Genomic DNA, 144,179 nt, shown 5'->3' with positions numbered 1-144,179 from the left:
TACACCTTGAGGAGAAGCAGGCACGTAGCCAGATTTTCGTTTAAGGGGGGGGGGGGGGGGCGGGGGGCGCCGATGACAAAGTGCTCTATGAGGGGGAGGGAGGAGAGGAGGCCCCAGCAAAATGGAAAATTTCGGGGGGGCGGGAAGGCCAGGCCTTATGCCCCCCCGTTCCCCTTGGCTACGTGCCTGACGAGAAGGGGTATTGTAGTTTTTCATCTTTATAAAAAGGTGTAGGCATTATCATACGTTTTAAGAAACGTGTTTAAAAAATCACACATTTTAAAGGTGTGAAGTTTACATTTCTTTTATAAGGTCCATCGCTACACTTATTAGGGTGTTAGTTATGGGACACCCCACTTACATGTTTAAAGGTGGGAAAATGCTTAATGTGTATATACCTCTAACGGAAGACAATCTCTTTCCTGTGATTACATCGCGTGCCGATGAAACGATCTGTCGATGACACGTCGTTCGATGAACTGATTTGACCACCAATGAGTGACGACTGCCAGTAGAATTTCGGGGAAATAATTCTGCCGGCTGCCGGGAGACTCGACCCTACCCAAGAATTACCCCGCTTCTTGTTTGTTTTCCAACATTCTGAATTGTATACCAGCTTATTAGTACCTCTTCGGATATTACAGAAAAAAAAAAAAAAAAAAGCGATGGCAGCCGCAAAAACTCTGACATCCCGGTTCACAGTCATGTGGGAGAATGACAGGTGCTCGTCAGTCGCCACCATGCCTTGAAAGCTACCGGTTCCGAAGAACCGGAGCGCGCAGAGAACTTGTTGTTCCACGGTCCGAGGCGGCGAACGAAGCTCGTCGCAGAGTCAACGCACAACGGCTTTTGATAGCCGGCACTGTCGCCGAAAGTCGTCGTCGGGGAGTTGAAAGGCGTCCCCGGTGGTCTCAGTAGCGACGCCGACGGTGGCGGAAGATAAGCTCGGCCGCAGCGTAAGGCACCGCCATGTTGACAAAGTTTTACTTCGCCTCGATCCGAAGCGAAGATCTCGAGCTCAAACCACGGCTCTCGCAAAGTTCGGAAACGTCACTTTGACGTCAGCGACAACTTCGACAAACGAGGTTTCTTTTTAACACAAACTTCGGAGGGATTCTGAGCGTCAGCAGGTCGCCTAGGGACAATCTGCAAAGCATTAATTTTAGCTTGGCGTAGGGATGTAGGGACAAATGGGCGCTACGTCATCGGCGAAGCCGTTCAATCAGCGGGCTCCTCGCGCCCCTCACGCGCCGCACGCGCGCCTCGATGAACTTTGCTTCGAATGATTGACACCTCGCTCGGCGCGACGTCAGCGTCGCGAGAGTCCAATTAGCGCGTTCCGCAACTTTCGGACACAAAGTTGTGCTTGACGAGTTTAGCGACCCTGGTGACGGAAAATATTTAAAGCGACTGCCCGCCAAGCGCGTCAATAAGGTGCATGCATTTTTTCTTTCTTTAACCGAGAGAGGCGAATAAATAGTCTATCTTTATTAAATAAACAGGTTTAATCAAGAGAGACGAATAAATCGAAGTAGCTCTGTGGGAATCTGGCGAACTGCTAAAGAAACAAATATAAAGTAAAGCATTTTGCAATGAGCTTAGAGATTGCGTAAGAAAGCACCTCCCCCATTAATTCATCCGACATGCTCAGAAACGACGCATCTTAAGGCTCGTACCATAGTATTGCATTTTGATTTTCCGGAAAATTGGTGGGTCGTTCTTCCGCGAGCGGTACAATGCTAAAAGGCCCAAATCGTGCCTATCTTCACCTGCATCGCTACGACGGTGCCCAAAATCTACACCTTCGGAGTCGTCAGCGGTGCACGATACAGTACACGCACTGTTCACTTTGCGCGCAGGTGGAGCGGCTGGAAGGATACATTCCGATATTTACAAAATGTGTCCACATCTCCGACGGTGAGGTTAGTCATTTCAAGAATAGGTTTCAACTTTAAGGCATGGCGAAGAGACAAGAGGTGACCAAGTTGATTTTTAAGCTATGGGACATGGCAAAAGTGCGTGTAATGACGTGGGGGATGTCCTCAAGCACCAAGTTCCCTTGCACAACCTCAGGTCGTCAGAAATGGAAATCATTGAAAGTGCTGATGATTTTGCTCGTGTGATGATTTTGCTTGTACTCTTCAACAGTGAAGTCTCGCACAATGCCGTTACACAATGAAAAAAGCAATGGAATTCTTCGAGTCTTGTGAAAAACATTCAATCCTTCCACTTCTGGATGAAGGCTCCAAATAGAAACAAGTCTTTCAACGTTGTGATAAAAAAAGAGAGCGAAACCTCACGAGTTACCCTCTCTTAATATAAATATAGCGTTAGGCAGAGCTTTTAGTCATTTTTTTTGTTACGCGAACCTTGGAAAGAAAAAGTTCACTAGCGGATGTTTCTAACTTTCCTTGACGTCACATAAGAAACGTGCGTTCGTGCTTTATGACGTATAGTGACAGCATTTCTCTCTGGAGAATAAGGGCTGAAACTTTGTTGTAGTTTCTTTTTATGTTGCAACGAGAGCGGAGACTGTGTTTAATTTCGTAATTTGCGGGCATTTTTCGAAGCCCGGAAAAACGAACCGTTTTAGAACATTTTGAAGCCACCCGAGACTGAGGAAATGCAAAAGTTGACACCAAGAGAAGGAAAACGTCTCCTACTCTTCATTTGGTGCCGACTTCCATATTTCCCCAGTCTTGGGCTGAAAATGTTCAGTATACCTCACTTGCGTCCTTACGCTTTGTCAGTTTTAAAATTTTTCTGATAAAAAAAAAAAAAAAAACCTCCGAATTGGATGTTTCTAAGGACGCTGCGAAACGCCATCATTGAAACTTTTGCTCCAAATAGAATCTTCCAAAGGTTTATTAATTAATAATAATAAACGTTTTCATTGGGCGCTGCGAAACGCCATCATTGAAACTTTTGCTCCAAATAGAATCTTCCAAAGGTTTATTAAAAGAAATAAAAAAAAAAGAGATTACATGACTTGTTTTAATCGATGAACAAACTTATTCTCTGGGTTTCGTCGGCTTCAAATGCGCCAAAATAGTTTTGAACCATGGTTCAAGTTACGTGGAACACCCCCGATATAATAGCTGTAAATATGTAAGCGCAGAATCTTCTCGGTAGTCCTTTCTACATCAGTGACTTCCGCCACTCTGGCCGAGTTGACGTGGTCAGGGAAAAGACCTTACGCGACAATGAGAGGAAAGCGTAACTTTCGCACTCGACAATCGTACGCAAAAGAGCCCCGCAAGAAACTTTGGCGTCGCCGGTTGATAAAGCGACAACGTCACGTGCGACGTTCCCGTCCCAAGCGGAAAATGCCACGTCGTCTTTGCGGGCTGCCATTGTCCTCATTGTTTCCCATGTAATTGCACGCAATTTTGCCGACTTTTGCTTTCCCGTAAGGAACGTGGAAGGCCAGCTCTTTTTCTCTTAGTCAGCCTTCGTTTTCATGTGCTAAACAGCTTAAAGATGGATGCGATGTCCGATCTGACTTCAGTTTATTGTCGTGCCGCTAAAAATATGCTATTTTTTGTACATCACATGATCAGATGTCTAAAAGTCCTAACTGCACAAGGAAACAATGAAATGCAGATCGGACATAAGTTTTTACGCCCTTTGTCGTTTCAGCTTAGCACGGAGTTCATGCAATGATGTTACACGTAGGATGTGCGAACCATGTCCTCGAGAAGAACATTCCGCTGTACATCAGCGCCATGGCCAGACCACCATGTTGGAGGATGCATAAAATCCAAAAGCTCAATGCGTGCGAATTAACAGCCTGCCGCCTTGCATCACTGCTATTTTCGCACTAAAAAAGTAACATCATGTTAACTTGGTAACCATTGTACAAAAAAAAAAAAAAACACACACACACACAAAAAAACACACATACAGAGGGCAGAAATATTGAAAATTACTATTAAAAATATCAAAATCTAGAATAATATCTTACGAACAGCTTTAAAGAGGTTCTCACAAATTGTTTGCTACTGAGGAATATTTACAGATATTTACCGCTATCCAAACATTTGTCGTCTTTTAGGAATTATCATCGAAAACGCACACCGTAATATCTTAAAATCTCTCAAAATTGCGCATTTGTATTAATTTCAAACCACACATATTTGACAAGTTAGACGATTATGTAGAGTAAAATAACTGGTAAAGTACGACTTGCAAACGAGAAAAGTTGTATTAGAACATTACTCCAAATGAAGAATTCTGCCTTCACTACTGAAAGTTTGCCGCGCAACACTAAACCTTTTGAAGAGGAGTCAGGGCATTTATTTAAAATATTTGAAAATAAAGTTATATTTCATAGGGCACTGGTCCTAAAGTGGGGGTCTGCGGACTCTTTGTGGCCCGCGAACGCAATCTGGGGGTCCACGAAGCCCAGCCTCATCAGTCAAGCCCGGCGATAAAAGTTGTATTTTCTAAGATTGAGAGGAAACGTTCCAATTTTCGTTTGAGTTTTCTCGTATGTATATCTATAAGACAATTCTGCTTCGCACTAGCCCTTAGTTATATCAGTTTATTAAATCACTATCATAATTACCCTTCACCCTTTTCTTCTCCTCTCCACGAACGAAGTCCTCCATCATCTCCGCCAATCCACAAGGGGTCCGCGAAACATCACTGGTTGAGAACCACTGCCATAGGCGTTGCGGATGACTGACTGGGGTAGTGTATTTTCACCGTAATACTATTAATTTGGTATACGAATCACTAAGATATGTTCCCACTCTGGGAGAGTGCAAAGCATTCAAATGCAATTGTTTCTTGTGCTCTGTTTACCAGTGTTGGTTAACAAAAATGACATGCCCGAACGTTTTCAACAGGTCTCATTATGGCGTAGGCATAGAATATGTAAAATGAGCCCACGCAGTTGCCACAAATTCCCTGCCGAATTTTACACAGTAAGAGTTTTAGAGCTTTCTTTTGATAGAACCACAATCTTGGGTATTTTTCTTCTGCGAATACGTCCCCCGTTTTTTTCCAGTTTTTTAGCTGATTTTGGAGGGTTATGATAGACTTGGGTACGAACTTGATTGGAATCCAGAACTTCTTACTACGTGGATTACTACGTGGATTATACGCTGGCAGTGCCATTTTAAGCGCCGTTCACACATATGCAACCAAGTAAAGGCCCGTTGACACTCTTGCAACCGAGTACGACTAAGAGAGACGAGACTTGTTAAAACCTCTTAAAATTTCTTAGGACGAGAGAACACACTGGCACGCTGGCGCCATCTGTGCGGTGACCCTGGAACTGCATTTCACAAGAGCGACGGTTTTGCGGGATTTCCGAGGTCAAATTTGCGTGATATCTATAAGAAAGGCTCGTTTATAACTAGGCTGTATACTTTCCGGCGTTTATTTGTGTCAAAAATCGGCGGATGTTTTTCGGTGTTTATTTATTTCCAAAATGCCGGTGCATTTCGATGAATTATCTCGTGCAGACGTTTAAGACGGCTTCTATCGAGGGATAAAATCGCGAAAAGAAACAAACAATCAAGACGAGGAACGGTTCAATTTTCCTTTACATCTGATAAACTTCATTAATATATGCATGCATACACTCCAAGGCTCGCACCTGTCATTAGCGCCCGCTCCTTCCTGTTGACTCCGCGCAATTTCGAGAGCGCGCGCTCTACATCTGCGCTAGACGCGGGAAGTCCAAAAATGTCCAAAGAGGCTTGCGACAGGACTGGTCAGACTGACTAATGCAGCTTCCGGACGCGCTTCGACCCACACAATATGAAAAGCGCTTCAAACAAGGGTCCACAGACAAGAAGGGCCCCCACCTTCAACAAGGCAATCTACAGAAGGGCACGGTGAGACTGAGGACACACTTTTGCGAGAGACATAAACTAATGGTCAAAGTAATGATCACTGACAGAAAAACCACATCTCGATTAGTGAGACATCAGAAAACATGAATGACGACCGTGAAAAAAAAAATATGAATGAGTTTGTGGAACTTTTACACAAGACTTTTTGGTAAAAAAAGAAAAAAAGAACTGCCGCTTGTACGAAAATATCTAAAAACCGACGTTTTCCGGTTTTAACCGATTTTTTTTTTCAAAACCGGCGGATGTTTATCGGTCGTTTTCGGTTAAAACCGGAAAGTATACAGCCTATTTATAACGTTGACAAAAGCTTCTCGAGCCAAGAAAGAAAGGATAATGCGGGAGAGAAATAGTAAATATGCCGGACCGCCAAGTTTACACTGCTACCCAATAGATGGCGCCAGTGTGCCCTCTCGTTGTAAGACGTTTCAAGGACCCAGTTTTAAGAGGTCGCAAGAGTGTGAACGGGCCCTAAGACCTAGATACACCAGACCGGTTTTTAAGCTTCTTGCGACGTCTTAGGACCGGATGCACTGCAGCGGAGCTGGCCCTAAGACGTCGCAAGAGGCTTAAAAATCGTTCTGGTCTCTCTCGGTCTTACTCAGTTGCATATGTGTGAACTGCGCTTTCGCCCTTTTCAGATCAGGATCGCAACCTTAGATATAAACTAATCCAAGAAAAACAAGAACACAATCTGATGCGTTTTTATAAATCCGAAGGATGTCTGAATGGGCCAAGAGGACCATTACTTTTAAAACGGGGTTAATGCCGGTGTAGTAGGCTTCTTTTATTTTTGTAAGAAAGGTTTTAAGCATACAATATATTGGAATGCTTTTATAACGAGAACAATCCACATTTAATATTGATCAATGGTCATCTCACCATTAAAAAAAATGAAATACATCTCTTCGTATTTTACCTACTTAACAGTGCTACTAACAGAGTTACGACGGCGAGCGGTAAAACAGACAAATGTCAACGGTAAGACCAGAATAAAAACTGGGAAACCTAAGTCAATTGACCATGTAGCGAACGGTTGGTGGAGGAAGTTGTCAAGTGAATCAGTCTCAGGGATGCTAGAAGGTATAGTTTACAGCATTCTATGCAAATCGTAAAGTTGTCTGCGTTTTCGGTTAAGGTCGTTTTCGGACCGGAAACGACACTTGAGTGTGAAACTACAGCGAGTTTCGGAAGTGAAGCTGTAATGGTTGTCTTGGTTGTATGGCGCCTAAGAACACATACTCGTGTTCTTAAAGTCATTTGCGCCCTACATTTCTCTTTCTTCATCTCTCTCTCTCTCGCTCTCTCTCTGGGTGTGTGTAGCTGGGTATATTTTTAACGCTCATTTGTTCGCTCAATGTTAGCTCGCAGGGGGTCCTTTCTACGTGATTTTACGTTCTGCCAGCCAACCACGTACGCTTCCTGAGCTCCCACTTCTCGTCACTGAAAGATTACGACACATGCACAAGATGCTCAACAGTTAAGCGCGTGCAGTAGCCGGAACTGATAACAGAGCCGCCTAACGAGGAAATAAAACACTTATAGAGTTATTTTAATGTACGCTAGAGCTTCAACTGGCGCTTGTGTAAATGGGACTTTTCGTTTCAAATTGAAGCAGACAGCAACCAACGCACCTTTGCGGTGCTCCTGTGCATTCCTCTGGTAAAACGCAAGTGCAGATTAACAGGAATTACCTTTGTTACTTGGGCCCTAGCGAATAGTAGATTACTTTATTAACATCCTAAAAGTGACAATGCTTTAGCTATATCATTTTCCCAATCAGTGAACAATGTTTAACTTCACTGTATTAACTATGTTTAATGGCAAGTGTCTGAAGGCAAGCAGCAAATCTAAGCCAGAATAACTGTCGAAAAGAACGTAGGACTTGTTCAAAGAGCGCCAACATCCCGATGACGCTAATATTGATAATCTGCGCGATTTATAATCCACAAAATGATCCCCATTTACGAGCAGGTAAAACGCGTGAAACGGGTACGCGCACTATAAAGGGTGTTTTTTCTTTTTAGTTTTGTGCTGAATTCATCGGGCGTTAAGAGTTTTTTGGCTTTTCCCCATTTTAAAAGTTTTCGAGCAAGCAGATATGACTTTTAAACGCTAGAACTAACCTTTCTTTGCAACTATATACGTGAGCAGTAGAATGATCAAAACTAATGTTAGGTTTTGCAAATAGGACTTATTACTCGGCTCTACATGATTTTGATCGTCTACATGCACATATAGGTACTGACTCAGTGCTCGTGCACAGTTCTTGACGTCTCTTTTTATTTTTGAGATGCTCTTTATTGCTTTCGCAATAAACCCCCTGCAGAAAAGCACCGCTGCCTTGTTCGAGCTAACAGTGTCGGACAGTGTACATAATTACACATACGAAACCATTTTAGCACCGTTTTAATGTTACGAATTTGGAAGAAAAACGTCGTAACTAGGGTTCTGCGTTTTCGGTTTTTATTTTTTCAAATTCGGCGTACTTTTTTCGGTGTTTATTTTAAAATTTAAGTTTCGGTTTTTTTCGGTGTATACTTATTCCCCAAAAAGTTTACCAGTCTTTTTCGGTGAAATGAAAGGAACACCATCGGACACCAAATCAGATGATCCTTGCAGCTGTGATATTTGTGATCACTCAAAAAATAACGGCACATATACATACGTGGTCTTCGCTACAACTTCCATCAGGACACACCTCAGAATCGTAGAATTCGCGTACGTAATCTTCAGCGCGCTTCTTTTCCTTCCCATTCTGACGACATGACCGTCTGAGGTGATGACCGTACAAAAACCAACGGAATGGCAAAAAAAAAAAAAAAAAATTGTATTTATGTTTTTAATTACAGGGAACTTTGAGAGAGGGTGTTAAGAAAGGCATTAAAGGCTTTCCTAGATGTCCTCTGAAGTGCATGAAGCTAAAAAAATTACAATAGCCCACATCCGAACTTTTTTTATTACGAACTTGGCACACAAAGCCTGACCACAGAAAGGACACAGATGTCCCGCGAAGGCCGATTCAAGACCTCTTTTGTTGCATGTTGAACCTTGGAAGAGGGCAATCGCAAAGACGTCACACAGTGTCGAACCTCACACAGTGTCGAGCCCCCTCTCTCTATACCCCTCCCCCACCCACCTCGACGCGGCCGTAAAAACTGACCTTTTTCGTTTAAAACCGAATTTTAGAAAACGAATTAGACGTACTGTTATCGGTTTTTATCGATTTAAACCAAAAACGCTGAACCTACAAACTGACCTTTTTCGGTTAAAACCGAATTTCCGAAAATGGATTCGGCGTACTTTTATCGGTTTTTATCGGTTTAAACCGAAAATTCCGAACCCTAGTCGTAACTTATCCCTAGTTTCGTCTGCGTGATTGAGAAATGTTTTAAGCTATTCGCATGTACGAATTATTCGTGATTTTTCCTCTTATAATGAAGCGAAGGGATGAAATAAACTCACTCTTTCCCATAAAAATGATTTACCAGGAGACAATTTCAAACTAATTGCTGTCTGCTTCAATTTGGAAGCGCACGCTAGCGCAAGTTGGACCTCTAGCGTATGTTATAATAACTCCTTGCAAGAACTGAAGCGGTTCCTCTTGTGACTGTTGCCACTCCAGGATACAATGATAGCATGCCCTCCTCGTATCTTTAGTCGTAACCAACGGTCGTAACCTACACGTTAATAATGTCAGACTGATTAACTTCTAACTTTTTTTTTTAATAAAAAAGGACAACGTAAACAAAAAGAAAAAAGCAGAGCAACATATCTTTTTTTAATAGTCGAGACCACGTGTGGTTGAGACACATATTGTTCATTACTTTGAAACAGGGAGTTTAACACGATAAAAGAACTCCGGTGTGACTTTCCAGATGGTGCCGGCAGATGACGCACACAGTCGCTCCAGTGACCGCTCGCACATTATATTTAAAGGGGTACTCCGCCGATTTCTTCATGGTCCCCAATTTGCTTGAAATTTTGTTGAAACTCGCCAAACAACATCGCCAAAATAGTATCCAAAATATTGGGTCAAAATAATTTGTTTTCACGAAGTTATTGAATTTACAATTTTGGTCCTCACCGTGTTTTTCAAACTGAAAGTCTCTACTGGCAACAACGAAAAAGTGACGTCAGTGGAAGTGCAGGGGTTCGCTTTTTGGACTGTAGAATTCGTTCCCAACTGATTCGAAGCAGTTTCATGGAGTCAAATGAATGCTTTGGAAGCTCGCTCCAGTCCCCGCGCTCCAGCACGGAACAAATGATTGGCATATTCTATTTTTTAGACTGCTCGCCCGACTGACAAGCTTGCCTTCCACTGACGTCACGGCACTGAAAAGGGCGGGTATATTTGAATGTTGGTTTTTGCATCATTTTCATTTGCGGATTTCGCAATAACTATTATGAATTTCACGATACTAAATAACATATCAGAAAGGGTAAAGGCCGGGGAGTCAGAAAATATAGTTAGTTGAGGTAGCCCAAAAATCGCCGGAGTTAAGAGGGCGCGGTACCTCTATTTATTCGTCCGTTTCAGCCACCAGATGGCGCGCGGCTCGAAACGTGGTTGAACGCGCAACTTCTAGATGGCGCCAGTATCGAGGTGTGAAAAGGCCCGCGTTATCCGCTGCGTGAAATAGATCCCGAAATGTGCCGTGTTCTCCCGGCGGAGGAAGTTTCTCCCTCCCTCGCGCGCGCTTGGTATGTACGCGCGGTGGCCGAGTCCGGCCTCTGCGCTGTGTGATGCAGTGGGTGGCGCTCGTTTCTGTTCGGAGGTAGAAATAAAAATGCCGGTCCCCTTTTTTACGACGCTCGTTTCTATAGCTTGTTTTTTTTTTTTTTATCTCAAGTGACCTACAGTCGAAATCGCCCTTTGCGGTGAGCGATTGAGAGTCAGGTTAGCATTTTATTTGGGTCAGCACTACACGTTCAATGGAGACCTCGGGCGGCGATGTAAATATGCATTGCTCCCCAAAGTGTGTCCAAAGTGCGCAATGACAATTGGAAAGGGTATTGAAGGCGCGCGACCGTCGGTTGGTAAAATACGTGCGTTAGATCCACTTATTCAGTCTAATCATTTTTGCCAACGTCTTTTATCTGTTTCGACAAATGTCATGGTCGAGTCTATTGATAACCTTAGCTAGATTGGACGTACGGAGTGTCCGGGCTTTAAATAAATTTGCTTCGTTTATGTGAATGAATAACTGTTTTCTCTTTTCCGTGCTCGGTGCTATGCAAAAATCGCTGAGATGTTATGGTAGCTCAGTGTGGCGGCGTTTTGCACGCTGACTCGCTATTGCATTCGCTGTGCACAATATTTGTTCAGATGGAATGTGCCAAATCGTATTTCCGATCGATATGATAGATTTACTTTGCTACAGTGATAATTATATTTTCCTGATTTAAACTGGTTCGTCCCTGATCTGAGCCTAAGTTCAAATTCGAAGGGCAGACAGACTTAGCGTCGTAACAGCCGTAATGCGCAGAAAGAAATTAGTATCATGAAAGAAAGACAAAGGGTACGAGGTGGCTCAGTGTTATAGAAGTAAGGAGTGTGCAAAGAAAGCCATCGTACGTGTTTTTTTTTTCTTTAACTCTCCGCATCGTTGAGAAACGCTCAAGGTACCAGCAAAGACAGCGAGCTGGCGTGAAATTTCCATCGAGCGGAAAACCAGTGTCATTTTTATTTCATCATGCGCTTTCATTTTGATATGGCTCAAAATGGGCGCGAAATAGTAACAGGTAAGGCAACAAAATTTAGATGTTAGGTCTGGAGCACCGCCATACTCAGCCGTGTTGGGGGCATCTCTCGCGAGTCAATACGGCAAAGGTATTGCGCGTCGAACTGTACGTGGGAGTTATCCATTTCAGCGAAACCTTTATTTCGCAAAACTATTGTGGCTCGAGTCGTGGCTTCCAGTACTTGGAAGCCACGAGCGAGAAATAAATGACAGTTGATTTTGAAGGACAATCGCGACGTGGAAACCCATAATTAGCCCCGAGAGCGAACACAAGCGTCGCTGCGGTCGCCGCGCCCTGATTGGGTGAGGCGTACCGTGACGTCAGGGCGATGACTCCGCTCCGCGTTCTCGCATCGGCTCGCTTCCCAGCACAGGTTTCCTGGTTTGACGTTTAGTGCCGCAAGCTCTTCGAGGAGCTGGACTTCGTTTAACCGGTGTACGAGACGTTGAGTTAGGCCGATATTGACGTGCTTCCGTACATTTTATAAGCCTACTTGTCCCCTTTACTTTTAAAATGGGGTTACAAATCCCGAAAGCTATCGGCGGAGGCAATTCCGCCGATGAACCTCCCAGCCCGTCCACACGACACAAAGCAATTTTGCGAAGGATCGGTGGAGCGGTGGCACAACTGTTTTAGACGCTGGAATTCTGTCCCTTGCATGTTCATGATTTAGGACGATATTATATCCCGCTTTCAAGGCATTTGAAGTGGTATTTATATCATGGGCCTTTGGGTGGTCGGCAAATTAGGTCGGGACTCCAACTTTGCGCTGCCGCTCTGCATACGCTGGTTCGCAGATATTTTAAAGGCCCTGTGTCTGATTACCTTTGAAGTGCTCATGAAACAGGGTTGATTTACATAAATGTAGCTTCTTCGTAAATTAATTATATAGTTTATACACGTATGCAGGCACATTTTTTAGAAGATGCACGATTACTGCAAATTAGTTTGTAGCGTAGCAGCAAAAACGGCCGAACTGCCCCCAGTTGCCTGTATGATATGTATTGAACTGCCCAAAATATGCACAGCAATAGTGCTGTAAATTGAAATGTTTATACTTTTTCCTGACATGTTTATTCCAGCCTTGGGTATTCGAAAAAAACACCGTTTAGTCTGAATTGTCATTTCCAGTTAAAAGAGACACTGCTGCAGGTCTTTAAAAGCTTCCCCAGCCTCCAAACTTCCTACAGCTGGACTCTCCGACAACAGAGGAAAACTGGAGTAAAAGCAAGCATTCAAACGTCCGTCCAGTGGTAGTTGCAGCACTAGTAGCACAAAATGTGGAATCCGTGAAGGGCGAATGTCTGCGTGAGAAAAGTTCTGGTATTTTAGCTTCAGGAGAATTCGATTTAAGTAAAATCTCAATTTTAGGGCTTAACGGACTAATAATGAGCTAGACACCTTCGCTCACGTTTGTTATACATTACTTGAGGGTTGATATAAACAAGTCCACATATATCACCCGTGTAGTCCATTGAAATACTATCCGAATCCAACAAAGGTCAAATGCGAGCAATGCATATAAATAGATGTTTCTTAATTCTTTCCTTACTTTGCCCCTGTACTTGGGCTGTCTTACTTGTGATTCTCTCCCCATGGCCCAGACTGTATTTAGCATGTTGCCCGAGCAGCATGCAGCTTTTCTGCTTCGGCGATCTTGTTTTAAAACCGAGATACAAAAAAAAATAGTATGCATAACCTGCCAATTCATTCAGACCATCAGCAGCATTTATTGTGCGAGATGTAAATCTATACTGATGCTCCTGCAATTGTAGCGATATTTCTTTATTTTCATATACCAGCTGCGATTCATGCGTTGCCTGTCCTGTCAACCAAGCTTAAAATGTTGGTTGAAGTTTCGCCTGTAGCTACAGGCCATACCTCAATAAAGGCACAAAAAAAAAATTTACACCTCTTACGAAAAACACGCCAAAAAAAATTAAATAGAAACGGGCGCGCCGACAACTGGCGTCGTCACAGCCTCCACGGGGAGAGCGGGGCGAGCCGGGGAAAAGTTTTGTCCTCGCCGTGACGTCACCCCGGTTTGCCGTAAGGGGGCGCCACGCGAACTTCTCAGGGCTAATAGAGAGTTCCAATAAGACGAGAGCTTCCCCTTCTCTTCAAGTGCGTGAGTTACGCTCTCAATCCTGCACATGTGGTAGCACTGCAGGCTCCTAAAATCGCTTTGAAAACGTTCCTGATCGCAACAACTTTTTTTTGTTTTGTCGAGGCGCTATTTCATTTTTTTTTTCTTTTTGTCTACCTTGATACCCCATCAGCGCAAAAACTACCATAAACTAAAAAAAAAAAAAATAGTGGGCATACAACGACAACGCTACCACTGGGATCCGAGTCAAGGCAAGAACAACTAACTACTAAAAGGGGAAAAAAATCATGTTCGCATACACAGACAGAACGCCTCCATCGAAAGAAATGAATCATGCGCTTGTTCTGCCAGTCTCGTTGTGCGTCTGTCAAAAGCCACAAAGGAGGAAGACAATCAGCGCCTACACCACTCCCCTCCCCTCCCCCCCCCCCCCCCCCCCCCCCCCACCACCCCTAAAAAGAAAAAAAGAAAGGTTTCTTGGGCGCGCGCGCGGTCGCCCAACCGATGACCTTGGAAGGGTATGCGATTGTAGCACGTTTGTCCCCCGGTTGTGCCCCTGTCTCAAATGCCACGGTCCGTTTCTCCCAAGTGCCCGTCTTATCTTCCCGAGTATCAACTCCGCAGTGATTCTGAATCATTCCGATGCTTTCCAACGTTGCAAAACTGTTAGACGAATATTTGCACAGAAGTATACACTGTTCGCAGAACTATCTACGGCGCTAAAATTCAAAAGCGCTGTGTTGGATTCGGGAACTCGTGTAGGTTTAGCTCATTGTTGGAACATTCTTATTCGCACGATGAACTCCACAAAACGTGTAAATATTAGAATGAACTTTCCAGAGAACGATAGTTGTTGTCGGGGTTCCAGGCGACCGGACAGGTCGGAATTATTGGCTGATTAAAAATTTTATTTCACAATCACAATCGTATCATCAAGGGCACGCCATTTCCTCATCACTTCTTCTACGAAAAGAGTTGCTGTATTCGTAGCACACACAGACGGAAACGGTTGAGACTTTGCCCAAATAATATCTTTTTTTGGCAGGTACTGCGCAGCGATTACACACAATGCCTCTAACATAAACATGCTGCTCCACATGTCTATTCACAAGATGCAATACATCGTTCTCCCAACTTTGTTGAAATGGGCATGAAAGCGCGTAACCGTCACTTTTTTGAAGTTCTACTTAGAGGTGAAGTGTTTACCGTAAAAAGTCGTTAATTATTTATTTTTTTCCGTTCCACTACAAAGCTCGATTCACTTAAATTTTTGTTTTTATATCGTCTCTACAGCTCTTTTACGTCGGTACTTTCTGTTAGAGGACATCACATAATGTGCGAATAAAAAAAAAAAAAAGAAAACGGTAGGATCGATGCTGGATAGCCTTTTTTTTTGTGGACATCAAGAAAAAAAAAAAGATAGTAGTTGTCTTCACTTCGCACTGCATGTTTTAGCACGGAAGTTCCTATTTGGTTATGATGTCTTTATTTTCTTAAAAATTGTATACAGTAATTTAAATTACCGAATTAAAAAAAAATGAAAGCCGCTTACAACTCCCTGTAACGCCGAATTAGAGCGCAGCTCTTGAGGAGGAGGAGGGAAGGGCACTGGGGGGGGGGTTAAACTAACCAGGGGGGGGTCACGTTACCTTGGGGGTCACGTGACCCCCAATGCCGATGATGTCATCACTGACGTCACTGATGACGTCATCAGTGACGATGACGATGCGGGTACCGATGACGTCATTAGTGACGTCACTGATGACTTCACCAGTGATGATGACGATGACGATGCGAATGTCGGTGACGTCATCAGTGACGTCGCTGATGACGTCATCAGTGATGATGACGATGACGATGCGGATGCCGGTGACGACATCAGTGACGTCACTGATGACGTCATCAGTGATGATGACGATGACAATGCGGATGTCGGTGACGTCATCAGTGATGATGACGATGACGATGTGGATACCGGTGACGTCATCAGTGATGATGACGATGACGATGTGGATGCCGGTGACGTCATCAGTGATGATGACGATGACGATGTGGATGCCGGTGACGTCATCAGTGATGATGACGATGACGATGCGGATGCCGGTGACGTCATCAGTGATGATGACGATGACGATGTGGATGCCGGTGACGTCATCAGTGATGATGACGATGACGATGTGGATGCCGGTGACGTCATCAGTGATGATGACGATGACGATGCGGATGCCGGTGACGTCATCAGTGATGACGATGACGATGTGGATGCCGGTGACGTCATCAGTGATGATGACGATGACGATGTGGATGCCGGTGACGTCATCAGTGATGATGACGATGACGATGTGGATGCCGGTGACGTCATCAGTGACGATGACGTCATCGGGGGGTCACGTGACCTCGAGGAGGGGGCCACGTGACCTCAGGGGAGTCACGTGACTTGGGGGGTCACGTGACCCCCCACGAGGTCACGTGACCTTGGTGGGGGGCTCGCGCGGTGCATTATGGGACATTTCCCATGATGCACCGCGCGGTTACGCCGACGCCGACGGCGACGCCGCTCAAGCCGGAAACGGGCCCCTAAGAGCTGCGCTCTAAAAAACGTCGAAATTGTATAATTGCTTTTCGTTAGGACGCCATGACGACAGCGACACTCGTGTTCCCTCGTGGTTTTCGCCAGCATTTCTACGATGAATTGCCAGGATCGCGAGATGCAACAGCGTGGCACTCCGTCTTCTGTGACGTCATTTGTTGCACTTCGGGACCACTTTTGATGTATGGCCAGCATAAGACGCTAAACACACCGGTCGGAGACGCGCTGCAGGTGCCATAGTACTGCTCCTAAAAGTAGCTGTCACGTGCTTTGCTCCGCGACTGTGATTCCCTGACAGCAGCTCTGACTGAGGGTTGCCAAATTATGGTGAAACGGAGTATAGACAAAACAGACCGGAAACGAGCTGCCAGCATACGATAGTCAAACTCCAACAAAAAGGATTAGTTTCTTCCCAAGCTGGACGACATTAACCGGGCATCTTTAGAGCTGCGAAGCTCAAAATCACGCGTGCTCATAAGATTTTTTTTTTCTCGCGTGTTTGTGATTTTTATGATGTCCTGCAAGCAAGAAAAAAATATATATGGTGAAGTCAATCCGAGGGGGTACCGATAACTGCGAGCCACGAACATGAAGGATTCGCTAACATCCGTCAGGAGTGTGAACGGTAAATCGTCACGCAAACATATTCTCACAAGCTGCAAATATTTATTTGGCTTAGCAAGTAGAATATACTAACGACATGTGAATATTGTATACAAGATACCATTTCTCGGTTCTTCAAAACCATTTCCCTAGTCTGAACGGTCGCGCAACGGGCCGCGGCTAGCCGTGCCCTCGATAGACTACGGAGCTGCGTTGTGTCGTCTGCTACTGTACCGCCAACAGGAGAGCGATAGCTCTGTGTGCTCCACAGATGCGTGTTGCGGTATAACTCTGTACGTCTGTCCTAGAGGAAGACAAAAAGATAGGCTCTGTGACCCCCTCCTAAGCTAACAAAAACAAACAGAAGTATACTCGTTTGGACTGAAAGGTTTACAAAATAGTGACCAGACATTGGAAAAGCATATGTCACAGAACTTGGTTTATGAAATGGCATCATTGTTTCGAGCAAGAAATCACCTGCTCACCACTGGGACGATGAAATCGTCACTATTTATTGCGTCAGGTATATTTGCGCTCATGAAGAAAAATCTGAACACATCCTTCTCCCAAAGTCCTATGTCGAATAATAAACACTTTTTTAAACATCTATACACAAATAACTCATTTTTTTCTACACTTGTTTATACACGTTAATTAAACGACGTCAAACCGCATTTTTGATTAGATCTTGATGTCTACACCAACTACATTCATATTTTTTAGGGCTTTATAGAACGATAACTTCAACTATAGTTAATGGAACACGATGGCTCGATCTCAACAAAAACCTCAACGTGCGAAGCTTCCACAGACGGTCGCTTGCGAGTATTCTCAATGTGAGACCAGAAGCTTTCGCTTGCCATAGGGAGCTTGATTTCGACTACAGCACTGCACGGGCCCGGAGAGCGCGGAGCGCGCTGCTGTGGGGAGAGGTTGACTTACAAGATGACGTGTTACGTGGTCACGTAAGATGGCGTCATTTCGTGCAGCGTGATCACGTAAGATGACGTCATTTCGTGTAACGAGATCATGTAAGATGACGTGTTTGTGTCACGTGATCACGTAATATGACGTCAGTTCGTATGAACTGACGTCATCTTACGACAACGCCAACAACATTAGTGCCGTCCGGAACCATTGACCTTAGAAACGCGCCTCTTCGCTTGAAGAGCTGATATGCGTTGATTGTCATTTGTTTCTTTTGCCTACTACAGACCATTCAAAAACTCGCCTTCTGGGTGCCACCAACTTCGTCTACTGGGCTGTGAAGCGCGTTCGAGCGTGCGCAATACCTCTCTAGGCCGAAAGATTGTACACTGAGTATGCGTTCACAGCTCAATGACTAAAGCGCGAAACACATGTACGACGAAACCGTCCGATCCGACGTGCGGACTGCCGGAATGACCTTGGGGGGAGAAGGTTTTCGTAGCATCGGAGAGCGTTAAAAACCCTCGCCTCCGACCGTTGTATTGCGCGGTCGGACGTCGGATCGGACGGTTTCGTCGTACATGTGTTTCGCGCTTTAGGCATTTTTCGTCAGGATAGATGCTCCCACGAGAAGAGCGCAATGGATATGTGAATAGAATTGGAAATTTCAAATGTTCTTGTCCAGTTGCATTTTCCTTCGGTTATCAACACTTTTTAGCGTCATCACAAGACGTTCAACCCATAATACACTGGTGATTAAAAAATAAGCACCGAAAAACATGCACCGATTTTCGCTCAAAAATAAACACCGGAAAAAACATACCGTAATCATTACCCATGTCACCTTTTTGGGTGATATGTGAATTTCCAGAAGAACAGCGAATTATCACCCTCCCCTAGGAATACCCTGACTACAGAGCAGGCGACCCGTTTTTCCCCGCGTTAGATTGCGGCGACCACGAACCGTACGGAGGTCACAGGACGTCCGTGAAAAATAAAAAGGAGGAAAACAACGATCTACTCTGTGCACGCTTCATCCCCGATTTCCACGACCCCAAGGCCGAAGGACGTTTGTGTGAAGGATAACGATAAAATAAAACTTTGCGTCAAAAAAAAAAAGCCCGTTTTTAAAAGAAAAAAAAAGTAGAAACAAGCACAACGCGTTGACGGACCGCGAGGTTGTGGAACACCTCGCGGTCCGCTTGCCACAGGACGGTTGTCTTCGACCCATAGCTCCAAGGTGAATTTGCCACTTGCGAAAACACGGAGACCTACCCAGCGAGAACCAGGAAAGCAAGACACGCACACTGACGCCTCGGCGTGCACAATGAAACAGGATACGGGGGCGGAATACGGCCGCGGAAGAACACCTCGCACAGTGCCGATCCGGCCGATCTCCGAACGGACGATTTCGCATTTCGTGGACAGCGAGCGCCACCGCACGGGAGAGAGAGGTACCTTAAAAACGACGAAAACAATCACCGACACCTTGGTTCTTTATATTTGCTGTAGTTACGGAACAAATCGACTTACATGAATAATTTGAATATTATTCGATTCCGTAATAAATTTAGAAGACATTAAGCGCAATACTTCTTATGTTTGAATTTAGATACTTTTGTAAATTCGCTCCGAACGCAAGATTGCCGAATTAGCCGATTTTGACCATTTTCATGATTTTTTAAAGAATATAATTAAATTTATGATGAAACATTTGTTGCGCTTAGTGTCTCGATAATGACTCAATGTCTTTAAAGCCGAAATTTTCAAGAAGATCCGCGCAGCCGTTATTATCTGAGAATTTTTTTAATTTGGTGAAAAACCTCATGTATTCTCTATGGGGCTCTGAGGTGCGCCCCCTCACACTGTGCACAAGGTTGCAAAGGAAGCGTTGGGGGATCGGTGGCCGAGTGGTCTAGCGCACACCAGCTCGGAGCGCGTGGAGCGAAAGCTCGCGCTGCAGAGCCCAGGATCCTGGGCTCAATCTCCACCCCTGCCCGTTTCAAACTGGATGAGCATCGTACCGACGTGCGGTCGTGTATCACTACTGCGTGGTGCACGTTAAAGACCCCAGGCTAGCGGTTGTATTTCACTGGCTAAATTGCTCATCTACAGCTGGGAGACTCGTCATCCGTTGAGGTAGACCAAGTTCTAGGCTGTATAAACATACACAAAACCCAATTTTTTCAAAGGAAGCGCCCGTGCTTCGACATTTTGAGCGATGCTGGCGCCGCCTAACTTTTCTGCCGCGTTGGCGTGTGATAGGACTACGTCATACGGGTGTGCCAAAGCCACTCAAGCTGGTTAACTAACCGCGGTTAGCCGGATTTCCCTACGAGGGCGAATTTCGTGTCACGTGACCGACAGAGTAAGGACGGCGGGGAAACACGGCGGTGCCCCGCGGCGAGTGAGCGCCGCTCGCTTTGGAAGTAGCGATCGCGTTAGTCAGCAGTGAATGGTGCAGGAGGTTTTCGCGTTGTTTTACCTCACTTAAAACGCAAAATATGAGCAATGACCTCGCACATTTTTTAGATAGACTTTCGACTCTGGCCATTCCTAAGCCTAAATGAACGCGATAGTTGTCGGCATGGCAACGTCTTTGAAAAGTGGATTGCCTTGAGTCAATCGGCCGGGTATTGATAGCACACAAAAGCAGAGAGGGTTCCCATCATAGAGTTATTACAATAAACGCTAGAGGCTCAGCTGGCGCTAGTCTCTACGGGACTTCCGGTTGCAAATTGAAGCAGATAGCATGCAGTCTACATTTCCATCCTCCCTGTGTAATCCTTGCAGGCATCTTCTACTCCGATTCCCTCAAACCCTGTCTCCGGATGAATATGACACTGCAATGCTTCGCTCTCGGCAAAAGGGTTTATTCACTCACTCATTGCCTTGGGGGGTTTCGGGATTGGGGGACGGTCATCAGCGAGGCTGCGGGAGAGTCCGCTGCCACAGCAGCTTCTCCGAGTCCCAGCGGTGGTCGTCCACACCGCGTCATGGGGACATCGTCGTCCAGGGTCGCCGTCCGGTCCGTTCGTCGAGTCCGACACTCAACGTAGTGCCCGCACTCCCTGCGCCAGCGTCCAGCGCCGTCCGAGCTCGCCTCTATGACCGGTCCCTTGTCTAGTCGGCCGCCCAAGCCCAAGCTCTCTTCCTTTGTCTCCGTTGCCCTTCTTAAGACCTTCCCAAGTCCTTGCCCCGCCGACCGTCCAATCGGGAACCTGCCACGAGCCGATCCTCCGACGTCAGCGCTGGGTGAGGGGGGCGCTTGCCCCGTTCCTCCCGGAGAGCTCGGACATTCCGCGACAGGCCGGCGACTGGAAACGGGAAGGTCACAGGGAACGAAGGAGCGCCCGACAATACGGCGGCGGGGACCGGGAAGGTCACGGAGCGCGGGGGAGCCAGGGAGAGGGTCCCCACACCTCCCCTCCCTCAAGGCTCGGACCCCGGGGGGCTTGAGGTTGCGTGGTCCCCAGGACCCTGGGCAGGGAGCTCGTTCAGCTGAGTGTCGCCGATGACGACGAGCACCCTCGATGATGATGATGGCATCAAACCAAGCAGGTCAGCGGTGAACGTTGATTCACTGGGAAGCTCGTGACCGACGGAGCACGGTCCACGAACTGGTCCGGAGCACCACAGCTCACAACACGGACGGGCACTCAGGCACACACAACACGCCGGCACTTAAAGTTCGCTTCCGTCCCTAATGTAACAGACAGCGAAATGCGCAAAAACGAATAGCGGCACGCTATATCAGACAGCGCGACGAAACCAAAATCTTTCGATCGTTGGACATGCCACGAAATAAAAGCGAAACTCTTCATCTCAATACTAGCAGGCAGGCAATCATCAAGAACATCACGCTGCGCGTTCTAGAGGTACTTAAGTGGAAAACCATTCCTTAACTAAAAAGTAAGAGCACTCAATGCATACTTAAATCGTACATACGCCCACTATACAACATTTGCTCCTATCAAACTCAACCGCATTCTTTTAAAACAGTAAGCAATCTACCAGAGCGTCTGAACCGCACATCTCTGACAACAGTATTAATCTCCAACACACTCGCGAAGAACGCACAAAACCTCAAAAACTAAGAATAACCTTCCGTAAAACAGAAACGGTCACAAATCCAGTCCCGTTCGCGAGGTGCGACTCGAAAAAACACGCTGCCAACAACCCATGACGGGCACTCATGCACTCGGCGTTCACGCTACCCGAGCTACAAACGCGCTACAGCCAAGCTACGCAGCACGCCTTCATCAGAAGGGGTAATCACCTTACTGAGAGGCCGTTGTTCCGTGGTACCGGCCACTTACACCAGTACAAAGGGAACAGTACCTGGATCATGCGAACAGCAGATCTCATTGGACAGCCTATTTACAAAGCTATGTCCGTAACGTCTGGGCATGTACCAGACGTTACCGCTTCACCGCTCGGAGGTGACCACCCAACAGGAGCGACGAGCGCGTAACGGCGGTCCGCACCGAACCCCGCACGGGCTCGACAACCGCGACAAGCGCATCGACGCACGTTAGAGTCCTCCCTCGGCCAAACCCCGACACCGCATAACTAAAAAGTCTTCCAGCTGATGTCAAGGCCGGCCGGGATCGAGCAATAAAGGTACGCCGTCAACGCGTCTCGCGACTCTTCGACGTTCTCGAATCGAGCAACGTGTCCACATACAAACGCAGTAGGCTACGCACAAAGCTCGCCCCCAGCCAAGTCAACACGCCGCATGACTGAAAAGTCTTCCTGCGACTGTACAGACAGGCAGGGTTCGAACAATGTAAGTATCCCACACACGCACCTCTCAACTTCCGCGCAACGAGCGCGATACCAAAATGCCAAATAATCTAACCGGCCGGTCTTGGAAATGGACGAGCTAATAAACTATGTTTGCTCTGCATAAACAGTTTCCGCAGCGTCGAAGTGTCTACAGCATTTACCGCCGCATTCCAACACCCGCTACCCATTCATGCAAAGGCTGCAGTTAGTACAGCGACGGGCTGACCCAACGCACAACAGTTATAGGCCGCCGACGGCCATGCCGCTGCCATAATTTCTAGGCTTCTCGGGCACGTACCCGCCGACGTAAACCGTACGTTTTCCCGGGCCAACCGCGCATCTGTACAGGATAAAACTATGAACCACTCGTCACATCCTCGCAAGACTGCCACTCCCCTCGTGCAGGTTTTGACTGCCCGAGCCCAGCTCTTTTCCCACCTAGCTGTCTCCTCTGCCCTAAATTTATAATTTATCTCTAACCCAGGTCTCTGCACGACCAATTACGCTCTCTACGCCCTCGCGTCCCAACGCGAACCAAAGCACGGCCGAGAACCGTACTGTACCCGGCGGCAGCGCAAAGCGCGCGCTAGCCGCCGCTCCTCCGGAAACGGAGAAAACGAAATTAAAGAGTAATTCCCGCCGCGAGGCTCAACCCTCGATATGGCGGTGTGAGGATCCGGAACCAACTGTGCGCACAATTAAACGGGATCAACCTCACGACTCTACAACCAGAAACGCACGGGTCATGCCCATCGCGTCACACTGGACTCCACGGAGCATTACACACGCGCAGCCACTGATAAGTGAACACGGAAACTCTGTGGCTTTCGGGATTCCGATGTCCACGCACCGGACATCGCGTACCCGGCACGATTTAGTGGGCTCAGCCCCTAAATGCAGCCTCTGGCCAGAAGGTACTCGTTCAAAGCGATCTTGGTCGGAACCACAAGAGCGCATCCGTACCTTAAAACGCTGTCAACTAACGACGCTCAAAACCGCGCTGACAGCTCAAGCAAGGCCAACTGGGAGCTAGCATGGGATCAAACCGAGACGCTAGTCTCCTCCCGGACAAAATGCAATGCGGGAATAATTTCCAAACACAGTCCATGCAACCGCCATCCGCAATGGGAGCGTTCTCCACCCAAAGCGATGCCTCTTTAACGCGTCCGATCAGTAACAAGCGTTACAAACCATTACATCGATACGCGAACAAAGGCGGTTAGGCGCGTCACATCTCCCAAACCGTGAGCCGGCATCTTTCCAGCAGACATGGACGGCCGGAGGCGTAGGTGGGGGGACGCCCGACGCTACAGGCCTCGAGGGGTGCGGTAATTTCGACGCACATAGCGCTCTTGCTCAGCAGGATCAACCTGCCAGCATCCAACGGTGCGCTGAACAGCAAACACTCAAAGCGCTTCTCGTAACGGGGGATAGGCGAATTACTGACAGGCTGGGGAAAAGGGTTAATCCCTTAAAACAGCGGTCAAAATCCGCGCCTCCTAGTCAGACAGGCGATAATGTCAGGACCTCCGTGCGGCGCTCCCGCAACGAAACTTCGTGGGGCGCTCCCGCGACAAAGATGACCCCCAAAAAGAGCGCGAAACAGTGCCCTAATTCAACCGGAAACAGGTTAGAAATCGGAATGCCTGCCTGATCAAAAATCAGGCCCCACGTTGCGGCGCCAGTTTATGCGGGCATCTTCTAGCTCCGATTCCCTCAGACCCTGTCTCCGGATGAATATGACACTGCAATACTTCGCTCTCGGCAAAAGGGTTTATTCACTCACTCATTGCCCTGGGGGGTTTCGGGATTGGGGGACGGTCATCAGCGAGGCTGCGGGAGAGTCCGCTGCCACAGCAGCTTCTCCGAGTCCCAGCGGTGGTCGTCCACACCGCGTCATGGGGACATCGTCGTCCAGGGTCGCCGTCCGGTCCGTTCGTCGAGTCCGACACTCAACGTAGTGCCCGCACTCCCTGCGCCAGCGTCCAGCGCCGTCCGAGCTCGCCTCTATGACCGGTCCCTTGTCTAGTCGGCCGCCCAAGCCCAAGCTCTCTTCCTTTGTCTCCGTTGCCCTTCTTAAGACCTTCCCAAGTCCTTGCCCCGCCGACCGTCCAATCGGGAACCTGCCACGAGCCGATCCTCCGACGTCAGCGCTGGGTGAGGGGGGCGCTTGCCCCGTTCCTCCCGGAGAGCTCGGACATTCCGCGACAGGCCGGCGACTGGAAACGGGAAGGTCACAGGGAACGAAGGAGCGCCCGACAATACGGCGGCGGGGACCGGGAAGGTCACGGAGCGCGGGGGAGCCAGGGAGAGGGTCCCCACATCCTATGGGAAAACGCGCGTGAATTTTGTCTCATCGCCGGAAAATAACATGAATAACGTTTGTTATTTCGGTTGCACCGGGTAGTATGTACCTTTATTAATATTGTGAAAGTGTAATTGCTTTAGTTACAGCATTTTTCCTTTACCACTGAACGATGCTAAACTTCTCTATATTTCAGGCCCAAACCTCTGTTCCATGGCAGGTATGTAGAAAAGAGTTGGTCGTGGTAGAAACGAGCGACTATTCTAAACAAAATGACGATCGAAAGGAATGTAGAGTGTGTTCAAAGTTCGCCAGCATTCCGTTGGTGCTTTTATATTGCTAATATGCCTGTCCTCTCACTATATGAAAATGACCCCGTCGTGCATTTTTACGAGTGATTAAAAAAAAAAAAAACGTTCGAAACGTAAAGAATAAAGTACGTGGGCTACGAAAGGTGTGTTTTCTTATTATTTCCTATGTTGGGCAGTTTTTATCGCGCACCTGTCCTCTGGCTTCCCCCTAATTGCAAAGGTTTGGAGTGTGCGGGTGATGAATTGAACACAGAACAAGCATCTTCGCACATATTCATGAGCAGAAAGAATAAAGCCGTACTTACTTATTGCAAATCGGATTATATTACGTGACTTTTGTTATGTTGCTAGTTAAGCTGAGGAGGACGGTTTAAGCAAACTGTTTAATAAACACATACGGGATCAAAGCGGCAGCTATGGCGAATGCTCGTCAGTTCCAAACGCAACAGCGCGTGCCACCTCCTGCGAGCGTGCTCACTGTATGTCCTCTTCTTCTAAGATCAGAAAGCATCATGACATCATAACATGCCCCCCTTCTTCTTTTCTCTTGTCTTTTTTTGAAGATAACGCAGTGCGATCGCGGCACTTGTCAGTCTCGGTATCATAGCGGCTTCACCACAACGCGTCGACTTCTTGTTTTTTTGGTTATCCTGTTGACCTTGTAGACGTGGAAATGTGTTCAAGTGATTCGCCATTTGGAACTGTATGGACATAGTCTTCAGCAGCTTCGTTTGAGACTGTAGGGAAATAGTTTTCAGCAGCTGTATTCGTTTCTGCTGTTCCATGTGCTTCTTTGGTGCGGTACCCGTTGCGCCTGTAAGTCCTCGATGTGTTTCTGCTGCTGCTTGTCCTGGTTTCACTTGTTCTCCTTTGCACGAGACTGTTTCAAAAGGGACTCGTACCGCCGGTAGAGTTCCTCTATTTCGACTCGGCTTGCTGCCCTCCAAAGTTGTCGCTGTACCCCCAGTGCCCTCGGTGACATGTTCCATCGAGGCCTCCACTTTTTGGTTTGGCGCCTGTACCAACCGTTCTTCAGCCTTGAGATGCTTGTCTTTGAGCAGGCAAAAGCGCTCTTGCAACTGCTGATTTGCTTGCCACAGCTCTTGCAGCTCCTGCATGGTCTTTTGTCCCACGGCGCCCTGCTGCTCCTCGAAGACTGCGAGATCTCGTCTGGCTGTTGCCCACTCTTTTGTGAGCTGAGCACACCTGTCCTTCAAACTGCGTTTCTCTTGGGCTGCCACGTGAAACTCTTCCTCCAGGTTCCTGTGTCTGTATACAATGTGGTTATACTTGTCCAACAGCTGGGAGTGGTCTGTCTTTAGCGCTGATAGTGCTGCCTCACACTTGGCCGCTTCGTCCAGCGCAGCTAGTGCAGTGCTCGTTCTCCATCTCCTTGGTGGCCTTAGACGTGCTGCTCGCGCTGAGTCTTCAACTCCTCCTCGAGGCAATGTCGTGCCTGTTTTAAGTTCTCAGCTAGCTGTTGAAAATGTTTGTTCTCGCTGATGAGCATCTCAGCTTGCTCCTCCAGGCAGGAAAGTTCTGACCACAAAATGTCGGCTTCGCTTTCTAGCTTTCCGTTGCGTTTTAGGAGGCTGCTGACTTTCTCGTCTAACCTCTCGCACTCTGTTTCTGCCTTCTCGGTAAAGGAGCTTCCGCCTGCTTCCGCTTGCGACGAATTGTTACACTTAACAGCATTCTCTCTCTCTCTCTCTCAAAGTCTCCGCCACATTTTCGTGTCTCTGCTGCCGGAGGTGACTTTCATTAGACACGCATCTAATTTTTTCACTCGCATCTTCACAAGATGATTTCCACTGCTGACTTTCTTGAGCGAGGAGCTCGTTCCAAACTGTCAAGGATGTGACCCGTTCCTGAAGCACTGCCAGCATACGGTTCATGTCTTCCAGTTGACTTGCTTCAAGAGACACTGCAGCTTCTGACGACTGGTTGGTGTGCTCGATGATGCTCCGGACAAATGCTTCGATGATACTCCGGACGAATGCCCCGAGATCTTGTAACGGCCACTGGTACCGGTCCTTTAAGTACTGATAGTTTTGCTGAAGTAGATTGAACTGCTCTTTTTTAGCAAGCTGGTTTTCCAGGGCCTCTCTCTTCCGTTTTGCGATGTCCAGCAGCTTCTTGAGGTACTGAAAGGCACTGAACTCGTTGTTCGGAATCATTCTGAACTAGCGGCAAGTCCTCGCCAGTCTTGAAGAAGGACATCCTGCAAGATGCAGTACTCGGCAGAAAACCTTTCCAGCTCAAGCTGAGATGCTTCAAACTTCTGCTTCAGGGTGTTCGCTTCCTCCAGCTTGGCATCTACAAGCTCCAGCTGCTTTGACAAATCCCCACTTAGAGAAACTAACTGGGCTTTCAATGCTTCAGACTCCTAATACTTGGCATGAGAAAATTCTGCTTGCTGCGCTTGCATCTTCCCCAGGAGAGCCGAAGCTGCCTTGCACTCGCGTTGAAGGGCCTGCTCACGGCCAAAGCTCGCTTCGATATTTCTCTCGTGCTCCAAAGATATTCGCTGCATTTCTGCCGTTGCCAACACCAACTCTGAAATCAGGCCTTGTCCCTCTTCGGGGCGAGATGCCAGCATGCCCTTTTCTTTCTTTGACCGCCTCTCAAACTCTGTCCCAGTTTGCGCAAACTTGGTTGCTTTGGTTAATGAAAGAGGCCCAATTGTTATGCCTCCCAAATGGATCGTTTCATTGCGGTCATTGTTCATGGATGAGTTGGAAGTTTCTTCTACTGCAGAAACACGTCGATATCCGTAGATTTTCTGCTGTGTCTGGTTGCACATTCGGAAAAAATGTCAAAAATTTCCACACGAAAGGTAGTGCTTTCCGTAAGCTGGGCAGTTTCGGGGTTGATGGTAAGTACCACATCTCGAACATGAAATTTGCTGTCGGTTGCTGGATTGGTCTTTTTGTGGTCCGGATGGTCGGTAACTTCGTTGCGCTGCTCTGAAGCTAGATGGCTGACGATAGAATCCATCAACTCTAACTTCGTCTTCAGTTTTCTGAATATCATTCACGTGTTTTTTGAGATTTCAGCTGCTTTACAGGTTGAAATGATTTTGTCTAGGGTTAGACTCGGTTCACGAAGCAACCGTTCGCGCAAAGCCACGTCTCGTATCCCAATGATGATACGATCACAGATGAGCCTGTTTTCTTGAGCTCCGTAGTCGCATTTCTGAGCCTGCAGTTTTAGCTCAGTTACAAATTCGTCAATGGTTTGTTCTGGCTTTTGGCACATTGTGTTAAAAATGGCTGTCGCTTGTGTCACGCTTTTGTAAGGTGCATACAGTTTATCAAATTCGTGCAGTATGTAATCTACTGCATTCTCTCTTTGCCCACTTTGACCTTCTCCTGTTGGTTGCAGAGAAAAGGTTTGCGTAATTCGTCTTGCCTGAGGTCCAAGGCAGTGGAGCAGAAAAGCTTTCCGAGTTGCGATAGGCTTCGATGCATATTCACAGGCTGCCTCGAAGATAAGGTACGATGACTTCCACTCCTCCCATGCTCTTGCTGGGTCGTCACCAGGATGGAACGGAGCCGGCGGTTGTAGGAAAGCAGATGCCATATTGTTGCCGCTGTTGCTTGTTAAATGAAAAATATGGACGTTGAGCTGCATCCCACTTCTGACACCATGTTATGTTGCTAGTTAAGCTGAGGAGGACGGTTTAAGCAAACTGTTTAATAAGTACATACGGGATCAAAGCGGCAGCTATGGCGAATGCTCGTCAGTTCCAAACGCAACAGCGCGTGCCACCTCCTTCTTCTAAGATCAGAAAGCATCATGACATCATAACAACTTTCAATTTATTTTGATCGTCTGCAAGCACAAGGAGTTACTTATCCAGTGTTACTGCGTAGTTCTTGCCGCCTCTCTTGGTTTTCCACATGTCCTTCGTTCGTTTGGCACGTATATCCCCCATGCTGGAAAGCGTCGACGCCGTGTTCGCGCTAGCAGTGTCCGGCAGTGCACATAAATAGACGTACGAAGCGGTTGTAACACCGTTTTAATGCCGCGAATTTCAAAGAAAAATGCTGTAACTGATCACTTATATCATCTGCGTGACTGAGAAATGTTCCAATGTGCCTAGTACGTACAAAATATTCGTGATATTTGCTCTTATAATCGAGCGCGGAGAGAAAATGCACTCGCTTTTTCCCATAGAAATGCATTACCGGAAGTCAATTTCTGACTGCTTGCTGTCTGCTTCAAAATGCAACAGCACACTAGCGCCAGCTGAGCCTCTAGCGTTTATTATAATATCTCTATGGTCCCCATAAATCTTTTGCTAAATTTCAAAAGCACCGAGGTGCATGCTACCAGTGTAGTTACGCGCGCTGCACCTGCTGGCGTCTGCAGTAATAACTGTTCTGAAGCAAAAAGCCTAAAACAAATTTTGCCGTTCACGCGCGTTCGCCAAAGATTTATTATGATTATTTAATTCAAATCTTTTATAAGGGGACAGCCAGAGCGCGCGGATCGTAGAATTACACTTTCAGCGTTCTCCTCGATGTTCGGGTAATTTACTAATAGGTCAATTTTCAGTGGAGCCGACCCTTAGCGAAAAGTCGTTCAGAATCAGTATACTGAAAGTATACTAATAGTGAACTTAGGGCATGTACTGAAATCGTACTAGTTTCGCACTTTTATGAAACAAAAAAGTATACCTTTAGTACACCCCAAGTACATATGTACTATACAATAAGTGCTCCTCGAGTGTACTTTTGGCATACTATAAGTGCACGTTTAGTACACTACATGTGTGCTTTTAGTGAACTAAATGTACACTACCAGTACATATATACGGAGTGTCCCAGATAACTTGCACCAAACTTAAAAAAAAAAAAAAAAAAAAAAAAAACGGAGCGTTTTGCGGGAGTGAAATTAACTAACTGTACGCTGTTAGAAAGTCTCTTACGAAAGTGCACGAAATTGTTTTAGTGCGCCTATTTATTTAATTAAGAGTAACAAGCTAACTTTTGAAATCTTTGTTTAAAAGCCAAGGTGTGAAATGGAAAGTTGTAGAGCGCATTAAGAAACACCCAATTGAACCATTTTCAACAGGGTGCACTTTGCATGCTCCTTTTCCGTAGCCTTCAAAAAAACGCCCGCGAAATACAAAAAAATACTCCGTGACAACTCGCTTCCCCAATCACGGCGTGCGAACGCGCCGCGAATGTGCGTTCTTTGAAGGCCGGAAAAAAGCACGAAAACGTATTATGTTTCAAACACTTTAATTGGGTGTTTCTCAATGCGCCCTGCAACTTTACAATTGATATCTTGGCCCTTAAAAGAATATTTGAAAGGTTAGTTCATTAATCTTAGTTATTTATGTAACCAGGCGCATTAAAAAAATCTGCGCACTTTCTCAAGACACTTGCTAACGAAAGTTGATTTCACTCCTGCAGAGCCCTCCGGTGTTTTTTTAAGTATGGTGCAAATTATCTGGGACGCCGTGTATGTCGGGCGTTCTGAATGGAAAGAACGGTCTCAAATTGACCAGAAAAATCGACGCCTGCATTTAAAAAGCTGACTTTTCAAAGATGTTTCTTTGAATGGCTGTATTCCAACCTGTGAAACTTCATGTCATAGAGCTCCATTCTCGTGAAATGTTAAGAAACGCCGTTGACAACTCAATTGATGATGATAATGCAGAGGCGCCACCATCAGGAGATGCACTCTTAAAAATGAGTCAGGAAATTAACGAGGAAATCTTTGACAGCTCTATTCCTCGCGAGAATGACGTACCGGCGTCTTCTGAAACTGTATGAGAAAAGCCATAAAGAAGAGGTGCATTGAATTTTTCAACTGAAAGTATGTATGTGTAGCATACAAACATTATGATCAGTGTTCTTCGCGGAAATGATAAGACAGAAATTGAAATCCTACTTATCACTTTATTCAAGTTTCCGAGCCTGCCTCACTGTACACTCTCCCTTGTGATGATGGTATGCCATTACATCCTGCGTAAAAAGAGAAGAGAAAATTACCCTATGCCACTCTATGATATAACATCACATAATTCGCTCAAAGGACCACTATGTGAGGAAGGCAAGATAGTAACAACTTCATCCTGACAAAAGGGCGAGGAAAATCGTACAATATCGTTTCTGAAAGCCTGATACCTGAAAGCTCTAACACAGAGCAAACAAAATGATTGGCATTTTTTTAATGCCTCCTTTTCTTTTGCTGTGAACACACATACAAGTCATACGCTATTACACATTCAGTGGTGCGGCTTAATTTATGATAAGTACTTTTTTCATATAACTTCGAGCTTTTTGAGAAAAGATTCAATATAATGGGTCGGACATAAATGGTTGCTATGAACTATCCTATATATTTGCACATTATCCGATATCATAAAAGCACTAGAGCAGGGTAGGGCTGTATTGCATCAATTATAAATTTCTAACCAATTAAAAGTTGGCATTTACTCAATTTATTAGTATTGGCTATTATTCTTTGACAAAGAATAACTGGGCGAGTTGGTAAGTTGGTTGTCTTTCAACTCCATCGAATATTAAGGTCCTTTTAACATTTTTTCATGTTTTTGATTTTTCTAGCTGCTCTGCCTTTTGTAGCGGCTTTCGCCGCCACTAAAAAACGTGACATCCAAACTCACTTTATTCACATCACACAATCGCAAACTTGGAAAGCGTGCCGCTTCGGCATACGCAAAGAGATCGTCCATCTCTACGACACAGGCATCAGCACGGGCAAGCAATCATGCTGCTCGCTCTTGTTACGTTTTTCTCGCTCCCGCTTAATGAAACAAATCGTTGGCGAGAGATTGTTGGGACCACACGTCAGAACTAGCATGGCCTGTGATTGCTTGAACTGCCGTTAGACTGTACTTGAACGCTCCGCAAAAGCGTCGTTGGGCGACCGTCGTAGGGACGGCGCCCAGGACAGGCCCTCGGATGGCCCTCGGTTCCGCCGCACGCGAATCTTTCTCACTCTGCGGAGAGAGACATAAATTTTGAAGACACGCTCTTTTCAAATAACGAAATAAAACCGGGTAGAGCATAGTGAGAGGGAAGCATAGCTTAGCAAGCACACGGTACAAGAAAAAGTTTGAAACAGCGGCGCACTTCGCAGAAACAAAAGGAACTTCCTCACCTTCGCTTGCACCAGTCGGACATGACTGTCCGCCACTGGCGACGCTGCGTCTCACAGCTCTCAGTAATCGCTGCTATTCTTGAACACGGTATTCGTAAGTAAGATATCTAAAATATCCGCTAAAACGGCTAAAACGTAAAAAGGAAGCGGTGCTCGAACCCTCCAGAACTCCAACGGCGGCCGAACGGAAGCTGATTGCAATAGCGATGGTCTTGCGCAGTTTTCAAAAGACTCTTCTTTTTTTTTTTTGAAGACAAAGCTAAGCAAATCCATATATTAATAATAATAATGTCACTTTAATATATTCGTAAAATATTAACACAAACGTTTAGACTATCTTAGGTTTTATCTAAACTTTCGGTTTTCTTTTTCAGTGTAAAACCGAAACTATCTCGAGCAATTTCTCCCTTGTCGCCAAGGCTATTTTGATTCATCAGCGCATGCTTGCACCGCTGGGATTTCGGCTTTTCTGGAAGGATCGGCTCTCGCGGCACATAAATAATGAGGGCAACCTCGTGTTTTAAAATAATGAGCGTGCCCGTCTTTTTTGACGAGGGAAAGACACGTCAAATTTACGTCGATTTTTTACAATGTGGAACTCTCGATCGACGGTGTTGTTCGTTGTTGCAATTGTCAATCTCTTTTCACGTGAATTGAGATGTCTTAGAGTTTTGCAAGATAAATCTACACCATGAAACACTTTCGGTGAAAGCTTGAAGTTGTTACATAAAGGCGCCGATTTCTCCAGGCAATTTCAGAGCGAGCTTCCATTCATAGCACCACTTCGCTTACGCGGTTCAGAAGTTGATTTGCGCTGCACGCGACCATGCAAGGTGGAGCATCTTATATCCCCATTATTAGCCGTGGTTTCTTTCGCCTCCTGTCCTTTTGATTGCTGTGGATGCAGATATCTGAAACAGCGTATAGTGCGCTGAGACCTGCATTACAAAAACACCGGATTATCCTGCAAACGTAATTTGTCTACTTGCCTATGAGGCAGCACGCAAGTGGCGGTGCACTTTGAAAACAAAGTCATGTGCATGCTTCTTCATCAGCAGCATTAAACACTTGGTGCGATTGCCCTCGATCGCCTAGCTTCCGAATAGTGCTAACAGTTTTTTTACAGTAAACTTTTATTCTTCAATAAAGGTAACAAATACAGCTCAGGGAAAATAAAAGCTATCTTTGCAATGAAAGTAGACTTTTCAATTGATAAATATAGTAGAAATGACTAGCTAAAATAATTATTGACTATTAAGATAACGCTACTTTCCGTGGCGTACAATGTAGCTAATATTTCTATTTGTGCTTTTTTTTAGGCGTAAGTCCATGTTGCATTTGCGACGTAAGTATGCTCTGACAGTGCCGGTCGTTTACCCGGGGAACTTTTGGACCGCGTGTTCTGCAGTGAAATGAGAAATGAAGCATCCCTTTGTCACATTATGTCAGCTATACCCGGTGATATTTATTAATCAACTGGTTTCAGGAAAATTGGGGGCTCATGTCATGTTGATGCACACTTCATGTGTGTCTTGCGACTCGGCGGACATTACATGGATGAATAACCGTGGCAACATTTTTTTAAGTAGTTAAAATCCGTAATTTTAATTTTTTTTATTATTGCTGTTTTAGAAGCAGTCGTTATTAGAGCCTAACACAATCAAAACTATTCACGAAACAGTAAGGGACTTTAAGATATTTATTTATCAAATTTCGCACTTTTTCCCTCGATTCAAGAACCACGCGCGGCAGGGGCGGGCAAAGTGGAAAGTGACTTAGCAGTTTTGACGTGGCATGTCGGTGATGGCATGTTTGTTTGTGTTAGCGAGAACTTCTCATATTGGAGTTCTATGCATATTTAATTTTCTAGTGAAGTTACAACCCTCATAAAGTGATGTAGCATCAGCATGAACGAAGTTGCACTCTTTTGACAGCGTGCCTTTGATGGATGCTCCAGCATCATACTTCCCACGGTTCGACTGAAGGGAATACGTAAGAATAGCATCCTGCGCTCTGTCCAGTGCGTTGTTTTAATTAGGCGACGAAAGGCGGAGTTTTAGCTATGAATAACCCAAAACTCGTCACCTTTTCGGAAATTGTTTCACTTGGGCTAGAGTTTATTCATAGCCCCTTTAAAATTGAAAACTCAACATGGTCAATTACACTGTCAATTAAAAAAGCTAATTAGACAACGTACTGTGACGTTCATTTACTCATCTAATGTCCACCGAGCCCCACAAATATTCTGTAAAAACGGCATCGGCCTATCTATCGCGTTTTTAGTGTGTTGATGTTAAAAATCGCACTATATATATATATATATATATATATATATATATATATATATATATATATATATATATATTGTTAGAAAGGAAGAAGTGAGGCTAAGCCAAAAAGGCCCCGCGCATCTCGAGCAGCAGCGGAAACGCTCGAGCTGCGCTCGGACGATTGCTCCAACGATCCTCCTGGCGACACCATCATAGTCAAATCTCTTCATTGTATTAAATTCATCTATTCACCAAGAGCCTGACAGATTGGTGGAGGTCCGTGGCTCCTTACCTCTTGCGATCGCCTTCAAGACCTGGAGCTTCGTAGCGGACGCACGGCCCGTCCACTCGCCATGCCCGATGAAGAAGGAAACGCGATCAGGCCCCGGGCTCCCACGGTAACCATCAAACACCGCCAGCGGGACCCTCCGATATTTACGGGATGTCCTGACTCAGACGTCGAGGATTGGCTAAAGAATTATGAACGGGTAAGCCAGCACAACGGGTGGCACGACTCATTTAAGCTCGCCAACGTTGTGTTTGCCCTCAAGGATACACCCCTTCGATGGTTCGACAACCACGAAGAGGCCATAAATTCATGGGACGGCTTCAAGACAGCTTTTGCGGAGGCTTTCGGTCAACCGGAACACCATAAACTAAAAGCACGAGATGAACTGCTCCGCCGTTACCAATCGACAACCGAGACACCAACAGCTTATATTGAAGATGTCCTCCGACTATGCCGCCGAGTCGACCCCCACATGAGTGAAAATGACCAGATCCGTCATCTCTTCAAAGGACTTTCCCAACAATTATTTTCCATTGTTGCTCCGAAATCTCCGCAAACCGTGGTCCAGCTCGTCTCAGAATGTCGGAAATATGAGCAACTGGACAACGCGCGAATATTTAAGAGGCCCTTCGATCGTCTCCCTGAGGTGTCTCATGGGTCATATCCTGACACCACCCTTTCAACCATGATACGCACCATCATCCGAGAAGAGCTGAGATTTTTTCTGGGACAACAGCGTGGACCATCGCCCCCTTCGGAACCCTTTGGTCATCGCCTTGACATCCAGTCCACGGTTCGTGACGAGCTTCGTGTTACTCTAGAGCCCCTGCCGAACGCCCCTTCTGTCTACACATCAGTCGCACCCCCTGCAACACCCCTGTGCGCATACCAGCCATGTCCACCTCCATCCGCCTCACCACCCTGGCAACCTCGTCAAACACGTCGGCGATCGGACATCTGGAGAACTGACGACAACCGACCGGTATGTTTCTATTGCAACACGCCCGGTCACGTTCTCCGGTACTGCCGACGCCGCATCGCCGACACTAGCCCACCAGCCCCTAACAACCAGTACACCAATAACTCCGGAGACCGCCGCTCTTCCTATGAACACCGCCGCAATGATAACTCCTCTTTCCGGCCCTTCCCCGCTTCTCGTGGATCCTATTCAGAAAACATTAACGCCGGACAAGATCTTCATGACCGCCGCTCGCCCAGTCCCGTCATGCCAGCACAGTCCCGCCGTGGTCGTTCATCGCCACCCTATCCTGCTCGCCGCCGCTCAGTTTCGCCCTTCAATGACCCTTCCACCTCGCACCAGTCAACCTAAAACCCCGCAGCCTGCATCGACAGTGGAGGTCAGGCTGCATTTTCACAAATTATAGAAAATCCTCCGTTTCTTGGACCGACGAACATAACTGTAGAAATTGGACGACAAACCTTTCACGCTCTGGTGGACACTGGAGCAGCGAAATCCTGCATTCTGAACATATTAGAAGGCGCTTGCGCAAGGTCCTCACTCCCCCCTCTGGGGGGCACCTGTTGCGCATGGGAAATGGCGAGCTGGTACAGCCGCTCGGATGTTGTACAGCATCATTGCAGGTGGGTCGCAACCGATATGTGGTCATGTTTACCGTGCTCTCGACCTGCATCGCAGATGTCATCCTTGGATGGGATTTTTTATCTTCAACCGCCGCTTTTATTGACTGCGGCAATATTGAAATTCACCTTAATTCCACAGACGACCCCAGTCCCCATTCTGATACGTCAATCGCTGCTCTTCACATCGACGAGGATTTACTCCTACCACCTCAGTCGGCCGTCGCCGCGACACTGGTCATGACCAATCCAGCTCAAGGATCTGTTGGCCTTATTGAACCTATAGATACCTGTTTTAATAAGAAAGGAATCGTCATTCCCTATAATCTCGCCACAATCACAGACGACAGATGTCACATCTGGATAACGAACACTCCGACGCAGCGCCAAATCCTTCCCCGAGGTAGCCGCGTTGCCACTCTTCGCGTGCATATTGAAGACGACTTTGCTGCACTTGCCCCCGCAATCTCCTGTACCAAATCATTAACTGAAAATAATTCCAGCGAGGCAGTAGAGAAAATGATGGCTTCAACACTCGTCGAAGCCGAGCGTCACCAGATGCGCTCCCTTCTAACTTCATACAGAGATGTTTTCGATTTCGGGGGCCAAGTGTTAACCCGTACCACACTTGTCGAGCACCACATCGATACTGGAGACTCCCCTCCACTCCGAAGCAGACCATACAGAGTATCTGCCCCAGAACGTAGACTGATTCGAGCTCACATCACCGACATGCTAGAAAAAAAAGTGGTTGAACCTTCATCTAGCCCCTGGTCCTCCCCTGTGGTGCTTGTAAAAAAGAAAGACGGCACCTGGCGCTTCTGTGTCGACTACCGCCGCCTTAACAAAGTGACACAAAAAGACGTCTACCCACTGCCCCGAATAGACGATACCCTCGACACGCTACAAGGGTCGTCCTACTTTTCATCCATGGACCTCCGAAGCGGGTATTGGCAAGTTCCTCTTGCGCCCGCTGACAGGCCTAAAACAGCATTCATAACACCTGATGGCCTTTACCACTTCAACGTCATGCCGTTCGGCCTCTGCAACGCGCCTGCGACATTTGAGCGCATGATGGACGCCCTTCTCCGTGGCCTTACCTGGAACATTTGCCTGTGTTACCTTGACGATATTGTTGTCTTTTCTTCTACCTTTGACGAACACTTATCTCGGCTTCGTAGAGTTCTTGACTGCATGCGTACTGCTAGCCTGCTATTAAATTCCAAGAAATGTACTTTTGGTACCCAGAAAATCAAAGTCCTCGGCCACTTGGTCACCGCAGACGGTATACGACCGGACCCAGACAAACTGTGGGCGGTATCGCAGTTCCCTGCTCCACAAAACATCAAGTACTTACGGACATTCCTGGGTTTGTGCACCTATTTCAGAAAATTTATTTCGGGATTTTTCGATATCGCTGAGCCTCTCAATCACCTGCTACGGAATGGCATCGCTTTCACGTGGGGTCCCAACCAACAAACCTCCTTTGAACGCCTCAAGACGGCCTTAACCTCGGCTCCCGTTCTTGGCCACTTCGCCGAAGGTCAAGACACCGAAATCCGAACTGACGCCAGTGGCCATGGAATAGGCGCTGTTCTCGCCCAAACTCACAACGGACACCAGCGCGTCTTAGCATACGCTAGACGAACTTTAACCAAAGCTGAACGCAACTTTTCTACCACCGAGAAAGAATGCTTAGCCGTCATATGGGCTGTATCCAAGTTTCGCCCTTACTTATATGGCTCCCCATTCCGTATTGTAACTGACCACCACGCCCTTTGTTGGTTGGCTAGCTTGAAAGATCCATCCGGACGTCTCGGCCGCTGGTCATTAAAGCTCCAGGACTACATCTTCACTGTCGTATACAAATCAGGGAAGCGGCACCTCGACGCCGACAGCTTATCTCGATGTCCGCTTCCAAACGAAGCGCACCTTCCCCCTCATGCACATGGGACAGATGACACAGCAACTCAATATGGCTACAGCGCAACTCTCAGACGATTCCCTGCAGCCATTGATTCATTATTTGCAAGGCCAACCAACATCGTGCCCTCAGCGCACCAAACGACGCGCACGTCTATTCACTCTTCGTAGTGACATTCTTTATAGACGAAACTACGAGCCCCAAGGACGACCGTGGCTCCTTGTAATTCCAAGACACTTACAAAAGAAAATAATAGCGGCAAACCACGACGACCCCACAGCCGGACACCTTGGATTCGCTAAAACTTATTTCAGAATCCGTGAAAAATTTTTCTGGACCGGCATGCATCGTACTATTAATAAGTATGTGCGCGCATGCCATTTATGTCGAGCAAAGAAACGACCAACAACTGCACCTCCTGGACCACTCAGGCCGCTTTCTCCACCAAGCCACCCATTTCAGCGCATAGGACTCGACTTCCTCGGTCCGTTCCCCCAGTCGCAAGAAAAGAGTCGATGGATAATTGTCGCTATCGACCACCTAACCCGATATGCCGAAACGCAAGCGCTCCCCGCCGCCACAGCTCTTCATGCAGCCCATTTTTTTCTTCATTCCGTCCTCCTCCGACATGGCGCCCCCCAATCTATTATCACGGACCGCGGCACGCCGTTTGTAGCAAGCCTTCTTCGAGAAGTCTGCCGCCTTGCAAAACACAATTCATAACGTCACCACTGCATATCATCCACAAACAAATGGCTTGGTGGAACGGTTCAACCACACACTGACCGATATGATCTCCATGTATATCACAGATGAGCAAGACAACTGAGATTTAATTTTACCATACGTTACGTACGCCCACAATACGAGCCGTCAAGCCACCACCGGTTACTCTCCGTATCACCTCTTGTATGCACGCGAGCCACTGTCTACAATCGACACGCTTCTGCCATACATAGACGACTCTTCTCTGGATGTTTACACCCAAACCATCCTTTACCGCGCGGAAGAAGTTCGGCAACTTTCCCGCATTCGAACATTAGAATCACAACAGCAACAAACTATGCGTCACGCCGAGCACCACACTCCCGTTACCTACAACATTGGTGACGAGGTTCTCATTTGGACGCCCTCTCGCAAGCCAGGAAAATGCGAAAAGTTCCAAAAACAATTCCGAGGCCCCTTTCGCATCTCTCGCCAGCTGTCCACAACGAACTATGAAGTGACTCCAGTCATTCCCCCCCGGAACAACCGCTCCAAACCTACTGATGTCGTCCACGTCGCTCGACTGAAGCGCTACCACCGCCAAGTCCCCTAGCACCATGGCCGGCGGACCGGCCCTTTTTCAACGGGGAGGTAGCTGTTAGAAAGGAAGAAGTGAGGCTGAGCCAAAAAGGCCCGCGCATCTCGAACAGCAGCGGAAACGCTCGAACTGCGCTCGGACGATTGCTCCAACTAAAGTCACTGGATCCTGGGAAAGTAGCGCCATTGCCTTCCCTACCTGCTAGCCAGACACAAACGGATACTAACATACAGACGACCCAAACCTCGCAAGGCGATTGGCTAATCGGCCTACGTTGCCATGGAAATCGCCATCTTGGTCCATTTAAAGCTTCGAAGCTTCCAGGGGGTCGTTTTAAACCAGTCGCGCCAAGATCACCATGGAGCATCATCGTACTGAAAGCGTTCCTCTTCAATATAAGAGTCTTTGGCGCTTCGTATGCAATCAACTTATTAATCAGGCCCATCTCCATGGATCTCTTACAATTATATTGTTCTTCTTGCGCATTTCAAGACAGTAAACTTATTTTTCAGTGCCTCCAAGCACCGACACAGCATCTGGTGGTGGTACGAACGTGTACTCCAGTTTCACCGGTGTGTGGTTAGCAAAACCTCGGTATACAAAAAACGACTCAATAAAGCTACCCGTCACCAGCGAATCTAGATAGGCTCACCAAGAACGGAGGGGTCAAGGAGGAATTGCTCATTTCATGGACCAAGATGGCGACCACTCGCGGAGCTTGGCGTTACTTTCCCAGGATCCAGTGACTTTAGCTCCAACGATCCTCCTGGCGACACCATCATAGTCAAATCTCTTCATTGTATTAAACTCATCTATTCACCAAGAGCCTGACAATATATATATATATATATATATATATATATATATATATATATATATATATATATATATATATACCCGTTATTATAATTTGAGTACACCGACTGCAAGCACTGAAAGTAGACCATTAGTATACTTAAGTGCACTTTCGGTATACTGATTTTGAACTACTTTTTACCGCGGGCACTACGATTCTACTACATGTACTAGTTTTGTACGGACGAGTATACTTTCAGTCCACCGCCATTTTTACTGGAAGTATACTTTAAGTACACTTAAAGTATACAATCAGTACAAAGACCGCACTGAAAGTATACTTTTAGTATACTTCAGTACACTTCGAGTGTACTGATTTTGAACAACTTTTCGCTAAGGGGAGTTACAGGTTTTTCAATTCATGACGGTGTTATATACAGTTCTTAATGCTGGCCAACCATGCTTCCGGTGTACCGCCCGCCTTTCACTGCTCACTTCTTTCTCATTGTTTCTGGGACTCAACTTCGTCGTCCTCTTTCGAACTCGGAAGGAAATTTCAACGAGGCTTTTCTTCACTTCAGGCAGTCAAATATTTAGAAAATTTCCAAACAAGGGTTAATTTAGTTTTACCTTGCCGATTATTCGTACCACGAGGAATAAAAAATTGTTTCTTAAGCTCAAATGTATGCCGCGCTGCGTCGCAGAGCGCATTTTTTGGGTCCCCCCATTTCGGGAACCTTTCCACGGAAGCCACGTGTATTCGCTACAGCCAGTAGGTGACACCAGCTACCACCCCATAATAAAACACGGAGCTATCGCTCATCCAGCCCTCGTCAAATTTGGCTAGGTACTTGTAGGTACCTAGTAGGGCAAGGCGGTCAACTTTTAACCGCGGTTAAAGTTAACCGGCTTCGAGCATACGGGCCCTGATGCTTCAAATCATGGTAGCCAGGTATCTGAAGCTTTATTGAAATTGCAAGAAACGTGTTTCGGTTCTACAGAAATGTTCGAAAAGTTCGCGACAGAGCAAAACGATATTAACTGAGCTTCGTGCCATCGTGTCAAAAGCTGAGAAAGTCGGATTTTTAATTGTTACAATCGACAGTTGCGTCTGCTTTGCTGTAAGCACCAAGATGGCAGCGGCAACGAGCAGATCGGGGAACGGAAGGCCGATATTCTAAGCGTAACTCATTTAGTGGCTTTAGGGTGTAGGAATGCGCACAAACAAGGAAAGGAACGATTTCTGTGAGTCCAATCTGCTGAAAATATCATTCCAACGGGGCGGACAACAGGAATGCTTAGGTAGGACTTCTAGTGGAGTAAGGTACACTGGGAAGTAGTCGCTATTATACGTAGTGATCACTACGTTCCAAGTAAATTATGTAAAAAGTGCAGAAGAACAAATGACAAGGTCAAGGCAAGAGAAGGAGCGGTCAGGAGAACTGAAATATGTTGGAGCACCTGTATTTAGGACACACACTTCTCTAAGAGAAAACACCCGTGCCGCAACAGAACCCCGGGTGTCAGTCCATTCAATGCCCCAGAGCGGGTTATGTACATTAAAATCACCCATTAAAATAAAAGGTTCAGGCAGTTAGTTGGTCAGCCAAGGTTTCAAGCTGGGAAAGTTTCAAAGAAGATTAGGGCGGGATGTAAATGGAGCAAATAGTAATGAGGCGATCTTGTAACAACCTCATTGCGACAGTCTTCAAAGAGGGGTCTATACCTCGTAGGCAGGTAGGCCACGGTCTACGATGATACCAACTCTCCCAGAGGCACCAGAGGTCATCACGATTCACGCGATCCTTTCTATAAATCTTGCACGACTTAAGAAAATTGATATTGGATGGTTTCAGATATGTTTCCTGCAAGCAGAGTGCGCAAGGTTCATGTTCATGCAACAAGTACCTCATATCGACAAAATTACGAAAACACCTCCACAATTCCACTGCATGATGCAGGTCATAAGTAAAAAAAAAAAAAGGCACTAGAGTGAAGGCTAAAATGCTAAAAATGTTAAAATAGAAGAAAATCAATAAGGATCATAATCAAGAAAATATTAGGTCTTAAAATCAATCTTAATACGGGGAACGGGGGCGTTTTTTTAAAAGGGTCCTTCTGCTGACTGGTGGATCCACCAGTGGGAGGAAGGGAGTACTCTGACCCTGACGTGGGCCCATCCTCATCGGACTTGGGCCCACTCTGTTCCATGGGCTCCTCGGTGGCTGTCACCGGCGGCTGGCCCTTAGGTGCTGCTGGTTTAGATGGCGGACCAGGGTTCCTCTGGGTGCCATAGGGGCGGGGGTGGCATACCCTGTTCTCTGGGGGCAGGGCGGCGGGAGGAGTAAGAGGTGCCAAGCCTTGCTTCCTACTAGATGTGGGCACGGCCACATCCTTTCTACTGCTGGGAGAGGGTGCCTGGTGTACCGCTCCCGAATTGGACGGAGACCCCGACGGGAGACGCAGGTCATCCACATATGTCTGCGTCCCCGTGGACACCATCGGGCGTGCGTGTCCCTTGTGCACGGCCTCTGCATACGAACCACGTGATGCAAACAAGATGCGCTTCTTTTCCTCGTGGTACGGAATGTTCTGTTAGACCTTTAGTGTAAGAATCGCTTTGTCCTGTTTTTTAAGAGAGTAGGATTGAGAGTATACAGCGTGTTTCTCTTCAAGGAAAGCTCTCTTTAGTTTGTTCTTACAGTCGTCTGTGACATGCTCTTTCCTGTAGGATTTCGCAAACGTGTCATATTCGTGAGCCGTGGCCGAACCGCTGGCACTTGAAGCAGCGCAGCGGTTTCGTCGCGTACTGGCGTACGCGGCAACGCAGGTAGCCTGCATTGGCAGCTTGTTGGGGGGGGGGGGGGGGGGGGGGGGGGTGGTTGTAGCGAAAGTCAGTACGATATGTTTTGTTTTGTGTTCTACATCGTCACGTCAGGAGTGTGTTGCGCAGTGCGACGACAACACCCTGGCTGGAGAGGCCCTCTACGATTTCAGTCTCTGGAGTTTCGAGCAAGTTATCTTCTGAGATTACGCCTTGTACCTTAATCAGTGTACGGTGCGGTTTTACGTTAACTTTGCAGTCAGAAACGGTGTTTAAAGCAAGAAGAGCATCACTCTGGGTCTTTGTGTGAACCTCCAAGAGGAGGTCACCTGACGTCATTTTCTTTGCTTAAAAGGTCTTTCCTATTACATCCTCTAGCTTTTTCGCAACGAGAAAATGGGACAATTTACTTAGTGGATTTTCGGTTCCGTAGTGCATCACCAAGAACTTCGGGAACTAGGGAGCAACTAAAGGTGTCACATCAAGTGTAAGTCTGTCGGTGCAAACCCTTTTCGGGCCTGATCAAACATTTCTTTTTGGCTTGAGAACCCATATAAACTGGAGAAAGATTCAGCGCCTGGGTGCACCACCCACCAGGTAGCCCCACAAGAGGGTGGGTAATGTGCCATAACAATAAAGGCTTCGCTGACACAATTGCTCTACGAGTGCTGCCCGGGTACTACTATACCCAAGTGTGGTTGCAGGGAGAGGACCTCTTTCCACTCACGGTTGGCCCTTGCCGCCAAAGGTAAAAAAGGAAGGAAGAGAGTGCAGAAGAAAAGAGAAAGAAGTAGAAGGAAAAGCGAAAAAAGGAAAAAAAGAGAGTGGAAACGGCGACTGACTGGATTATCCTGGTTGGGCCAAGCAGGACACCCGTCTACGAGAAGCAGGGGCCAAAGCGGTACAGTGCCTCGCCCGGGGGACCTCGAATGGTTAAACATACCCCGGGCTCAGCTCCACCACACGGATCCCCTTTCCCCAAACACGGGTTAAGCCACGCATAGCAAGGCGTGGGTGGGTAAACCAGCATGGCTCGGGGCTCGTAGTGACGCCACTCACCAAGCACCTATTACAGCCAGGGGCGGATCCAAGGGGGGGGGGGGGGGGCGACAGGGGCGGACGCCCCTTTTTCCCCAAACAAAGTTGACCCCCCCTTCCCCCCCCCCGAAATAAAACCGACTACCGGCCTGCCAGGTGGTAGAAGGCTCGATACTCAAGGACGAGGGTTCAAAATAGGGAAGGTTGTACCCTAGCAGGCACACTTGTACTCTGAACTTGGAGAACCACTGCGTCGCTTCAACCAATAAGTCCAATGAGCCAATAAGTCGGCGCAGCGGCGCACATCTAGGGGCCGTCGGCGCAGTGTGGTTCTGCGGCGGCTAAAACAAAAGGCGCAACCGGAGTCCTATTGATCTTACTTTAGATTCCCCCTCCCCCCCCCCGCCCCACACACAAAAAGAATAATTTACCGCCCCCCTTTTTCCGCCTCCCTTTTCTTCCCAGAACGGACTTCTGGATCCGCCCCTGACTACCAGCAGGTGCCCCCTGCCTGTGGGTATGGCGGCCCATGTGGCTGGAGTCCGTGGTGACGCAACTTACCAATCACCTAACACCTAAGGTGATAGGCGCCCCCTGCAAGGCGCGACGCCTGTGCCCGACACTCGATTGCGTGGCTTACTCGGACCGAGGCGTTTATAATGCGATAATATTGATTACTCCTTTATCCCCCTTCCCTCCACTCTTGTTAAAAAGGCATATTTATAAGGGATTCCGATGAAGCTATCCAACATCATGTGGGTAGAAACAAAAGGAGAGGAGGAGACGAGAGCGCGAGGGCACATGGGAACACCAGCGACCTCTTGCTGGTATGATTAATAGGTAGAGGTAAATCTACCTGCCTTTTTCTCTACTGACTGTTCGAACGCGTTCAGAGAGCGAATAAGACGAACGCAGCTAGCTTCACATGTATGCCCACTATTCATTTCAGTCAGGGCTCGGCCTTCTAGCGTCCCCGTGCGCACTCAGCCCCTTCTTTCCCCCAATCTCCACCCGTATAACAGCATGTACCGCCACCGACAGAGTCCGAAACATAGTGTGTGGCCAATAATGTTATCTCTTTTGCCCCCTTATTCGCCCTTGGGTGTTCTTATCGGTTGATGTCGCGTTCCTATGCGGAGCGCAAGTTCGTCGGCTTCTTTCGCAGGATTTGTGGTGACGTAAAAACACCAAGCTCTGATTGGCTCTGATTGGAGGATAGTGAGTTTAAGGCCTTGGGGGTTCTCGCGATATCCTTCAATCAGAGCCAATCAGAGCTCGACGTTTCACGTCACCACAAATACTGCAAAAGAAGCAGACGAACTTGCGCTTCGCATTTGCTGCGGAGTGACAATGAGATGCTCGGCTGGGACGTGCCACGCCCTGTATTCCTTAAGCTCTCAGCGACGATATCTAGAGAAATCAAAGCCTGTATAGACTTCCTCCCTATTCTCTCATGAAGAGCCAGCACACTACGACGGTGAACAGCTCAGCGATTGGGTCCGAGTCCGGCCTGTCCATCGACGCACTGGTTTGGCACGAGTCCCGGTCAAACGCTGACTCATGCACTCGTGTCCATTCTGCGCCCGTGCTCGCGTTCGTATTACGATGTTAAAATTTGAGTGACCTTCGTAGTCGAGTGGTTGGTTTGGTTGTGACTGCGAGCACCTACACATCCTCCGATCAAAGTGTCACGCAGCGCTACCGCGAATGTTTGTGTTCAGATATCAAGCGCCCGATAAGTAGACGAATTAATATTTCTCCGAATGATCGATGTAGCGGAATTTTGAACCAAATTGAAGAGAGAAAGTTTCCTCGCAAAATTCGCGCAAAATTAAAACAACGTCAACTAAGGGGCTGGGATCCAAAGAAAACAACAACAACAAGACTTCAGACTGACTGTTAAAATCCGATACACATATACAGCGTGCCCCCTGCAAAAGATTAACGTTTTTTGTTTTTAACTGAAAAAATAAAATATACATCTCCAAACCCTCCTTCTCCGCCCAAATGCAGCGCTAGATCCGAACAAGATGCCAATATTTGAGCACTAACCGTAATCTTTTTCCAAAGTTGAAAGTATTTCTTTAAAATTTCCAATGGGAAAACTAGGCTCATTTTTGCCCGTTTTCGCTAACTGGCGCCCGTAGAGCTCCGTGTATTCAAGAACTCTATCGACTGCCATTTTCCCATTGAAAATTTTAGAAAATCCCTTGTAACTTTTGAATAAGATAACGGTTAGTGCTGAAACTTTTGCATCAGTTCGGACCTCTAGCGCTACAATTGGATCGGGAATGAGCTTTCGGTGATGCGTACAGTATATTTTTGTGGTAAAAAAAACAACAACAAAACCTGTAAATTATGTTTTGGGACATCCTGTACATCGAAGCCTAAGTGAACACTAGGAACAGCACTGACGCAACATTGACGTATTAGCGTAGTATCACTAATATAGTGCGAAGTCAGCGCGGAGTCAGCAAGGTCAGCGCTATTTCTAGCGCTGACTAATGCCACCGAGGTAGCGCTGTGCCGCATGTGTGAACAGCCTTGAAAGTTAAAAATGCGCAGCCGATGCTCTTTTTACACCCAAAGAAGCGGAGAAAAGACAGGGAGCCAGTTCGGCTGAGTGCATTCCTCCCAGCTGTGGTCTGAGAGACAAACAGGCATGCCTAAAATTTCATAAATTCCAAATTCAATGGTGGTGCTTATTTTGTGGGACAGATGGACAACAATAAAGTATCGGAAGCACAATGGTTTATTTTCCCAATTTTTTCCACTTTTCGCGCTAAAAATAAACAGCTCATCTGTTGCAGACTTGCTTTGTTTCGAACACTCAGTACGCGTTGGATATATTTCACAATTTGTTATAGTGAATCGGTAGTTTCACAAAAGTGGGATTCCCTGAATTATGCAGTTACTTTTATTAATATTTTTTATAAGATGATGCAGTGTAAGAAAATAAATTTGGTTGTTTTTTTCTATCGGATTCGTAGCTAAAGAGATACTCCGGCTTTTTTTTTTTTTTAGTTTCCCTAACTAAGTATATTTTCTGAATACCCGGCCTTCACCCATCCCGGTATGCTATTTAGTGTCGCAAAATTCATAAGAGTTATCGTAAAATCGGCAAACGAAAATGATGCAAAACCAAAATTCAAATATACCCGCACTTTTCAGTGCCGTGACGTCTGTGGCAGGCGAACTTGCCAATCAAGCAAGTAGCAAAAAAAAAAAAAAAAAGAAAAGACAAGAAAAGGCCATGTTAATTGTTTGTTTCGTGCTAGTGCGTGGGTATTGGAGCGAGCTTCTAAAGGATTTATATGACACTATGAAACTGCTTGGAATCAGTGCGGAACAAATTCTGCAGTTCAAAGAGTGAGCCCCTGCCTTCAACTGGCGTCTTTTTTTTTTTGTTGTTGCCAGAAAAGGCGTGCACAAATGATTCACGGGTTTTGGCATTTTTATTTGAGAATAAAAAAAAATGAAAGACTTTTACAATTCTCTGTAATCCGAAATTAGAGAGCAGCTCTTGAGGAGTAGGAGGGGAGGGTAAGCACCGCCTTCCCCTCCGTACCCTCCACTCCTCCTCTCCCCCTCTCATCCTCACCTTCCATTTAGCGGAAAATATCTGCTACATTTCCCGCTAAATTTTGCGGGAAAATTTAGCGAAAATTTGCCCGCTATGTTTAGTGGGAAAACTCGCGAACATTTTCCCTTTAAATTATGCGGAGAAATTGACGTCACGTGACCTCAACACCTATTCAGTTGCCCCACTAAATTTAGCGGGGAAGCTGTGACGTCCCATAATGTAACGCGAGCAATTACGCCGACGCCGACGGTGACGCCGCTCAACACGGAAACGGGCGCCTAAGAGCTGCGTTCTAAAACCTGTCATCAAGACATTCTGTTTCATCTGGACTTGGCAAAAGGCGAAAGCTACAACCCAAAAAAGCCAATCGTACCGACGGAGCAAAATACGTGACAGCTGTCCACAGAAAAAGAGCACTTCTGCTGTTTGCTGCGGCATGGTGTGCTGTAGAATGGCTTGCTTGAAATATGTCACTTACTTAGACAAGCCGTAGCTTTCGACGCTTGCCAAATTATGCTGAATGAAAACAGGAAAGGTTTGAGCTCGAAAAGAAAAAAATCTTATGTCTTCAATATTTTGTCTAAGTAACATGTAAAAAGGCGCCGATATCATGATTGTGCTAACTGTTCACAGGGCATAAATAATGATCCGGTACTTATGCTACTTTAATACAAAAACATAAAATTTGTTGCAAATATTAAAACAAAAAGCTGTTCGCTGGTTTACGCTACAGATGAAGAATTGAGCCAGTGCAGTACGGCTGCAAGCCTGGAATATTTAATTTACGTCGCGCAGTAGTAAAGACGTAGAGGTGTATTTCTTAAAAAAAGGGGGATATTGATAACAAAAGTTTTTCTGAAAAGATGTGTTTTATTTATTTTAAGTAGGTAGCTGCCAGGTTAGAATTCACAGCGCTTCAAATAGAGCACCCACAGCGATAACGCAAATCTCGTACTGAACTGCTTATGTTTTCGTTCTAAGCACTGTAGTTCTGAGGAACCACCTTTAAACCTTAATATATTGCCGCGCGCGCAACTGGCCAACTCGGCAGCGCGCGCGTGGCCTAACGGTTATTGTGCCTCCCTCGCGAAAAGCCAGGGTTCGATTCCTTGGAGCAACGCATCTGTTCTTTATCCTTGCAACCCAGTATTCTGGTAAATTCGAGAATCCTGTTGGCTTTTTTGAGGTCCGAATGTTTGACTCGTCGAACTTTCTACGCCGATTATTCCAGAAGACCACCCTGTACATAAGGGGCTCCGCGTGGCGAGCCGCGGTTAGTTTTCGCCTTAGCGTTCGATTGTGCTCTTACGCCGACTTCAACGCCCACGACGCTCTCCTGTTATCTTCTGTTTCCTTTTTTCGTTTTGGGGCACAAGTTCGCCCCATTAAACGTTTAGTTTCCTCTGTTATTTTGGTTTCATTACTTCTTCATTCGTGACAATATAAGCAATCAAATAGTAAACTTAAGCGCACGGGGTGGAGTATATCGAAAAAATGTGAGAACAAATAGAAACGAATATAAGCTTAGCTCACCATATTTCAAAACACAGATGAACAATACTAGGCCTATCCGTCCGTTGAGATCTTGACGTTTGTGTTTGTTAGAGAGGCATTGTCAAAACAACATTACATTTGTGACCTAAAGAAAATAAAAAAAAAATTGTTTGCAAACAAGAAAAAACAAACTTAATTGTTTCTTTTTTTAAATTTCGGCTTCAAATTAAGATTGCGATGTCTGTCGTGGAGCAGCTGTTCTTTTGTAATAAGCCGTGAGAGCTCTCATTTTGTAGCGTAAGCTACACTGGCCGAGGTTGAGCAGTTTCGCGTGGCTCCTGGAGAGCCGTGCTGCGCATGCGCGAGGAGCAGTGACGGAACGGACAGGACTGATATGGCGCCTAGGTCAGTCCCCGATGCACGCGCCGCGCGCATGCACCCGCTCGAGATCATGGCTCGCGCTGTCCGGTTGTTCTGGGCGGCAGCTTGGTTGCTTGATACATAACAACACGGCGCACAGCTCATCGGATCCCGAAGTAGTCACATAATGCGTATACCATGTGTGTGTCATTGAAGCAGCAGTAAGCATGATAATCAAGCTAATCCTAGACAACCAGGAAAGCTAAGAATAACCAGCTGAACCTAAGCTCACGCTACGTATATCCTGGCATAGCCGAGCTAAGCCACTGCAATTTTTTCTCTAGCGTTTGACATATTTTCGCGTTGGTGACATCAGGAAGCTACCAAGACCCCGTCTAAGTGCCTCGCAAGCTCTTGATGGTTCCAAACAGAAAACCTTTAACCTTGGAGATAGGAGAACACGGAATAACCTAATGTGGCACCTGTAGTCAGCAAAGCGCGAGAAAGCAACCTCCCCTGGCTGCTCGTGAATGCAGAACAGCACGCGATAAACCCAGCTGCGTCACGTCACTTGAATATTTGAAGCTAACAAAGAGAATCAACAACGACAGTTCGTGACACCCCCGAGTAGTACCCCCATTACTTCCTTCTGGGTTGGCGTATAAAAACCCGAAGAACGAGATCGGTCGCATCGTTGGCCGTTCGTCCCCAATGAACATGAAGTTCGCATGCATTGTGTGCATCGTCCTCTTTGCGTATCTTCTCGATGACGTTCGCTGCGGCAAAGGTAACTTCGACACAAAAAAAAAAAAAGCCATAGCATGATGGTTCTGTTTCCACACACGTTGGGATGTTGATGGTCTTTTGCTTTTAAAAACTTTGAGATTGTAAAATTTTGACTTTTAAAGGAATAATCGATTTGAGAGCCTAGTGACGAATCGAGCCATTGGCGAGATAGGATTGAAATGAGAAGAGTGCAGGCGAACCGGAATTGAAGTAATTCTTTTAAAACTTGAGGTAAAAGAGACAACGACAATACATAGAATACGAAATGACTCGGGCAAATATTTTTTTGCTAATCCTATATTTTTTTTTCAACAGAAGTGTTACGAAATTTAAAAGCTGCTTGTCGGGTAATATTTCTAGCAAGTAACTCGAATTTGTTTTAGATGTGTGGTAGGCATTTCCGAGCTTGTAAATTAAAAGTTGATATCTTCCCGCAAGATAATGAGGCTTATGAATGCGTAAACGAACTGACATTTCGGTTGCAGGCTTTACGATTCTCCAGTGGTCTAGATTAGTCCTCATTCCTGAGCTTAACTGGGAATGTGATAGGTGCCGTTCGTCGATGTCGTTCGTAGAACCATGTCACATTTTTTTCTTTACGCAAGTTTGGAAGTTACTCTACCTGAATCATAGCAATGGGAATCACTGGTTTAAATTGCGTCATGACTTGGGATTACCTATTGGCAAGGACATACACGTCATGGTTTGTCGTTACCAAGTTATACGTTGTTGTCAATAAATTAACGACGACAAAATCTAGCCTCAATTAACGAAACGTAAAAAAAGATGGTCATAAATCGTATTTTTTCTGAGAGTTTCACTACCACCCAACAGTTTAGAAATACAACTGCTTCCAATTTTGCGATAATGAAGTCGTCATTTTATTAGACCCGCGTGGTTGTTTTTGGGCACATTAAATAAACAAATTAAACAAATTATTATTATTATTAATGGAGGTGCTGTGGTTCTCATCAAATTTGCCGCATTATTGCTTGCACTTGCAGTGCTAATGGGTCCAGACTTAAGATCGACGTTGCTTACCATCGCAGTGTGGCAGCTTTAAATGATGTATCAGTTTTCAGTTCGATGCTCTTTGTAGCGATTTCGCAGCATCTCGGTACTGCCAAAGTTAAATTAAATTTGGGGGGTTTAGGTGCCAAACCAACGAAGAACATTCAGCACGCCTGTGCGGAGAACTGAGGTCTAATTTTGACCTCCTCTACATTTTTGGATTTTCGGCCGAATCTTTGGTTGTGAGACTTAATACGAAAAAAAAAAATTGGGGGTTGCAAGGCAAATGATCTTTAGGTGGTCAAAACTAGTCTTCAGTCATCCTCATGGGCGTGCTGGTTTCGCTGGTTTGGCCGTAGGAACCTCCAAATCTGATCGGACTTTGGCAGTGAAGAGATCTTGTCTGTTTTGCGTTTCACACTTTGTGTACAACGCTGTGAAAGCTATATACTGTCTCGAGCGCATGGCTTCATATGGCGTGAAATTTGCGCGAGACCACGCATAATTGTACCCCAAATCTATAATACACGCACGCGCCATCAACTTTGACAGCGTTGCGAAACGGAGCGTAGTCATGGCAAACTTTTGGCGTGCGTGTGTGTGGGGAAAGGGGAGGGGGGTTAAGTGCGTGCCAAAGCAACGAAGGGCATCGAGGACGCAGCAGAAAAACACAGGATTTACTTAGACCACATGAGGATTTTGTATGTGTACACGCAGCCGACTCTTCCTCAGCAGTCATCCTGTGCTAGATTGCGGATACCTCGGCTAGGATTTGGGCACGCTAATTGCGTAGTCGTAGATCACCACCTTGGGGCCACCGCAGCGACAACTCTTGTTGGTATAATAGCGGAGAAACAAATCTCACACGAAAACAATGAACTGTAGCACCCGCTCATCATCAACTAAAAAAAACAACCACAGATACACGGGTAAATTGAACCAGTTGTTTTTAATGGACGAAGAGCGAGTTGGTGCGGGTCACGAGTGAAGAAAGAATAAACGTGTAAGACGAAGACGAAAGGATGAAAGGTATGTGTCGTCTTTCTCCTACAAGGTTAACTCTTTTTTCAGTCTTACGGAGTGGCATGGCTCCTAATACTTTCTCCTACAAGGTTAACTCTTTTTTCAGTCTTGCGGAGTGGCATGGCTCCTAATACATGTCAAGCCAGAAAGCTTATCGCTAACAGTGTGTGTGCATTGGCAACGCTGAAATAAAACGTGGAGGGTAAATAAGCATTTTTTTTTTTTACGCAGCAGATGATCCCCGAAAAGCGGCGCTTGCTTGTGTCGGCGCAAAGGACACGCCCAAAGAAAACGATCGACTTACCAGCGTATGTTGTTGATAATTCGCCATCATTGTAAATATTTGAAACGTAGTGCACTTTATGTTAGTGCTGCGAAAATAAAGGTTGGTAGACGCTCTCTTTGAAGGTTATAACCTGGTTCCTGAAGGCCATAAAGAGTATGCAACTAAAGCTTATTTCATTGTACAATCACCGATAGCTAAAGAAAGGCCCGGCGTGGCTTGCTATGCTCATTTTGAATGGGTTAAAACAGCGCAAAAAAGACAAAGGACCAGTAAAAGAAAACACACAGACACAGCGCTGTGTCTGTGTGTTTCCTTTTACTGGTCCTTCGTCGTTTTTGCGTCTTTTTTGCGCTGTTTTAGTCCATTCAATATGACCACCAACCAACTCGCCCAACTTTCCACCTTGTTGCTATTCACGCATCTTAATTACTTAGTCATTTATTCTTTGCTGTTCTTAGCGGAGTCATAATAAGGTGCTTGGTGCTCCCTGCGTATCATACACCTAACTAGCTTGTCAAATGAATTGTTGAGTGTTTTATCAAAGCGTCCGCGGCCTGCGTACGAAGGCTCATATTTTTTTAATAACGTTGTTCTAGGGGATTACGATATCCTTTCTTTAAGTGAAGCTTGGTTAAATAGCTGATTTGCATCCTTGGACTATTTCCATCCCGAATATACAGTGTCTAGTCGGGATCGATATTATGAAAAACTTTCTGTTAAATTCGGTGGTGGTGTACTAATTACAGTTAAGGAACATTTACGGGCTATTCGCCGGTTTGATCTCGAATTCGAGTGCGAGTCCATTTGGTTTGAAATTCCTCTACGTGATAACGATGGCTTACTTATAGGCACTTTTTATTTTCCTCCTAATATCGACGGATCTAAGCTTTCTGACTAACTAGATATGCTAGGGGATAAATTGGATGTGGATCAACATCGAATACTCACTCATACTTGATGATTTAAATACTCCTGAAATAAACTGGAATTTGGTATATCCTGCACTGTCTGCTCATACTGCGTCCTTTAAAGCGAATGCCCTTCTTTCATTTGTTAACCTTCTCGGATTTACCCAAATGAACGGTCTTCATAACTCAGCAGGACATGTGCTGGATCTGGCCTTGGCAAAATTTCCTATCGACAGCCTGATGTCTGTTTCGAATCCGCTTGTCTTACCGTATGTTTGGCACGTTCCTTTTTCTGTTTTCTTTTTGATTTCTGTGGGGAAAGTAAAGCACAAAAACCGTGAGTCGCTTGCTTTCTCAAGAGGCGATTACTTTGGTCTTTATCAACATTTAGATAATGCAGATTGGGCATCCATATATCGTATGACCGATGTAAATCGTGTCGTTGAAGTGTTTACAAAGTATATCGTATGTGCACTTGAAAGTTTCGTGCCCAAGAAGCGTCCTTACACAAGTCGTTATCCGCACTTGTACTCCAAGGAGCTTAGATCAGTTCTAAGAAAACAATTGCATTGTCATAGAAAATATAAGGTCGCAAATTCCTCTTTTTAGTATATAAAATTTTCTCTGAAGCGCCATAAAATATTACTCAGTGAGTCAGTACAACGTAGCTTAAATCGTGACCCAATGCTTTTCTGGCGATATGTAAAGGATCGCACAACTACAACTTCGTCATCAATAAACATAACTGACTCGTCTGGTAATATGCTGTCTGAGCCCGAAGATGTATCAAATGCATTCGCGAGTTATGTTTCTTCGGTTTATTCTTGCGGCCAAACTGGACTGCCTGTGCATGGCGTCAGTGATAATGCCAGTGGTCACCTGTCAATTTTATCTTTTGAAATTACTGATATTGAACTTGCTATCAGGAAACTGAAGCCTAAGTTATCAGTTGCATTTGACGGCATTCAAAGCTTCATTGTTAAAGGATGCTCCTCAATTTTTGCGCCCGTCTTAACGCATATTTTTAACTTGTCGTTGCAAAGCCTTACATTTCCTTCTATGTGGAAGAACTCTATTACTGCGCCAGTACATAAGAATGACGGAACAAATGATGTAAAAATTACAGACCTGTGTCGTTGCTATCTCCCTTTGCTAAGATCTATGAAATTGTTTTATTTGAACGCATTTCAAACTTTTTTAAGCGTAAGATAAGCCCTTCACAACACGGCTTTATGATTGGAAGGTCTGTTGAGACAAATCTGGTGTGTTTTTTAAATTTTGTTTCGCCTGCTGTGCGTCAACGTGGACAGGTAGACGTTGTATATTTTGATCTTTCTAAGGCTTTTGATCTGGTAGACCATTCGCTCCTTGTACACAAACTAGAATCCTACGGCGTGAGTACCTCCCTTTGTTCCCTGTTTCTCAAAATTATTTGCCTGAGACACAATTTTGTCCGTGTTCTCGGACATCACTCCCGGCCTTATGTTTCTTCTTCGGGTGTGCCGCAAGGCTCGATAGTTGGGCCGATATTTTTCAATGTTTTCATTAATGATTTGAGCTCAACTGTTCGCAATTCGGTCATCTTGCAATATGCAGATGATGTCAAGTTGCTTAGGCAGATCGTATCCTTGGAAGACTGTGAAAAGCTTATGGAGGATGTTAAGCGTGTGTGCAATTGGTGTCGTCAGAACATGCTAACGTTCAATCCTTCTAAAGCTGTTATTATGTCTTTGTGTAGAAAGGTACAAAAAATAAACTTTTGTTACCAGATTGGCAATGATCCCCTGCGAAGAGTCGAGTGCACGCGTGATCTTGGTGTATACATAAATTCTTCGTTATACTTTACTGTATATGTTAACAACCTTATAAATGACTCTTTGCGTAAGCTGGGAGTAATTTCTAGAATCACGCGTGAGTTCTCCACATCAACCTGTATTCTACGGTTATATTTCTCGTTAATCCGGACCAAGTTGGAGTTTTGCTTTGTAGTCTGGAATTGTATTAGTTTTACGAGGCCAAAAGATGATTGAAAATGTTTAAAAGCGTTTTTTTTCGAGTTGTTTACGATCGTTACATTTGTCGTACCGTTTATTATTCTTATGCGAGACTGTTGGAACGATACAAATGCCTTACTTTGAGTTCCAGACGGCGTGAGTGCGGTCTTGTTTTCCTGTACAAGTGTATTCATGAATTAATTGAATGCCCAGATCTCACATCTGCTATTAATACTCACGTTCCGAGTCGAGTTTTGCTGGTTTCTCCGACTTTCCATGTTAATCCCATCATCCAAACCATTCCCATGACCCGTATTCTACACTACTACAATACCCTCAGGGGAGCCGATATTGATGTTTTTAACCCAAATTTCGTAGCTTTTAAGACTTTTGTAACTAACCTGTGAACATTTTGTTGTGCATCATTACCAAGGCGTCAAGCTGTTCATGAGCACAGAAAATAAACAAATGAATGAATGAATGAATGAATAAATGAATAAGTGAGTGAATGAATGAATGAATATAAACTGTCAGTTCGACTTTAAATTAAAGTCGAACCGGCACGTTTTGTTGAAGGGCGACTAAAAAGCAAAGTAGTGCCTTTTTACCTTTCGGAATTATTTTAATTTCCAAGCACTTTTCACGCGCCCCTCGGTAACTTTGGACAAAGTATAAAATATAAATCATGATAATATATATATATATATATATATATATATATATATATATATATATATATATATATATATATATATATATATATATATACCGTTTTTTTTATTCTCACAGGTCTGTTTAAAAAAAAAAAATGAACGCTGCACTTATGCGGTTTGTGTGAGTGAGTTTTACGCCCAGGGGGACATGATGGGGGTTGCTAATCCTCGCGATAAGTCGGCTAATAAATTAAAATTTGTTAATTAACTTTTGAGTTAGTGAAAATACTCATATGGTTGCAATTAGAAACTTGCTGAGCGTCGTCCAAAACCCCATAATTGGTATTTTTAGAAAGACTTTGAGCGCGTGAAAAGCTCAACAGTGCGCTGAAGTTACCACTCGTGGAGCAGGTACAAGGCTGGGGCCAGATAAGAGACGGAAAAATCGCGCGGGCGCCTTACCGAAACCGCGAGCCTTGCACGTGCTCCACGAGTGGTAATTACTTTAATGCACTACTACGCTTTTCACGCGCTGAAAGTCTTTTTGAAAATGACTGATTTAGTGGTTTTCGATAACGCTCTGCAAGTTTCTAATTGGAACAATATGTTTATTTCCACTAATTAAAAAGTTAATCAATAAATTTTAATTAATTAGCCGACTTATGGCAAAGAGTAGCCACCCGCATAATGTCCCCCTGGGCCTATAGCTCACTCGCATAAACCGCATAAGTGTAGCTTTCATGGCTTTCTTTAAACAAATCTGTAAAAAAAACCTAAAAAAAAAACTATATATGGAATTATAAAAACTCATGCATTGGCTTTTAGAAATCTCGGTTTTAGTGTGAGTTTATAAAATCATTTCTATATTTTATTTGAGCATATTCATTCCCTAAATTAATTTTTTTTTCGCAGCGACACGTTGCTTAAGTTTTTTTTTGCTGAGTTCCGTAACGTTTTACGTTGTGGTGCAGAGTGTTCAAGCTCCTTGAGGCGAAATGTCTGAACGGAATACATTTTCCAGATTAATAGGACCGTAGGTTATTTTTGTTTTGTTTTGCTGTTAGAACCTCTTGACACAGAGTGACTAAGGCCCCGACGAACACATATGATGAAGTGTATGGCCGTAGCGATGACTTTCGGCTGAAATTCTTTTTTTGTCCCTGTTTCAGGCTTGGGAAAAATGTTACAACAAATCCGAGGAGCAGATGGTGAGTCTGCTGATTTGATTACACTCAGGTAGGCGCGGCATGTACTTCATTTCGCTAATGTATCTAACAAAAGCAAGGCAACCGGCATAAACGCCGTGATAAAAAAGAATAGCATTAAGCTCCCTTCAAGATATACTCGCAAGGTCGAAAGCACTAAGTGATGTGTTGTCCAGTGCGTCATGAACTATTGACGGTTGTCGTCTAACACGGTAGCTTTTTCTTTATGTGAACACGTTCACAAGAAAACAGTTAATACATGTGTTCATGTGTATTTCTTTTTCTTCAACATTTTACCCAAGAGCGCCTGTCTCAAGTCTGAGCTGGTGAGTTCCTTGGTTTCATTCTGTTTTCGTGTAAACTGTGCTGGAAATTTAATTGACATTTACATCCTATTTTATAGGAACATTGTATATATGTAGTATTGCTTCTTATGGTGTTCTTGGTGTGACAGCAAATGTCGTAATAATAAAAAAGGATAAAAAAAAACACAAAAAAACGTTGATCAAAACTAGTTGCCTTATTAATGATTGTATTCACTTCTATGCTGTCTTGATGAATACGTAATAGAGTTAGTAAAACAGAAAGTAATATTATACATATACTTTCTAATTATGACTGGCACATGTTAACCTGTGCGCGTCTTTCTATTTTATCCTAAAGAAACTCAACGACCAGCAGATGGTACGTACACTCAGCGGCGTAGACTTTCCATTTTCCCGGGGAGGGGGGAGCGGGGAGAGCAGGCTGAGAAGTTTTCTGGGAGGGGGGGTGCTTTTTGACTTGACGCAATTTTTTTACACCGGCAATTATCAGTAGTTTATTTTTGGGGATACATTTTACAGAGTATGTATATCGCCATGTGTCCGTCGCTGTGTGCGTTATTTTGTTTATATGCCACTACTACAAGCTCGTTACATGGTACGTAAACAGCATCTCGGTAAGAATCATGGCCCGGGGGGGGGGGGATCTGCCCCCCCCCCCCCGCCTTCCCCTAGATTTTACCAGAGGGGGCACGAGCCCCGATGCCCCCTTCCCCCGTAGTCTACGCCTATGCGTACACTCGCCTCTGTGTGCGTCTCAAAGTTGGAGCAGTAGGACAGTATGTTGTAAACTTTACTTTATTTCAGGCATGTTTGAAGAGCCTAAAGAAATAACAAGTCACGGACGAACAACTTTAGGGCAGCTTGGTGACGGACTGATATGCTTGAAAGGAAAATAACATATCTGCAACAATCTACCCGGTGTATGCTGAATAATCGCTTCTTAGTGGATGACATGAAAATGTACGTTAAAGCAAATTACTTGATTGAATTCGTAAGCGTGCTTGTAGTCAGCTTTGCTAGCTGTGAATACTGTATCCTTAGCACACTTGCTTCAAATATTCAAGGAAAATAAAATGTTTTGATTCTTTTTGTTTCCCTCATGAGTTTTAATTTTTATCCTCAACTTGCTGATTGAATCACCGATTCCTGCTGAGCGTAATTGCTAAGGTCGCGCCAATTCACAAATGAAGATTTCAGCTGCTGCTTGTTAAGTATGCGGATTGCCACCGATATTCGCTTCAAGGTTTGATTGACAAGGTGCATGTGGTGAAAAGAAGAACTACGCTTTGTTTTGCACTTACTTGGAGCAAATCGAATGCTACGCACGCGAGGCCGAAGCGACGGGAGGCGCCAATGCAGCGCTCGCACGCGTTAAAATGAAATGCTTAGAGCTCGTTCTCTGTACCCTTGTCTATGCTCTTTGCCATTAGTGTGGATGCTTTGTCTTCACCCGCATTATGGACAGGTGGAATCACCACGTGCCTCATAGAGAACCATGGATAAACAAAAGCACGCTTCCACCCAATTCAATCTGGGCCTCGAGCATCAAGGAGAATGCAGGGATTGGTGTTTCACGCGCTGCACGTGCTGGCGTCAGCAGTTGTAACTTTTGCTAAAGCAAATACCTAGAACAAATGGTATCTTGCACGCGTGTTCGTCAAGGCATTATTTCAGTTATTTACTTCGAATCTTTCACACGGGGAAGGCGTGCGCGTGTTGGGCGTGGAACACCAATCCCTGCATTTTTCTTTATGCTTGGGTAATAGCAATAGGTTTATAGGGAGTACGACAAACTTCTCGTCCAGGGAGACCTAGGATGGTCCAGCTTCGAACCCAGGAAAGCCACCAGCAAGATATGATGCACGCCTCCGCCACATGGATCGAAACCGATGGGCCAAGAAAACGTTTTGTACACACTCACATGACTGGGACACGAACAAGGTGGCACAAGCGCCTCTACCAACTCCAAAAAAAATATGGCTTCTTTGCAGAACCCCTACAGGTAGTGACGGGTGAGAGGTTGGATTCCAAAGTGAGAAGCAGACTACGTGAGAGGAAGGTCTTCCAGTGGTTTGAAGCCTCTCAAGCGAAGCCAACGCTGCTGGTGTACAGTAAAAATAAGCAACTGATCGTGGCTGAGACCCTTCTCTATGACAACAGCTTGGGCAGCCGCCTTCTGTTCGAGGCGGGAGCGGGCGCTCTACGAACTCTGGTATACCGGGAGCGGTTTGACCCCAAGGTGATTTCCACGATGTGCCGCGCGTGCAGAGAAGTACCTGAGACAGTTGAACACCTAGTGCTCTTTTGTGAAGGCCTGCTGCCAACCCCACTGGTAGGTCGCCGACTTCGCTAAGAGGCGATGCTAACATGTGCACTCGGTTTTAATACGACGGCTGACTCAGACAACCTTTATACGGGCGGAGCAGACAACTCTCCACAAGACAGGCATAACATTTCTACCATGCAGTGCGTGCGTAGGACGAAAGCGCGTCTGGAACACTGGTGGAAGAAAATTCAGAACAGAAGCTTATAGGTATTTTTGGCTATGGCACGAAGACTCTTCGAGCTCGCCCGGTATAAAGGGAAAAGCCACATCATCACCATCACCATCACCCTCACCATCACCACCACCACCACCACCACCACCACCATCATCATCATCATTATCATCATCATCATCTATTCGCTCGCAAATCCTTACCTGTGTAGGTTTCTTCTCGGCATCGAAACCATGTTTGCAATCAAAATGATTGCACAGTTCACAGAGCAGCGGGCCGCTCTTACTGGAACTGACGTCTTTATTCAGTATCAACACGCGGAAAGAAACAAAATAAATCCAGATCAAGCAACATATCTGATGTGGTACGCCAGGCTTATGCCAGTCCCGCTACGAACCCAAGGACCCGCACAGTGCTGCCGAAGTCGCGTACTAGCGACAGTGGTTCGCTGCAAAGGAGGTCTGTAGAGGAGGTCTCCTTTAAACACCTCGGTAAACCAGAAGCACTTGCACTCATAAAAATAAACGAGCTCAACGAGCTACGCTTGTTGACCACGCCGCCAGCGCAGGTAGCCCTATTTGTTTTCGTTTGAAACCTAAGCGGAGAGGCAATCTCGGGATATCTTTAAAAACAATAATGACTATCTAGATTAATTGTTTCTCAAACATAAAATTTTTGTCGATTCAAGTACTATTACTACGTAAAGATCCAATTTTAGAACCAAAATGCCGCACGTCAATAATCTCTCCAAGCAAGGAGAGCCGAGAAAAGGTGCTTGGTTTTGTAAGCACCTGGCTTACACGGCCGGACTGGAAGCGCGTGCTCTCTATCTCTTCTTACGGCCTTTGCATTTGGGGCAATCGCCACCTCCCGCCGCAATTCGCGGGGGGGGGGGGGGGGGGGGGGGCGCTGTCACCTCACCCCTGGGCTACCCTTTGCTGTTTGCACAAAGCGCGTCTGACAGTGTATCTCAGCGCTGTCACAACATGCGGCCGAGATTTTTATAGCCTTTGACACCTGATCCTTACGTTTCGACCCTCAGCCACTATCTAATGCGCTTCTGATGAGCCCAAAACGGTGAATATTTGACGCACATCTCCGAGAGATTTGGGAGTAAAAGTAGTAAGTAGAGACGGCGAATGAAATTACGGAAAAACTATACTCGTCTTTACCTCCAGGACGTCTGTTGCAACTCAAGAACAGGAGGAGACGGACCCCTTCTACGTGGAGGAACTTCAATATTAAATAATTCGTACACTCTCATGAAATGTAAGCCGCGCAATCTATCTATTGCTGTGGTCTGCATCATTATTTCATAGGCCGCACATGAAGTCGGTCAGTTGCTCTAGACGAGGGTGTAGTAGTCAGTACAATTTTCGCACAGTGCATATTACAGCCTAAAGTGCTTCCTCGAGGGCTTTTGCACATATCCAGCTGCTTCTTCGTTTCTTTCCGTGACCGTCTTTTCATGGTTAATCAGAAGTATTCTGAGGGACTTTTTGCAAATTAATCCAGCCAAGCGCTTTGAGTGACTGTTGTCAATGTCCTCTGGGCAACTTAGAATCGGCGCGTCTTCAAGATAGGGTGCAATGAGTAGTTGCAGAACTTCTTGCACATTTGTACGCGAAAGGTGCTTAACAGACTTTTAAAAAAAAAAGCAAGAATGTCCAGAAGTGCGAGGAACCTAGGGTTTGGATAATGGAGTCCGCTTTTATCCTGGCGTTGCAATAAGACGAAGAGAGGATCACATATGTTACTCGTAGTCAACAGCGTAACACAGGCGTCGCACCCAAACTCACTAATGAGTTTCACCAGATAGCCACCGACCTACATCACACCAGAGTATGTCACGGACGGAGATGGAGCGCAAGGCTCTTTCAGCTTTTTCAGGTCAGTGTAACCGAGTCGGGCACAGCCGCTGCCAGCTACTCAGAATCAGTGTCTGACATCTGTATTTGCTTAGAAGGGGCCTTTTCTTTGACAATGTGATCAAGGGCTGCTATGACAGCCCTTGCATCAAGCATGTCATTCCCTCCAAACATGGACCGTAGTCGCCCAAAGACAAAGAAACCTCGAACACCAGCGCAAATCAGCTCGAAGGGACTCTCCGAGTGGGGTGAAGTGGGGTTAGGTGGTTGTCCCCCTGGCGGCATTGAAGTGAACTGCATACGGAGAAAAAGTGCCATTGACTCCCGGGCGATTGCAAAGGCCGTAAGAAGAGAAAGAGAGCGCGCGCTTCCAGTCCGGCCATGACCAGGGCTACCGCCCCCCCTTCCCTCCCTTTCTTATTCTCTAAATTGCATCTAAAGACATATTTTGCTAAAAAATAAATCTTTTTCGTGAAAACATTTACAAAAATGAAAATATGTGTCCATCTAGGCGCATTAAGAAAATGTACTTTTTTTTTGTTGTATTTATGTGCTTCTTTAAGCAGGGGTCACATGGCTTATACACCATACAAAAGGAGGTCTGTATAAACATTCGAAAGTGAGTCACCGCAAGATCCGTGCTTCGAATGCGCCATGGCAATGAGTTCAAGGAGAAAAGGTGGCACGCGGCATTCAAACTACGGATATTGTGGTGATTCGTGCTTGCAGACTGTCTTTTGTATCATTTACGAGCAGTGTGACACCGGCTTTATGGAGTCAACTTTAATACACAATAACGAGTTTACGAGTAACGTATTTTTCTAAAAAAAAAAAGCCTAAACAGTAAAGATATTATTTTACTAGTTTGTAATTTATTACTGCAACGAGTACATTAATGCGTTACTGGAGACAATAAAGCGTTACGAGTGATGTCGTTACTTGCAAGAGCGCAGTAGTACTATGGTGCCTGGAGCGCGTCTTCGACGGGTGTGTTTAGCGTCATATGCTGCCCATACATCAAAAGTGGTCACGAAGTGGCAACAAATGACGTCACAGAAGCCGAACTGTCATGACTCATGCTGTTGCTTCTCGCGATCCTGGCGGTTGGTCGTAGAAATAATGACGAGAAGCTGCGAGTAGCGCAACCGAACGCGTCTGTCGCTGTTTCCGTGGCGTCCCAATTTCTGGCGGCCGAAGCTTCCGTGGACTACCACACTGGAGAGCAACGTGCAACAGAACCGGCGTCTGTCACGTACACGACAGCTGTTGGAACGCCGCCAGGATTGCGACGGTGACAGCATGACACTTCTATGGCTATGTTCCAAATCTTACCCGAGTACCCTGTCTCCTACGTCAGTGGTAATAGCACGTGATATCGCGAGTAAATGATCCGCGACTCGATTTAGGAACGGCCGGAATAATCACCTGGATACTACGCAGATTGGCTTCGTCTTGGGCTACGGCAAAAAGAAAACATAGCGGCGATGGCGGAAAATAGTAGACGGTCTCTTTTGACCATGGAGAAACCAGATAAAGACGATAATGTTAACCGCTTCGAAGGGTTTCTTTGACAGTGATGACGCGGTTTTTTTCTGAGATGGCTCCACCAGCCTCTTTTGCTCACCTTCCTTTCGGGCTGTAAATTGAGATAAAAATTACTTATTCGTTTCAGTTAGACATCAGAATTTTTGTTTTGATTAACCTGCGTGATCGCTGTAAGCCTAGTCCAGGTGCCATAAACAGCCTCAACTCATCGTAATTAGCACCGATTACGTTTCGCGGATATTGCTTCCATGCGGTGTAGCGATAGAGCGCATTGGGCTTTCTCAACAGTGATATGTAACTTACGTTCGCTTTGACGTGAATATGAATATAAAATCACAGAGAGCCCTTCGAAACCGATATAGACAATTTATTAAGAAGGGAAACGTGGTGGGGCTCTTGACTGTTCGTATACATAAAATCTTCGATGCCTTCACTGCTTTACAAGCGTTATCCTCTCATTACACACACTCTGGAAAGAAAAATAAAACCAAAAAAATTTCCACATTACCTACTGCGTTCAAACATTTTCATCCTTTAACGTAAGAATATGGAGTTCCCTCCAACGCCGAGGATGCGTAGAAGCTCCTGTTTACGCTCGCACTCTGAAAATAGCAAGTATACCTTCCTGAGGGAAGGTACACAGTCTGGATGTGGTGCAATCAATTCCTGCGTTGAAAACAGCAAATCGCAATAACCACACATAAATGGCTGCACCTCATTCTTTGTTATTTCGAACGTCCGCCGCCAAATCCAAACGAGCTTTGGGCCGTGTTCCAAAATTTACTCGATCTTACTCCAGGGTAAGGGTTTTGTACCCTTGGCATTTTAAAACCTACCCGCGTCCAGCGTTTTTCAATCTGTGCTGTCACGTCATACGATTCGCCGGAGTAACTCGGATCCATTTGGGTAAGATTTGGAACACAGCCATGACGGCTATCGGCGCAGGAAGCAGATGACGAACAGATCACGTCACGTATTTACTCGATTTGATCCGGCGTTACCCCCCGATCGAGGAGGGTTGCGTGGGTAATTACTCCGGAGTAAACAACCCGCTTCTGGAACGCGAGTTCCGATGTCATCCAGTAAGCGCGAGCAAGTTTTGAAACGCCAAGGTACGAAACCTTTACACCGGAGTCGGATCGAGTAAATTTTGGAACACAGCCTATGACGTCAGCAGGCGGAAATCGAGGGACCACTTTTTTGGACGCGGTAAGCACACCAGTCAGAGACGTGTTCCAGGCAACAAGGTAGAGGGGCTGCACTTGAAAGTGACCCCCATTAGGCCGCTGCCATTGCACGCAAATTTGACCACTCGTCACGTGACCAAACCAAATACGTGACGTCACAGGAAAGATGGCAGCGCCAGGCAGCGGCTGGCCCCAGCTGGGCCGGAGCATTAGCCGGAGCTTGTAGGATGCTTCGTTCGTTGTCGTTCGTCTCGGCGAGTTACTTTCAGACGCGGAAGCCGTCATATGAGCCCGGTCGAAAGCGACCTCAGAGTTCAGCATGGTGTCTGACGTAGGTATAACGTGAAAATACGGAGGAGCGGTGTGAATTTCGCTGGTGACAGACGGGGATATTGCCACGAAAGAGAAAATCGGCCCTACGTTGCTCAGACCCCGGATTGATTCGGATACCGCTAGGATAACTTTTAAGGCGACGTTTCTGTGCTCTCATTGACCACCGGAATCTTCGAGGTCTGCAGTGAAGCGTGTGCAATATATTTGGATACACAATTTAGCGACGGAAAATGCGTGAGTCGTGCTTGACAGTGTGCAATCGTGGTGTCGCTTCGTTCAAATGACCGAAGGCTCATTTTGGTTGTGCGATGCACCGCAGAGCTGCCTTGAACATTGTAGTCCCCGTGCCGTGCTAAATGATACTGTGCTGCTTCCCAAATTTTTCAGCGCAGACGTGCACTTTCACGGAGCACAGGTGTGCCGCGCACCGAAGCGCTGCCTTCATGACGGTAGTTCCTGTGCCGTGCTTTAGGTGATGCTGTGCAGCTTCCTAAATTGTTCTGGCGTAGACGTGCACTTTCACGGAGCACAGGTGTTGCAGTTGGTATTGATTCCGCTGGTCTGTCGCACGTTTCGGCGACACAAAAGTTTCATTAACACTCGTTACACAAATTGCAAGCTGTATGGACATTTAATCGCGCGTGTTACCTAGCCAGTCCACCCGTTCACGCCGCTTTGCGACGACAGTCTGCGGCGGCTCATTACCAGAAAAGTGGTCCCACACCCATTTCAATTCAGCTCGCCCACGGCAGTCGCCAAACCCCGAAGGAGAGGATTTATTCGGACAGAATGCCACTAAAGCAATGCAGCTTCTTTAGTAGTCAGGATAGACTCTCTTCTGTTTGTTTTGTTATATTGTCAATATTTACTATTTTCTATCAATATTTACTATTCCGGAAAGTTCCAGGCCATGATCAGCCGTCATCGTATGTTCTGGTGGAGGTACTGCGCACTTTACCCATAGCTCTTCACTCTGTGTGGACCTTGGCGGCTCCTCAGCCCAGCTGCCCGATAACCCCCCAGCGAGCCGTGAACCAAGTCCTATCCCGAGCCCGGCAGAAAAACCGCAAGACAAGCGAGCACCATAAGGACGAACCTTGGAAATACACCACGAAGAACCTGAAATTCGAGCCAGTCGCTGCTACCAGCTAGAACCACCGGGATTTGGTTTTTTGCCAGGAAAACGGAAGTTGACTAAGCCAACATTGACAAACCTGTAGCAGCAAACCGCGTGCGCTCCCACCATCGTTTGCATGCCCGTCGCATCTCGCACTCCGATGCCCTTTCACGCAAGGTGCATGAAGACGTCGAGGGCTGGATTGAACAATATGACCGTGGCGCTTGCCACAGTGAGTAGACGGACAACCATCTCCTGCAGAGCGTATACTTCCCTTGGAAGAAACTGCCAGACACTGTTCTGAGAACCACAAATCCTCCTAAACGTCGTGGAAAGTTTGCAAGATCGAGCTGAAGTGCACGTTCATCAGCCAACGTTGACGAGAGAGTGCCGAATTCCTGATTCTGTCCAGGACACGGCCCCAACGAGAGCGTCACCGCCTTCGTGGAGGATGTTTTGCGCCTGATCGAGCACCCACGCTAACCGTGATGCTACAGAAGACAAGAAGCCAAGAATCCCATGCCCCTCATTTGAGGGACAACAACTTCGGAAGCCTTTTCCGCAACCCCACGACAACAGTCGAAGGATTCATATCATCGAGGTTTCCAACATTGAATGTACACTGCAGGCCCGAGCCTATCAATATCAACTACTCCCCAGCGTCTCGAGACTCGAGTCGACCAGTTGCAACCTTGACGCCAGACTCCCAGGCATCGGCGACACCATCCACAACGTTGTCCGGGAGGAGATCAGGAAGCTACTTCCTTCCACCAGTTGCCCGGCTTTTCTTTTGATTACCGAGATTGTCTCGGAACAAGTTCGACAGGCATTTCAACTGGAGACTTCTTCGAGCGATGCGGCATCTGATGAACCGAGGGCGACTTATGCCACAAAGTCACGACGACCGCCACCGGCTACCCGTTACTATTCAATGCCAATTCAACAAGACACCCCAACGCCGAAGCATCCCGGGCATCAGGAAGAACCAGGGTAAGTCCGCGCTGAACAAAGCACACCGAGGAAAACGAAGGTGCTGCGAATAGTCGACCGAAAACAACTCTGCTACCACTGCATGAGCACGACCTTGTCTACTGGAGGTGTCCGTACCAATGAATTGACCTGCAAGGGTTCGTGCCGAGCGACCCTCGACCCCGTCTCGACGAGCGTCCGCGAAACATTGAGGATTATCTTCGGCGGTCTTTGTCCCTGGTGCCGACATTACCCCGAAGCTTTTGATCCCCTTCACCTTAACGGGAGGCAAGCACGACAAAGCAGGTGAGCGGCAATGCAAGGACAGTTGATTTGGTGTCGGTTGTCGTCTGAGGACAATACCTAATAATTTGGTGACACTAATTATCTGTGTCTACACCACGAGGCGCACTATTTCCAACTTCGAGGAAGAATGCCGCTGAGTGACCTGAAGAAATAGAATGGTTGGGAGGTTGTTCTCAAAAGTGAACTCTAAGCATCACCAGTCTTCACTTTGCCACACGAGACTTACACAAGTTGCAGTGGTCGCGTGATGCAGAAAAACTCGCCATTACTAAATGGAAGTGAAATGACTTGGATAGCAAACAAACATTGTTGCCAGCTATCAAGTCAACGGTACAGCAAAAGGCACAGCCACGTGAGCAATACATGCCCAAGCTTATTGCATTGATGCAGAAAACTACCAGGAAAATTTGCGGATTAGAAGCCAGCCCTGCAGCTTCAGTGGATCAAATGCCAGTGACCGCACATGAAGTATGATCACAAGACGGCATCATTCAGTCAAAGTTGCCACTCGACGAAACAGAACACCGACGTGCCATGAGCGTCATCCGAGAACAAAGAGTACAGGTACTACGACTGAACACCTGACACAAGAGTGTCGCAAAAAGAACTCGCTATGGAACCATTTGCAAAGAACCAATAATTACGTATTCAAGTGGAAATAAGCATATTTGATACACTAACCCAGTGGTCCTCAAATGCGGGTCCGCGGACCCTTTGGGGTCCGCGAAGGCATTCTAGGGGTCCGCGAAGCCAAGACTCATCAGTCAAGCCCGACAATAAAAGTTTTTTTTTTCCAACTCGAGAAAAAAAGTTCCGATTTCGGGTCAGTTTTCTCGTGTGTATGTCAATGAGAGAGGTTTACTTCGCACAGCCCCTAAATATATTCATTTATTAAATCATTATCATATTTAACTTATACCTTTACCTTTCTCTGACTACGAACAAGGTCCTCCATCATCTCCGCCGACCTACAAGGGGTCCGCGAAACATCAACGGGTGAGAACCACTGCACTAACCAAATAAACATATTTCCACTAGCCCTGACGTCTTAAGAGTCTATACACAAAGAATTGTGTTCACCACGCGTGCTGGACCTTTTGAGGACACACGCATCTCTGACCCCTCAATATTAGTTGATGGGACATACCAGACCGGCAGAGTGGTTGTATTGGGCTGCACTCGGTTCCACTTCTCCTGAACATTTGGCGCATCCGAAAACCAACTCCAGTGATGTAAAAATGCTACTTATTAATTAATTCACTTTAGGGGCCTTTGTAGGCATTGCAGAGAGGATACTTAGAACTACACACATGATAATAACATTGAAGCACATTGCTGTAACTTGTTAATTGCAAAAATAAACACACCTCTGAGCATCCAGTTTAATAGTATGTGTTGATGCATTGTTATATAGTAGGACACTTCCTATACGTATGACACAATAGACCCTTTGCAAGACCCCATCAAGCAACACAACTGTCACAATTTTTTTTCGGCGTAATGCACACGAATGGGCCCCAGTTCACGTCGAATGCTAATGCAGCATTTAAGTGCAATAGGCGCTCAGCCGAGTTCACAATGATGGCGGACACAACATCCATGTTGAACAAATGCCCAAAATATGAAGGCCTTGGTGTAGTATCTGTGATCGAGGGGCGGCCAGGGGCCGTCCGTTGAAGCTCAAGGAAGGAACGACATCCGCCGGCTGTTGGTCATGGTCTCTGAGTCTCGAGCATCCCGAGCGCAAGTGCCCGGCCTTGTTTATTTCACGCGCGGCATCGGCTTCTTTTTCAGTGCCGGCATAATGGACTTTATACAAATACTACACTTGGGCAATTAAGGTAGTAGCTACTGTAATTCGTCCCATCATAATTTGACAAACGGCAAAGTCAATATGCACGTTGGAGGGAGGAACATGACAACATATCATCAGAGTGCTCGTCTGCAAAGATTTGTCACACACCTTCACTCCGCCTTACTGATTGGCTCGAGGGGGCTGTGGTGGTTGCCCTCTTCCAAGTTACGGTGATACAAAGTATAGGCGGCCCATACTTTTGAAAAAGCCTATTGAAGAGACCGAAATGAATGTCAGTCAACATTTTTCACCAAGACTGCTCTTCGGGCAAGAGATGGACACAAATATTAATTATCTTGTCCAGGTAATTAGAACAAGTAAATAATTCACCGACTAATACAATGCACTCTTGATGAAACAAACTATTGCTGCAATAAATCCTATGAAATGTGCAGTTAATTTATGCGTACACCAAAACGGTTGTTCTTATAGCAAGTCGAATAGCTTTGAAGCAGGTGCCTGCAACGATTTATTCATCCCCATATTCAATAAAACGTCATCATCGCAGTTGAAAATAAGTGTGCACTTCGTACTCACAAAAAAAGGAAGAAAAGCGATCGAATGTAGAATCGTCGATTAGTACAAAAGGTTAAAGATCGCAGGAGCTTCCTGGCTAAAAGTTTCTATGATTATTCGGTGACGCATTGCTGAAACAACTTCCTCTAGGCCCTAACGCGACGTATACCTTTCGCTTTGATTCTCATTCGTTCAAACGAAGCTAGAAAAAACGAATATTTTATGCTAGGAGTTATATCGTAAAATTGTTGATACGTACAAAACCTAAAAATCGTAGGAGCTTCCTCGCTAAAAGTTGCCTGTGATTATGCAGTTACCTAGGGTTGAAACGAGTTCCCCTAGGCTCTACGTCCGACGCATACATTTCGCATCGATTCTCAGCTATTCCAACATTCAAACAAAGCTAAGAGAATGCAAAAATTTCATGTTAAAAGCAATCAAATTTCTATCAATCCTCGTACACATCCGGGAATGCGAGCATCGGTATCGCGATACGGCTGATGCTGTCTCGCAGGCGTTAATATCCAGATGATCAAGAGCGATCTTGCGCAAAAAGGGTATAAAGGCTCATTCCTTGATATTTTCATATTAAACCTGTGTCAGCGAGCAAGAAAAAGCCCGAAGTCGTCGGAAAGTAGCTGCACATCACGGCTACCGCGCACCGAACAAACTCGCATCCGCCAGCTCTTGGCGCTGCCATCTTAGCGATGACGTCACTGCTCTTGTGAGGTCACGTGACGAGGGGTCACTTTTGCGTACAACATGGCAGCAACCGGGGGGGTGCCACTTCCGAACTTCCGGTTTATCACTCTAAGCTCCTCCACCTCGTTAGTTCCAGGCAACATAGTAGTAGTAAAAGCGTATATGTGTATTTCTGAAAAAAGCTACTATATGATATCGCTAACAAAAGTTTTTCTGAAACGATGTATTTTTGTTTTTAGAGTGCTGCTCTTAGGCGCCTGCTTCCGCATATAACGGCGCGGGAAATTGAATTGGTGTTTGTTGTGTAGTTACCCCCAGGCGCGCACTACAGGACTTTTAGTGGCGGCGCGCGTGTTTGTCTTCTCTGTCGCTCTCTATAGACGCTTTACACACGCGCCAGAATACAGCCGCCATTGCTGACCTTCTCTTGTTTTACCGAGATACCGAGCCACTAAAACTGGTGTGGACGAGCCTCCACAAAGGCCAATGCTGGGGAGAAAGACAGAATAAAATCTAGGATGGCAATGGGACCTAGCCTGCTATGGCAACAATGAAGTGAAGTAAACGTAATAAGGGGAAACAAAAACTGAAGGTCAGTTATGGCGGCGCCCATGCACAGCTGCTGCAAAGCGTCTATAATGCATGCCCTTCGGAATAGCACGAGAGCTTCTGTTCCTGGTTGCTCAGTCCTTGGAGTAAACATCGTTTTAATGGTCCTCTGGTCTTTAATGTCTGCTTCTGTTGTGCAATTTGCCATACAACCTGCCGTCGAAACTGAACTAAAGAAAATGCAGGACATGGACATCATGTCACCAGTTACGACGGGTGATTCCGCGACGCCGGTTGTACCAGTAGTGAAGAAAGACGGTGGAATAAGGTTGCGCGGCGACTGCAAAACCACCGTGAATCCTTGCATTTACACTGACTAGTATCCGTTCCTATCGGTCGACGACCTGTTCGCAGCATTCAGGGGAGGCCAGGAGTTCTCAAAGATTGTTTTAAACCGTGCCTAACACCAGGTCCTGTTGGCTGAGAAGTCGAGGAGGTACTTAACTCTGAACACAAACAGAGGACTGTTTGTTGTAAACGGGTTACCGTACGGACTCTCCTCGACTCCAGCCATATTTCAGAGAATTATGAACACAATGCTGAAAGATCTGAAAGGTTGCTACCTGGATGAAGTACTATATCCGGTAGAACGCCGGAAGAGCATTATATCAATCTGGAAGCCCTTCTAAAGCGGTTCAGAGCGCGGAGTTCGCGCGAAAAATGAAACATGCTAATTTTCCAGTAGGACCTGCATACTTGGGTCATGGCATAAGTGCAGCACGTGTTTGTACGACGCCAGAAAAGATCGAGGCTCTGCTAAATTTTCCTGCATCCACAGGCAAACAACAGTTGCAGTCATTGTTGGGTGTGGTAAATTACTACGGGAAGTTCGTTCCACGGCTGTCTACCCCGGCGAGCCCGCTTTACAGAGTGCTCCGTCAATTCTAGCTCTGGTGTTGGGACAAAGCGTGTCAGGCGGCGTTCGAGGAAATCAAGACAGCATTGGCGACACCCTTGTGTTTGGCCCACTACGACCCAAGTAAGCCATTACAAGTTGCGTGCGACGCATCCCATTATGGCGTAGGTGCTGTCCTTTCACACATAAGTGAAGATGGAAGCACTCATCCTGTGGCGTATGCATCGCGAACATTGACTGAAGCTGAGAAGTACAGTCAATAGAAATATTGCTAAATTACCGAAGCATCAGGGAGAATGCAGGAATTGGTGTTCCAGGCGCCACACGTGCTGGCCTCAGCAGTAGTAACTTTCTAAAGCAATTGCCTAAAACTAATTGCATCTTGCACGTGCGTTCGTCAACGCTTTATTTTGGTTATTTACTTCGAATCTTTTATGCGGGGAAGGCGTGCGCGTGTGGCGCGTGGAACACCAATACCTACGTTCTCCTTGATGCTTGGGTAATTTAGCAATATGTCCATTCCAAAAAAGAAGCGGAGGAACTGAATTTCGCTAAAGTTGAAGCCTGGGCGAGTTGGTATGACATACTTAAAAGGTTAAAACAGCGCAAAAAACGACGGACAAGGTAAAGAAGGACACGGACAGAGCGCTGACTCGCAACTAAATGTTTACTGGACTCAACGGTGCAATATATACGCACAATTGAGAACAAAAAGAAGAAAATCAGCCTGAAAAACATCCAAAACAAAAGCACGAAATACGAAGTATCACCTCTAAAAAGACAAACAAAGGGCACGCGCTACAACCAAGCTAATCAAGTGGCCAGAAAATGAATCTCCTTCCTTGATAAGGCAACAGAAGCGCTGCGGACACACATGACACCCAATCTTTCTATTTCTAGAGCCTCCAAAATTTCATGTGTCAGCTGGTCCCGGTGACGTTTAACAACCTCGCACTGTTGAAACTGAGGCTGGCATCTGCAGTCACGACAATGTATGCCAAGGTGACCGGAAACAGTCGAAGAGACGTTGTAAGCGTGTTCCCTTAGCCTGTCATTGAGACAGCGACCTGTCTGGCCAACATAACGCCTGCCGCAAGACCAGAGGGAGGGAATACACAACTCCCTCAGCGCAGGTGATGTAAGATTGCGTTACTTTGTAGTGCAGGCCCTCGCCTCCCTATCAGAGGGATTAAAGGCTCGGCACAATCTAGAAAGCTTGTCAGGAGCGGTGAACAAAACGTTTACATCACATCTGCCTGCAATACGTTTGAGGTTATGGGCCACACCATGCATGCACGGAATGACGGCGAATTTTCTTCTTTCTCGTCCTTTTCTTCTGCTGTAAGGGATATCGCTCGTCTCAGGCCAAGTTTTGGTTTCTTCGAGCAGTGACTCAGCACCAGCTGTCTACACGTGTGAGGGGAACCCAGCGACAGAGAGGCGCTCAGTTTGCTTATCGAAGCTAGGTTGAACTTTGTGAAAACAAGACCTTCGCAAAGCATGTGTGCAGCAGGTCTTCGCGACTAAAAATCTTACACATAGGTTTGGTGCTGTTGCTTGCCAAAATACGGCTGGAATATCAGTTGAGGGTTTTTTAGAGCTCTTTGACAAATACCTGAGGTCGACCTTTGCGACTTGGAAGAGCTTTGTCTACTTGCAACGTCAAGGAGTTTGCATAGGATCTTGCATCGCCCCTGTTCTTAGCGACTTGTTCTTAGCAAGCATTGATCGCATCATTCTAGAACACTTTGAGGGTACCAAGGTTGCAAGGATTTTCCGATATGTAGGCGATTTTTTAGTTTTGTTGGGAACTGACGTTTTGTCCTTTCATTCATCGATGACTCATATTTTAGGCATCTTTTCTTACTGTCTTTTGCCACTTGTTTTAACTCATGAAGTACTTGTAGCCGTGTGTATAAGATTTTTAGATTTAACATTAACAATGTGCCCGGACCATGTATGCTGGGCTTATGAACCTCGGGCCGGCAAGCCTCTTCTGCCCTTTGAGTCCGCTCATTCAAAAATCGTGAAACGTGCAATCGCGAAGACCTGCTACACACATGCTTTGCGAACGTCTTGCTTTCACAAAGTTCAACCTAGCTTCGATAAGCAAACTGAACGCCTCACTGTCACTGGGTTTACCTCACACGTGTTGACAGCTGGTCCTGAGTCACTGCTCAAAGAAACCAAAACTTGGCCTGAGACGAGCGATATCCCTTACATCAGTAGAAAAGGACGAGAAAAAAGAAAATTCGCCGTCATTCCATATATGCATGGCGTGGCCCATAACCTCAAACGTATTGCAGGCAGATGTGATGTGGACGTTTTGTTCACCGCTCCTGACAAGCTTTCTAGATTGTGCCGAGCCGTTAATCCCTCTGATAGGGAGGCGAGGGCCTGCACTACGAAGCATCGCAATCGTTACGTCACCTGCGCTGAGGGAGTTGTGTATTCCCTCCCTTTGTCTTGCGGCAGGAGTTATGTTGGCCAGACGGGTCGCTGTCTCAATGACAGGCTAAGGGAACATGCTTACAACGTCTCTTCGACTGTTTCCGGTCACCTTGGCATACATTTCCGTGACTGCAGATGCCAGCCCCAGTTTCAACAGTGCGAGGTCGTTAAAAGTCACCGGGACCAGCTGGCACGTGAAATTTTGGAGGCTCTAGAAATAGAAAGATTGGGTGTCATGTGTGTCAGCAGCGCTTCTGTTGCCTTATTAAGGGAGGAGATTCATTTTCTGGCCACTTGATTATACTTCGTTTCAGCTTCGGTCCGAGCGCGGCCAATGTTATGAGCCGAAGGGCCAGTCAAACAGCGAAAGAGGCACAACGTCATGGCGTGCTCTCTGCAGTTGATAGGACCAGCCGGTATTCGCCGAGTCTCTGTGCGTGCTCCTCCGCCGGCTAGTCCTATCAAGCGCAGAGAGCACACCATGACGCTGCGCTTTTTGCGCTGTTTGATTGGCCCTTTGGCCCATAACATCGGCTGCGCTCGCACTGAAGCTGAAACGAAGTATAGCTTGGTTGTAGCGCGTGCCATTTGTTTATCTTTTTAGAGGTGATACTTCGTTTTTTGTGCTTTTGTTTTGGGTGTTTTTCAGGCTGATTTTCTTTTTTTTTTTGTTCTCCATTGTGCGTATATTGCCGCGCGCAGACTTGCAGAACGTTCTCGTTTATTCTTGCTGGGAACATAACTTCTATCGTTTATCCCTGCTTTTGTTGTTCTAGAAAGTGCGTGTTCATTCTCGCCCCGAGCGCGCTACGCTCGAACCTTCCCCGCCGAATCTTCGAGATAGTGACTCACTCTAGATAAGAGGCCGCCCGCGACCTTGTCGAGTCAGTCTCGCCTTAGCGTTCGATTTTGCTGTTTCGCCGCCATCGACGCCTGCGACGCTATCCTTTTTCTGTTCTGTTATTTGGTCACAAGTTCGCCTCATTAAACGTTTAGTTTCTTTAAATATTTTTCGCCTCATCATTTGTCATCCGTGACATTTTGGTGGAGGTGCTGGGTACCACATGCCCGTGCAGCGTTCCCCTCCAAGAGCCCGCAGTGCCAGTCCAATTCCAGGCCCGGTGAGAAGACCACTCTACGCGGAACCTGAAACTCGGACCAGCCATCGCACCAAGGGAGAGGATCCTCAATACGGTTCGCTGCTGGACAAGCCCAAGCCGAAGGAGACGCCGATGGCCAACCAGGCGCAGACCCCAGCCGCTTCTGCCGTCGTATACCTGCCCGTCGCACCCAAAACTCCGACGCCTTTCCACGGAGACGCCCACGAGGACATCGAGGACTGGCTGCAACATTATGAACGTGTGGCCCGCCATAACGGGTGGTCAGCTGAGCACTGCTTGCAGAACGTTTACTTTTCGCTGGAAGAAACTGCGAGGCGCTGGCTGGAAAACCACGAGGGTTCTTTGACGTCGTGGGAGCTGTGCAAGCAAGAACTGAAGGAGACGTTTGCCTGCCAACACCGACGTGAGAGGCCCGAATATCTCCTGCGAACAGGAACCCAAGGCCTAAATGAGAGCCTCACCAGCTTCGTCGAGGATGTTCTGCGCCTGAGCGTCCGCGCCGATCCTCAGGCTACCGAGGAGAAGAAGCTGCACCACCTGATGAGGGGTGTCAAAAGCAAGATATTCGGCGGTCTCGTCCACAATCCCCCGACAACAGTCGACGAGTTTGTCACAGAGGCGACAAATATGGAACGGGCCCTGTTAGCACGCGCCAGACACTACCAACGTCACCCTGGCGTAACTACTCAGGCGACGTCTGGATCCGACCTGGGCACCACCCTCCCCGGCATCCGTGACATTATCCGTGAAGTCGTCCAGGAGGAATTGAAAAAGCTGCTGCCCGCTGCCGCTCACCCGGCCTCGCTCTCCACCGCCGAGGTCGTGCGAGAAGAAGTTCAGAGAGCCATCCAACCAGAGCCTCCCGTTGTCGTGGCAGCCACTGAGGAGCCCGCTTTGACTTACGCCGCAGTGGCCCGACGGCCACCGCCTCCTCCTCGCACCTTTGTCGCGCCGCCCCGACGTCAGTCTCCTGCGCCGCCACACGACAGACGCGACGACGACCCGGTGCAGTACGCCCGCCCGGAGCCTCGCACACCTCGGAAAACCGACGTGTGGCGAACGCCCGACCGACGCCCTCTGTGCTTCCATTGCGGGGAAGCAGACCACACCTACCGCCGATGCCCATACCGACGAATTGGGCTGCGCGGGTTCCACCCGAATGACCCGCGCCCCCGTTATGGTGAACGACCTCGGGAGATCGACGAGTACCTGCGACGACCTCAGTCCCCCGAGCCTGCGTCCCACCGAGAGTTCCGATCGCCGTCGCCACGACGTCCAGCCTCGCTAATGCACCGGCCCCGACGTGAAAGCCTGTCACCCCTCGCTCCTCGCCGGGGAAACTAGGCGCGGCAACCCCTGGAGGTGGAGTTGTCGAAGACGACCGACGCCAAGATCCTCCATGAACGTCGGAGGGCCCCCACTCGAACGCTACCAGAGATCGAAACAACGCCCCTGCAACGGTGTCCAATAACCTAAACGTCATCATCGACGGCCACGACCCATCAGCGCTCGTGGACACCGGAGCAGACTACTCAGTCTTGAGTGGGAGGCTCTCCCGCCGCCTTCGAAAAGTCACGACGCCGTGGGATGGACCTCAAATACGAACCGCCGGAGGGCACCTCATCACACCGTTCGGGAGATGCACTGCTCGCGTCGAGATCCACGGTGAGACTTGCCCTGTCAAGTTCGTCGTTCTGCAAGACTGTTCGAGGGACGTAATCCTCGGAATGGACTTTCTCTGCGAGTATGGCGCCGTCATCGACCTTGGAGCAAACCGGCTGACACTTCGAAAACCTGCTCCACCACAGGAGAACCCCAAAGCGACGTCATCCGCAGTACGAGCCCTCGCAAACCACGTGAACCTACCGCCGCGGTCAAGTGTTTTCGTACCCGTCGGGGTCGATGAGACTTTCTGCGGCGAAGTTTTGCTCGAAGGAAGCCCCCAGTTGCTTCTGGAAGAGGTATCGGCATCACAAGAGGCGTCGCGGAGCTTCAAGATGGACACACTGTCGCACTCGTAACGAAATTCCGACAAGAGGCCAAGCACCTTACGAAAGGCATCGCCGTGGGTCACGCCGAGGAACTCCCGGACTCAGCCGCAATCGCCGGGTTATCAGAAGACCTCTCTTCGTGGCCACCCAAGACAACGCCGCCTTCGCAGATTGACATCGACCCAACCCTGCCTACCCCACAACGACGACAACTCAGTGACCTTCTCGCCGAGTTCAATGAGTGCTTCTCCACGTCGTCAAAGGTGTGCCAAACGACCGTTGCGAAACACCGAATTGTCACTGAAGACAACGCGCTTCCTGTCCATCGGTCGCCGTACCGTGTCTCTGTCAAAGAAAGAGAAGTCATCCAGAAGCAGGTCCAAGAAATGCTCGATGACGACATTGTCCAGCCCTCAAGCAGTCCGTGGGCTTCACCGGTAGTCCTGATGAAAAAGAAAGACGGGACTCTTCGGTTCTGCGTGGACTATCGCCGACTAAACGCCGTAACGAAAAAGGACGTCTACCCGCTGCCACGCATCGACAACACTCTGGACCGGCTGCGCCATGCCCGATACATTTCGTCGATGGACCTGAAGAGTGGGTACTGGCAGATCGAGGTCGACGAACGGGATCGTGAGAAGACTGCCTTCGTCACGCCGGACGGTCTGTACGAATTTAAAGTGATGCCGTTCGGACTGTGCACAGCACCGGCGACGTTCCAGCGCGTAATGGACACCGTTCTTTCCGGCTTGAAATGGCAAAGCTGCCTCGTCTATCTCGACGACGTCGTGGTATTCGCAAGCGACTTTGACGAGCACCTGAGCCGTTTACGAACCGTGCTACAGGCTATCCAGAACGCTGGACTGACTCTAAAGCTGTCAAAATGTCGGTTCGCTTACGGCGAGCTCAAATTCCTGGGCCATGTCGTGAGTGCTCAGGGTGTAAGCTCTTATCCTGCCAAGACATCCGTGTTGCCGAATTTCCGAAGCCATCAGACAAGAAAGCCGTAAGAAGATTTCTTGGACTGTGCGCTTACTACAGACGTTTCGTTCGCGATTTTCCCAAGATTTCTGCACCGCTCACACATCTTACCAAGGACGACGTGAACTTTCATTGGGGGGAGGAACAAGAACAAGCGTTCAACGAACTGAAGGAAAGACTCCAGTCGCCCCTATCCTCGCACACTTCGATTCATCAGCGGAAACATAAGTTCACACGGACGCCAGCAACGCCGGGCTCGGCGCGGTACTCGTCCAAAGACAAGACGGAGCAGAGAGGGTGATCGCTTACGCAAGCCGGGCACTGTCCAAGGCAGAGAAAAATTACTCGACGACCGACAAGGAATGTCTCGCAGTCATCTGGGCGTTAGCCAAGTTCCGCCCGTACCTTTACGGATCCCGTTTCGCGTTGTCACGGACCATCACGCTCTCTGTTGGCTCGCCAACCTCAAGGATGATGAAACGCACCTTTGCATTTAATTGCATTCTAATTATAACCTCAAGGACCCGTCAGGACGCCTCGCTCGCTGGAGTCTGGGACTGCAAGAATTCGACGTGACCATTGTGCATAAGTGTGGCCGCAAGCATAACGACGCCGACTGTTTGTCTAGGGCCCCAGTCGAATCTCCTCCCTAAAGCACTGACGACGACGATGACGCCCATTTTCTGGGCGCAGTGACAGATGCCGACATGGGAGCACTTCAACGAGACGACCCGGAACTTCGCGCCGTGATCGAACACCTCGAAGGTCAAGGAAGTTCAGTTCCGCCAGTCTTGGCCCGAGACTTGTCAAGCTTCATTCTGCGGCGAGGCGTACTCTTCAAGAAGGAGTTCGGAACGAGCAACCTTGCCTGGCTGCTGGTTGTTCCCGCCAGCCTGCGAGAAGAAATCTTTCAACCATGCCACGACGACCCGACTGCTGGACACCTTGGCTACAGCAGGACGCTCGCCCGGATTCGTGACAAGTACTACTGGCTGAGACCCGAAAACCGTCCATCTTTACACACGGTCGTGCCATGAGTGCCAACAACTTAAGAAGCCTCCGGCAAAGCCCGCAGGACTCCTGCATCCTATATCTGCCCCGACTACGCCCTTCCAGCAGGTCGGAATGGATTTGCTTGGGCCGTTTCCAACATCGACGCAAGGAAACCGGTGGATTATTGTCGCGACCGATTACCTTACACGATACGGCGAGACGAAAGCCCTTCCATCGGGAACAGCGGTGGAATTCGCCAAGTTCTTTGTTGAGTCTATTCTCCTTCGACACGGCGCACCTGAAGTGCTGATCACAGATCGAGGATCATCTTTCCTGGCACAGCTGACTCAAGAAGTACTTCGGCTCAGTCACACCAGCCATCGACGAACCACCGCTTATCACCCGCAGACCAACGGGCTAACAGAGCGGCTGAACAAGACCATCGCCGACATGGTCTCCATGTACGTCGACGTGGAGCACAAGACGTGGGACGAGGTGTTGCCGTACGTTACATTTGCGTACAACACAGCGGTACAAGAAACCACAGGAATGACGCCGTTCCAACTGGTACACGGCGGGACGGTTACCACGATGCTGGACGCCATGCTGCCTCACGTGCCAACCGATGATGGCATCGACGACGCTCAACTGATCTCTCAACGCGCGGAGGAAGTTTGTCAACTGGCAAGAATCAAGATTCAAGAGCAACAGCGAGTCGACGCACGCCGGTATAATCTTCGTCGCCGGGACGTCCACTTTCAACCCGGAGACCGGGTGTGGGTGTGGACACCGATCCGCCGCCGTGGTCTCAGCGAGAAACTACTGAAGCGCTACTTTGGACCCTACAAAGTGCTTCGTCGATTCGGGGATCTGAACTACGAGGTGATGCCCGATGGAACACGGACTTCATCACGCCGCCCTCCACGACCAGAAGTCGTCCACGTCGTGCGCATGAAGCCGTATACGCTCGATAGGACTGTGGACCTTATGTGTTCCAAGTGACTCTTTAGTTTACCGTTATTTCTGTTTGCTTTGTTTTCGGTTTGTGCTGCATCGGGACGATGCGCTTTTAAAGGGGGGGGGGGGGGATAATGTCGCGCGCAGGACTTGCAGAAGGTTCTCGTTTATTCTTGCTGGGAACACAACTTCTATCGTTTATCCCTGCTTTTGTTGTTCTAGAAAGTGCGTGTTCATTCTCGCCCCGAGCACGCTACGCTCGAACGTTCCCCGCCGAATCTTCGAGATAGTGACTCACTCTAGATAAGAGACCGCCCGCGACCTTGTCGAGTCAGTCTCGCCTTAGCGTTGGATTTTGCTGTTTCAACGCCATCGACGCCTGCGACGCTATCCTATTTCTGTTCTGTTATTTGGGCACAAGTTCGCCTCATTAAACGTTTAGTTTGTTATTCTTCGCCTCATAATTTGCCATTCGTGACAATATATTGCACCGTTGAGTCCAGTAAAAATTTAGGTGCGAGTCAGCTCTCTGATTGTGTCCTTCTTTACCCTGTCCGTCGTTTTTTGCGCTGTTTTAACCTTTTAAGAACTGAATTTGTTCATGGGCGACGTGACACGAAGTCATGCGACGTTATTTTTCCTGCTAAATTTAGCGCGGAAACTGACTTGGTGTGGAGGTCCCATGGCGTTCATTTTAAAGTTAAAATTTTGCATGAAACTGGGGGAGGAGGGAAGGGTATGGAGGAGGAGGAGGGGAGGGTACGGAGGAGGTGGATGGGAGGGTACACAGAAGGAGGGAGAGGAGGAGGAAAGGAGGAGGAGGGGGTGGGAATAGGAGAAGGAGGAAAGTAGAAGAAGTAAAGGAGGAGGAGGAGAAAAGTAGGATCAGAGGAGGAGGAGAGAAGACGGGAGGAGGAGAGGAGGAGTGGAGGGTACAGAGGAGAAAGAGAGGCATACCCTCCCCTCCGTACCCTCCTCTCCTCCTCCTCAAGAGCTGCGCTCTAATTTCGCTTAGAGATTTGAAAAAGCACTTGTTTAATTTTAGAGCACAGCTCTAAGGCGCCCGTTTCCGGCTTGAGCGTCGTCGTCGGCGTCGGCGTTACCTCACGTTGCATTATGAAACGTTTTCCATAATGACGTCACACATGACGTCACATGTGACGCCACGAGGGTTACCCTCGTGAGGGTTACGAGGGTTATCCTCACGAGGGTCCCAAGGGTTACCCTCATGAGCGCTACAAGTCACCCTCATGAGGGTCATGAGGGTTCCGAAAGTTACCCTCACAAGGGTTCCAGGACTACCCTCACGAAGGTTACAAGGGTTACCCTCACGAGGGTCACGAGGGTATCGTCACGACGTTTCCTCTCGTGACGTCACACGTAGCGTCACATTCATCTAACATTGGCAACATTCCTGCTAAGTTTAGGGGGAAATTCGTCCGCTAAATTTTGCGGAAAAATTTTCCCGCTGAATTTACCCTCGTGACGTCACGCGTGACGACACTCATGAGGTCGCACGTGACGTCACGTGGGACGTCATGAAGGTAGAATTTACCGCTAGATTTAGCGAAAAAATATATAGCAGGGAAGAAAGAGGGGCATACCTTTTCCTCCGTACCCTCCGCAAGAGCTGCGCTCTAATTCGGCGTTACAGGATTTGGTAAACATATTTCATTTTTTTAAGTAGGTGACAAGAGAGAGTATTCCCACTGTATTGCTGCTAGGGGGGTGTAGTGGAACACCATATAGTGGAACACGACACGCAGGGTCCGAGAGCCGGTGACGAAGCAGAAGCAGCTCGCTCCCGGCGGTTTTATTTATAGCCCACTTAACAAACACGTGGCGCCCTCTAGGTTAGTGGCGCTACTGTACATCTCTCCTTCTAACAAAGGCCGAAGATACCGGTGACGCTTAAAACCTAAAACCCTAAAACCATAAACTCTTCCCAACACCACAACAACACCACAACGTTGGAAAGAGTACATCTCCTCTCGTAACACAGACCGTAGTTATAGGTTGAGTCTTTTGGGGCGGACTATCGCCCGACCATATCGAGACCTCTGAACTACTTGAGACTCAGGATCCAAGGGTCTCTGACTGACGACGTCAGGGGTTGCTGGACGGCTGAGAGTCCGCTGCCGCAGACCAAAAGGTCCATAAGCAAGTGACTCGTCCGACTCCCGTAGATCAGGAGGTTCTGGAACAGGCGCCACTGGAGGCTTGTACGGCACCAGATGCTTCTGGTTCCGCTGCAGAACTCCTCGAGGTGTCTCCACCACGTAAGAACGTGGTCGCTCTGCTTCGCTCAGAACCTTGGCACCACACTGGACGTCAGTGACCCAGACATCCTCACCTGTAGCGAGCGGACGCAGTTCTTTCGCCGCATGTCGACGATTGAAGTCGGTGGCCTGCCGACGCTTATCTGCCTTGTCCTTGTTGAGGAAGATCTCCGTCGATGGCCACTCGGGTCTCAGCTTCTCCGACGGCTTCGGTAAGCTGGTTCGCAGCCGTCGTCCCATCAACAGCTGTGCGGGGCTGAACCCAGATGGCCCAGGGGTGCCTCTGAAGACCAGTAACGCCAGAAAAGGGTCGTCGTTCTTGGAGAAGAGGCCCTTGATCGTCCGGACCGCGCGCTCAACTTCCCCGTTGGATTGAGGATAGCGCGGGCTGCTCGTCACGTGCTTGAAGCCATAGTCACGTGCGAAGTCCGCAAACTCCTGAGCCGCAAACTGCGTGCCATTGTCGCTTCGGATGAGCTCTGGAATGCCAAAGCGTGCCACTACACTTTTCACCGCCTCGACCACTGATGAGCACGTTGTGCTTCTTAGTGTGATTACTTCAGGGTATCGTGAAAAGTAGTCAATGATCAGAAGGAAGCCCTGGCCGTTAAATTGAAGCAAGTCAATTCCCAGCTGCTGCCAGGGCAGCTCGGGCGAAGGGGATGGCAAGAGAGGCTCTTCACGTTGGACTCGTGTCGTCGCACACTGCTCGCAGTTCTCCACCATAGACTTGATCTGCTTGCTGATTCCTGGCCACCATACACAGTCACGCGCTTGAGCGCGGTGGCGGTTAACACCTTGGTGACCCTCGTGGATGATCAGGAGGACCTCGTCTTGAAGCGACGACGGGATGACTAGGCGACTACCTTTGAGGAGCAGCCCATCGCACACTGTAAACTCGCCACGGTGCTTCCAGTACTTCAGAAGGTTGACTCCCACCTTCGGTTTTACGGGCCAACCACGGTTGCAGTGCTTCACGAGCGCCATGCACTCGCCGTCTCTAGCCTGCTCCTGACGGAGCCTGTCGCGTCCAACGGGCGACGTGTGTTGGATCCCATGAACCACATTCTCCACGAAGAGTTCCATTGTGCCGACCACCGCTGACGCTTGTCCCAACGGTGCCCTGGATAGGGTATCGGCTATCGCCAACAGCTTGTCAGGAACGTGGAGTATCTTAAACTGGTACCTAGGCGGAGGCGTTGAATCCTTGGCGGGAGGACATCCACATCCATGCTGCCAAACAAGGACGTCAGGGGAAGGTGATCTGTCTCTACCAAGAATTGCAAGCCTCGGACGTACTCATCAAAACGTTGAACCGCCCAAGTGACCGCCAAGGCCTTCTTTTCGGTCTGGCTGTACCGTTGCTCTGTGGGGGTCAAGGACCGAGACGCAAAAGCCACTGCTCTTCGCTCTCCTGAGCACTGGTCCTGCAGGAGTACAGCACCAAGTCCGAACGAGCTGGCGTCAGCGGACACAATAGTAGCCAGCGCCGGATGGTACCTTGCCATGCAGACCTTTGAAGACAACATCTTCTTCAGCTTCAGGAAGGCAGACTGCTGATCGAGTCCCCAGGTCCAGGCGCTATTCTTGCAAAGCAAAGCTCGAAGAGGTGCAGTCGTGTCCGACAAGTGTGGCAAGAACCTGCCCACGTGATTCACCATTCTCAGAAGTCTCCGGACGCCTCCAACGTCGACGGGTGGTTCCATCTGTTGAACCGCTTCACACTTCTTGGTGTCTGGTGAAATCCCATGCTCGTTCACGACGACACCAAGGAAGTCGACGCTTGTTACGCCGAGCTTGCACTTCGACTTGTTCAGCGTCAGTCCGGCCTTGCTCAGACGCTGCAGCACCTCCTTTAGGCGTTGGTCATGCTCAGGACGGTTTCGACCACCCCGCAGGGGGCACCTGTGAAAGCAGGTGTTTGGAGAGTGGCGTCTCCACGGACCCCGAGCCATGCGGGTTCGCCCGCCCACGTCTGGCTGTGCGTGGCTTTCCCGTGTCCGGGGAAAAGGGCATCCTGGTGGTTGAGCCGAGCCCGGGGTAGGTTTGGACCCTTCGGGGCCCCCTGGGCGAGGCAATACACCACTTCGGCCCCCGCTTCCCGTAGACGGGTGTCCTGGCTTGGCCCGACCAGGATGATTCAGTCAGTCGCCACTTCTACTATCCCCTCCCTTCTTTCGCCCTTATCTTCCCATACTCTTCACTCTCCTCATTTCTCTTCTTTCCTTTTTCAACTCCTTTGGCGGCAAGGGCTAACCTTGGGGGGTGACAGATACTCTCGTCCGGATCCACACTTGGTTATAGTTTCTGGGTAGCGCTAATAGAGTAATGCTTCCAGCAAAGCCATATTTGTTATGGGGTGTTACCTATTCCCTCATTGGGCTCCGTGGTGGGCGGCGCGCCACAGATTCCGAACACTCCTTGCCCTCTTATGGCGCCCCTCTCTTCCAAACCCCGTTCGGGGCACGCCCTTAAAAGGCGTGCCCCGAACACAAGAGCATCGAACACAAGAGCATCGATCCTGAACACAAGAGCATCGAAAAGGAATCTGAGATAGAAAGTTTTACGAAGTTTTTCGTTGTTCATTCTCTTGATGAACAGAAACCCGTGTCAAAGCTATCACCATTTGTTATAGCCAAAGTGCTTAACAGCTTGTAGGGTTTTCCTACAAGGCTAAAAAACTCCACTCTGGAGACCTCCTAGTGGAAGTAAACAACAAAAAGCAAAGCGAAGCAATTCTCAAGCTGAACACCATCCTTGAAGTGAAAGTGTCGGTGAGCCCTCACCGCACACTTAACACCATCCGCGGAGTCCTCTCCGAGGACGACTTCTTGCTCACTAGTGAGGAAGAACTCCTCGAGGGACTCCAAGGTGCCGGTGTCGTTGCAGTAAAACGCATTATGTTTAGAAAAGATGGTGAAGAAGTCCCTTCAAAACATGTCATACTTACTTTTGAGAGGCATACACTGCCAGAAACAGTCAAGGCTGGATACCTGAACTGCCACATCCGCCCTTACGTCCCCAACCCCCAGCGGTGCTTCCGTTGCCAGCGTTTTGGCCACGGAACACGCAGCTGTCGAGGGAAAGAGACATGTGCGAAGTGTGGCAGTCAAGATCACTTCTCTGACATTTGTGAGAATGTTGCCCACTGCATTAATTGCAATGGACCACACCCCACTTATTATCGTGGCTGTCCCATTTGGAAACAAGAAAAAGAAATCATTGCTATCAAAGTCAAAGAAAACATCAGTTATATCGAAGCTAAGAAACGGTATTCCTTTATGTCGAAGGGATCCTACGCCGACGTGGCGCGCAGGGGTCTTGCGCCATGTTCGGAATCGAGGGCTACCCAGGTCTCACCTGAGGTTCTGGAGGCAGCCCTCAAGGCCCCAACCCCCCAGCTGGGGCAGCAGTGCCCCCCTCCTCCTGGAGGGAGTGCACAGGCTGCTTCGCTGGTTCCATACAGGCCGGCGAATGCCGTACCTGTTCGCACATCGCGGTCCTCTTATGGGGAAAAGGGGCGAAACTCCCGCCCGACCTCCTCAGAGAGGACCTCCTCTTCGAAAGAGCGGCACAATCCTCGTGCCGCTCCCTCAGTACCCAAGGGGCCGGAGGAGGCAGAGTTGAAAGACACTCTGCCCAGCACCTCCGGTGCCTCTTCGGCTGGTCGTGGCCGGGGCAAGCCACCCCGTGCAACGAACCAGCCAAAACCTTCAGGTAAAGACTCACCTCCAGAAGTGGAGGCGATGGATGATACCTCCGAGTCACCCACTCTTGCATCCGACCAGGATGACATGGAGTGGCAGACTTTGAAATCCAAAGGGAAAAAGCCAGTGGTCCCTCCCAAATAACCATTAATTTAATACTCTCAATTTTTCATTGCCTCTCTCTTTTTAATTTTACATTTCACCTTTTTAGATAAATGAAGAATTTACATTTTATGCAGTGGAACTGTCGTGGTCTTTTACCTAATATTGATGACGTTAACTATTTTATGGATGATCTTCGGCCTATTGCCCTCGCGTTACAAGAAACCCATCTCCAGGCTCATCATACACAGATTTTAAGGCGTCATCAAGTTTTTCGTAAAGATCGTGTTAATTCTAATTCTGGGGGCGTGGCAGTGATTGTGCAGAGCGGGGTTGCCTGCTCCGAGGTCCCACTGTGCACCCCACTGGAGGCCGTAGCGGTACGTGTTCTTTTAGAGCGTCTTATAACAGTAGTTTCTATTTATTTGCCTCCAAATGTTCCCCTGCATCTCTCTGAGCTCCAAGGACTCGTGGGACAACTCCCTCAACCCTTTTTAATTTTAGGTGATTTTAACGCCCATCATCCTATGTGGGGCAGTACTCGTCTCGATTCTCGAGGCAGAGTAATTGAGCAGTTTTTACTATCATCTCAAATATGTCTTTTTAATAAGATGGAGCCTACATTCTTTAGTTCAGCTCACAATTCATTTACATCTATTGATTTATCTATTGCGTCACCTTCATTACTGCCTTGTTTTTCTTGGCAGGTTCTTAATAACCCTTTTGGGAGTGACCACTTTCCTATTACTTTAGAGAGCGACATTTGTCTTCCCACTCTGTTAAAACGAATGCCTCGGTGGAAGTTGGACAAGGCCGATTGGTCTCTTTTTAAGTTAAGCTCCACGCTGGATACATCCCTGCTTTCCTCCATGACTGCAGATGAAGCCACATTGTATGTGACAGAGCAGATAATAAATGCCGCTCAGCAGTCAATTCCCCAAACTACCGGTAATCTGCCTCGTAAGTGCAAACCTTGGTGGAAAAAGGAGTGTGCGATTACGCGCACGGAGCAAAATAAAGCATGGGGCAAGTTCAGGCGGTATCCCACCTCAATAAACCTGGTTGAGTTTAAAAAACGAAAAGCTAAAGCCCGGTGGACCCGTAAGCGATCGAAACGGAAAACCTGGATTAAATATGTGTCGTCTCTAAGCAGGTTTGTAACTGCTAAGGAGGTCTGGGACAGATTCAAGAGAATCAAAGGGGACTACAGGGGGTTCACGATTCCCGTTTTCAACCTTCCATGTGCATCACTGAAAGATACTGCCAACGTTCTTGGGAAGTACTTCTGTTCGGTGTCCAGCTCCTCTAGTTATTCAGATTCCTTCAAGTTGTTTAAACGACGTGCAGAGCAACATAATATAGTCACAACGGGATCAAACGCAGCACCTTATAATCAGCCCTTCACACAGTACGAGCTAAAGAGTGCCCTTGATAAAAAAAAAAAACTCTCTGCTCCTGAACCCGATGGACTGCATTACGAAATGCTGCGTAATCTCTCTCCAGAATCTCTTAAATCCCTTCTTAATTTCTTCAATTCATTGTGGAAAAGGGCTAGCTTTCCAGCGGCTTGGAAACGGGCACACATTATACCTCTCTTGAAGCCGGGTAAGGATCCATCTCTGCCTTCTAGTTACCGTCCGATTGCTTTGACCAGCTGCCTTGGGAAGACATATGAAAGACTGATAAACAGGCGGCTGATGTACGTTCTAGAAAAGGAAAGTATTTTGGATAACAATCAGTGCGGGTTCCGCCGAGGACGATCCACTTTGGATCATTTGGTGCGCCTAGAAACGGCCATACGTGAAGCATTCGTGAATAGGCAGAATTGTGTATCGATCTTTTTTGACTTGGAAAAGGCCTACGATACAGCATGGAGATATGGCATCCTCCAAGACCTTTATGGCTATGGAATTCGTGGCCGCATGCTGCAGTGCATAAAAGATTTTTTGACGGACAGGACGTTTCAGGTTAGATTAGGAACTGTTTTGTCGGATCCATTCGTTCAGGAAAACGGGGTTCCCCAGGGAGGTATCCTGAGTGTTACACTTTTTGTTATCAAAATGAATTCTCTCGCTCAGGTTTTGCCACCGTCCATTACATACTCACTTTATGTTGACGATATCCAGATCTCGGCATCGTCGTGCAATCTCTCGAGCTGTGAGCGCCAGCTACAGCTGGCCATAAATAAGCTTGCTAAGTGGGCGGACCAAAATGGTTTTAAGTTTTCTCCCGAGAAAAGCGTCTGTGTCCCATTTTCTCTACGCCGTGGTCTATCACTGGATCCATCCTTAAAACTGCAAAGAACCTGCATCCCTGTCAGGAAAGAGCACAAGTTCTTAGGTGTTACCTTTGACAAAAAGCTCAATTTCATTTCTCACCTGAAGTCACTCAAAGAAAAATGTCTCAAAACTGCGAATATTTTGAAAGTCTTAGCCCATAAAACTTGGGGATCTGACAGGAAATGCCTTCTACGGCTGTACAACGCTCTTGTTCGATCCCGTCTCGACTATGGGGCTCCAGTTTACGGTTCTGCACGACCGTCCGCGCTCAAGATGTTGGATCCAGTCCATCACCTTGGACTGCGACTCGCAACAGGTGCTTTTCGGACGTCCCCCGTCCTCAGCCTGTATGCTGAATCAAATGAGATGTCACTCGAGAAAAGACGCCAACATCTAAGCTTAACATACCACTACAAGATACTTGCGAACCGTAATCATCCAACCTACAACTCCCTCCAAAAATCTAGATATTGCCGCCTCTTCCAGAATAGGCCAAGCATCGTAAGGCCCTTGAGTTTCCGAGTACAGGAATTTTGTTCCTCACTTGATCTTTGTTTGGACAAAGTTAATCTTATGCAGAATGTAGAGTGTGTTGCCCCCTGGGACATAGTGCCATTTGCCTGTGACTGGGCTCTCACAAGGTTTAATAAACATAGCGTCTCTGCCCTTATCATCCAACAGGAATTTTCTGAGCTTGAGAAGAAGTATGAAGGCTACACACATTTTTACACTGATGGTGCTAAGACGGCGTCATTTGTTGACAGCGCCGTACATTCTGATTGTTTTATTAAAGTGAAACGTCTAAATACTTTCTCCAGCATTTTTACAGCTGAAGTTTATGCAATATCTATGGCCATAGATTATATTCTCCGAGCTAAAATAAAGCAGGCTGTCCTATTCATAGACTCCCAGAGTGCTGTTACCGCAGTATGCTCTTTGAGAGTTACTAAAAATATGCTGGTGCAGCAACTACGAAATAAGCTCAATAAAGCTGTACATGGAGGCCTAAATATAAAATTTTGTTGGGTGCCCAGTCATATGGGAATAAAAGGTAACGAGGAAGCAGACAGACTCGCTACATCCTCAGGTAATCTTCCCCCGTCTCACGCCTGTTTGCCACACCAAGACATTAAACCTGTAATAAAGTCATCCCTTCTTCGTTTATGGCAGTCTGAATGGAACATGAAGTGCAACAATAAACTTCATATTACAAAGCCGGTTCTCGGGCTCTGGGAGAACTCTTCTCACAGGAACCGATTCCATGAAGTATTGTTGTGTCGACTTAGAATCGGTCATTCTTACATATCACACAAATATCTCCTTAGTGGGGAGGACCCACCGGCGTGTGAGCATTGTGGGGATACACTTACCATCATGCATACCTTGTGGCTGTGTCCAGCTTTGGACAATGAACGTCATACCCACTTTCCTGAATTGTTTCATTTCCAAATTCCATTCCATCCTGCTCTTTTACTGGGAGAATATCCCCTCATCCCATTTGACCGTCTATTGACTTATATTACTAACGCAGGTTATATTAATCAGATCTAGTTCCGCATAGCTAATTATTATTTTGTAGCACAGTAACAATAATAGCTTGTTTTCCTTTAAACTTTGTTTGGCGCAGTATGGCCTCCGTTGCTGTTGCGCCATAAAACCCCGAAACAACAGGACGGTTTCGACCAAACACCAAGATGTGATCAATCATATTGACCACGCCTGCCTGCCCTTCCAAAATGTGAGTCATCACACGCTGGAAATACTCCGGCGCCGATGTGATGCCAAAAGGCAGACGGCGGAAGCAATAACGCCCAAAGGGTGTTATAAAAGTTGTCAATTCCTGGCAACTTTCTGTCAGCTTGACTTGATGAAAGCTTGACGTAGCATCAAGCTTCGGGAAGATCTTTGCGTCGCCGAGAAGGCCCAAGACTTGGTCAACCGTAGGGAGAATGTGGCGCTCCCAGAGGACCACTTTGTTTAGCTTGGTAAGGTCCACACATAGCCGGTAGCCCCCGGACAACTTCGGGACCACAACATGTCCAGCGCACCACGGCGTTGGGTTGAGGACCCGCCGGATGACCGCGCCCTTCTCCATTTTATCCAGTTCTGCTTTGACGGTGTCTCGCAGCGGAATCGGAATTCTCCTTGAGACCGCCAACGAAAATGGAACCGCGTCAGGTTGTAGCCTGATGGTATATTCACCGTGAAGCTCCCCGAGGCCTTGAAACAGCTCGGCTGGGACGTTTACCCCCTTTTGGCACAGAGGAACTTCCGGGATATGGTCCACAAACTTCACGACTCCAAGGGCTTGAATCACAGGAAACCCCAAAAGAGGCACAGTCTGAGAACGGACGACGTAAAGCCTCTGTGTCACGCATTTGTCCTTCCATGACAACCTGGCCATGAATGTTCCTAGAACTTCCAGCGCGTGCCCACCAGGGCCTGTCAGCTCGCCTTCCGGACGCTGAAGATGTGCTGGGATGCCCGAAAACGTACTTGGAATGGCGGACACCTCAGCACCACTGTCCACCTTAAAGCTCAGGGGAAGGCCGTTGACCTTGACCTCGACGAACTTGCTTCTGGGGCGGGTCGCTGTGCTGACGGCACCAAGTTCAATTGATGCCAACTTGCCTTTCTTTGAGCGGCAAACGGCTGCAAAATGCCCCTTCTTGCGGCACAGGTTGCATGAAGCCTTGCTCGCGGGACATTCCGTGCGCGGATGAGGAGACCGTCCACAGTAGACGCAGAGAGAGGGACTTGACCCGCTTGCTGCCTGTGCGCGCGCTTGTCTCGGCGGGCGGTGTCTTTTCACCTTAGCCGCATCGATGTTGAGCGCAGTGGTCCCCGATGATACCGCTGACTCTCGAGGTTTTCGTTCTGTATCGGAATCTTCATGCTGACGCACCAGAACTAGAGCTTCCTCAAGCGTCAACTTCGAGTTTCGGCAGAGTCGGTCTGATAACTTAGTATCGAGCAGCCCAACAACAAAGCGGTCCCTTATCAGACGGTCCTCGACTTCCGGTGGGCGGTAGTTAAAACGCTTCGCCATGTTGCAAAGCGCCGTGTAAAAAGCATCCGCTGACTCACCGGACTGCTGAGCACGTCTGTGGAAACGCGCGCTTTCGTATAGTTCATTCACAGGGTGCACGAAGTAGCTGTCGAACTTTTCCTTGACCTTGGCGTAGTCTCCGAGCTCGTCCTCGCCAAGCCCGAGTGACGTCAAGACGATGCGGGCTTGAGAACCCATGCAGTACAGCAACGTCCGAGTGCGCACTTCATCCTTTGCCGTTTAGAGCCCCGAAGCAAAAAAATAGTCTTCGAACCGCAGGATCCACTGCGGCCATTGACCTGCATTCTTGAAATCGAACGGCTGCGGCGGCTGTACGACGAAGCTGCTGGCTGCGGTCATTGTAGGTTTCTGCTCCTCGCTGACCATTCCGTAGTGCAACCGTCGGCGTCGAAAGGATCGAGACTATCGCAGTCGGCTGGAAGGCGCAAGATGGAGCGGGCCGCCACTTCTGACACCATGTAGTGGAACACCATATAGTGGAACACGACACGCAGGGTCCGAGAGCCGGTGACGAAGCAGAAGCAGCTCGCTCCCGGCGGTTTTATTTATAACCCACTTAACAAACACGTGGCGCCCTCTAGGTTAGTGGCGCTACTGTACAGGGGGAGCAAGCCCCCGCGGTTGTCACCGCGTGGGAAGTCAACCTCCACCTGCTTGTGGTGCGCCCTGTCAGCTCTATAGCTGCAACGGAGGCTCTGGCGAAATCTCAACCCTTTACCTGGGGGGAGGAGCTCTAGCTATGGGGTTCCTCTCAGGAATGGAGGGAAAATAGAGGGGGGTGGTGCCCCCTAGCAATCAGGACGAGGGCCCTTTCCAAGGGGGGCCCTCTTGGGATGATAATGCTGACAATATGGTGGTGCCCCCACGAGGGAGAGTGGCACAACCAGTTTTTCCAATATTTACCGTGGGGACATAAAAGATCACTGCGGCGGGACCGCCTGGTTCAGTTATGGTTGCCTTGCGGTCTCGTCGAACCCACTTTGCAACACACTCATGCCCTCTTAGCCCCGGTACGGGGTCGGACGGAGGTCGGGGTCTCGGGGTCCTCTTCCCAGCGGGTCCTTCCTGGGTCGTTCGCTTGGCGACGCCCAGCTTTATTTTTACAATAGTTAGTCCCCAATTGGCTTTTTCCTGAAAATTCACACTTGGTCATATAAACCAGTTCATTTTTATTAGAATTGGCTTTAAGTCTGCGGTGCCTCTAGCGGGAGCGGACGCAGGGGACTGCTAGTTTACAACCTTTTACAAAGAGCCCCGACCTCAAAATATGTATTGCTGCTAGGTTAGGATTCACGTCACTTGACTGCTTCTGTTCTAGTTCACACAATCATGTTCGAAATTCAATAGACAAGAAATCAATGGGTAAACTTTTTCTCGCTCGGTGCAACGTATGTAGAAATGTGAGAAGAAACAGAAACAAACGTAAGCTTAGCTAAGTACCTCTGCCCATGTTAAGCCACCAATCGCTTTGTAGACTACAAAGCACATGTGGATAAACTTAGTAAATTTTGTCTTGTTTATATTAAAACGCAATCACAAATTACATGCCTATCCGTCTGTTAAAATCTTGGATTTGTATTTGTTAGAGAGACGTACATATTGTCAAACTGGCGTGCTGTTTGTGATCTCCAAGAGCAAGAAATTGTTTGTAAAAGAACTTCATATTTCAAAGTCAGGGTTCAAATTAAGACCCTAACGATCTGTCGAGGGGCAGCTGTTCTTTATATTAGACCGTGCCAAAGCTTTTATATTGCTTCAGCGTTTACACCGCCATATCGCAGCGGAAATGACAACAGGGCGTTATTGGAAGTCCCCCATCCCTATTGGAAAAACGTACAAGAAACAAACCTGCTGCTTGTACAGTCCTGGTATGACACCACCATAATTTATTGTTATTATACATGCAGCTAATTTGGTTTTGCGTTCTCCATAACTGGAGATACCGGCACCGCTATGGCTCCGGGTCTGTCTATACTGGCAGCCGGTTTGCTCGCCGATATGACTCGGTATGGCTGGTATGATTTTGCGTCCGATGACGTAGACGACCGCCATCTTTCCAACGAAACGCCTATACCACAAGACCACCGGTATAACTAAACCATACATGCAGAAAGACGACCGCAATCTTCCAACAAAAACGTCCATCGTTTACCACCGGTATCGTTACATACATCATCCATGTCGAAAAATAACATAAGCCGCGTTTACATGAATGCGACTTAGTCGCATTGAATCCAGTTGCCGCATTCAATATGCGGTCATGTAAACGGCATAATGCGCAAAGCGCATCGCATTAAAGTCGCTAGACAGAGGTGGATTGAGATGGCGAGTGCGCATTCATTCAGCCCATGTAAACGAAGATCGCATCGCATTTTGGAACGGGGAGGATTATCGGAAGGCGCTCGCTGCGGGAGCGAGTGAACAGCTGAGAACATGGTGGCGGCCAACCTCGTCGGCGGCGCGGAGAGCGGTCCCGCAATTTTTTTCCCGAGAACAAACGCAAGCTTTTATTGCGATCATAAGTAAGCGGAATTTAGCGGAGCTGCTCGGTGAGGGCGGCCCCGTCCAAACCTTTGCGAAGTACGACTTGCGCGTCCGAAGGGGTCACAAAGGCTTCGGTGCAAGCACGCATGACACCGAGAGCTCCGATCACTGTAGAGCACTGCATGGTTGCGCAGAACGAGCAGCTCCTACCTCGCTGCCGTTCCTGGCTGCGCAAGAGCCTCTCGGACTCGGGGTCTGGTCGCGATCGGCGAGGTCTGGCGCGGCGAAACGTGGAGGCTTCCTCAAAGCGTGCACACACGCGTCGCCTCTCGTTCAGAGTGGACCGGCGGCCCGGACTGGAGTCCTAAACGCCTTGGTTTTGATGCTTCTTCCGTCTCCCAACTTCTTCCACAGCACCGAAGACAGCGGGCGCGATCTTTACGTTCACTGAATGCGTCGAAAGGCCTCCACGTGCGATGCACCGGAAAACGTGGTGCGGCTGGTGCCGGAACGGAACTGACGGAACTGCATAACTTCGAGCTTTGAGTCAACGTGCACGGCAACAAACCGATCGTGACACTAAGCCGCGGATACCGCATCGCCGGTCGACAGGGGCAAATGGCCCGTTGCTCGTATCGTGGGCCGTGACTCGTACTCGGCCAACTCGGCGTCTTTTCGTGGCCCCTCGCGTCGTCGCAACCAGCCGCAAACATACCAGCCCGCGACCGTGGCCGATGTCGGAGAAAAGCGAAACCGAAACGTAAAGCTTCCGCCCAGTGGCTTCCGCTGCCGCGCCTTTTCTAACTTCCCGGCCAGTCCCGGTTTACACGCTTCCGGTCGTCGTGGAGATGGCGACGCAGCCAGACGTAGCGGTTTTGGCGCTGGCTCCTTCTGCGTTTTACGGGACAGATGTTTTACGGTCCGTTTCTACTGCGTCTCTGGCTCTCAACTCGACGACGCCTCTCATGGTTCAACCAGGCGTGGTCAGCCGGGGTCAGCACAGCGCGGCCGGCTCAACTCGTCCGATCGCCGGACCGCAGGCGACTTCCGATTTCGGCCGTTAGGCCCAGGATCCGAAGGACTCTGTTTCCGTGAAGCGGTAAGCGAATCTCGTCCCGTTTTCGTTCTACTTTTAAATTACGTTAGGTGCGCTACAGTGTAAGCATGCGTGCCAAGTGTTCGTGACAATTTTGAACTAGAATAATTGTGCTTCATTGCGGTTTGTCATTTACGAAAAAGTAAATCGAGCAATGAACGAGGAGCCATGCTTGAAAACGATGTATGTACGATGCTAACTTCTACCTGGGCGGCTTAAAAAAAAGTCAAGACTGATTACGGTTGGATGCGAGGCTGGTCCCAATGCAATGGTAACCACTTAGAGCACCTTTCTGAACAGCATGTAAGCAATATAGCGATCAACGAGACGAGCGACGACGAGAAGCTCATGTGCCGGCGCCGAGCGACGAAGATTTCTCACTCGCTGCTTGCGCCGCTCGGTTCCTGGGCTTCTAGAAAACGTCGCTCATCACCTTGATCGCTCGCACCAATCGCTTTCATAATGTGTGTCTCGTCGCGCAGCTGACTACCGTGTTTATTCAAATATATGTCGACCTTTTTTTTTATTTTCTTTTATTTTATTTATTTTTTTTTTCGGAAGTCGTGACTAAAGAATTTCGACCTACATTCGCGACCAAATTTTGCGACCGTACCGGAGCCATGAAGCTATCGAGTCACCGAGCCGGCGTTGCCGTAGAGCTGCGCCGCTTCTTGTTTCCAAAAGCTTTTGTTAAACAACCGAAAACTACAGCGGTGGCCGATGCCGCTATCGCGCGCACCTCTTGGGGCATTGGATTTCGCCATCGCACCTCTAGCGTTCCCCTTGCTGGGAAATGGGGAAGGAGAGGAACGCGATGCGCCATGCACTTTGTCCTCCATCCTCGCAAACGCGCACAAAAAAATAACAAAAAAAAAGATGTTACTTTTGTTAGTTGCTTGAGGCGGCTCGGCTCGCGTGTTGCTCATGGCGACACGGCGGCTTTGTTTGCGTCTTTGTAGTTTGTCTTTCGTCGCTTTCGACGGTGTCAGTGAAGTATTGTGGCGGATTTGCGAGGATGTCTACCAAGCTGTGAAGTGATGTAAATAAAGGTTTCTTTCTTTTGCCCAAAATTTCCCCTGTTCTTAAAAATAAAAAAAAAAGTCGACCTATATTTGAATTTTTTTTTTTTTTTTTTATTCTCGGTGGGACCAACAAATAGAGTTCGACCTATTTTCGAGTAAATACGGTAACTTTAATTTTTATTTTGGGTTACGTCGGACGTAACTCGAATGCTTGACAGTTACGTTGGGCGTAACTTTAATTTTTATTTCGGGTTCCGTCGGACGTAACGTTAGACACTGCGTTACACTTAAGAAAAATAGGGGCTGATGGTTCATCATATAAACCAACCATTTGTGTTTAATTAAAGCGAATCACTGGCCTAAAAAAAATACTGCTGTCCTATAGGAATGTAGCGCTTCAGATAAATTTGTTAATTTTTACTTTTAGTCTCTGCCCCACCAGATACAACATCTGGCCTAAAGCAGTGTTCCGGATCTCCTTCCAAGACCTCAGGCGGGTCGTCATTCAATCCAGGAGGCGGCGGCGTCTCATGGGCGTGTTGCTGGTGCTTCTTACTGGATGGTGCTACCGAGGGAAAAGTGGTCGTGCTTGGGAAAGGCAAGTATGGCCGCCATAAGTATAGATATTGTTTTTACCTTTGCTCGAACCCACCTTTAAGAAATGCACAGTTCGCATGTGTGCATCTCTCAATGCTTCTACAGTCGGCTGTTAATATTTGGAGTGCTCCAACTCTGTCAGCGCTAGTTTCTCTAGATTATGCAAATGGGATGCAACACTAAACCACATATGCTCTCGCAACAAACAGTGCTCTGCTGAAGCACGCACTGTGGAATCTACTCTGGCTTTATAATGCAGCACAAAATAGTTGACGCCAAGTATAGCTACTTTTGTGACTCCGTTTTACCAAAAGCTCTGCCGAAATAAACTTGCCACCTTATAGGTAGTGCAAAAGAACCTCGCGTGCCTAACCTGGAGAAGGGCATTTTTTTCATAGGTCAATTTTTTCTTAAACCAATACCTTCAGCCTCCTTGAAATGTTAACATCATGTGACACTCAGAAGAACAGTAAACCCCTTAATGTTGGCGAACCTTTAATTTTCGCGGCCTTTAATTTTGCGGAATTCAGTGACTGCGATTATGTCCTCTGTGACCGATTCGAGAAGAAATAGGGGCCACCAAGATAAGGGGGTTTTACTGTCCATCGGAGGAGAGAGGAAGTCACCTTTGTTTGTATGCAAGAGTAAAACCAACAACAACAATCATGGTGCCGACACTTTGTGAGCCTATCTGTGTCTATTGAATGATATCAATTTTGTTTTTGTTCGTTAAAAATTGTTGCCTGTTCACTGTGGGATGTCGTCTTCAACACGAGCAGTGGTTTTCCTCTGAAGCAGGCAGCATGGACGCGTGCCGCAGCACAACATAGTTTATTTGCAGGTGGTACCGCAGTTTGAAGGATGGTTCTCACAATATGGGGGAATTGCAATTCAATGTTCTACCTCGGGCGTAGACAAGATTTGCTCATTCTAAATCATTTTGTCTACAAATCGGGAACTTGCAACGAATGTACCCGCATGGTTGGAAGGGCCAGACAAGCCTTGCGAGCGCTTCGTTTTCTAGCCTCTCAGTCCTGAACCTACTCACGCACCACATGTGTAGATGTTCCGGTACGTGGGAGCACTTATTTGGAAAATGGTGAATGGCAACTGTTGTTATCTTTAAGGTGGACTGCATATTTGCAGTACTTTTCCTCACTTAAAAATATGTCTTACTAAAAATATGTAGTATAGCCGATGACAAAAAGAGAATGACTGGGCGTCCTCCAGCACATGCTTGTGCTTTTCACCCCGCTTTAGACAGATGTGCTCGCTCCAGGCTCATCAGGCGCTGAAACGTCATCGAAGGTAGCAGACGGGCTGGAGGTCGAACAACGGAGACTTCTCCCTGCCTTTCTGATGGTGTCAGTGAGCATGTACTTCTATACTCTAACTTAGCTTAACCTGCACAGAGCTGAGTAGAATAGGCTTGGCAAGTGCCTTTATTGCATATGCATTTGTACAGCTGAGGCACTTTCTAAATCAAGAACATTGTGTACCTTACCTTCAAAAACACATCATTTTGGGGGTGCAAAAGGAATTCTAAGGCATATTTTTGTTTGTATTGTCCTATTACGCATCGACTCCTTCAACTTAATGCGGAGTCGACCCAGCCTCTTGAAAAATTTAATGCTTGCCAGGTAATTGTTTTGCATTTAGTTGATATATCAGTATTCAGTTAGGTATCCCAAGTCATTAGTCGTTGAGGTGGAGTCTCTCTGTAAGTCAGTCTTGTTTAACAGTCATAGAAATGCTTGTCAAATAATGGCACTGTCGAGGACATGTATTCAGCTCGAACAATCGCTGGGCACAAGCTGGTCGTGTGGTTACAGGCAGCAAACATCCCGGTTGGAACGTCCTATTTCGCAATGTAGCTGCAGACTAAATGAGGGCCCCACTCATAAACGTCTATACTTTTAGTCTCTTTAAGCTGGACCACTTTTGAAACTACAAGCCTTTGCAGCAAAAACAGCATGACGCATGATTATAAGCTCGACGTACCATGGCGTCCAACTAGAAGGTCACATGGCTTGCTTTGTGCACTGAATTTGCAAGGATGGCTTGAAGCTTCTGTCGTGGTTAACTTTAAGCTGAGATAGTTTAAAATAATGCTCTCAGTTTTTAGTGTTGCCCGGCATGGTTAACAAGTTGGTGATATAGCGCTGCATTGAAAAGTCTGTGCATTCATGACTGTATCACCTTATGAATGCAAGCTACCTATTAAACTCTTCGTTTTTCAGAGAAATGAAATGCACTTTGCTTCCAATTGCACCCGCTTCTGTAACTTCATGGTATGAAGCACCTTATGGCTGCAAGCTCTGACCGATCTTGTTCTGTGGTCTGCGCAGGCCCATATGAGGGAGTCACTCCGAGAGCCTCACCAGAGTTTCCTGCCCGTGGTCGTTCTAAATGTTTTTGTTGTAGGTATGCATCCTTTCTGTCTTTCCCTTAATTCTAATTGTACTCAAACGTCTTCTTTTCATTGTCGCCGATTTGCCTCAAAATTGGTTAAGCACACAAATGCACGCTGTACAACTGTATTGTACATATTTTTTCAAGGTAACTTTTCTTTGCCAAAGTTAGATTTTTTTATGAAGGTTAGTCTTTTTTGTTTTTATTTTCAAATTTATGTGAGTTTCCATGGGCAACACTAAAACGTTATGCCAGAAGCAAGGACAAGTTCACTGCTCTAATTTGTTCTCAACTGATTGCAAGAAATTTCGTTAATGTCGTGAAACCTCCTTCCAGCGCTTGCTTTGCAGCATAAAAAAAAATTATACATAGGACATACTGTTTCTTAAACTGCTTGCTCATTCTGCAGGTCTGCCTGCCATAGATGTCGTGCTACTGGAGAGCAGGCGAATTCGATTGCTGGTTTTGCCATTGCTTTTTTTTTTTTAGACATTGTCTTAGTAGTTCTTGTAAATTTGGAGATTTTCCTAAAAAGCAAGCCGGGAAGAATATTTAGTTTAGTTAGGAAGCTGAAAATAATGATTTAGTACCCCTTTGTCACTAAAATAGATACTGTGTGCTGCTGTTAGTGTCAAGCCGAGATCCACGCTTTTTTGGCATTTTGCTCAGAGTGGTACCCATTCTTATTCGTTAGCCTCTTGGTGTGCCAACTAAACTCTTTGTATACAGACACCTGCCCTCTGCTGGTACACTCTACCCTCATGTTCAGCGAGTGTATGAACTGGAGTTGGTATCCACAGTCGACACTCGCTGAGCACGAGGGTAGGAAAATCTTTCCATTGCAGCAGAGCCATATATGGGGAGAGTCTGGCAGTCTATGATTTCGCTGCCGTAACGTCTCCCTTCCGAGTGAGCTGATCAGCCCGCGGCACAGAGCAAGAGGCGTGAGCGCATGCGCGTGAACTCTAGGCTGCTCCCAGCTGAGCGGGGAGGGCCGCCATTTTCATTCATTCGCCCGGCATGGGATCGATATTCAAATTTCGGTTCTTTCCTTTTATTTGGCAGGCTCTGGCAATAAAATGATATAGTGTTATTCCTCGGTGGCTTAAAAACCTAAAGAAAGAAGTTCCTCCATGTTTGAACGCACTTTTATTTAGGCAAAAGAAATAAATAAGCCCGTAGCAGACGACACGTAGCCTCAACAGTGCTCCGTGCAGACAGCTTTGCGTCAAAATCGTGGTCGTCTCCTCTTTGTTTCTCTGCTGCCTTCTCTCTCCCTCCTTCGGCGTTCTCCTCCCTTTCCTCCTCTCCGGCGCCTTCGTTGCCACACCCGCTGGCTAAACTCTCCCACTATACGGCTTTGCATTGCAGTAGTAGTTTTATTTGTAGTCTTTACAGTTGAATGTGAATATTTGACAGAAGTCTCAGGTTGGGGCGAAAGGGGGTTAAATGAATGCATTTGATCATTCACCTAAATTCGGTACCCATCATTTTAGCGCCTACGTAGCTTTGTCCTGGGGGGTGACTATGACTAAAATAAGAGGATCTATGTGCTGATCACGAAAGAATATGCTAGCCATTCTAATGTAGCTCTGCCAAGTACTTGATTGTGATTTGTTTTTATTTTCAGCTACTTGGGTGCCTCAAGATCTGGAGATCCTAGTGGCCACAAGCTTGGACTCAATCTTTTTCTGTGGTCTGGGCAGGACCATGGGGGAGGTAATCCCAGCAACAAGAGCATCGCAGTATCTCCCTGGCTGTGACTTTCGGTCTGCGTCACGACAGGGGAGTCCTCGTGCCACCAGGTGTTAGGTATGCCACTTGAAATAAGCATTTTTCTTACCTATTAATAGAACAGCAAAAGCACTACTAAGCCTAAAATGAAAAAAAAAACATATTCAAATCTTGGGTTGGATGAAATTCCAATTACAAAAAGGAGTCTGCAGACATGATTAACATGTGAACTTAAAGCCCGCGGATGTAGGTTCGACGGTGTCACAGAAATAACTTCCCGCAGATCTCCTTGCTCGTGCTATACCCAAACAAATTCTTAAAATAATCATTGTGTTTCGTTGGTGTCATCAATCTTATGTCCCTACCACACTCACCAGTCGGGACATGTGAAATATAAAAAAACAGGAACTTGCACATTGTCAGCTCTGCAAAGATTTATATAGTAAACAGAGCATAGCACGTTCAGCTTAAGAAAGAAATTCAGTGCAGGCCTATATTCATGGTTCACATACGTGTAATTGTTCTTTATAATGAAGTGAAAACTGCTTAAGTTGTGGCCCACTACAGGCTTTCTATTAGTGTTAAAAAGTGCGGTAGAAAATATGATTGCGCTTGGAAGACGGGGACATAGGAAGGACAGACACAACAGAGCGCTAACTTTCAACTGATTTAATTCAAGAACCTCAGCGTAGAAACGGACTGTGTCACCGCACCACATCTCAACCAATCCGTGGCAGGGCCACGGATTGGTTGAGATGTGGTGCGGTGACGCAGTGTGTTTCTACGCCGAGGTTCTTGAATTAAATCAGTTGAAAGTTAGCACTCTGTGGTGTCTGTCCTTCCTATGTCCCCGTCTTCAAAGCACAATCATGTTTTCTAACGTACCGTACCAACTTGCCCAACAATCAGCACTTGCTAAAAAGTGCTATTGTGTTTTAAGCAGCTCGCACCAAATATTTTCTTGAAATACATAGGTTCATGGAAATTATTATGTAGATGTTGGCAGCCAGTCATGGTGAGGCCAATCTTTAATGCCAAGTGGTCCACTTATTCAGAGTTAATTGAGTTTGTAAATTTTTTTTAGGTCGCAAATTAAATTTTTATGGTACGCAATGGGCACAATCATCCGTAATGACTAGCTCTACCTAGGGGAACTTCATACGTTTACTACGGCAAGATGGTTTCGAAAAACAAAGTATTTAGTTTATTCAACTCCTGCACTAACCTTGTCTTTAGAAACTTTTTATATTCTTTGCGATGCTGAGATAAGATTCTGGAAATAGTTTTTCTAGAACTACTCTAGATATTTCCAGTTCATCATTTTTCTCGCAAAGCATTCGAGAGAGCCAAACCCTGTAATGTACGGAGGGAACTCACAGAATGATGCGACTGACAGTTTGGAACATTCGGCACTGTAACAGTAATAATGACATGTCACTTATGTAATGCTCATTATCGCAGATCAAACTGCTTTTTCCGTCTACACTCATTTTCAGTAGACTCATTCAGCGAACTCCCACCTGAGACTGCAGCGCTGGGTTCTGCAAAGTAATTTGAATGAATATAGATGCAACAGGTTTCTTTGAGCGTGCGTCTAACACATATTCTTCATATTGAATCTGCTAACTGTATTCATGTCCATGTCCATAATTCCACATTCCAGCTTATTTTTATTTTGACATTTGAGTTTTCTTCAGTACTTTTCTCAACATCTGTGCTTGCTGAGCCGTACTCAAGTCCATACATCCTGTCTTTCGCTATTACATTAATATATAAAACTGTTGATGCCGAGTGAGAATTCAAGGTACCGAATCTGTCGTGCGAGCTAAATAAGAACCAATAAAAAGCTCTACAAAGGAAATTTTGTTAAAGGATGCTGTATGGGCATTAGAATAGCACATGTCATGCTAAAAAAAAATACAAATTCTTGTTAGGTATGCGAGGATGACAGTGCTGTGCTGTTTCTGATGTGTCACAAAAAAAAATCAGTGCCATACAGTGTTCCTTATGGAAGTACAAACTGTTGAATTCGAAGCCCAGAAGTTTTATTCAAGAATGTTCCTCAATACAAATGTATTTAGAGATCTGAGCCACTGACTCATACATGACTATGTGGCAAACATTAATTTTCATGTGGATTATAGTTTACAAGGTCTAGTCTGCATTGATTTATTGCATTCATGCTGAAACTGGGAGGGGTTCTCTGGGTATGAATAAAGAGATAAACATTTCTTGAAATCAAAACATTTGAGAACGGACAAAAGGAAGGATCTGAGAAAGGTATCTTAGATTCTCTTCTTTTTCTTACAGTATCTCTAATGTTCACTTTATTTCACCTGATGCATTTAGTTTTTAGCGCAGCTCTTAGCACCCGTTTCTGCGTTTCGCGGCGTCGCTGTCGGCGTAACCACCCAACTAAACTTGGCAGGAAATTGAATTAATGTTGTGGTCATGTGACGTTAATATTTCCGCTAAGTCTAGCTGAGAAACTGAATTTTTTTATGGCTGACGTGACACGGTCATGCGACGTCATTTTCCCTGCTACTTTTAGCGGAAAAACTGCATTTGTGTTGAGGTCATGTGACATCAATTTCTGCGCTAAATTTAGTGGGAAACTTAACCAGCTAAATTTAGTGGGGAAATTTTCCCGCTAAATTCAGGGAAGTTTCCTGCTAAATGGGAGGGAGCAGAAGAGGAGGAGGGGAGGGGGAGGAGGGGCATACCTTCCCATCCTCCTCTTCAAGATCTGTGCTCTAATTTCACGTTACAGAGAATTGTAAACGTCTCATATTTCATCTCATGTTTATTCAACTTTTATATTGCAGGTGCGCTCGCAGCACAAATCTGGGTTGTGCTGATCCTCTACGCACAAGTTAGGAACTCCTGAGTGGCAAGAGTGGGAGTTTGGTCTGACAGCTCAAGGGACACCATTGTTCAGTATTGAATTTTTAATAATCTTCTTTTAAGCAAAGTTAAGCTTTGCTGCATGCAGTTCTTGTAAAAATAAATACCTGCAACCAAATTTACCAGGTCACGACATTTCGCCTCTGCTCTTAGTGGTCCTGGTGAGCCTCGGATAAGAGCTTACTGGTGTGCAAACACCATGCTTGTTTGAAACCACTCACTGATGTAGAGACTCGCTGACATCCAGCATTCCAATGAAACGCTGGATGTCCACAAGTCTTTCTTGAACAATGCAAGCGGGGAAGGAACCATACAATCGTATCGTATTGGGGGACATTCTACAGAGTTTTTTTTCTATGTTTTACAGATTTTTTTTAAAAAAGCCGTAAAAGCTACATTTACGCGGTCTGTGCACGTGAGTTATATGGCCAGGGCGGCATAGTATAAAAGGCTAATTTGTAATGATCCGTCGGCTTATTACAGAGATGTGCCAGACTTCTTTCAGAAAACTAGATGGAGGTTCATTCTAGCGTAGTTTTATCCCGCGAATCTGAATATCCCGTTCGTTTTCCTCAAAGATATAACTAAACCTGAGAAAACACAAAAAACATCCCACCAACAGTGACATCGTAAGAAGACCTTTCGGCCGCCAAGCGTGTGTCGCTTAAGGGCCGCGCGTCCAATCGCAAGTTTTCTAGGTATATTCTCCGGCACTGGCACCAGTCGTGACACATTTTTCTGCCCTTTTAAAAAATAGCATGTGCGTGCATAGCTTTGATAGGCGCTGAAGATGCGTGAACAAAGATTTTGAAAGCTGCTGTTGTGACGTCGCTCTCTAGGGAGGTGCTTTCACAGCGCTTTAAAAATGACTATGCAGCCTTGATTAATTAAATTAGCAAATAATTTTGATATTTGAGATTCTGGAGGTCGAATGAGGAAGATTTAAAAGTGTTTTCTCAAATACAAAACTGCTTCAGCCTCTCTCTAAGTATAGTATGTTTGTCAAATTTTTAATCAGTGAAAATAGACCCATGGTTCCAATTAGAAACCTGCTAAGCATCATCAAAACACACTAAATCAATTTTCTTTGTAAAGATATAAGACGAGTAGCGTTTTATGGCGTTATAAAAAATGGTCAATTTGGACGCATTTCCAGACTTCGGTTTCTTACCAGAGCGCATCTTTGCACCTACGGTCCTGCTGCCCGGTGGCCGCAGTGCGAAGCCGCCCCCTCGCCTCCCTCGTAGGATGGAGGGAAGCAAGGCGCACGTGTGTTGCGCGTCTAAGCCCCTGGGGAACAGGACCGTGGGCGCAAAGATGAGCTCTGATAAGAAACTGAAACCTAGAAACTCGTCCAAATAAAGCATTTTTACAGAACGCGTAAAATGCTACCCCTGCATTATATCCTTCTAAAAAGAGTTGATTTTGTGGTTTTCAGTGACTCAGCAAGTTTCCAATAGAAACCATAGTTTCATTTTCACTAATTAAAAAGTTAATTAACAAATTGTATTTAATTATCTGACTGATCGTTACGACTAGGTCCCTATACTACGTACGCCTGGCCGTATACCTCGCCTGCACAAATCGCATTAATTTAGCTTTCACGACCTTTCTAAACATATATGTAAAGCTTAAAACTAAATTGCCGTGTACAACAGTGAAAAGGCGAAACCACCATGTTGGAGCCATATGGCTCCAACATGCCGGTTTCGCCTTTTCGCTGGTATAGGATGTCCCATATTACGTTATCCATGTATGGTTCCGTCCGCCTATATGGTTCCGCCTATATCCACTATGCTGGTATAGGATGTCCCATAATACGACACGCTTGTATGGTTCCGCCCACCTGTATCGTTCCGCCTTATTCCACTATACTGGAGCCGCCTTTTTCGCTTGTATAGGATGTCCCATATTACGGTTACGCTTGTATGAGCCTTTTCCGTCATCTTTCCATCATCGAGATTTTCCAATAGGGATCGTATGGGAAATATTATACTTAAATTCTTTTCAAGCTGTTGATGGGTCCAAATGGGAAACTTTCAATCTTGGAGATGGGAGGACACGGAAGAACCTAATGTCGCACCTGCGGTCAGCAAAGAGCGAAGAAGGAACCTCCCATAGGCGCTCGTGAATGTAGAATGGCACGCGATAATCCTAGCCGCGCCACTTCACTCGAGTATTTGACGCTAACAAAGAGGATCAACAACGACAGTTCGTGACACCTACGAGTGGTACCCCTGATTGCTTCCTTCTGTGTTGCGTGCGTATAAAAACCAGAAGAACGAGATCGGTCGCATAGTTGGCTGTTCATCCACAATGAACATGAAGTTCGCATGCCTCGTGTGCATCGTCCTCTTTGGGTATTTCGTCGATTACGTTCGCTGCAGCAAAGGTAACTTTGACAAAAAAAGTCATAGCATGATGGTTTTGTTCCCACACGCTGTGCATGGGGCGTTGATGGTTGTTCGTCTTTAAAACTTTTGAGGTTAAGTACTTCTGACTTTTACGCGGAGAATCAAGTTGATTGCCTACGGACGAATCTAGCCATTGACGAGATATGCTTAAAGAAGAAGAGTGCAGGCGAACTGGAACTTATGCAATTATTTTAATACTTGTGGTCGTATAAGAAACAAGGACGATACACATAACACAAAATTACACCCGACAGAGCCACCTTTCCTATTATATTATTTTACAGGATAGTTACGGAATTGGAAAACTGTTTGTCGGGTAATATTTGTAGAAAGTAACGCAAAGTTTCTGCTGGGTCTCTGTCAGACATTTCTGACCTTGTAAACTGAAAGTTGTTTTCTTTCCGCAAAATGGGAGGCTTATAAAAGCGTAAATGCATTGCAACTGATGTCTCGGTTGCGCATATACGATTCTCCAGTGGTCTAGATTAATCCTCCATCTTGTACTTCGCTTGGACTTGACAGATGCCGTAAGTTAGCCTTTGCTGTACAAGCTTCATATTAATTTTTTTACGCAAGTATGGAAGTTTTATTTTACCTGAGTCGTAGCAACGGTAATAATTGGTTGAAAATGAATCCTGACTTGAGATTACCTATTTGCCAAGGCAAACCCGTTTAGGCATGTCGTTTGCCAAGTTATACACAGTTGCCAATAAAATAACGATGTCAAGAATTACACTCAGTTAATGGAAAAAAAATCCTCATAACTCGTATTTTTTTCTTTAAATGTTTCATTACCGCTGCAATTTAGACATACAAGTGATTCCAATTTTGTTTTTGGAAACCCGTCAGGTTACAAAAAGAGGCGCTGTGGTTCTCATAAAACTTGATGCATCATCTCTTGCTCTTGCAGTGCTAATGTGTCGAGACTCCAGATCGACGTTGCTTACCACTGCAATGTGGCAGCTTTAAAAGACGAATCAGTTTTCAGTTCGGAGCTTTTTGTACCGATGTCACAGTATCTCAGTACTGCCAAAGTTAAATTAAATTGGGTGTCTTGGGCGCCAAACCGACGAAGAGCATTCAGCACACCTCTGCGGACAACTGAGAATTAATTTTGATCTTCTGTAAATTTTTGGATGTCAAACCCGAACTTTGGTTACACGACGCCGTCGCAATAAGCCTTTGTCAGACTTATTGCGGAGAAGGGGCTGTGTAACTTAAATTTTGGTTGCAAGGCAAACAATCCCCTGGGGCGTGATGGTTTCGTTAATTGGGCACGTAAAAAAACCCAAAATATTATTTGATTTTGCCAGTGCAGACATTTTGTCTGTTTTGCGTCTTGCACTTAGTTTACAACGCTGTGAAAGCTATATACTGTCGCGAGCGCATGGTTCAGATGGTGTAAAATTTGCGCGAGATCAAGCGACACTGTGCCGCGAATCTATACCACACGCCCGCGCCACGTTAACAGCGTTGGGAGACGGAGCATAGGCATGGCAAACTGTGTGTGTCTGTGTGTGTGGCGGGGGGGTGGGGGTTGCGTGTGAGTCAAAACAACGAAGGGCATCTAGGACGCAGCAGAAAAATACTAACGGCCGTATTCCTAAACGCGATCGACTCCAACTCCAAACCAACTCTCAATGGTTCTCAATGATGCAATTCATGGCAATAAACTCGATTGATTGATTGATTGACTCTGTGAAGTGGAGGATTAATGTACAGTGCGCCTCAAACTTAACGCCGCCACGGCATTTGCCGTTTCTGACAGTTCCTACGCCGGCCGATTGAACTATCTGAAGGATGTTTAGGTTCCCGAATTCTGTCCCATCCTGAGAAGACATCCCGAATGTTTTGGTGACAAATTTAACAGTAAGTATCCGACACGAGCTCAATGTGTGGGAAACCAGTGGCGGCGATAAGTTTGGAGTGCACTGTACATCTCCACTAAGGATACTTTTGACTTCAATGACGCTTTTTGGTAATTCCTCCACGGAGAAATTCCTCGAGGTGTTGTACTCTACTCAAACTTTCCCAGGGATGTTTGGAGACCATGATAATACCAACAGGTTTCGTCTATAACATAATATTGGTGCAAAATATAAATACATGCTTGCCAGCTTACTTGTGCTTTAAACCTTGTTTTACTAAGGGAACGCGACAGAACAGCACACGACAAAACAGCACGCGACAAAACAGCACGGTCAAAACAGCACGCGTCAAAACAGCACAGCGTCAAAACAGCACGGCGTCAAAACAGCACGCGTCAAAATAGCACGCGACAAAACAGCACGGCGTCAAAACGGCACAGCGACAGAAGAGCACGTGCCGAAACAGCACGGCGTCAAAAGAGCACAACGACAAAACAGCATGCATGTAAAAAGGCTCTAATAGGTAGCATTTTATTAAAACAAAACAGAGCGTAAAGAAAAAGGGTTGGACATTGCGTGGCATTATTTAACAGGTAGTGGAGAAACAATAAAAAAAAGGTACGTTGGCGGCAACGGGATCGCACTCAAGTCAGTGTCCCGAGTGCTGCTGCTCTGTGATTGCGAAAAACAAATAAAGTTAGCAGTAGTTACTACTACTTAACTACGCTGATCTCTGAATAGATTGGGCAGTTAGAGGGGACGCCTTCGCGTCGATGTTGGCTGCGTCGTCTGGTTCTTTTTTTAAGTATCAGGGAAAGAGGAAACGTTATTGGGAAGATATCCATAAGTTCAATTTATGAACTGCCTGGTTTATGGCGGTCCGGTGAGGTTCCGTAGTACTCCTCGTTTCGTAATTACCACCTAAGCGTAGAACGTCCCCCCCCCCCCTCAAAAAAAAAAAAAAAATAAAAAAAATAAACAAAAAGCGGGAGATGCGCCGATTACAGATGCATTAATAGAAACGGTAGGATAAGGTGACTTTAATGTGGAGCGTATTCAAGGTGTACCGTGGGCACCGATTCTGCGGGGTTCATTCGCCGTGAATAAAACCTTCTCGAAACACGCGGCTGGAGCTTGTAGGCGAGAAGTTGTACGTTTTGAGTTAAATTCACAGATTACTGCCGACGAAGGCCTTGATCGAGTGGACACCGGTGAAGCAGTAACATGCCGCAGCCTCAATGCTGTGACCTTACACTGCAGCATGGGCTGAACACGCCGTTGCCGCACACGCTTTCTGTTTCTCCTTTTAACAACTAACGACAGCACATTGCCGTGCGATTGAATTATTTATTGTAGACGATATCCCCAGCAAACTTGCGCGTCAAAACGAGCAAAACTGCTCGTAAAAATTGCGGTGGCTTAGCTCGGCTATGCCAGGATATACGTAGTGTGAGCTTATGCGCACAAAATGAGAGGCGCTATCAAGCGGCTCCGGTGTAGCGTCCGACTTGGCTATACTGCGTAACGGAGGCGCACAGCTGGGCAAGCGGTGGCGCCAGTGCGTCTGCCGCGGCTATGACGTCACTCCTCTGGAATGCGCAGATCGGCGAGGCGGGCGCGGCGGCTCCGGCGCGCCAGCTGTGCGCCGTGTTACGTCACTGCTCCTCGCGCATGCGCAGCACGGAGCACCGCTCATTTTGTGAGCCACGCGAGACTGCTCACCCTCGGCCAGTGTAGCTCACGCTACAAACTAGCCAGAATGAGCACCAGCGGGGACTTCGGTACTGCCCAGGGAACCGTCATGCGCGCATCGAGTATACTCCCCACTCCGAACTTCCTTCCAAAGGAACAGATTGGAAAAATTGGCCGTCGACGAGTTGGCTTTCGACGAATTGGCCAAGAACCTCAATTCCTTTACAGTGGCTTATTTGAGACGTGTATTTTTTTTACTTCAAACGCTATGTTTAGGGTCCAGAGTTTTCGGGTTAAACCGAATATAACCGGTAAAAGTACGCCGAGATCATTTTTCTAAATTCGGTCTCAACTGCAAAAGTTCAGTATTTTCGAGGGCGTTTGGAGTGGTGTGTGTGTGTGTGGCCGGGGGGGGGGGGGGGGGGGGAATGTGACTCATAACTAGGGTTTCGTGTTGCCCGCCGGTAAAAGTTTTGTCTATTCGGATTTATCTGTTAAACTCTGAATTTCGATGTGCCGATCCCCTCCCTCCCCGCCGCCCCCCCCCCCCCCCCCCCCCACACACACACACACAAACACATATTTTACAATTAATGGTTCAATCAGCGCGTAGAGTAAATGGTCCTGGGAAAATGCCACCACACGTATCTTTCAAATTTTGGTCACGACAACATATCATTGTACTATCGGGTCAAGACAAAAGTCACTGTTTATGTTTCCGGTTTGGGTCAGACTATTTGGGCCTGAGGGGAAGGAGAGGTTGTGTTTTTGTAACAGTGAAAGCTATGGACCATAGAAATTACATAAAGGGGGGAAGAGGACAGTTGAAACTTCTCTATTTCATCCTTCTCCACTCTACCTCTTGCGGCCGCGCGGTAGGTTGATGGAATAGCATGGAATGAATACAGGCTTCCCAGCAACTACCTCCAGGAGGATATTGATTATAAGGTATCGACATTTATCGAAACAACACTTCTGTGCCACTTTTGTTCTGGGAAAAATTTGTATTGCCAGTAGTAATGGCACCAACGCCAAATCTAAATGAAGAAAATATTAATTGATACAATCGTTTTTTTTTTCTTTTTTGTCCAGCACACGTTCACATTTGGATATTTTTGTTAATTTTTTATTAAGAAACACGGCGAAATTGAGCTTCGAATTTCGGAGAATTCGGAATCAAACAGAAATAAACTCCAATAAACTCAGAAAAACATCCTCCGAACTTGACGAAAACTAAACTCCGAAAACACAGATTCCTACTCATTACTGACCTTATGACCACTTCCTTTCGAAGGTTTCAGCTTGTCTGCGAGATCGGTTCAACCTTCAACAAAAGCTCCGGGGGCGCAGGGGTCTTCAGCACGAAATCTGGGGTTTTCACCTGATAGAGATTTTTACCGAATTTTTTGTTAAAAGAAGAGAGTTTAATCGTGAAACCAAACAACGGAAATCAAGAGCGTCCATAAATGCCGCGCATTTTTTAACACCCCAGCTTCCGTCTACCAGAGGAGGGCATAAATGCGAGTGTTTTATTGTCATTTCTGCCGTCGGCGTGAATTTATCACCTCTCGCAGTCGTGAAAATGGGGGAAAGCGCGCCGAGTACAATACTTGCTAATTTCTTCATATTGATATTTGCCTCTCCGACCGAAGTGGTACTGAAGCTCATGCTCGTCCTGTGTACAAATACGAGCACACGACGATAATGTCAGATCACGATAAGGTTCCAGTGCGTCTTACAGAACAGGTCGCGTCGACTGCCAAAGACGGCAACAAATAAGAAGACCAGTACCTGGTACTCAATATGCATTTTACACAAACGCATTTAATTATTGCATTTTCGTTAGTATACTGATTTACGTCAACGAACCTAATATAACTGTGAACTTTATGAGTCTACAAATATTTACCGCAATAAACCGAAAACTTCTGTTTGGAATAAAAACCGAAAAAAAGAGCGCGGAATTTCAAATAATACAAAAAAAAAAAAAAACGCCGAACTCTAGCTATATTGTCAATGTCATCTTTTGACACTGTGCTATTTTGTCGCTGTGCTGTTTTAACGTTGTGCTGTTTTGACGCCGTGCTGTTTTGGCACGTGCTCTTATGTCGGTGTGCCGTTTTGACGCTGTGCTGTTTTGTCGCGTGCTATTTTGACGCGTGTTGTTTTGTCGCCGTGCTGTTTTGACGCTGTGCTGTTATGACGCGTGCTGTTTTGACCGTGCTGTTTTGTCGCGTGCTGTTATGTCGTGTGCTGTTCTGTCAATGTATGTGTTCGTTATCATTAACATAAAGTGTTATACAAGAACTGAATTGGTGAAGTTGACCTTTTTTTGTAGCCAGCGTGAAAGGTTTAGTTGTTTTATTGTTAAAACAAGCACAAGCGCTTTCCAGTTTTTTCAACAATCGGCAAAAGAACGTCCAGGGTCGCTAAACTCGTCGAACACAAACTTGGGCCCGAAGTTTGCGGAACGCGCTAATTGGACTCTCGCGACGCTGACGTCGCGCCGAGCGAGGTGTCACTCATTAGAGCGCTCATTTCTTCGAGATCCGCAGAATGCTGCAAAATTATCGAGGCGCGCTGACTGAACGGCTGCGCCGATGACGTATCGCCCGTTTGTCCCTATACCCCTACGCCAAGCTAAACTAAATGCTTTGTAGATTGTACCTAGGCGACCTCTCTGAAGCTCTAATCCCTCCAAAGTTTGTGTAAAAAAAAAAGAGTGATTCGAAACCTCGTTTGTCGAAGTTGGCGCTGACGTCAACGTAATGTTTCAGAAATTTGCGAGAGCCGTGGTTTGAGCCCGAAATCTTCGCTTCGGATCGAGGCGAAATTAAACTTTGTCAACATGGCGGTGCTGTACGCTGCGGCTGAGCTTATCTTACGCCACCGTTGGCGTTGCTACTGAGACCACCGGGACGCGGGGACGCCTTTCAACTCCCCGACGACGACTTTTGGCGACAGTACCGGCTATCGAAGGCCGTTGTGCGTTGGCTGTACGAAAAGCTTCGTTCGGCGCCCGGACTCCGGAGGAGGCGGACAGTCGCGTCTACCATGACCGTGGAACAGCAAGTTTTCTGCGCGCTCCGGTTCTTTGGAACGGGTAGCTGTCAAGGCATGGTGGCGACTGACGAGCACCTGCCTGTCTCCCAGATGACTGTGAGCCGGGCTGTCAGAGTTGTTGCGGCTGCCATCGTCGAGTGCCTCGGCAGCCGTTGGATTAACTTCCATGCGGAAAGCAAGGCCGCCACCAAGGAGGACTTCGCCCGAGCCGACGGCATGCTTGCCGGCATCGTTGGGTGCATGGACGGGACTCGTGTCACGTTTTCCACTCAAATTCCGCTGAAAATATTGCCTAAAAAAAGTTTACATGCCTGCCCCACCAAGGCGACGAACCTCGAAAACGGAACTGAAACCACTGAAACTCTTATCGAACCTGTCCCGCGTGGTGGCGCTTTGGTACTTCCGAGTGAAGCTGCAGACGACAGGATTTGCTCGAGATTTCGCAGTGTGGAGCTGTTTCCGTTGTCATCGCGAAAATTAAATGCAAAGAAACTATTTATGTCTAATAGCACTGGCACCACTGATCTCTTAGTAGGCTGGATCAGGGACAGAGACCTGTATTGCTGTGGTCGAGGGGCACCACCGGCAGTCATCGCTTGACACGAGCTAATGCTTGCTAAGGAGAAACGGGAAAACTCAATTTTATTACTTTAGTACTTTGTTCTCGTTCATGAAACGTCTATCGTGTTTTCCGCAATTAACAGTTAATATTGTGGGCAAGAATATTAAACGCGTTAGTATACCAATTTTTTGTTAAAATAAATCTTGTGTGGTTGAGGGTCGAGGGCGACTTTTTTAGGCGTTAACAGGGATGCGTTTAATGAGGCAAGGGTTGCCGAGAGTTATGTTGGAGTCATTCGTGATCTCGGAGTCATCAGAGCTCAGCAAACGATAAGTTAGAAGGCCTTTACTGGGACATTTGCATCATTTTAGCCACTTGTACATATAGCACTTCTGGTGAAAGCTTTTTCTTTGAACTGCGGTGAAGGCTTCCGAGGTAAAAAAAAACTCGGAGCCTGCCGTTCAGTCGCGGAACGTGTCATTTAGTTAGCAGCCGAAGCGAGCGACGTCGGTAAAGTTGGTAATGCTCCAGCCCCCTTTTTTTGAGCGGATGTTTGAATGCTTGACGAATGTCTATTTGATCTCCAAGCCCCCGATAAGATGATTGGGCAGCACGTCATAAAATACTCGCCCTCGAGCACCGCGTTCAAGCTTCCTACTTTTTCGTGTTTCTCCCTTAGACTTGCGTGTATTGCCTTTTGTCAAGCAATGGCCGCCGGTGATGCCAGCGACGGGCTCCCAGTGCGCGATCCAGACTTGCACTGTGAGAGTTCTAATGCATTGCACCCGCGGAGTGCTGCACGGAGAACCGGCCCTAAAACGAACTTGCCGAATGCACCGAGTGCAGACTGATGCTGACGCCATAGGTGTTGCAGAAAAGTACCGACCTCAAACCGAAACTAGCGCCTTTTAGAGCGCAGCTCTTAGGGGCCCGTTTCCAGCCTGAGCGGCGTCGGTGTCGGCGTCACCGGGGGGGGGGGGGGGGGGGTCACGTGACCCCCCCCGAGGTCACGGGACCCCTCCCCCCCAAGGTCACGTGATCCCTCCCCAGGTCACGTGACCCCCAAGTCACGTGACCCCCCCAGGTCGCGTGACCCCCCTCCCCCGAGATCACGTGACCCCCCGGGGTCACGTGACTACCCGCAGGTGACCTGACCCCCCTCAGTACCCTTCCTTACTCCTCCTCAAGAGCTGCACTCCAATTCGGCTTTACAGGGACTTGTAAACGGCTTTCATTTTTTTTTTGTTCGACGTGATGGGTGGGAATGCGAGAGTGCCCAGGCGCCGCCATCATTTATCCATAAGCTTTGGTTGCTGCAACGTGTAACTTATATTTGCGATGGCTTCCAATTAAGCAACTCGGCTGTCAGAGATATCTACAGACGGCGTAAGTTTCCGAAACCAGCTGACTACAAAACAGTATACACTAGAGAAAATTGATGGCACTGTACGCGCAAGAGCTTGCTTCGTTTTAAGCATAGTATTATAAGTGAACCACTGAAAGGACTTTCAGTGGTTCACTCAATGAATGAAAGGAAAACTCTAACCAAAAATTGATACGGAACCCGACGTTTCAAGGCCGTATCAATTTTTGGTTAGAGTTTTCCTTTCATTCATTGTCATTCCTAACCAGGTGGATGTCCACCGAAAGGATTACGTTTAGTGGTTCACTCATAATACCATGCTTCAAAACGAAGCAAGCTCTTGCGCAAATATATGTCATCGCATATACGTTTGGCATGGAAGGATCCAGGATACAGCTTAAATCTAGTTCGTTGGAATATCTAGCAATACGCTTCGTAAGTCTTTTTATTTCCCTGGTGAGGGCGTTGAGTACGAGAGCTTTCTCAAACAAAATATGACGGGGCTAGATAGCTGACGTTCAAATATGATTTTGCTCAAGCCTCGGGCAATGTCTCCATGTTTAGCTTTCCCGGACGCTGAGTGAATGCGTCACAGGTTTCTGCTTTGTCGACAACTGTTCCACTTTTCACCCGCACACGGATGATGTGAGATCTCGCGGCCTCTGTGTTTCTCCTGAGCCTTTCATTACACACTGGTAAGTTTCAGCGTCTGTACGGCAACATAGCGACTCAAATTTTGCGAATAAGGCACGGGTCGTCAATTCCTCCCTTCGTGAAATATCAGACGCTTACAACTTAAGCTCGCGTTTGAGTTTGTGGCCCGCGGGACGCGACTTCGAGCAGAAAATCTACTTTTTCTTTCGGTTCCGCTGTGCGAATGCCTCAACGTAGCAGACGATCTCCCGTCGTCTGCTCTCGCTCCTCGTCTGAAGGGGTGTCCAAACAGGACATTACAAAACGCACGACTCCAAAAAATCGTGAAAATTGAAGCGGGCGCGTCCGCTTCAATTTTCACGATTTGTCGGAGCCCTGCGTTTTGTAGTGTCCTGTTTGGACACCCCTTGAGCGAAGCATGACGGGATCGAATTTGGGCCCAACGGCGCTACAGAGCCCAAAGACAACGCACAGCGAGCGGCGTGAACGCTCGCCTCCACGCGCTGTCTCGTGCTCTCGTGCACCGCCTAAAGATCGCGGGGGATTTTTCGTCCCTCCAAAGTTAAAAGTTGCAAAGTTGAGCGCGCGCAGGGAGGAGGAAAATTTGCGGCGTTCTTTTGGTCACACCCCACGCTAAGTCAGAAAGCAAAGAATGTTTTGTTCAACGAGTTTAGCGACCCAGTTCGTCTCTGCCCGAATTTGACTACGCATCAAGTCTCTCTACGCACTGGTCTCTTAGAAAAGGTGTGTTCTGCACTGTGTTGTTTCAGCTGTAGGCTGCTAACTAGCCTAGATCTCATGTTTGGGATCCTCAGAAATGCAGCCACAGCATAAAAACATAGCATGTACTGGTGCCCACTTGACGACGGCTAAAAAACAAAAACAAAATTTATGTACTTGTATTGGCGTGCAACCACAATCATCTCGCACAAAAAGCACACTAAATGTGCCAGTGCCAGTAGAACACATTGTCTTCGAATAACACGATTAATGTGCCAGTCGAACCCACATATTCAACATGCTAATTTCAGTGCTAGCTTCACATTTATTTACGGTACTTCGTACGCGTGGTCTCGAACGATTATGCATTTCCGTGGAACAGCTGCTTGTAATGAATCAATTAAACTGCCCTATCATGTTTTTTATTGCTTTATGATGATACACAACCTGAAAAAAAAAGAGAAAAATATAGGACCTTCACACTCTAGCGTTCGACTACGTATTCTTAACATTCCATTACCATCCATGCTAATAAATGATCCCAGTCAATTTGGGAAAGTTATTATTCCCCCTACCAGTGCCGATATAACGCTCAGGGATCGTAACGGAGTGGATATACCAGATGACGAGTGACTTTCTATATTAAATGATATGTTTCTATGAATGCCCGTTAGCTCGAGCTATCGAGTTCTTCAAGTTTGTGATTTTCTGGAAATGTTTCCAGTTGTTGTGGACTGTGAAGGCGTTGAAGACATTATTGAAAACCTAAAGCCGGGGTCACATGGCTTATACAATACACCAAAGGCAGTCTGCGTTCAGATTCTAACTCGAGTCACCACGAGATTTGTGCTTCAAATGCCGCATGGCAATGAGTTCGAGGAGAAACTTGGGCACGCGGCATTCGAACCATGGATATTGCGGTGGCTCGTGTTTGTAGACTTACGTTTGTATAATGTATGAGTAGTGTGACCCCGGATTTGAAGCATCAACTACCGCTGGCATCGATGATATTAATGCGAAGTTCTCGATGTACTGGGTGATATCAAAGAGCGACCAGGCTCTTTAAATCGACCGCAAAATTCGGTTTCTTAACTTATCGCGTTCCGATTTTGTACAGCGTTGGCAACAGGTGGTGCATTTTTTCTATAAAATTCGCAAAGAGCGAACTTACCCGAGAAAAAAGTAAAAAAAAAAAGGCTTAATTCCTATGGAAACGCAGCTAAGCCACCGGTCTTCAAACCATAGGGCGCCCAAGCGATTTACCCAGTCACTTTAACAACATACTGTCACAGGTGGTGACCAGAAGAACAGTAAATAAACGGGAAGAGATCAACGTGTAATGTGGCGAACTTGTGCCCGAAAACAGTACAGAAAAAAGATAGCGTCGCAGGCGTCGATGGCTGCGAAACAGCAGGATTGAACGCTGGGGCGAGACCGACGTTACTAGAACCCTCAGTTGGGAAACTCAGCCTTCAAACAGCGGCCACTGGCGTCCACCGAGACCGAGCTAAATACGACAACAGCGCCACCCTTTATCATTTGTCTTTACTGTGGTCACCTTGAACTTTCAGACGCATGTTTTTGCGTAAAAATTAACCGTAAAAAACTCCTTTTGTAGTAACTTTTATTGGAGTTTAGGACAAATTGAGGACGCGTGATGTTGTCTAAAATCTTCAGTTTGCAAGGTTTTGCGACACAATTATTACTGTTTTTATCAGTGTGTCGAACCGAAAAAAATGCGGGTTCGGTTACGGTTCAGGTTCAGGTAAATTTATTTTGTTCCGGTTCAGTTCCGGTTCGATTAATTCGATCCGCGAACCGGTTCGCGAACCGGTTCGGAAATTATAAATGACAAATTGCAACATCAAAATAATTTACAAATAAAACATCTGAAATCAGCACATACGAAACGGGATACATCGTAGTGTAAGGCTCAGGGATTTCTACCAGGAATGGTTTCTTTATGTGCACTCAAAGGTTACCTCACCGACGTTTATGCATTCGGACTTCATTTAATTGGGTCCGACGCAGTAGCTGTAAAATCCGCGACCTCCTTACAAACCCACTTACAAGTAGAACTCGCTAACTATCCCGCCACCTCGGCGTGTAAGCAATTGAAGGAACAGTGGGGAGAAAATACAGCTTTCTTTATTTGAACTAGCCTTCAGTAACTCAAATTAGACGCTTAAAGAAGTTTTCATTGAACAAGATACGGAATATGAAAAACACTTCACCGAACGCAACGCCAGAAGGACGTAATAGGATAAATATTAAAATAGAAGAGTTCGCTGTCTCACAAATATGTTAGCTTCTAAGTGCCTATACGAAACCGGATGCATTATTATCAAACTCCACAGCGTTTTCTTTTCCCATTCCGATGGAAGCGAGCTTCAAGAACTCGCGCGTTCTAGAAACGTGTTATGAAATGAGCATACAGCAGCATTTAGGATTTACGAGATTGTAGGAAAATGAAATCCCGTGACGCGATTTTTTCTTTTCTTTTTTTTGCACAGCCTTCCAATTCTCTTTCTTCCGTGCAAGCCGCGACCAGCGCAATACTGGTTCCTATGTCAAGATTCATGGATGCAGCGTTTATATTCCTAAGAATGAGTAGAGAAGAAAAATATGTAAGCGAGGTGTGTGTCAGTTGACGGCACTTAAAAAACAAATGGCATTGATAGCACATTCATTGTCAACAGCGCGTGGCCGAACCGTTTTGACATGAGCCGGTAACCGTTATTTTTTTTCCGGTTCAGTTCCGGTTCGGGTTCATCACGATAACAATATAACGGCTCGGGTTCGGGTTCAGTTCCGGAAAAAATACCGGTTCGGTTCCGGTTTTCGGTTCGGTTCGGTTCCGGTTCGACACCCTGGTTTTTATACAACCATGCCTCAGCGGTGATTTCAGGTAGCGCGTCCCGACCTAGGTGCATCTTAGCTTCGGTAGTAATTCGCGGCGCGTCCGCTGGGGAAACGGGGGTGGCGCCCCTGTATCTGTTTCGGCGCCATAATAGCGGATTAAAGCCAAAATAGAAGTCACGTGCAGTTCCTCGAGTGGCCGCTGTGGGAGAAATGGCGGCGTTGTGATCGCCATTAGCTCGGTTTTGGAGGACGGGTCGGTGTTGCTTTTTGAGAGCAATCTCTATGGCAGTTTCCCAACTGAGTGGTTTAGTAACGTTGGGCGAGACTGACTCTGCTCACCATACGGAGTCCCTTATCGACACTCATGGGTTTCTTGAACATTCGGCGTAGAACTTTCGACGCGTAGAATATTCGGAACTCGGTTAGACGAGCGTGTTATCGATCTTACGAAAACGCCAAGTTGAAAGAAAAATAAAGCGTACCTAGAGATTCCGCGTGACTGTCAAGCGCGCTACCCATTCAGCCACTCGCTCGTCGATGCGCGTGGCAATGTACTATCAAGAGACTGGAAGGCGGAAAAGGTGATTCCTCTGCACAAAGGCAGTGATAAACCTAATCATCTTTTATTTTTTTTTTTAAATTATCTTCCAATCTATGTACTTGCATTCCATGCAGAATCTTTGAGCATGTAATTTATTCCAATCTTATTACGTCTTTGGATTTGAATTTTTTTTTCACCTTAGGATAGCAAGGCTTCCGTAAATTTTAAGTCGGGGGCCTTACTTACATTATTGAATGACATAAAAGAGTAAATGACCATAAAATGCGTTTGAGCGGCACGAGCCGCTCAGTCGTATGCTTAAGGACGACCCTTGTCTTTGCGGTCGCCCCAGAAGTCGTCCTAGACCTCTAGGGTGACCTCACTATTCACAGTACGGGAAAAACAAGCGTCGTCGTCATTGTTGTGTCCGAAAGATGGCCATAAAAACACGTCATCCAGCGTCATCATGCGTCATCAGCGTGATGTCACCGCCGGAGCGCCGTGTTAAAGAGGTGCGCTTTGGACTTAATCTGCGATCGTTTTGAGTCGAGTTCAAACTATGAAGTGCAAAAAACGACCTCAAGTGGAGTTTGAGTGGTGTTTCGAGTCGAGTAGCGTTTATGAAATAGGCCTTGAGGATTAAAGTTGACCATATGGGGAATTTGTGTGTATAAAGAGCCGACCCTCTCTTAACAGTAATACTCCACAAGAATACGGATACCTCGGTCGAAATTTTAACATGCTACCTGGGGACTAGCATACCACCACTTTAGAGCCAACGAGGCGACATGTCTAGATGGCATAGAAGAGGTGCAAATTTTACACATAACTACGAACTTTAGCGTTCGCTAATCACAGAATAAAAGAAAGAAAAAGAGTTACACGGGTAGACTGATCTAGTTGGCAGTGGTATGGTTCTTATACAGATCATGCCAGAGAGCTTATCAATACAAGTGCATTTGCATTGATAACGCTAGAATAAAACTCTATGTATAAATAAGCATTTCCTTTTCAAACAGCACAGGAAGCCCAAAAAGCGGCATTTGCTTGTGTTGGCTTAAAGGACACAAAGGAGGAGAACGAGCGACTTGCTAATGTAAGTTCAGAGCCGGCCAAAGTGCTTTAATTTTGTAATCAAAATATATTACCAATTACTGTGATTGAAACGGCTAGAACACAATTAATTTGCATTGTAATTTACTACGGTACAAAGGTAATTATTTACAATTACGAATTACTTCAAAGAAATAATCTAATGATCTTGAAATTACTTTTTATTTCGCTATATAAAAAGGGGCAACTCTTTCTTTCTACAAACAATTTCATTTACAGTATTTACAGAGAACTACAGCCGACTGGTATGCAAACAGTATGCCTTATTCATATTTCCTCTCTTCGATATAGATCCACGAAGGGGACAAAAAAATGGCTAGCATCTCCCTCAATGTTCTCATGCGACTAAAACTATAAAGATCCTACTAGAAGACACCTAGCAGTAGTTCCACACTTTGAAGCTCTTTTTTTTTTGTTTGAACTCCATCATGCACTAAACTAATCTTCTCTTGAACGCTACATCTTGAGCCTTAAACAGAATGCGAAGTATCCGGGCGTGCCTAGAACCCGATTCAGGGCTAGTGCCCAGCTCTGCTAAGGCCTCTTCGATTTTATGACACCCTTACACAATCAGAGATGCCTTCTAGCTGTATTGTGTAAATACACGCATCTGGAATTCCTCGAGCGTTTGTAACTTTTGCTCAAGAAGGGGAAATCAGTTTTTTTTTCTTCATGACGCATTTTCGAGAAAAGCTGGCACTATCATAACGTTTGGCCTTAGGATGAATTAGCATCAGTGGAAGGATGTTTTACCTCTGACTTCCACGGGACACAAGTCTAGGCAGAGCCTTTCCATGAATCCATATTGAGAACACGAGTGAAAAAGATTCAGTCCCTTCCCTCTTGTATCAAATTCCTGTTCATTACTTTTTTTTTTTTAATTTTAAAGTAGAGTTTTATTTTGTTTTCGAGTGCGCGCGCTCGAGTTATCGTACACTTCCACTCAATAGGTTTGTGGTCTTCAAGATGCCTTACTCTATAAGCCGCGTAATGCATTTCTTTAATCTTTTCTTTACTTTTTTTTTTACTCTTCGCCCGGAACTGTATTTTTTTAAAGGTGCCCTTCAGTTTCGCAGCTACACAAAATTAGCTTGAAGCTAAAACAATGTAATTCAAAAATTTAATAAAAGTAACCTCTCCAGAGGAATTTATTACATTACTAAATTACCCAAATAAAAAAGTAATGAATGACATTACTAATTCCCGCCAAGGGTAATTAAAATACTGTTATTACATTACAGTAATTTCATTACTGCCACGTCAGTGTAAGGAGCTGATACGTTCTATAATAAATTTCAAAAATAGAAACCCTGCGCGCTTCATGCTCTTGTTGCGAAAAATGGATTTAGTAGAACCTTTCTTTCAGGGTTGAAACTTGATTTCTGACTGCCATAAAGAGTATGAATCTAAAGCTGTTTTTCATGTGCAGTTGCTGACAGCTAAAACAACGTAGGGTTAGGCTTGCTATCTTCGCGCTGAACTATTTCGTAATTTATTCTTTGTCGTTCTAATCGATTATTGGCCCGTTTTAATTGGCTGTAGTGTGATGATAAGGCGCTCGGCACTCATCGCGCTTTGTTTTTCTTAAGCTCTAAGTGACTGTAGCTTGGCTTTTAGGTTAAAGTCGAGCAAGCACGGTTGGTCCAAGGATGAGTGAAATGGAAAGTAAAAATGCTCTTTATCTCTCGGAATTATTTTTGTTTCCCAGACACCTTCCCACGCCCTTCATATTTGTGGGCTTCGGTGAAGTATAAACACTTTGTCTTCAACAAGAAAATATTAATAGAACTATGAAAACGTCATCTGTATTAACTTTTAGAAACCTAGGCTTTAGTAAGAGCTCTTAAAATATTTTGTATTTTTGACCTCATCATAGTCATTCCCGAAAATAAATTCTTGTTTGCACCCAGAGTACCTTGATTTTTTTTATTGTTATTTTTTATTTTTTTGACGCCGTTAAACGAGCTACGTTGCAGCGAAGAGTATTCCTAATCTTTGGTGCACGATATCTGGATGGATTAAAGTTTCCAGATGAATCGGAGCACTTTTTCTTTTAGGGCGCAGCTCTTAGGCACCCGTTCCCGGCTTGAGCGGCGTCGGCTTCGCCGTTGCCGTCGACGTAATCGCGCGGTGCATTATGAGAAATGTCCCATAATGTACCGCGCGGGACCCTCGTGACGTCGCGAGTGACGTCACGAAGGTCCCGCGCGGCGCATTATGGGACATTAGAGAGTTTTAGTAATACGTATAGGAGCAAACGCAGACCCCATACGTTAACGTTAACGTTGCGTCCTCCACACTGCGCATGCGCCATAAGTACGTACTTCGGCGAGCCTTGCGTACGTACGCTCGCTATCGATTTTTGCGAACGTACGTAGCGGTCCCCTACGTGCCATCTCGTTGCTCTCGTCGCGCACGGGAGAGCGCGAGACTAGTCCAGTTTGAAAAATGGCGGCGGTGAGGTAAACCAGCGGAAGTGCTAGGCGCACTGTACGGGTTCGCTTTACCATTGAAGATGACATCAACCTCCTCAAAGAAGTCAACGCGACGAACCCTCTCGAGCACCCACAAAGATGGGTGTCGATAGCCAAGAACGTTGGCGACGCCGTCGAACCCAAAAAACTGTTTACCGTGCGGTCAGTAAAAAAAAAAAAAAAAAAAAAAAAAAGACAAAATACGTACACAACAGGCACACGGAAACACGCACTTCCGTAACGAAGCGAGGAGAATCGGGGCTTTCGATTGGCTTGGTCGAATACCCGCCTTGGATTGTTTGAAGCAGTTTACAGGAGCACATTTAGATGGCGCTACAAGTCTACGTATGCGTTCTTCTTCCGCTGTACTAAAAGTGCGTATTCGACGCGCTCCGTAACGTTCCGTCGACGCAACGTTAACGCTAACGTAGGGGGTTTGCGTTTGCCCCATGCGTATTACTAAAACTCTCTACTTCCCGGGATGCAACGCGCGGGGAGGAGGAGAAGGGAGGAGGAGGAGGGGAGGGGAGGACTAGGGGAGGAGAGGACGGGGAGGGAGGACTAGGGGAGCGGAGGACTAGGGGAAGGGAGAAGGGGAAGGGGAGAGGAGAAGGGGAAGGGGAGGAGGAGGGAGTAGGAGGGGAGGGGGAGAAAGAGGAGGAGAGAAGGAAGGGGGAGGAGAGAGCAGGAGGAGAGGAGGGGAGTTTGAAGGATGAGGGCAGGAGGTGAAGGAGGAGGGGGAGGGGAAATGAGGGGGAGGAGGACGAGGAGGACGAGGTGGAGTAGCAAGGAGGATCAAGAGGTAAGGGGGAGGGCTATACCCTCCCCTCAGTATCCTTCCCTACTCCTCCTCAAGAGCTGCGCTCCAATTCGGCGCTACAGGCTGTTGTAAAAGTCTTTCAATTTTTTGTTTAGTGGTTAACACTTGTTGACGAAGAATGGCTAAGGCCTTGAAGAACATAAACGACGAAATGTATGCGCGTGATGATGACTTTCGACTAACCTTTCTTCACTGCTGCATTTCAGGTTGGGGAAAAATGTCACAGAAAATGCGACGATCAGTTGGTGAGTTTGCAGATTTGATTAAACTCAGAAAGTCACGGCAGGATTTCCATTTTGCTAATATATACGAAGCGCTAGTCTCCAGCATAACCGTTGTAAAAAAAAAATAATATTTTCGAATTAATTTCTTTTTAAAATTAACTAGGCGCACCAATAGCACAATTCAATGTCTTGTTCAATGGTTCTTCCTAAACTTTTGACGGTTTTCTCCTGACACGGTTTCTGCGCCCGTTTCCGGCTTGAGCGGCGTCACCGTCGCCGTCGGCGTAACCAAGGTCACTCCAAGGTCACGTGACCCAAGGTCACGTGACCCCTCCTAAGGTCACCCCAAGGTCACGCGACCCCCAGGTCACCCCAAGGTCACCTGACCCCTGGGGCCACGTGACCCCTCCCAAGGTTACGTGACCCCCCAAGGTCACCTCAACGTCACGTGACCCCCAGGGTCACGTGACCCCTCCCAAGGTCACGTGGCCCCCTCCCCGAGGTCACGTGACCCCCCTCCCCCCTCCCCGAAGTCACGCGACACCCCCCCCCCCCCCCCGAGGTCACGTGACCCCTTCCCCCCGAGGTCAGGTGACCCCCCGGAGCATGGTAAAGAATGAGGGGAGGAGGAGGAGAAGGAGGTGGAGGGGTCTACCCTCCCCTCAGTACCCTTCCCTCCTTCTTCTCAAGAGCTGCGCTCCAATTCGGCGTTACAGGGAGTTGTAAACGGCTTTCGCTTTTTTTCTTATATTAACACGTTTACGAAATAACAGTTGATATATGTGTTAATGGGCATTTCTCTTATATATTTTACCGAAGTATGCCTGTTTCAAGTCTGAGCTGGTGAGTTCCTCGATTTCGTATGTCACGCCATTTGTTTTCAGGTAAATGGTACTGAGTCTTCGATTGTAGTTGATACCATATCCGTTTGGATTAGCGTGAATAAGTAGAATCGTTTTTTAACCACATTTTTGGTGGGGCCCCAAACACAGTAATTCCCTTAGAATAAAAAGAAACATGTAAACTTTGTCGAAAAACTAGTTGGTTTATTGGTGATGGTGTTCACTTGAAAACTGTCTTGCTTAGTGCGTACTAATATTAGTAAGGCAGAAAAAAAAGTAATGATATACATTTATACTTTCTCATTATGACTGGCGCATGTTAACCAGTGCGTGTCCTTCAATTTTGTCCTAAAGAAACTGAACGACCAGCAGGTGGTACGTACACTCGCCTCTTTGTGCGTCTCGACGTGGGAGCAGTAGGACGCGTGTGTTGAAAACTTTATTTTATTTCAGGCCTGTCTGAAGGACCTCAGAAAATAGCAATTGTCACGGACGAGAAGAACCATATCTGCAACAATGTACCCGGTGTGTGCGGCCTTATCGCTCTTTAGTGGATGTCACGAAAATTTGCGTTAAAGCAATTTACTTGATGTAATTGTCAAGTGTAGTCAATGTGTCGAGAAACTGAGAGAGAGGAGGAGGCGAAAGCACGCGGGGACGTCAGAACACCGAGCTCCGACTGGAATGAATAGTGGGTAGACGTAAAGCTAGCTGCATTAGTCTCTACTCGCTCTTCGAACGCGTTCGATTGCCAAACGCCTGCGTCTAGTGTTCCGCGTTCGCATTTCCGACGCGTTCGAAGATTGAGCATGACACAAAGGCAGCTTGCATTACGTCTGCCCACAAAGCACTCCAACCTGAGCTCGGCGTTCTGACGTCACCGTGCGCTTTCTCCTCCTCCACTTCCTCAGTTTCTCGACGGGTTGATCTTCTGCTAAATTGCTCAAGCTACCTAAAGCATTGCTGCGAATTTCGTTACACGCGCCTGCACGTGCTGGCTTCAGCAGCAGTAACTGTTCCAGAGCAAAAACAAATTATATCTTCCATGAGCGTTCGTCACGGCCTTATTTTGGTTATTTACCTTGGATTTTTTATACGGGGAAGGCGAGCGCGTGTGGCGCGTGTACTTGGATCCCAACATTCTCCTTGATGCTCAGGTAATTTCGCGATAGGTTTGGTTTTTTAGCTAGTTTTGAATACCCTTAGCCGACTCGTTGCGCATCTTCGAGGAAAATAAAATGTTTCGTTTACTTTTTGTGTTGCTCGAAAATCTTTTTTTGCTTATTTAATCACCAATTTCCGTTGAGCGCAAGTATGCTAAGGCCACCCCAATTAACGAACGAAGCTTTCGAATTGCGTAGCTTACGAATGAATTAAAAACATAGCGGGACAACCAAAATTTTGAGCTTTATTTGAAATAATCAGGGGTAAGAAACATCTGCTTTGGGAAGTATAGCGGTTCGTCACGAATATAGTAAACTCAGTTTCACGTAAGACACTTTCCTCGACGAAAATTGTTTTCCGTAAGCGTGCACAATTAATTTCGAAAAAAACTGCCTGTCTCATAGTTACACAATTACCGGCGACGTGATATTTTCTCTACGACAAAGTCAATAGAACACACAACAGTCGCCGAGAGAAGGAAAATGGCAAGGCACGTCTTTCGAACTCTTGACCTCTAGCACGCGTTCCATGCCTTCCGCCCGTACTTCGTCTGCACGCGCGTGATCGAGGTGCACGAGGCACCGAAACGTTGTCGGAAGGTGAAGGCCTGCGTCGATAGGCGGAAAAAACTGAACGTCTCCAGCCTTTCCACTCTGGCTTGCCAACTTGCGCCGGCCATTACTTCATTCCAACCATAGTACAGCTTCGCTGGTCTTCCTTCTTCACCAGAGTGGAAAGGCTGAAAATCTTTTTGTCGCGAGATAGGTTGAAAAGAAAACGTGAAGATGTTTATTTTTACAAAATGTATGACAGCCTAGAGATTTAGTTGCGACGGTTTTCTTTGATGTAGCCAGGATATCCCACAGCAGTACAAGTTAAGACTACTCACTGGGCGAGTTGGTGATTCCCCAGGTAGCACACGTTCTTGGGCCAGCTTGGACCAATATTGGTGCTTGATTGTAGTAAGCTGGCCCAGCATCACCCAAGGAATACGATTGCCAGCCTGGCACTTCGTTGTATTTTCTGGCCCAAGGTTTCCATGCTACAGCCAGAGCAGGGCTTCCTTGGCTGGAGCTCGCATTTTCCCGGCCAGGGCCGGCCGATATAGACAGACCACTGCCAGGAAGTGCGTTTCCTTGGCTGGAGCTCGCATTTGCCCGGCCAGGGCCGGCCAATATAGACAGACCACTGCCAGGATGTGCGCTTCCGTGGCTGGAGCTCGCATTTTCCTGGCCAGGGCCGGCCAATATAGACAGACCACTGCCAGGATGTGCGCTTCCTTGGCTGGAGCTCGCATTTTCCCGGCCAGGGCCGGCTGAGATAGACAGGCCACTGCCAGGATGTGTGCTTCCCTGGGGATTCACTGAGGTTCCCTGGCCCAACCAATATAAGAAACAGCCAGCGTTCGGCCATGTTGCCAGACTACAGAATGCAATGAAGGTGAATTGCAGTGATCAACTGTACCCTGACTGGAGCTCGCATTTCATAGGGCCAGAAATACCAGTGATATGCCGCTGTTACTCCGGCCGGCTGAAAGGATGGCCAAGAAGCTCCACGCCCAGGCTGTCCAATCAGCCCAGCCAGAGATGCCAGACGACCCGCCTGCTAGCGCGGACTAAACAGCTTACGCTGAACTGAATAAAATTAAGTTTCCGGATTGTTTTAAATTGGTTCCTGTGTATTTTATTAACATAGGTCACATTCTTGAACATGCACATTAATAGCATTTTCGTGAATACTAGCCTGTTCTCAAACAAGATAAAATCTGAGACTCTCATACAAAAATGGTCTATGGTCGTCTATGGAAAATTATATGGCAGGCTATCACCCCTTATGGCCCTCTATGATTGGCCATAGAAATCCATAAAGACAGCTACAGCCAGCTATAGAAAAATCTATGGCCCTGTGTCTAAAGACTGGGAACCAATAAACTTTCTTTACCCGCCCATACAAAATCTTTTGGCCACAAGTCTAAAGACTGGGAACCAATAAAATTCCTTTAGACGCCTATAGAAAATTATGTGGCCCCGTGTCTAAAGACAGCGAACCAATAAATGTTCTTTTCCCGCCTATAGAAAACTTCTTCGCCCGAGTTTAAAGACTGGAAACCAATAATTTGTCTTTACCCGTCTATAGAAAAATAAATTTATGGCCCAGAGTCTAAAGACTGAGAACCAATAAATTTTTTTTCCACGCCTACAGAAAATCACTACCGGCGCTTACTTTTTTTTTAGTAAAAACACTCCACGTTAGAAAATTAAATCAATACTAAATTTCTGTCAGGCCGGTGACAAACCGTGACCCAAGATATGTTCTCTGCTGTTGCAACGAGTCGTGAAAATTAGTAATACTGTTTGTTTGAAAAACCTATTAAAATACTTGTACGAAAATTAAAGTTAATTATTACTCCCAAAAGTGAAAATAACGTTCACTGGCGCCGAACACTGCAATCACGCAATAGATTGATTGCAATCTTCAGTACCAGTGTACTGCATGTCATCACTGCATTGTCAACGTGATTCATCAAACTTATTGAAAAGTTAATTAATACATTTTAATTAATTAGCCTAACGATCTAAATTTGTTTTTCTCAGGGTTTCGAATTAAGAGATGGTGGCTATTCCAAGAGACAATTCAAGTAATGTATTAAGTACGAGTAATATTTGCTCCGCCTCTCCGTGTTTTTTCGACAAATGATGGGTCACCGGCAAAGTCGGATTCAAAAATTAGAGTGCCATATATACAGCTAGTGCGAACATAGCGCTTGTAGATCTATGTTGTTGCTGCTGTGTGGGGAAGTGTTCGGCTTGTGTTGTGTGTGTTCAGGGATGTATGTCTATAGCCATGATTGACATAGAATTACACGTATATCTATACATTGATACACATACACCATGTAGCGTTCACAAGTCGGGGGAACTTGAAGTAATTTTTTTTGGGGGGGTTTGCTGGCTAAAGAGAGCCATAGGGAAAGCCATAGTATTTATTCAACCATTAGAAAAGCTAAAGAGCGCTATGGCGGGACAGCGATAGGGCCATAGACAAACCTAAAGAAAAGTAGAAAAAGTGAAAGCCGTTTACAACTTCCTGTAACGCCGAATTGGAGCGCAGCTCTTGAGGAGGAGGAGTGGAGGGTATATTTCTCCTCCTCCCTCGTGATCATGCCTGCTAGTCCTCCTCCCCTCCTGCTCCCCCTCCCTCTCCTTTACCACCTGCTCGTCCTTCAAGCTGCTCCCCTCCGCTCGCCTCCGCCTCCTCGTCTCTCCTCCCCCCCTCCTCCACCTTCGTACTCCTTTCCTCCTTGCCGCTCAAGCCGGAAAGTGTCGCGTAAGAGCTGTGCTCTGAAATATAGAGTGAGGACAAATATTTTGGAGGGTTGAAATTTTATTGATTGGGGAAAAACCGTGGTGTATATTGGAAACTGCGTTGCATATCCAGCCAAGGTTTACGCTAATAACGTACAAAGCCAACCTACGCAATTGTTATACCAATGTACCTTAAAGTTTGCTCCGCGAGTTTCCAATTTACGTCCTGGATGAAAACCCCATTATTAATTTAACTAAAACGCCATGATCAGCCGCCGTGGTACGATGTTCAGCAGCCTCTCCAGTGTAGCAGCCAACCAGGACATGAAAAAAAAAGCATGTAGTTAAGCAGTGGGCAAATCTTCCCAGGGTTTATGCTTGACATCCATGCTTAGACAGTTAGAAGTTAAAATGCTGCCTACCTTTTTTTTTGTCTGCTGTGCGTGAGCAGCAAAACGTTTTCACTTCTAAGCTTACAAGGGTTTCAAGGTGACGTGATCACCAGACTAAAACTGGGATGGTTTTCGTCGTCCTAGTAGATGGGCACTCGGCGGAGTATAATATAGAAAAAAACTTATAATAAGTGAAACAAGCGTAAAAAAAGACACTTTAGAGAAGCTACAGGCAGGCATACCATCTTAAACTTGATAAGGGACTTACCCCAAACATGGTGTTGTGATTTGTTTAGATCTGGCACAAGATGAACTTCAATACTTGATGATGAAACAGGGTCATGAAAGTCGTCACATGCTTGGAACACACCTACAATAAATGTACCGAAGCCGGTCTGAACTGTGTTAATGACGTTTACAATGTTTTCGTCGAACGTCTGAACAATGCTGTCGGCCGTGTTAAATTCGAATGAAAAATATTCAAGCTCTAGATACTTAGAGTGTGTAGTTCCAGTAGCAAAGGAAGGAAGAGGCGCCGAGCTATGACATTCCCAAAGTTCCAAATGTGCTCCAAGCAAGGGGGGGGGGGGGGGGGGGCGGGAGGGAACGGAGGGGAGGGTATGCCCCTCCTCCTCATCCGTACTCTCTCGTCGTCCCCTTCTCCTCCTCTTGTGCTCCTCCTCCTCTTTTGAGGTATTTCGATTTTGCGATATACCGTACTGAACTATGTAATATATTGTGGTATTTTTGCTCACCGCTTGTATGGAGAAAGGGAATATATTTGTCAGATCTGGAAGCTCCAATGTGATTTACGATTGATGAGACCTCTTGCTTGCACAACACGTACCTGGCATCTCCTCTCCTCCTCCTCCTCTACCTCACCGTCCTCCTCCTCCTCTTCGTCTTGTACGACTTGCACGCTCCAACTGATAACGAAGCCAGTAGATGCTCCTCCGAGTGGCCCGCCTAACACGTCTCAAGGTACGCAAGACCGTCGGAGGGAACAATTTCCCAGCTTTCGTTCTTCTCCTCCTCCTTTCTTCCTAGCGTGCAGTCCATATCGTCGCCAAAGTTCGGCGTCCAAAATCCCCACAATATATACAAATATAGAGCAAGCTCCTCCTATACTGGTGCTTTAAATAGCACTCTTATCCCAGTCTTTGATTGTTATGAAGGAAGCCTTGTGATCTGAGAAGTGACAGGATATGTGTTCCAGGTGATGGACCAAAGGCTGATTTTGAAAGACGAGGTCTATGCACGTATTTCGAGAGGTCGTCACAGCGGTGTGAGCTGTTACGAGGGAGAGAAATGGGAGGTTTTCCTGCATAAGTGGTATGAAGTTCTTATTCTTCTTTAAGTCTGCATTAAAGTCCCCCACTACTAACATGGGTGTGGACCCACGTGTGCTTAACGCAAGTCGCAGAAAATGCACGATATCTTTGGTGAGTGCTGTAGGCGAGATATACAGAGCCACCACTACCAAGCCGTTGTCGAACTTGGCGCCACAAAGTTCTCCAACTTCGTCTGACGTTCCAAATATCTCGATGGGTACGGCAGACAGACCCTTACGCACGTAGATGGCCACCCCTGCCGCTCTGTTCTGCTCTCTACTGACGCCGCAGCAGTACTGGTAGTCCATGATTTCTACCGCCTGTTTTGGATCCATCCACGTTTCCGAGAGGCAAAGTACAGATGCATGGCGTAGGATGGGGTCGTGGTGTACGTCCTTGGAATGCGCCGGCAGAGAGCGAACATTAAGTGCGGCGACCGAGAACAAGTGCGGTTGCTTAATCATTGCGTAGCACTTAGCAGTGACAGTTTGGAGTTTGTGTGACTGCAGCCGACGAAACTCATCAAGTAGTACCCTGTCGGGATTGGGCTTGCCGTGGTAGAACGTAAAGTCATTGTCCACATTGGTGAGGTAGAGCCCGTTGATGTCTGTAGCACGACTCAGTGCCACGTATACCAATTTCTGTGGATGACTCTTGGCATACGAGTACACCACGTTTTCATACGTGCCTCCCTGTGATTTGTGAATGGTGATAGCACTTGCTTGCACAACGGGTAGCTGGCATCTCCCCAGGGATATCCTTGACTTCTTATCAATGACGCAAGTGACTGTGCGTCTTTCGATAGGTGTCCAATTTTGCTGAATATTTGTGTCGAGTGCCCGTAACTGCCGGGATTTTGCGGCCGCCACGGTTCCAATCGCAATTTTGGAACCAAGGTCACCGAAATGCAGCGAGATGCGTTCCGGGTCTCGGAGCGTATCGTATTGTATGTACTGCAGTATTCCAACAGAGCCATTGACCAGACCATCGGAAACATCGACATTGAGTGTGAGCATATATGGTTTTCCAATGCATAGCATTATATTAGCTGGCAGGTTTCCGAGTTCGGCCTTGGGCAGCGTTTCGGCCTTGCGCACAGCCTCTGTCTTCTCCTGCACAGACCTGAATCCAACGATTGTGTCCCGTGCCGGACATGCCACACAATTATCTTCGGTTGCAATGGCCGTGTTCGTATTGTAGTAGTCCGATTCCTTATTGGAGTAGTACAAGCGGATGCCACCGGGACAACACGTTTCTGCTTGTTGTTGCGTGACGAACCGACTCTGAATCAATGCGATTTCTTCGGAATCCAATTCTGCACCGTCTCCAATTTTGGTAAGTATGGTGGAAAACCTGAGATCGCTTTGCCTTACGACCTTCGTGAGGACAAAGTATGACAAATGGTGCCATGCGATTTCCGTGTTAAACACACTGTTCGTCTTGACGCGCTTGAAAACCTCGGCGGCACGAACGGGGGGAAGCTGGCGCAGGTCTCCGCAGAGGATGATGTCTAACCCGCCGAAAGGCTCTAGGTATTTGCAAGTGATGATGCGGAGTCGCGAGTCCACTTTCTGAAGGATGTCGGCGGACATCATGCTAACCTCATCGATAATCACGCACCTGACGTTCCTGAACGCATAGCGGAACGTGTTCAACTCGTTGTCCCTCAGTCCGCCATCCCTATTGATGGTAAGTCTGAACGCTGCATGTACAGTTATTCCACCAAGCGCGACCGCCGCTTTTCCAGTTGTAGCACAGGCAACATAGGCGTTTACATTATCTGAACCAGCAGGGTTGCAATATCTGTTGTAGACGTCCATGATGAGATCAGTACAGATGTCTTCCCACATCCAGCCACTCCCGTGAAGAAGATTTGTAGTGGCGGAGAGTCCGGTATAGTGAGTCTATGCACGACTTCTCGGACGATCTCGTACTGCTCCTCATTCGTCTTCCGCATTGTGTCCAGGTACTGACCTCTGCTCATGACGTCTTGGCGCGTGCACACGGCGGGGCACTGCTTAAACGGGGCATTGGATTGGACCATACCGATGTCTAGGAGATCGGAGTCGTCGTTTTCCATGGCCATCGGGTGCAGTCTCACATCTGGGAGCTCAGAAGTGGCACAATGCTCCCCGTCATTTGACTGGAGCATGGAATTACAAACGGCACGAATTTGCTCAATGTCTACGTCACTGTGGTACCGTGCCTTGTTCTGTAGAATGACGTCGATGTTTTGCTCATACAGACGCTCGAAACAGTTTTGGTCTAAGATGTCAACTTCTTTGCGGAATGGATAGAAGAGCAGGACATGTTCTCGCTTGAAGTTGACTGAATCGTCTACGGAGTAACCGCGGTAGCGAAGTATCCTTCGCTGATTCCTCTTTCTGTAGGTATATATGTTGTACTCGGTAGCGAACTCTGCTAGAGTAACAGGTTCCAATTCGGGAATGCGGTCTTCGTAGCGCTCGATCATCGTCCGTTTCCATACATCAGTGCTTGATTCTACTAAGCCTTCCTGCGCCATCTGAGCGTTAGACTTCCGAATGCGCGTCCTCTCCTCGGGCCATGCAGAGTTCACGAAGACAACTTTGCGACTCGCCTCCGACATATCCTGGTTGAGCAAACACCATGCGGCCTCCTGTGCGGACAGTTCAATGGCATTCAACATTTTCACACCTAGATGTCTCAGTGCCTGAGAATAGGCCATATCCCCCTTCTCCTTGACAATTTCTTGCACTGCTCGATTGAGGTTCGACATACCTCGGTTGGCCTTGTTTACATATTCCACCACGTAGGCAGCACACGCGTACGTGTCGAGGACGATCTGAAGATCCATGTTAGAATCGAGAATTGATGCAACCCATGGGTTAAAGTAATTCACCCACTTTTGCTGCACAGTACGGGGTAGCATGATGGTGGCACGAGGAGTGCCTGCTCGGAGAACAGAAATGTACTCCGCCTTGTCCGCGACACCGTGATGTTCCCAAAACTGCTCCATGGAGTCATAATTTGTCGTTTCCAGGGCCTGATGCATGGCCTCGTACTTGTTTAGGAGGCTCTCGATTTTCTTCTTCTGCGCTTCATTGTCCACAGTGGGGAAAGGCACTACGACCATACATTCATCGATGGGCATAAAAGGCGCGTAAAGCGGCATCTGGTGGTGTTGTGCTTGTAGCAGGTATGCGTGTGTTGGTGCACCTGAGTCCGCTCCCGCTTCAAGCATCCGTTGTCGATGGAAAGCAGAACGTTGGCTATTTCAAGAGTCTGGGGCATGAGCATCGAGAGCTCCTCGTTGGGCGCGTTATGAAGCCAAAGGAGAATGTGCGCGTGTGCCGACCCGCGGTGCTGAAATTCGATCCGCTTAAAGTAGTCGACGACTATGTACGACCTAAAAGGCGATACACGGGTGTTGCGGAGAATGTTGAGAATGACACGCACCAATCGGTCGAAATATATGGCACAGACCACGGGATCGTCATTTACTAGCTGAGCTCGATAAATGCTGTTCATTTGCTCCAGTGGTACTTCGATCTCGCCGGGCTTCAACCGAAGGCGTTGAAGCAACTGCAAAAGGTCGGGCCAGTGCATTTCCGAGGCAGAAAGAGTGAGGAACGCGGTCGGCTTACCCAACTGCCGTATCATAGCAAAGAGGTCTTTCTTGCGTTTTGTCCAGTACTGCACGGTGTTGGGTATACCATGCATGAAAGCCATGTCGTGCTCGACCGCTTGCTGCACAAAATCCTTGTCCAGCAACTGTTGCTTCGTTAGTGTTTCCAGTGCCTTTATGTTACGGAAGGCCACACACATGTCACCGGCTACTCGGTGCGTAAACACTTTCATGGCCATGTACAGTACGTGCTGCGGGGTGGCCCCTCGACGGTCTGATCTGCGGATCTCACTCATGGCGTGTGTGAAGACTGTCGGTTTTGCGCTGGCATCTACTCGGCGCGGCTCACCGAGATAGATCTGTGGGAACGAGAGCTCCTCTGCGTGTTCGTCGTAAAGGATGCTCACGGGCCTTTTTCCCTCACCTGGCGCAATCGCTAGAAACTTGTCTTCGTCCCATACGAGAGTGTGCTGAGCCAGAGTCATGGCTGTAGCCACTTGGATCGGATCGTTGAGGTCTGAGCATTGCGGGAGCAACTCGATCTCGTCGTGTTCGTCCACTTCTACGATATCCCCCAAACGGGCAAAATCGCACTTTATATTATAATGCTTGTACAGCGTGCTATCACACAGCAGCTTAAGCCACGGCAGCAGATCACATTTTTTTACTGCCCCTGCCAGATACGTCGTCTTCGCAAGCATACGCCGCTTCAAATGTACATTGAGGGCTCGGTCTTGTTCCATGGCACGAGGCAACATTGTCACCATGTCGTCCACATCAACACAGACGTTCACTACTGGTCCCTTAATGCCGTGTTGACCTCCACCGTGCATCAGCCGTCGCAGTTGCATGAAAGGAATTCGTGGAGATATGAGTCTCTCACTCACCGCGTTCAATTGTGGCAGGTGGGCTGGCTTCGGGGGATATACATAACCGTTACTTGAGGAAAGATGAGGAATATGACCCTTGTGCACTGATTGTATGCAGGTCGAGCACAGTTTGAATTGGGTTAGGTCCGAGTTTGGAAATGATTGCTCTAGGGTCTCGTGACATCTGTCCGGTAGCGGTTGCAAGTCGTTTTGGAACCAGAGCCGATCACAGACTGAACATACGCTCCCAAACGGGTTGTCTCTAAACAGCCGTTGGAAAATTTTTGTTGCACCGTCAGGCTTAGCGATCCTTGCCTTTTGCTTGGCTTCCGCTTCGGCGACGCTCACTCCTGGCTGCTCTCGGCGGCGGCGATGAGCCTCTGCCTCGGCTTCGCGCACTTCCGGGTCCTCTCGACGGCGGCGCTTAGATTGAGCTTCAGCAGCGCTTACTTCTGGCTGCTCTCGGCGACGGCGATGAGCTTCTGCTTCGGCGTCGCGCACTTCCGGGTCCTCTGGATAGCGGCTTCTGGCTTCCGCTTCGGCGGCGCTCACTCCTGGCTGCTCTCGACGGCGGCGATGAGCTTGTGCTTCGGCGTCGCGCACTTCCGGGTCCTCTCGATAGCGGCTTCTGGCTTCCGCTTCGGCGGCGCTCACTCCTGGCTGCTCTCGGCGGCGGCGATGAGCCTCTGCCTCGGCGTCGCGCACTTCCGGGTGGTCTCGACGGCGGCGCTTAGATTCCGCTTCAGCAGCGCTTACTTCTGGCTGCTCCCGACGGCGGCGATGAGCTTCTGCTTCGGCGTCGCGCACTTCCGGCTCCTCTCGATAGCGGCTTCTGGCTTCCGCTTCGGCGGCGCTCACTCCTGGCTGCTCTCGGCGGCGGCGATGAGCCTCTGCCTCGGCGTCGCGCACTTCCGGGTGGTCTCGACGGCGGCGCTTAGATTCCGCTTCAGCAGCGCTTACTTCTGGCTGCTCTCGACGGCGGCGATGAGCTTCTGCTTCGGCGTCGCGCACTTCCGGCTCCTCTCGATAGCGGCTTCTGGCTTCCGCTTCGGCGGCGCTCACTCCTGGCTGCTCTCGGCGGCGGCGATGAGCCTCTGCCTCGGCGTCGCGCACTTCCGGGTCTTGTCGACGGCGCCGTTTAGCTTCAGCTTCGGCGGCACGCACTGCAGGATCTTGGCGCCGGCGGCGCTGAGCCTCTGCTCGGGCAGTGCGTTTAGCAGCAGCTGCTTCATCTGACTCGCTCATTTTGTGAAAAAAGAACTGCCTGATTACGTCTCGTCGTCGTCGTCTTTGTGACATCACTCATGCTGGATCACGGCGCCGGCGGTGCTGACCCTCTGCTCGTGCAGCACGTTTAGCAGCAGCTGCTAAAGCCCCTCCATCATGAGAAAAGTGGCTGCATTGATTGTTGTGGAAATTAAAGCGCCAAGCCATAGCTATATTGTCAATGTCCTCTTTTGATGCTCTGCTGTTTTGTCGTGGTGCTCTTTTTACGCCGTTTTCTTTTGTCGCTCTGCTGTTTTGACGCCATGCTGTTTTGGAACGTGCTCTCTTGTCGCTGTGCCGTTTCGAGGCTGTGCTGTTTTGTCGCGTGCTATTTTGACGCGTGCTGTTTTGTCGTCGTGCTATTTTGACGCTGTGCTGTTTTAACGCGTGCTGTTTTGACCGTGCTGTTTTGTCGCGTGCTGTTTTGTCGTGTGCTGTTCTGTCATGGTGCCTCTCAGTCCGTGCGCGCGCATGCATTCTACAAACCGTCGCAACAGCAACAAAAAAAGGATGACAAGAAGGACGATGAGGAGTTGTGCATGGCGGTTTCTTTCTTTGCCGCTCAATTTTCTTTTGCTGGGCGCTTGGTTTCTTGTTTCGCACTCGTGTAACGCCATCGAAGCCCGACGCCCTGCGCGTCCGTGAAAGGCGCCAGGCTACCCCCCTTTTCCCCTTTGCTCTTTGCTTTGACGCTTGTTTTTTTTATGGCATTTTTTTGGCGTATAAGTCTGTTAGGGCTCCACGAGGGCTAGCAGTTTCCCGCTCATTTTATTTCTGCGCAACTGACTCGCTGACTGACTCGGTTTCGCTTACCGTAAACACTACAAAAAAAATAATTGTGTCAATTCCATTCCCATTTCAGGCAAAAGGCACCTAATTGCATTCCCATTCCATTCCCCTCAACGTTGCCGCCATTCCATTCCCATTCCATTCCGGGGTCGTGAAAATGCGGAATGATTCCGGAATCATTCCAACACCGGAGTGGCAACTCCGCAACACTGCTGTGCAACCAAAATTGCTGGCACTGTCAATGTCTAGTGCTGTTGAAGGAAGTAGTAGAAGATCCTGGGCTGCGGTCAGATCTAGATTAATGTTGAAGCAAAATGTGGGCAGTCACCGAGTGGACTGGAAATCTGTAACACTACTAGCATCTGCATGGAGCAATGAAGCTCCATGCAGTAATACTGCATGGAGCAGTAATACTGCTGGCACAATCCCGTGACTGAGAGGGCGCGAGTCCTTGGGCTGCGGGCAGATATAGGGCAACGTTGAAGTGAACTGGGACCGTCAGCGAGTGGGTTAGAATGATGTAGCACTGATAGCCTTTGCATGGAACACTGAAGTACCTGGGTCGGCACCGTGCAAAGCGACGGTTGCAGTAATACTGCTGGTACAATCCCGTGACTTAGAGGGCGCGAGTCCTTGGACTGCGGGCAGATCTAGGGCAACGTTCAAGTGAACAGGGACCGTCAGCGAGTGGATTGGAACGGCGTAGAATTGATAGCATTTGCATAGAACACTGGAATACCTGGGTCGGCACCGTGCAAGGCGACGGTTGCTGTAATACTGCTGGCACAATCCCGTGACTTAGAGGGCGCGAGTCCTTGGGCTGCGGGCAGATCTAGGGCAACGTTGAAGTGAGCAGGGACCGTCAGCGAGTGGATTGGAACGGTGTAGCACTGATAGCATTTGCATGGAACACTGAAGTACCTGGGTCGGCACCGTGCAAAGCGACGGTTGCAGTAATACTGCTGGCACAATCCCGTGACTGAGAGAGCGCTACTCCTCGGGCTGCGGGCAGATCTAGCGCAACGTTGAATCGAGCAGGGATGTTAGCGAGTGGATTGGAACGGTGTAGCACTGATAGCATTTGTTTGGACACTGAAGTACCTGGATCGGCACCTTGCAAAGCGACGGTTGCAGTAATACTGCTGGCACAATCCCGTGATTGAGAGGGCGCGAGTCCTTGGGCTGAGGGCAGATCTAGCTCAACGTTGAAGTGAGCAAGGACCGTCAGCGTGTATATTGGAATGGTGTAGCACTGATAGCATTTGTATGGACACTGAAGTACTTGGGTCGGCACCGTGCAAAGCGACGGTTGCAGTAATACTGCTGGCACAATCCCGTGACTGAGAGAGCGCGAGTCGTTGGGCTGCGGGCAGATCTAGCGCAACGTTGAAGTGAGCAGGGACCGTCAGTGAGTGGATTATAACGGTGTAGCACTGATAGCATTTGCATAGAACACTGAAGTACCTGGATCGGGACCTTGCAAAGTGACGGTTGCAGTAATACTACTGGCACAATCCCGTGATTGAGAGGGCGCGAGTCCTTGGGCTGCGGGCAGATCTAGGGCAACGTTCAAGTGAACAGGGACCGTCAGCGAGTGGATTGGGACGGTGTAGCATTGATAGCATTTGCATGGAACACTGAAGTACCTGGGCCGGCACCGTGCAAGGCGACGGTTGCTATAATACTGCTGGCACAATCCCGTGACTTAGAGGGCGCGAGTCCCTGGGCTGCGGGCAGATCTAGGGCAACGTTGAAGTGAGCAGGGACCGTCAGCGAGTGGATTGGAACGGTGTAGCACTGATAGCATTTGCATGGAACACTGAAGTACCTGGGCCGGCACCGTGCAAGGCGACGGTTGCTATAATACTACTGGCACAATCCCGTGACTTAGAGGGCGCGAGTCCTTGGGCTGCGGGCAGATCTAGGGCAACGTTCAAGTGAACAGGGACCGTCAGCGAGTGGATTGGAACGGTGTAGCATTGATAGCATTTGCATGGAACACTGAAGTACCTGGGCCGGCACCGTGCAAGGCGACGGTTGCTATAATACTACTGGCACAATCCCGTGACTTAGAGGGCGCGAGTCCCTGGGCTGCGGGCAGATCTAGGGCAACGTTGAAGTGAGCAGGGACCGTCAGCGAGTTGATTGGAACGGTGTAGCACTGATAGCATTTGCATGGAACACTGAAGTACCTGGGTCGGCACCGTGCAAAGCGACGGTTGCAGTAATACTGCTGGCACAATCCCGTGACTTAGAGGGCGCGAGTCCTTGGGCTGCGGGCAGATCTAGTTTAACGTTGAAGTGAGCAGGGACCGTCATCGAGTGGATTGGAACGGTGTAGCACTGATAGCATTTGCATGGAACACTGAAGTACCTGGGCCGGCACCATGCAAAGCGACGGTTGCAGTAATACTGCTGGCACAATCCCGTGACTGAGAGGGCGCGAGTCCTTGGGCTGCGGGCAGGCCTAGCGCAACGTTGAAGTGAGCAGGGACCGTCAGTGAGTGGATTATAACGGTGTAGCACTGATAGCATTTGCATAGAACACTGAAGTGCCTGGATCGGGACCTTGCAAAGCGTCGGTTGCAGTAATACTACTGGCACAATCCCGTCACTGAGAGGGCGCGAGTCCTTGGGTTGAGGGCAGATCTAGGTCAACGTTCAAGTGAACAGGGACCGTCAGCGAGCGGATTGGGACGGTGTAGCATTGATAGCATTTGCATGGAACAGTAAAGTACCTGGGTCGGCACCGTGCAAGGCGACAGTTGCAGTAATACTGCTGGTACAATCCCGTGACTGAGAGGGCGCGAGTCCTTGGGCTGCGGGCAGATCTAGGGCAACGTTGAAGTGAACAGGGACCGCCAGCGAGTGGATTGGAACGGTGTAGCACTGATAGCATTTTCATGGAACACTGAAGTACTTGGGTCGGCACCGTGCAAGGCGACGGTTGCAGTAATACTGCTGGCACAATCCCGTGACTTAGAGGGCGCGAGTCCTTGGGCTGCGGGCAGATCTAGCGCAACGTTGAATCGAGCAGGGATGTTGGCGAGTGGATTGGAACGGTGTAGCACTGATAGCATTTGTTTGGACACTGAAGTACCTGGATCGGCACCGTGCAAGGCGACGGTTGCTGTAATACTGCTGGCACAATCCCGTGACTTAGAGGGCGCGAGTCCTTGGGCTGAGGGCAGATCTAGGGCAAAGTTGAAGTGAACAGGGACCGTCAGCGAGTGGATTGGAACGGTGTAGCATTGATAGCATTTGCATGGAACACTCAAGTACCTGGGCCGGCACCGTGCAAGGCGACGGTTGCTATAATACTACTGGCACAATCCCGTGACTTAGAGGGCGCGAGTCCCTGGGCTGCGGGCAGATCTAGGGCAACGTTGAAGTGAGCAGGGACCGTCATCGAGTGGATTGGAACGGTGTAGCACTGATAGCATTTGCATGGAACACTGAAGTACCTGGGTCGGCACCGTGCAAAGCGACGGTTGCAGTAATACTGCTGGCACAATCCCGTGACTTAGAGGGCGCGAGTCCTTGGGCTGCGGGCAGATCTAGTTTAACGTTGAAGTGAGCAGGGACCGTCATCGAGTGGATTGGAACGGTGTAGCACTGATAGCATTTGCATGGAACACTGAAGTACCTGGGCCGGCACCATGCAAAGCGACGGTTGCAGTAATACTGCTGGCACAATCCCGTGACTGAGAGGGCGCGAGTCCTTGGGCTGCGGGCAGGTCTAGCGCAACGTTGAAGTGAGCAGGGACCGTCAGTGAGTGGATTGGAACGGTGTAGCACTGATAGCATTTGCATGGAACACTGAAGTACCTGGGTCGGCACCGTGCAAAGCGACGGTTGCAGTAATACTACTGGCACAATCCCGTCACTGAGAGGGCGCGAGTCCTTAGGTTGAGGGCAGATCTAGGTCAACGTTCAAGTGAACAGGGACCGTCAGCGAGCGGATTGGGACGGTGTAGCATTGATAGCATTTGCATGGAACAGTAAAGTACCTGGGTCGGCACCGTGCAAGGCGACAGTTGCAGTAATACTGCTGGTACAATCCCGTGACTGAGAGGGCGCGAGTCCTTGGGCTGCGGGCAGATCTAGGGCAACGTTGAAGTGAACAGGGACCGTCAGCGAGTGGATTGGAACGGTGTAGCACCGATAGCATTTGCATGGAACACTGATGTACCTGGGTCGGCGCCGTGCAAAGCGACGGTTGCAGTAATACTGCTGGCACAATCCCGTGACTTAGAGGGCGCGAGTCCTTGGGCTGCGGGCAGATCTAGCGCAACGTTGAATCGAGCAGGGATGTTGGCGAGTGGATTGGAACGGTGTAGCACTGATAGCATTTGTTTGGACACTGAAGTACCTGGATCGGCACCGTGCAAGGCGACGGTTGCTGTAATACTGCTGGCACAATCCCGTGACTTAGAGGGCGCGAGTCCTTGGGCTGAGGGCAGATCTAGGGCAAAGTTGAAGTGAGCAGGGACCGTCAGCGAGTGGATTGGAACGGTGTAGCACTGATAGCATTTGCATGGAACACTGAAGTACCTGGGTCGGCACCGTGCAAAGCGACGGTTGCAGTAATACTGCTGGCACAATCCCGTGACTTAGAGGGCGCGAGTCCTTGGGCTGCGGGCAGATCTAGGTCAACGTTGAAGTGAGCAGGGACCGTCATCGAGTGGATTGGAACGGTGTAGCACTGATAGCATTTGCATGGAACACTGAAGTACCTGGGTCGGCACCATGCAAAGCGACGGTTGCAGTAATACTGCTGGCACAATCCCGTGACTGAGAGGGCGCGAGTCCTTGGGCTGCGGGCAGGTCTAGCGCAACGTTGAAGTGAGCAGGGACCGTCAGTGAGTGGATTATAACGGTGTAGCACTGATAGCATTTGCATGGAACAGTGAAGTACCTGGGTCGGCACCGTGCAAGGCGACAGTTGCAGTAATACTGCTGGCACAATCCCGTGACTGAGAGGGCGCGAGTCCTTGGGCTGCGGGCAGATCTAGGGCAACGTTGAAGCGAACAGGGACCGTCAGCAAGTGGATTGGAACGGTGTAGCACTGATAGAATGTTCATGGAACACTGAAGTACTTGGGTCGGCACCGTGCAAGGCGACGGTTGCAGTAATACTGCTGGCACAATCCCGTGACTTAGAGGGCGCGAGTCCTTCGGCTGCGGGCAGATCTAGGGCAGCGTTGAAGTGAACAGGGGCCGTCAGCGAGTGGATTGGAACGGTGTAGCATTGATAGCATTTGCATGGAACAGTGAAGTACCTGGGTCGGCACCGTGCAAAGCGACGGTTGCAGTAATACTGCTGGCACAATCTCGTGACTGAGAGGGCGCGAGTCCTTTGCCTGCGGGCAGATCTAGGGCAAGGTTGAAGTGAATAAGGACCGTCTGCGAGTGGATTGGAACGGTGTAGCACTGATAGCATTTGCATGGAACACTGAAGTACCTGGATCGGCACCTTGCAAAGCGACGGTCGCAGTAATACTGCTGGCACAATCTCGTGACTGAGAGGGCGCGAGTCCTTGGGCTACGGGCAGATCTAGGGCAACGTTGAAGTGAACTGGGATCTTCAGCGAGTGGATTGGGACGGTGTAGCACTGATAGCATTTGCATGGATCACTGAAGCACCTGGGTCGGCAC

At 47.4% G+C, this 144,179-nt stretch overlaps 1 protein-coding gene across 1 annotated transcript; it reads right to left on the bottom strand.

The window, feature by feature from the left end:
- Nucleotides 1-25,755: 25,755 nt before the first annotated feature.
- LOC120843399 lies at nt 25,756-137,636 on the bottom strand (the record flags this gene model as incomplete). The annotated part of the gene is made up of 9 exons (XM_042290371.1): nt 25,756-26,538; nt 26,694-26,902; nt 27,057-27,381; nt 132,233-132,631; nt 132,722-133,619; nt 133,766-135,144; nt 135,189-135,335; nt 135,429-136,976; nt 137,580-137,636. Coding segments are annotated over 9 exons (5,745 nt in total), but the record flags the coding sequence as incomplete, so codon positions are not given.
- Nucleotides 137,637-144,179: the final 6,543 nt, after the last annotated feature.

Source organism: Ixodes scapularis, unplaced genomic scaffold (assembly GCF_016920785.2).
Source record: "Ixodes scapularis isolate PalLabHiFi unplaced genomic scaffold, ASM1692078v2 PGA_scaffold1__304_contigs__length_218370807, whole genome shotgun sequence".
NCBI classification, from domain to species: domain Eukaryota; kingdom Metazoa; phylum Arthropoda; class Arachnida; order Ixodida; family Ixodidae; genus Ixodes; species Ixodes scapularis.
Note: the sequence above shows the minus strand (reverse complement) of the source record. Positions and strands in the feature narration are given on the sequence as shown.